The following is a 144,179-nucleotide window of genomic DNA, read 5'->3' on the forward strand; positions in this document are numbered from 1 at the left end:
TTAGGGTTAGACTTAGCTTTAGGGGTTAATACATTTATTAGTATAGAGGTGAGCTCCAGTCGGCAGATTAGGGGTTAATAAGTGTAGGCAGGTGGAGGCGTTGAGGGGGGCAGATTAGGGGTTAATAAATATAATATAGGGGTCGGCGGTGTTAGGGGCAGCAGATTAGGTGTACATAAGGATAACGTAGGTGGCGGTCGGCAGATTAGGGGTTAAAAAAATGTATTCGAGTGTCGGCGATGTGGGGGGACCTCGGTTTAGGGGTACATAGGTAGTTTATGGGTGTTAGTGTACTTTAGAGTACAGTAGTTAAGAGCTTTATAAACCGGCGTTAGCCCAGAAAGCTCTTAACTACTGACTTTTTTCCTGCGGCTGGAGTTTTGTCGTTAGATGTCTAACGCTCACTTCAGAAACAACTCTAAATACCGGAGTTAGAAAGATCCCATTGAAAAGATAGGATACGCAATTGACGTAAGGGGATCTGCGGTATGGAAAAGTCGCGGCTGAAAAGTGAGCGTTAGACCCTATTTTGAGTGACTCCAAATACCGGCGGTAGCCTAAAATCAGCGTTAGGAGCCTCTAACGCTGGTTTTCACGGCTAACGCCAAACTCCAAATCTAGGCCCTAGATAGCGTTAATATAATTGGCTTTCTCCCTTACCTATATTGCGACTTGCACCTCTATCTAATTATACTGCTAGGAGATTAACAATCATTTTGATTGAATTTACAAGCAGTTATTTTGTTTCACTTTATCTCCAACAGCAACATAAGAGGCGGCCTTCAACAATTTAGACATCAGAGCTTACCTAGGTTTAGTTTCCAACAAACAATACTAAGCGAACATATGTTTGATGACAAAAGTAAATTGGAAAGTTGTTTAAATTGCATGCCTTATCTGCATAGTGCAACTATGTGATTAATTTTATATAAACATGATTTTTTTTTTTATATAAACATTATTTTTTTTTATCAAACAAAGCAGTAAATATTTATAAACATCACGTGGGTAATCTTTTAGTAAAGTTTTCTCATTGACTTTGCAGATGTATCCTGTTTTTTTCTTACTTAAAAATAGAATGTATGACATAGACCTATCTGTCCCTATGTTACTGAAACCTTAACTTTGCCCACGAAATGCTTTAGCATGCCACCATTCTGCCCATCAATAACAATGTGGTGCATATTCACGCGGCAGGCGCATCAGAGCCACAGCAATTAGGCTCACCCTTTAGAGTCGGAGCTGCAAGTAGGAAGTGAACCACGAGAGGGCTGTGTCACAAATGCTGAAGGATTGAAGGGTTTGGAGCAAAAGAGTGTGGTCAACAGTATCAAAGGCTGCGGACAGATCAAGGAGGATAAGCAGAGAGAAGTGGCCTTTTGATTTTTCTGTAAGTAGGTTGTTGGTAATCTTAACAATTGCCGTCTCTGTGGAGTGATGGGGACGAAATCCAGATTGCAGTGGGTCACGGAGGGAGTTTAATGTAAGGAAATGGGAAAGGCGTGCATATACTACCTTTCCAAGAAGCTTTGAGGCAAGAGGGAGTAGGGAAATAGGGTGGTAGTTGGATGGGGAGGTTGGATCGAGAGGTTTTTTGAGGATAGGTTAAATAAATATTTTATCTAATTTTAGTTAAATAAAAATTTTATTTTGTCATTCTTTATGGTGGATGAATGCTGCAATGCAAGTCAGTTTTTAAAAAAAAATTTTGAAATAAATATTTTATCATTTTTTATTGTAAGCTGCAATCAATGCAAGTCAGTTTGTTTTCTTTATCATTGCTGCTAGGCTAGTGCTGCAACAATAAAAAATCATTAATGCATTTTGGTGAGGCAAACTATCCAAAATAGCATGAGGCGTAAATGTGCAATGTATTCATTGTGTCAGGTGTGCAATGCCCTATTAACCTGTGCATGTGCAACCACAAAATAGCAACCCTGAGTATGCCTTACCAATTGTGTTTAAGAAATAAGCTAAGCTAATATAAGTCAATTCAATTGTGAATGTTGTTTAAAATTGCATGCTCTATTGCTCTTGATTCAGAACAGAAAAAATTAATTAAAGAAAAACAAATGGAGGTCTTATGGGGTTATTGGGTTTCATGGGGTATGGTCCATTATCAAGTGTATATTTACCTGCATAATTTTTCACCTACTTCAGCTCCCTTATTCACTAATGGGCATATGTAAATGATTATATTGGCCTCTGATAGATTTCACGCATTAGCGCAAATATGATGATGTCTTAGGGACCATATCTCTGCATTACATATAAATTAAGGTAACAATGTATGGAGGGAAGTTAAAACCGTAATTACCCTATGCTATACTATTGGAATACGGCATACTAAGGTTTATCATTGAGCGCATAATAATTCTGCTTAGTTGGAGCCTGTACAATTAATGTATATATGTGCTGTTTACTGTTCACATTAAGAAGGGCCAACTCCTTTTTTTTCCTTCCATATCCTATCTATTATTGTGTTGCTCATAGTCATATGAGCTCCTATAGTACAAACTTGCCAGCTCCCCTTCTTCCCCTCTTTTACACCTCGAGAAAATATTTCTTATGGAAGAGTCCAATGTTACCTTTATAGATTTACATATTAAACTACAGAAATAAGAGCAGGCTCTATATTACATAAAATATGAAACTTAAGATTCATAATTTGAGATCCAAAAGTGGTCTCCTACTGTCCTTGAGTTACCACACGTTTCCCCTACATTATGCTTCCCCCCCCCCCATACTCCCATCGGCTTATTAGTTAAGCATAAAGAAAATGTATCTTATAGACACTTTATATTATTGTCTCTATATCCCCTTTAAATCCTTCCCATGACAAAGGTACTATTTTGAGGGCCAACAGGTGACCCTAGCTTACTATAAAAGGATTAAGATTTATGAGCGACTTTATTATGTGTCACAGGGGAAATTTGTTCATATTTTGTTTATATTGCATAGACAAGCTTTGTATATTGTTTATATTATAAAACCTTTATTTATTGTTATCTATTCTATGGAAAAAAAAAAGGTTCATCATTTGAGACCCATAAGAGGTCTCCTTTTGTCTCAGTTTACCAACTGTAACGACTCATTTTGTATATATAGTTGAGAGGTCCAAGAGTGGCCTCATTTGACTTGTAGTTGGTATACAGATTTTATGGCAAATATTTTTTTTTCTTTTTTTTTTTCTGCAAAGAATGTAGAAAAGAAAAAATCCATGTTATATATATCTATCCTGATATGTTTCAGATGGAAGACATGTAACCATGTATTTCTGTATTGGCTGATATGTCTTGACGTTTAATACTTGTAAGCCTGAACTGTACCTCAATAAAAAGTTAATAAAAAAAAAAAAAATTAAAGAAAAACAAAATTTATGCTTACCTGATAAATTTCTTTCTTTTGCGATGTACCGAGTCCACGGATTCATCCTAACTTGTGGGATATTGTCATTCCTGACAGGAAGTAGCAAAGAGAACACCACAGCAGAGCTGTCTATATAGCTCCCCCCTTAACTCCACCCCCCAGTCATTCGACCGAAGACCAAGGAAGAAAAGGATAAACTATAAGGTGCAGAGGTGACTGAAGTTTACATAAAAAAATACAATCTGTCTTGAATAGACAGGGCGGGCCGTGGACTCGGTACATCGCAAAAGAAAGAAATTTATCAGGTAAGCATAAATTTTGTTTTCTTTTGCATGATGTACCGAGTCCACGGATTCATCCTAACTTGTGGGATATCAATAACAAAGCTTTAGGACACGGATGAAGGGAGGGACAAGACAGGAACCTAAACGGAAGGCACCACTGCTTGCAAAACCTTTCTCACAAAAATAGCCTCAGAAGAAGCAAAAGTATCAAATTTATAAAATTTTGAAAAGGCATGAAGCGACGACCAAGTCGCAGCCTTACAAATCTGTTCAACAGAAGCATCATTTTTAAAAGCCCATGTGGAAGCTACCGCTCTAGTAGAATGAGCTGTAATCCTTTCAGGAGGCTGCTGTCCAGCAGTCTCATAAGCCAAACGGATGATGCTTTTCAGCCAAAAGGAAAGAGAAGTCTCCGTAGCCTTTTGACCCCTACGCTTTCCAGAATAGACAACAAACAAAGAAGATGTTTGAGGAAAATCTTTGGTTGCCTGCAAATAAAATTTCAAAGCATGAACCACGTCCAAGTTGTGCAACAGACGTTTTCTTCTTACAAGAAGGATTAGGACACAGAGAAGGAACAACAATTTCTTGATTGATATTCCTGTTAGTAAAAACCTTAGGTAGGAACCCAGGCTTGGAACGCAAAACCACCTTATCAGAATGGAACACAAGATAAGGAGAGTCACACTGTAATGCAGATAGTTCAGAAACTCTTCGAGCTGAAGAGATAGCAACTAGGAACAAAACTTTCCAAGATAAAAGCTTAATATCTATGGAATGCATGGGTTCTAACAGAACCCCCTGAAGAACTCTAAGAACTAAATTTAGACTCCATGGCGGAGCAATAGGTTTAAACACAGGCTTAATTCTAACTAAAGCCTAACAAAAAGCCCGAATGTCTAGAACATCTGCCAGAAGCTTGTGCAACAAAATAGACAGAGCAGATATCTGTCCCTTTAGGGAACTAGCTGATAATCCTTTCTCCAATCCCTCTTGGAGAAAAGACAAAATCCTAGGAATCCTGATTTTACTCCAGGAGAAGCCTTTGGATTCGCACCAAAAAAGATATTTACGCCATATCTTATGATAAATTTTCCTGGTAACAGGCTTTTCGAGCCTGAATCAAGGTATTTATGACTGACTCAGAGAAACCCCGCTTTGATAGAATGAAGCGTTCAATCTCCAAGCAGTCAGTTGCAGAGAAATTAGATTTGGATGCTTGAATGGACCTTGAATCAGAAGGTCCTGTCTCAATGGCAGAGATCATGATGGAAGGGATGACATGTCCACCAGGTCTGCATACCAAGTCCTGCGTGGCCACGCAGGCGCTATCAAAATCACTGATGCTCTCTACTGTTTGATTCTGGCAATCAGACGTGGAAGGAGAGGGAAAGGTGGAAACACATAAGCCAGGTTGAATGACCAGGGTACTGCTAGAGCATCTATTAGTACAGCCTGAGGATCCCTTGACCTGGAGCCGTAACGAGGAAGTTTAGCGTTCTGATGAGACGCCATCAGATCCAACTCTGGTGTGCCCCATAGCCGAACCAGCTGAGCAAACACCTCCGGATGGAGTTCCCACTCCCCCGGATGAAAAGTCTGACGACTTAGAAAATATGCCTCCCAGTTCTCTACACCTGGGATATAGATCGCTGACAGAAGGCAAGAGTGAGCCTCTGCCCATTGGACTATCATCGCTAAGGAACTCTTTGTTCCGCCCTGATGATTGATATAAGCCACAGTCGTGATGTTGTCCGACTGAAACCTGATGAATCTGGCCGAAGCCATCTGAGGCCATGTCTGGAGAGCATTGAATATCGCTCTTAATTCGAGAATATTTATCGGTAGGAGAGCCCCCTCCCGAGTTCACAAACCCTGAGCTTTCAGGGAATTCCAGACTGCACCCCAGCCCAGAAGACTGGTGTCTGTCTTCACTATAACCCATTCTGGCCTGCGGAAACACATTCCCTGGGACAGATGACACTGTGACAACCACCAAAGAAGAGAGTCTCTGGTCTCTTGATCCAGATTTATCTGAGGAGATACATCCACATAATCCCGATTCCACTGATTGAGCATGCATAGTTGCAGTGGTCTGAGATGCAAGCGAGCAAACGGAACTATGTCCATTGCCGCTACCATTAGTCCGATTACCTCCATACACTGAGCCACTGACGGCCGAGGAATGGAATGAAGAGCTCGGCAGGTGAACAAAATCTTTGATTTCCTGACCTCCGTCAGAAATATTTTCATCTCCACCAAGTCTATCAGAGTCCCTAGAAATGAAACTCTTGTGAGGGGGGAAAGAGAACTCTTTTTTACGTTCACTTTCCACCCGTGAGACCTTAGCCAACACTAAGTCCGTGTGAGACTTGGCTAGTTGGAAGGACGACGCTTGAATTAGAATGTCGTCTAGATAAGGCGCCACTGCTATGCCCCGTGGCCTTACAACCACCAGAAGGGACCCTAGCACCTTCGTGAAGATTTGCGGCGCCGTGGCCAACCCAAAAGGAAGAGCCACAAACTGATAATGCTTGTCCAGAAAGGTGAACCTGAGGAACTGGTGATGATCTTTGTGGATAGGAATGTGCAGATACGCATCCTTTAAGTCCACGGTGGTCATATATTGACCCTCCTGGATCAATGGTAAGATAGTCCGAATGGTCTCCATCTTGAAAGATGGAACTCTTAGGAATTGGTTTAGGATCTTGAGATCCAGAATTGGTCTGAAGGTTCCCTCCTTTTTGGGAACTATAAACAGATTGGAGTAGAACCCCTGCCCCTGTTCTGCTTTTGGAACTGGGCAGATCACTCCCATGGTAAAAAGGTCTTCTACACAGCGTAAGAACGCCTCTCTTTTTGTCGGGTTTACAGACAACTGAGAAAGATGGAACCTCCCCTTGGAGGGGAATCCTTGAAATCTGGAAGGTATCCCTGGGTTACAATTTCTACTGCCCAGGAATCCTGAACGTCTCTTGCCCAGGCCTGAGCAAAGAGAGAGAGTCTGCCCCCTACTAGATCCGGTCCCGGATCGGGGGCTACCCCTTCATGCTGACTTAGTGGCAGCAGCAGGCTTTTTGGCCCGTTTACCCTTGTTCCAAGCCTGATTAGGTCTCCAGGTTGGCTTGGATTGAGCAAAGTTCCCCTCTTGCTTTGCAGCAGGGGAAGAGGTAGAGGGACCACTCTTGAAGTTTCGAAAGGAACGAAATGATTTTGTTTGGTCCTTTTCTTATTTAACTTATCCTGAGGGAGGGTATGACCCTTCCCTCCAGTAATGTCTGAAATGATGTCTTGCAATGCAGGCCCGAATAGGGTCTTACCTTTGAAAGGGATGGACAAAAGCTTAGATTTAGATGACACATCAGCTGACCAGGACTTAAGCCATAACGCTCTACGCGCTAAAATGGCAAAACCTGAATTCTTAGCCGCTAATTTAGCAAGCTGAAAAGCGGCATTTGTAATAAAAGAATTAGCCAACTTAACAGCCTTAATTCTGTCCAAAATATCATCTAGTGGGGTCTCCATCTGAAGAGCCTCTTCTAGAGCCTCAAACCAAAAGGCAGCTGCAGTGGTTACAGGAACAATGCATGCTATAGGTTGAAGAAGAAAACCTTGATGAACAAAAATTTTCTTTAGGAGACCCTCTAATTTTTTATCCATAGGATCAATGAAAGCACAACTGTCTTCAATAGGTATAGTTGTACGCTTAGCCAGGGTAGAAATAGCTCCCTCCACCTTAGGGACCGTCTGCCATGAGTCCTTTATGGTGTCAGAAATGGGAGACATTTTCTTAAAAACAGGAGGGGGAGAGAACGGAATACCTGGTTTATCCCACTCCTTAGTTACAATGTCCGAAATCCTCTTAGGGACCGGAAACACATCAGTGTAAACAGGAACCTCTAAATATTTGTCCATTTTACACAATTTCTCTGGAACTACAATAGGGTCACAATCATCCAGATTAGCTAAAACCTCCCTGAGTTATAAGCGGAGGTGCTCTAGCTTAAATTTAAATGCCGTCATATCTGAATCTGTCTGAGAGAACATCTTTCCTGAATCAGAAATATCTCCCTCAGACAGCAAATCCCTCATCCCTACCTAAGAACATTGTGAGGGAATATCGGATACGGCAACTAAAGCGTCAGAAGGCTCAGCATTTGTTCTTAACCCAGAGCTACTGTGCTTCCCTTGCAACCCAGGAAGCTTAGATAAAACCTCTGTGAGGGTAGTATTCATAACTGAAGCCATATCTTGCAAGGTGAAAGAATTAGACGCACTAGAAGTACTCAGCGTCGCTTTTCCGGGCGTTACTGGTTGTGACACTTGGGGAGAACTAGATGGCAAAACCTGATTTCCTTCTGTCTGAGAATCATCAAATGCCAAACTTTTATAAGTCAAAATATGCTGTTTGCAATTTATAGACATATCAGTACAAGTGGGACACATTCTAAGAGGGGGTTCCACAATGGCTTCTAAACAAATTGAACAATGAGTTTCCTCAGTGTCAGACATGTTTAACAGACTAGTAATAAAGCAAGCAAGCTTGGAAAAAGCTAATGAAAAAAAACACAATTTGCAAAAACGGTACTGTGCCTTTAAGAGAAAAAAAGGCATACACAAGCTGCAAAACAGGTTAAAATTGCTTCAATTTTTCTGAAATTTTAACAGTGTACCCACTAAGCTTTAGAAGGATTGCACCACAAGTTAATAAGCAATAAACCCCCAAATGAAAAAAACGGATTGAGATATGTCTAAAACCGGTTAAAAACCCCTAAAGCACCTTGCCACAGCTCTGCTGTGGCCCTACCTGCCCTTAGGAAGCGATAATATGGGTTTTAAAGAGTCAGAAGACTCTCAGAACCTCAGGAGAAGTTGCTTGCTGCTTGTAAATGTAGGCCCCGCCTGCTGGAGCCTACACAAAACTAACAAACCCTGCCTGAAAGCCATGTGGGTTATAAACAACCCCAAAGAACCCTCAAGCAAATGTCCCATAAAACGTTACTCCCAGACACAAAAACGTTTGTCCCAAATTCACATAACAAACTGAGTGCCCACAAAAAATTAACCCTTTATGCAAGCTAGTAAAAACCTCTGATAACACTAGGATTACTGCTTACCCTTCCCCTTATGGGGACACTGTCAGCCTTTCTGAGTTAACACAGTCTCTGCAGAAAATATGACTGAACATACCTCATTGCTGTATAGCAAGAAACCGTTCCTCACACTGAAGTTTTCATGTACTCCTCAGCTTCTGTGGGAACAGCAGTGGACCTTAGTTACAAATGCTAAGATGCTAAGATCATCATCCTCCAGGCAGAAATCTTCATCTATGTCCTGCCTGAGAGTAAATAGTACAACACCGGTACCATTTAAAAATAACAAACACTTGATTGAAGATAAAATAAAACTAACAGTTTAACACCTCTTCTCTTTACTCTTCCTGCTTAGAGCCAGCAAAGGAGAATGACTGGGGGGTGAAGTTAAGGGGGGAGCTATATAGACAGCTCTGCTGTGGTGCTCTCTTTGCTACTTCCTGTCAGGAAGGACAATATCCCACAAGTTAGGATAAATCAGTGGACTTGGTACATCATGCAAAAGAAAAAAGTGTTTTTTACTTTTTAGGATGTCCCTCCAAGTCCATTACTGTTTCTGTGTGTGTTTGTTGTCTTTACAAAAAGTAGAACTTGTCTCCCCTTACCCCCTTACCATTCTGTTTATTTTTTCCTCCCTCCCACCACATTATTCTATAACTCATGGTCAACCAACAGCAAAGACTACCTGTGTGTCGTCTCCTAGTATCAAGTTCAATAAAGTCAGCCAACAGCTGTGGTTCCAGATTGCAGCCTGTTTCTTCTCCAACAGCAAGGTCACCCACATCCTGCTACCTGTTTCTTCTTCTCCAACAGCAAGGTCATACACATCCTGACCTGCAGCCTGTTTCTTCTTCTCCAACAACAGGGTCATCCACATCCTGCAGCCTGTGTGCACTGCAGGTCATACACATTCTGACCTGCAGCCTGTTTCTTCTCCAACAACAGGGTCATCCACATCCTGCAGCTTGTTTATTCTTCTACAACAGCAAGGTCATCCACATCCTGCAGCCTGTGTCTTCTTCAACAGCAAAGTCATCCTGCAAGTGCACTGCAAGCCTGTTTCTTCTACAACAGCAAGGCCATCCACATCCTGCAGCCTGTTTCTTCTTCTACAACAGCAAGGTCATCTACATCTTGCAGCCTGTTTCTTCTTCTACAACAGGAAGGTCATCCACATGCTGCAGCCCGCTTTTTTTTTTCTACCACAGCAAGGTCATCCACATCCTGCAGCCTGTTTCTTCTTCTACAACAGCAAGGTCATCCACATCCTGCAGCCTGTTTTTTCTTCTACAATAGCAAGGTCATCCACATCATGCAGCCTGTTTCTTCTTCTACAACAGCAAGGTCATCCATATCCTGCAGCCTGTGTCTTCTACAACAGCAAAGTCATCCTGCATGTGTACTGCAAGCCTGTGTCTTCTACAATAGCAAGGTCAGCCATTCAGTCAGTGTCTTCTACAACAGCAAGGTCAGTCATCCAAAGCCAATATGTCTTCTACAACAGCAAGGTCAGTCATACAAAGAAAGTGTCTTCTACAACAGCAAGGTCAGTCCTCCAGAGCCAGTGTATTCTACAACTGCAAGGTCAGTCCTCCAGAATCAGTGTATTCTACAACTGCAAGATCAGTCTCCTCCAGTGAAAGCCAGTATTGCCTCAGTCAGTCAAATAATCATGATGATGAGCAAGCCCATTGTTGTCTTCTTTACATTCAATTAATTTAAAGTGTAAGCCGGTGGTCTCTTGTCACTCAATCAAGGTGACTGCATCATCAAGCCCATTGTTATTTTCTTTAAATTCAAGTGCAAGCATGTGGTCTCTTCAATCCAGGTGACTGTATCATCAAGCAGCCAAATTGTTGTCTTCTTTATATTCAAGTGCAAGCGTGTGGTCTCTTCAATCAAGGTGACTGCATCATCAAGCAGCCAATTGTTGTCTTCTGTATATTCAAGTGCAAGCCCGTGGTCTCTTAAATCCAGGTGACTGCATCATCAAGCCCATTGTTGTCTTCTTTATATTCAAGTGCAAGCGTGTGGTCTCTTCAATCCAGGTGACTGTATCATCAAGCAGCCAAATTGTTGTCTTCTTTATATTCAAGTGCAAGCGTGTGGTCTCTTCAATCAAGGTGACTGCATCATCAAGCAGCCAATTGCTGTCTTCTTTATATTCAAGTGCAAGCGTGTGGTCTCTTCAATCCAGGTGACTGCATCATCAAGCAGTCCATTGTTGTCTTCTGTATATTCAAGTGCAAGCCCGTGGTCTCTTAAATCCAGGTGACTGCATCATCAAGCCCATTGTTGTCTTCTTTATATTCAAGTGCAAGCCTGTGGTCCCTTCAATCCAGGTGACTGCATCATCAAGCCCATTGCTGTCTTCTTTATATTCAAGTGCAAGCCTGTGGTCTCTTGTCTTAATTGCAGCAGAAGCAGATCATCCTCTTTCTTGATCCAAAAAAAACATAATTTATGCTTACCTGATAAATTCCTTTCTTCTGTAGTGTGATCAGTCCACGGGTCATCATTACTTCTGGGATATTACTCCTCCCCAACAGGAAGTGCAAGAGGATTCACCCAGCAGAGCTGCATATAGCTCCTCCCCTCTACGTCACTCCCAGTCATTCGACCAAGGACCAACGAGAAAGGAAAAGCCAAGGGTGAAGTGGTGACTGGAGTATAAATTAAAAAATATTTACCTGCCTTAAAAACAGGGCGGGCCGTGGACTGATCACACTACAGAAGAAAGGAATTTATCAGGTAAGCATAAATTATGTTTTCTTCTGTTAAGTGTGATCAGTCCACGGATCATCATTACTTCTGGGATACCAATACCAAAGCAAAAGTACACGGATGACGGGAGGGATAGGCAGGCTCTTTATACAGAAGGAACCACTGCCTGAAGAACCTTTCTCCCAAAAATAGCCTCCGATGAAGCAAAAGTGTCAAATTTGTAAAATTTGGAAAAAGTATGAAGCGAAGACCAAGTTGCAGCCTTGCAAATCTGTTCAACAGAGGCCTCATTCTTGAAGGCCCAAGTGGAATCCACAGCTCTAGTAGTAGTAGCTGTAATTCTTTCAGGAGGCTGCTGTCCAGCAGTCTCATAAGCTAAACGAATTATGCTACGAAGCCAAAAAGAAAGAGAGGTAGCGGAAGCTTTTTGACCTCTCCTCTGCCCAGAGTAAATGACAAACAGAGAAGACGTTTGTCGAAATTCCTTAGTTGCCTGTAAGTAAAATTTTAGAGCATGGACTACATCCAGGTTGTGCAGTAGACGTTCCTTCTTTGAAGAAGGATTTGGGCATAAAGAAGGAACAACAATCTCTTGATTGATATTCCTGTTAGTAACTACCTTAGGTAAGAACCCAGGTTTAGTACGCAGGACTACCTTATCCGAATGAAAAATCAAATAAGGAGAATCACAATGTAAGGCTGATAATTCAGAGACTCTTCGAGCCGAGGAAATAGCCATTAAAAATAGAACTTTCCAAGATAACAACTTTATATCAATGGAATGAAGGGGTTCAAACGGAACGCCCTGTAAAACATTAAGAACAAGGTTTAAACTCCATGGTGGAGCAACAGTTTTAAACACAGGCTTAATCCTGGCCAAAGCCTGACAAAAAGCCTGGACGTCAGGAACTTCTGACAGACGTTTGTGTAACAGAATGGACAGAGCTGAGATCTGTCCCTTTAATGAACTAGCAGATAAACCCTTTTCTAAACCTTCTTGTAGAAAAGACAATATCCTAGGAATCCTAACCTTACTCCAAGAGTAACCTTTGGATTCACACCAATATAGGTATTTACGCCATATCTTATGGTAAATCTTTCTGGTAACAGGTTTCCTAGCCTGTATTAAGGTATCAATAACTGACTCAGAAAATCCACGTCTTGATAAAATCAAGCATTCAATTTCCAAGCAGTCAGCTTCAGAGAAGTTAGATTTTGATGTTTGAAGGGACCCTGTATCAGAAGGTCCTGTTTCAGAGGTAGAGACCAAGGTGGACAGGATGACATGTCCACCAGGTCTGCATACCAAGTCCTGCGTGGCCACGCAGGTGCTATTAGAATCACTGATGCTCTCTCTTGTTTGATTCTGGCAATCAATCGAGGAAGCAACGGGAAGGGTGGAAACACGTAAGCCATCCTGAAGTCCCAAGGTGCTGTCAGAGCATCTATCAGGACTGCTCCTGGATCCCTGGATCTGGACCCGTAACGAGGAAGCTTGGCGTTCTGTCGAGACGCCATGAGATCTATCTCTGGTTTGCCCCAACGTCGAAGTATTTGGGCAAAGACCTCCGGATGAAGTTCCCACTCCCCCGGATGAAAAGTCTGACGACTTAAGAAATCCGCCTCCCAGTTCTCCACTCCCGGGATGTGGATTGCTGACAGGTGGCAAGAGTGAGACTCTGCCCAGCAAATTATCTTTGATACTTCCATCATAGCTAGGGAGCTTCTTGTCCCTCCCTGATGGTTGATGTAAGCTACAGTTGTGATGTTGTCCGACTGAAACCTGATGAACCCCCGAGTTGTCAACTGGGGCCAAGCCAGGAGGGCATTGAGAACTGCTCTCAATTCCAGAATGTTTATTGGCAGGAGACTCTCCTCCTGACTCCATTGTCCCTGAGCCTTCAGAGAATTCCAGACGGCACCCCAACCTAGAAGGCTGGCGTCTGTTGTTACAATTGTCCAGTCTGGTCTGCTGAATGGCATCCCCCTGGACAGATGTGGCCGAGAAAGCCACCATAGAAGAGAATTTCTGGTCTCTTGATCCAGATTCAGAGAAGGGGATAAGTCTGAGTAATCCCCATTCCACTGACTTAGCATGCACAGTTGCAGTGGTCTGAGGTGTAAGCGTGCAAAGGGTACTATGTCCATTGCCGCTACCATTAAGCCGATTACCTCCATGCATTGAGCCACTGACGGGTGTTGAATGGAATGAAGGGTGCGGCAAGCACTTTGAAGTCTTGTTAGCCTGTCCTCTGTCAGGTAAATCTTCATTTCTACAGAATCTATAAGAGTCCCCAGGAAGGGAACTCTTGTGAGTGGAACGAGTGAACTTTTCTTTTCGTTCACCTTCCATCCATGTGACCTTAGAAATGCCAGCACTAACTCTGTATGAGACTTGGCAGTTTGAAAGCTTGAAGCTTGTATCAGAATGTCGTCTAGGTATGGAGCTACCGAGATTCCCCGCGGTCTTAGTACCGCCAGAAGAGCACCCAGAACCTTTGTGAAGATTCTTGGAGCTGTAGCCAATCCGAATGGAAGAGCCACAAACTGGTAATGCCTGTCTAGGAAGGCAAACCTTAGGTACCGATAATGATCTTTGTGAATCGGTATGTGAAGGTAAGCATCCTTTAAATCTACAGTGGTCATGTATTGACCCTCTTGGATCATAGGTAAAATTGTCCGAATAGTCTCCATCTTGAACGATGGAACTCTTAGGAATTTGTTTAGGATCTTTAAGTCCAGGATTGGTCTGAAAGTTCCCTCTTTTTTGGGAACCACAAACAGATTTGAGTAAAACCCCTGTCCCTGTTCCGATCGTGGAACTGGATGGATTACTCCCATTAACAAGAGCTCTTGTACGCAGCGTAGAAACGCCTCTTTCTTTGTCTGGATTGTTGACAATCTTGACAGATGAAATCTCTCTCTTGGAGGAGAGTATTTGAAGTCCAGAAGGTATCCCTGAGATATTATCTCTAGCGCCCAGGGATCCTGAACATCTCTTGCCCAAGCCTGGGCGAAGAGAGAAAGTCTGCCCCCCACTAGATCCGATCCCGGATCGGGGGCCCTCAATTCATGCTGTTTTAGGGGCAGCAGCAGGTTTCCTAGTCTGCTTGCCCTTGTTCCAGGACTGGTTAGGTTTCCAGCCTTGTCTGTAGCGAGCAACAGCTCCTTCCTGTTTTGGTGCAGAGGAAGTTGATGCTGCTCCTGCTTTGAAATTACGAAAGGAACGAAAATTAGACTGTCTAGTCTTGGCTTTGGCTTTGTCCTGAGGCAGGGCATGGCCTTTACCTCCTGTAATGTCAGCAATAATCTCTTTCAACCCGGGCCCGAATAAGGTCTGCCCTTTGAAAGGTATATTAAGCAATTTAGACTTAGAAGTAACATCAGCTGACCAGGATTTTAGCCACAGTGCCCTGCGTGCCTGAATGGCGAATCCTGAATTCTTCGCCGTAAGTTTAGTAAGATGTACTACGGCCTCCGAAATGAATGAATTAGCTAGTTTAAGGACTCTAAGCCTGTCCGTAATGTCGTCCAGAGTAGCTGAACCAATGTTCTCTTCCAGAGACTCAATCCAGAATGCCGCTGCAGCCGTGATCGGCGCAATGCATGCAAGGGGTTGCAATATAAAACCTTGTTGAACAAACATTTTCTTAAGGTAACCCTCTAACTTTTTATCCATTGGATCTGAAAAAGCACAGCTATCCTCCACCGGGATAGTGGTACGCTTAGCTAAGGTAAAAACTGCTCCCTCCACCTTAGGGACCGTTTGCCATAAGTCCCTTGTGGTGGCGTCTATTGGAAACATTTTTCTAAATATCGGAGGGGGTGAGAACGGCACACCGGGTCTATCCCACTCCTTAGTAACAATTTCAGTAAGTCTCTTAGGTATAGGAAAAACCTCAGTACTCGTCGGTACCGCAAAATATTTATCCAACCTACACATTTTCTCTGGTATTGCAACTGTGTTACAATCATTCAGAGCCGCTAACACCTCCCCTAGTAATACACGGAGGTTTTCCAGTTTAAATTTAAAATTTGAAATATCTGAATCCAGTCTGTTTGGATCAGAACCGTCACCCACAGAATGAAGTTCTCCGTCCTCATGTTCTGCCACCTGTGACGCAGTGTCTGACATGGCCCTAATATTATCAGCGCACTCTGTTCTCACCCCAGAGTGATCACGCTTACCTCTTAGTTCTGGTAATTTAGCCAAAACCTCAGTCATAACAGTAGCCATATCCTGTAATGTGATTTGTAATGGCCGCCCAGATGTACTCGGCGCTACAATATCACGCACCTCCCTCTGAGCGGGAGATGTAGGTACTGACACGTGAGGCGAGTTAGTCGGCATAACTCTCCCCTCGTTGTTTGGTGAAATTTGTTCAATTTGTACAGATTGACTTTTATTTAAAGTAGCATCAATACAGTTAGTACATAAATTTCTATTGGGCTCCACTTTGGCATTGCAACAAATGACACAGGTATCATCCTCTGAATCAGACATGTTTAACACACTAGCAAATAAACTTGCAACTTGGAAATACAATTCAATTAGAATAATATTAAAATGTACTGTGCCTTTAAGAAGCACAGAAGATCTATGACAGTTGAAAATTAATAAATTGAAACAGTTATAGCCTCAATCCTTGTAAACAACACAACTTTAGCAAAGGTTTAATCCCATTAGCAAAGATAACAAATTCTGAAAGCAGGAAACAAATTACAGAATAAACGTTTTTTATCTCAGTCAAACTATAATTCTCACAGCTCTGCTGAGAGAAATTACCTCCCTCAAAATAAGTTTTGAAGACCCCTGAGCTCTGTAGAGATGAACCGGATCATGCAGGGAATACAATGAGTTGCTGACTGAAATATTTGATGCATAGAAAAAGCGCCAAAAAACGGCCCCTCCCCCTCACACACAGCAGTGAGGGAGAACAGAAACTGTCAGAAAAACAGATTAAGCAACTGCCAAGTGGAAAAATAGTGCCCAAACATTTATTCACACAGTACCTCAGCAAATGAAAACGATTTTACATTCCAGCAAAAACGTTAAACATAATCTCTAGTTATTAAACAGCTTTATGTATTTCTTACAGTGTAATTCTAGTGAAGTACCATTCCCCAGAATACTGAAGTGTAAAGTATACATACATGACATTATATCGGTATGGCAGGATTTTCTCATCAATTCCATTGTCAGAAAATAAAAACTGCTACATACCTCTATGCAGATTCATCTGCCCGCTGTCCCCTGATCTGAAGTTTACCTCTCTCCTCAGATGGCCGAGAACAGCAATATGATCTTAACTACTCCGGCTAAAATCATAGCAAAACTCTGGTAGATTCTTCTTCAAACTCTGCCAGAGAGGTAATAACACACTCCGGTGCTATTTTAAAATAACAAACTTTTGATTGAAGATATAAAACTAAGTATAATCACCATAGTCCTCTCACACATCCTATCTAGCCGTTGGGTGCAAGAGAATGACTGGGAGTGACGTAGAGGGGAGGAGCTATATGCAGCTCTGCTGGGTGAATCCTCTTGCACTTCCTGTTGGGGAGGAGTAATATCCCAGAAGTAATGATGACCCGTGGACTGATCACACTTAACAGAAGAAATAGAGAATTGAAAATCTTTAGGAAGCTTTTTCAAGACTGCTTCCGCTACGTCATCTCTGCAACTTGAAGAAGCTATACTAGCGTCATCAGAGCAAAGCTAACAGCTAACTGCATCATTAAGCCCATTCAATTGTCTTTATATGCAAGTGCAATCCTGTGGTCTCTTACCTCTCATTGTGCCCCCCTACTGATCCAGGCAGTGTGTGCTGTAGTATAAATCTTATTTTTTGTGCCAGCTGGTAGTGTGTGCGGTAGATAAAATTCAAGATGAGTTCTGAAGAGCTGTCCATGTCTAACAATAACGATGATGACTTGGTGCCAAAAAAAATAATTCAACATCAGTTGTTTGGGAATATTTGGGATTCAGAAAAGATGTGACACAGAAGCAAGTAATCTGCAAGATTTGTGGAATGAGTGTTGCCGCAAAACACAACAAACCTGTTCCAGCACCTTAAACAGCGGCATAAGGAAATCTTTGAACAATGTATGGCAAAAAAACCCAGACAGAGAAAAGACAACACAAAAAAGCTGTGAAGGTAAAGTTGAGCAGCAACAATCAATCATAAAGGCATTTGCAAGCACATCACCATATGCGAAGACCTCAAAAAGGCATAGAGAAATAACCAACGCTATTGCATATTATATATGCAAAGACATTGTGCCTGCATACACGGTTAGAAAGAAAGCTTCAAAAAAATTATACACACACTCGACAAGAGATACCAACTGCCATCTCGCAATTACTTCTCAGTAATTGCAATCCCAGAAATGTATGCAAAAAGGTAGTTGAATCGGAGATAAAACAACTGAACTACTATATGCAACAACAGATATGTGGTCAAGCCGAACAATGGAGCCATATATTTTGAGTTTAACTGTGCACTAGGGCTGGGCGATATGGGTGGGGGGGGATCTGTGATTTAATCGCGATTTTCTTAAAAATTGCTATAACACCTTAATTTTTCAATAAAAAGTTTATTTAAAACTACAGAATCTTAATGTACATGTTTCTCAATGTCCAATACACTCTGGGAGCATAAAAATACAAACCACATATATATATATATATATATATATATATATACACACAGAGAGAAGTGCACTCACAGGAACGAACAACTGGCTCAATACAATTGTTAGCCTGTTCTATAGCGATTTACCACCTGGGTGCAGCTTTTTAGCCCAGTAATGCTTTTCACAGAGAACTTTCCTGTAGTATATCAGTCTGATCCCGCCTATTACGGTCAGTCCAGCGCCAAAATACCAGGCAATTCCTCTCTGAACAAGGAACACAGCAACCCCAGACGATCGTTTTGGCCTTCATAGGCCTCGTCAGTGAGGTGTAGCCATATTCCTCTAAGCACACTGAGCAAGGAGTCCACAACGGGTTGCTCCTTTTTCCCATAGGGAGACTAAATACATACAGAGAGAAGTGCACTCACAGGAACGAACAACTGGCTCAATACAATTGTTAGCCTGTTCTATGGCGATTTACCACCTGGGTGCAGCTTTTTAGCCCAGTAATGCTTTTCACAGAGAACTTTCCTGTAGTATATCAGTCTGATCCCGCCTATTACGGTCAGTCCAGCGCCGAAATACTAGGCAATTCCTCTCTGAACAAGGAACACAGCAACCCCAGACAATCGTTTCGGCCTTCATTGGGCCTCGTCAGTGAGGTGTAGCCATATTCCTCTAAGCACACTGAGCAAGGAGTCCACATCTGGTTGCCCCTTTTTCCCATAGGGAGACTAAATACATACAGAGAGAAGTGCACTCACAGGAACGAACAACTGGCTCAATACAATTGTTAGACTGTTCTATGGCGATTTACCCCTTGGGTGCAGCTTTTTAGCCCAGTAATGCTTTTCACGGAGAAGAACTTTCCTGTAGTATATCAGTCTGATCCCACCTATTACGGTCAGTCCAGCGCCGAAATACCAGGCAATTCCTCTCTGAACAAGGAACACAGCAACCCCAGACGATCGATATATATATATATATATATATATATATATATACACACACACACACATACAATCACAAACATGGTTACACACACTGGAGTGGAGAGAATGTGGGCCAAGGTTTGAGAGAGGCTTTGGCCTCATGGGGACTCTGTGAGGAGCAACAAGTATCAATCATCACCATAGGCAATGGCCCAAAAATCGTCAAGGCTGTCGCTCTGAATAAATGGACAAGACTACAGTGTTTTGGGCGCATGTTGCATCTTGCAATTGAAAATGCAGTGAAAGATGAGCCTCGCATTTCTAGAGCCACAGGCTTGTGAAAGAAAAAATTTTGACATCTCACACAGTTGGAAAAAGAGGATGGCATTAACTTAAGCCCAGGAAGAACTTCAAATGCCAAAGCATTCACTTAGAGTGCCCAACAATGTGATCTCAAGACAACAGATGATAGAGAGAGTTTTATAGCAACAGAGAGCATTGACTCAGGTTCTCTCTGCAGACAGAAAAACACAGACATCTGGTTTCACAATGGCAGGACACTGATGTTCTTGAATCTGTGAGTAAGGCACTGGGTCAAGTTCATGATTTTACCAATGCCCTTTCTGGAGAGAACTACGTCAGTGTATCATATCTGAAACCAGTTCTGCATCTATTAAACACAAAGATACTGGCTCTGGAGGAAGATGATTCTGACCTGACCAAGACACTGAAATCCAAAATTCTTGAATATATGGATAGAAATTATGAAGAAGATACTCAAGATCTGCTAGATATGGCATCATGCCTTGAGCCATGATTCAAGACAAGCTGCATAAATGTGGATAAAATTCCAAGCATCAAGGCCAGGGTGATGTTTGATATGGCCATTTGTGTCTGAGCAGCAAGTCGTGCAGGAGAAAAGTCAAGCAATCAACAGTCCCCCATGCAAAGCAATTGTAAATATAGCAGACACAGTGCCAGCAACTGCAGAAGATGGTTCTCCCGCAAAGAAATCAAGAAAGTCTTAGGAAGCTTTTCAAGACTGAGTCAGTTGCGCCATCTCTGCAACTTGAAGAAGCTATAGCATCAGAGCTGAACAGCAATCTTGCTTTCTCCCTCCATTGATAGTGAGCTTGCACAAAAATATCTTTGTGTTCCTGCAACAACTTCACCATCAGAGAGGGTGTTTAGCACAGGAGGAAATGTGGCGACTGGTCAACATTATGTTTTACCATTTTGGATTTCAAACATTAAAGGGCCATGATACCCAAATGTTGAAACACTTGAAAGTGATGCAACATAGCTGTAAAAAGCTGACTAGAAAATATCACCTGAACATTTCTATGTAAAAAAGAATCCTACTCACACAGTATAAAGCACAGAAGTGCAATATTTGCAATCCGGAACCACACGTCATCCGGTACACCTCAGTAGGAAGATGTCCCAAAAGGGGTCCTCGTCTCGCCAGGGAGAGTCCAGGGATGCCCAAAAAATTATGTAGTGGGAGCAGATCGGTGTCACATTGATCACACTATAAGTTCAGGAGCTTCAAATAGGGTGTCAAATAGAGTATTTGGCCTAGGCCAAAAAAGCAATGGAGCAGCAGATGGAGAGTTAAAAATAAGGTAAAAATTTATTTAACAATAAAAACATTCAGTTTAAAGGGACACTGAACTCAATTTTTTTCTTTTGTGATTCAGATAGAGCATGCAATTTTAAGCAACTTTCTAATTTACTCCTATTATCAAATTATTTTCATTCTCTTGGTATCTTTATTTGAAATGCAAGAATGTAAGTTCAGATGCCGGCCCATTTTTGGTGAACACACTGTGTTGTTCTTGCTGATTTGTGGGTAAAATCACCTACCAATAAACAAGTGCTTTCCATGGTCCTGAACCAAAAAAAAAGCTTAGCTGCCTTCTTTTTCAAATAAAGAAACAAGAGAATGAAGAAATTTTGATAATAGGAGTAAATTAGAAAGTTGTTTAAAATTGCATGCTCTATCTGAATCACAAAATAAAAAATTTGGGTTCAGTGTCCCTTTAAGGAAGTTTACTATGAAATCTCATGAGAATTAAGTCAAATCTCATGAGAGCACAGTAAAAGAGTTAATGACCTCAGCACTGCTGATGCTGATTGGCTGCAGTTCATTTCTTCATTATTTTTTTTTACCTGCAGCTGGGCAGCAGCTGAATTATAACTTTTTACACAGAACTTACTCTGCTGAGCTGAGGAGATAGTGAGGTAAAATAACAAAATTTATGCTTACCTGATAAATTCCTTTCTCCTGTAGTGTGGTCAGTCCACGGGTCATCATTACTTCTGGGATATTAACTCCTCCCCAACAGGAAGTGCAAGAGGATTCACCCAGCAGAGCTGCTATATAGCTCCTCCCCTCTACGTCACCTCCAGTCATTCGACCAAGGACCAACGAGAAAGGAGAAGCCAAAGGGTGTAGTGGTGACTGGAGTATAATTCAAAAAATGTTTTACCTGCCATAAAAAACAGGGCGGGCCGTGGACTGACCACACTACAGGAGAAAGGAATTTATCAGGTAAGCATAAATTTTGTTTTCTCCTGTTAAGTGTGGTCAGTCCACGGGTCATCATTACTTCTGGGATACCAATACCAAAGCTAAAGTACACAGATGACGGGAGGGACAGGCAGGCTCTTTATACGGAAGGAACCACTGCCTGAAGAACCTTTCTCCCAAAAACAGCCTCCGAAGAAGCAAAAGTGTCAAATTTGTAAAATTTGGAAAAAGTATGAAGAGAAGACCAAGTTGCAGCCTTGCAAATCTGTTCAACAGAAGCCTCATTCTTAAAGGCCCAAGTGGAAGCCACAGCTCTAGTAGAATGTGCTGTAATTCTTTCAGGAGGCTGCTGTCCAGCAGTCTCATAGGCTAACCGAATTATGCTACGAAGCCAAAAAGAGAGAGAGGTAGCCGAAGCTTTTTGACCTCTCCTCTGACCAGAATAAACGACAAACAGGGAAGACGTTTGTCGAAAATCCTTAGTTGCCTGTAGATAAAATTTCAGGGCACGGACTACATCTAGATTGTGTAGCAGACGTTCCTTCTTCGAAGAAGGATTAGGACACAAAGATGGAACCACAATCTCTTGATTGATATTCAAGTTAGTGACCACCTTAGGTAGGAACCCAGGTTTAGTACGCAGAACTACCTTGTCTGAATGAAAAATCAGATAAGGAGAATCACAATGTAAGGCGGATAACTCAGAGACTCTTCGAGCCGAGGAAATCGCCATTAAAAATAGAACTTTCCAAGATAACAGCTTGATATCAATGGAATGAAGGGGTTCAAACGGAACACCCTGTAAAACATTAAGAACTAAGTTCAAACTCCATGGTGGAGCAACAGTTTTAAACACAGGCTTGATCCTAGCTAAAGCCTGACAAAAAGCTTGAACGTCCGGAACTTCTGACAGACGTTTGTGTAAAAGAATGGATAGAGCTGAAATCTGTCCCTTTAAGGAACTAGCGGATAAACCCTTTTCTAAACCTTCTTGTAGAAAAGACAATATCCTCGGAATCCTAACCTTACTCCATGAGTAACTCTTGGATTCGCACAAATATAAGTATTTGCGCCATATCTTATGATAAATCTTTCTGGTAACAGGCTTCCTAGCCTGTATTAAGGTATCAATAACTGACTCAGAAAAACCACGTTTTGATAAAATCAAGCGTTCAATTTCCAAGCAGTCAGCTTCAGAGAAATTAGATTTTGATGTTTGAAGGGACCCTGGATCAGAAGGTCCTGTTTCAGGGGTAGAGACCAAGGTGGACAGGATGACATGTCCACTAGATCTGCATACCAAGTCCTGCGTGGCCATGCAGGCGCTATTAGAATCACTGATGCTCTCTCCTGTTTGATTCTGGCAATCAATCGAGGAAGCATCGGGAAGGGTGGAAACACATAAGCCATCCCGAAGGTCCAAGGTGCTGTCAAAGCATCTATCAGAACCGCTCCCGGATCCCTGGATCTGGACCCGTAACGAGGAAGCTTGGCATTCTGTCGAGACGCCATGAGATCTATCTCTGGCTTGCCCCAACGTCGAAGTATTTGGGCAAAGACCTCCGGATGAAGTTCCCACTCCCCCGGATGAAAAGTCTGACGACTTAAGAAATCCGCCTCCCAGTTCTCCACTCCCGGGATGTGGATTGCTGACAGGTGGCAAGAGTGAGACTCTGCCCAGCGAATTATCTTTGATACTTCCATCATTGCTAGGGAGCTTCTTGTCCCTCCCTGATGGATGATGTAAGCTACAGTCGTGATGTTGTCCGACTGAAACCTGATGAACCCCCGAGTTGTTAACTGGGGCCAAGCCAGAAGGGCATTGAGAACTGCTCTCAATTCCAGAATGTTTATTGGTAGGAGACTCTCCTCCTGATTCCATAGTCCCTGAGCCTTCAGAGAATTCCAGACAGCGCCCCAACCTAGTAGGCTGGCGTCTGTTGTTACAATTGTCCAGTCCGGCCTGCTGAATGGCATCCCCCTGGACAGATGTGGCCGAGAAAGCCACCATAGAAGAGAATTTCTGGTCTCTTGATCCAGATTCAGAGTAGGGGACAAGTCTGAGTAATCCCCATTCCACTGACTTAGCATGCACAATTGCAGCGGTCTGAGATGTAGGCGTGCAAAGGGTACTATGTCCATTGCCGCTACCATTAAGCCGATCACCTCCATGCATTGAGCTACTGACGGGTGTTGAATGGAATGAAGGACACGGCATGCATTTTGAAGCTTTGTTAACCTGTCTTCTGTCAGGTAAATCTTCATTTCTACAGAATCTATCAGAGTCCCCAAGAAGGGAACTCTTGTGAGTGGAAAGAGAGAACTCTTCTTTTCGTTCACCTTCCATCCATGCGACCTTAGAAATGCCAGTACTAACTCTGTATGAGACTTGGCAGTTTGAAAGCTTGAAGCTTGTATCAGAATGTCGTCTAGGTACGGAGCTACAGAAATTCCTCGCGGTCTTAGTACCGCCAGAAGAGCACCCAGAACCTTTGTGAAGATTCTTGGAGCCGTAGCCAATCCGAATGGAAGAGCTACAAACTGGTAATGCCTGTCTAGAAAGGCAAACCTTAGATACCGGTAATGATCTTTGTGAATTGGTATGTGAAGGTAAGCATCCTTTAAATCCACTGTGGTCATGTACTGACCCTTTTGGATCATGGGTAAAATTGTCCGAATAGTTTCCATTTTGAACGATGGAACTCTTAGGAATTTGTTTAGGATCTTTAAATCCAAGATTGGCCTGAAAGTTCCCTCTTTTTTGGGAACCACAAACAGATTTGAGTAAAACCCTTGTCCTTGTTCCGACCGCGGAACCGGATGGATCACTCCCATTAATAAAAGATCTTGTACGCAGCGTAGAAACGCCTCTTTCTTTATTTGGTTTGTTGACAACCTTGACAGATGAAATCTCCCTCTTGGGGGAGAGGATTTGAAGTCCAGAAGGTATCCCTGAGATATGATCTCTAACGCCCAGGGATCCTGGACATCTCTTGCCCAAGCCTGGGCGAAGAGAGAAAGTCTGCCCCCCACTAGATCCGTTCCCGGATCGGGGGCCCTCGATTCATGCTGTCTTAGGGGCAGCAGCAGGTTTCCTGGCCTGCTTGCCCTTGTTCCAGGACTGGTTAGGTCTCCAGCCTTGTCTGTAGCGAGCAACAGCTCCTTCCTGTTTTGGTGCAGAGGAAGCTGATGCTGCTCCTGCTTTGAAATTACGAAAGGAACGAAAATTAGACTGTCTAGCCTTAGGTTTGGCTCTGTCTTGAGGCAGGGCATGGCCTTTACCCCCTGTAATGTCAGCGATAATTTCTTTCAACCTGGGCCCGAATAAGGTCTGCCCTTTGAAAGGAATATTAAGCAATTTAGATTTAGAAGTAACATCAGCTGACCAGGATTTTAGCCACATTGCTCTGCGCCCCTGAATGTCGAATCCGGAATTCTTAGCCGTAAGTTTAGTTAAATGTACTACGGCATCCGAAATAAATGAGTTAGCTAACTTAAGGGCTTTAAGCTTGTGTGTAATCTCATCTAATGGAGCTGATTCAAGTGTCTCTTCCAGAGACTCAAACCAAAATGCTGCTGCAGCCGTGACAGGCGCAATGCATGCAAGAGGTTGCAATATAAAACCTTGTTGAACAAACATTTTCTTAAGGTAACCCTCTAACTTTTTATCCATTGGATCTGAAAAGGCACAGCTATCCTCCACCGGGATAGTGGTACGCTTAGCTAAAGTAGAAACTGCTCCCTCCACCTTAGGGACCGTTTGCCATAAGTCCCGTGTGGTGGCGTCTATTGGAAACATCTTTCTAAATATTGGAGGGGGTGAGAACGGCACACCGGGTCTATCCCACTCCTTAGTAACAATTTCAGTAAGTCTCTTAGGTATAGGAAAAACGTCAGTACTCGACAGTACCGCAAAATATTTATCCAACCTACACAATTTCTCTGGTATTGCAACTGTGTTACAATCATTCAGAGCCGCTAACACCTCCCCTAGTAATACACGGAGGTTTTCCAGCTTAAATTTAAAATTTGAAATATCTGAATCCAGTCTGTTTGGATCAGAACCGTCACCCGCAGAATGAAGCTCTCCGTCCTCATGTTCTGCAAATTGTGACGCAGTATCTGACATGGCCCTAATATTATCAGCGCACTCTGTTCTCACCCCAGAGTGATCACGCTTACCTCTTAGTTCTGGTAATTTAGCCAAAACTTCAGTCATAACAGTAGCCATATCCTGTAATGTGATTTGTAATGGGCCGCCCAGATGTACTCGGCGCTACAATATCACGCACCTCCCGAGCGGGAGATGCAGGTACTGACACGTGAGGCGAGTTAGTCGGCATAACTCTCCCCTCGTTGTTTGGTGAAATATGTTCAATTTGTACAGATTGACTTTTATTTAAAGTAGCATCAATGCAGTTAGTACATAAATTTCTATTGGGCTCCACTTTGGCTTTAGCACATATAGCACAGATATCTTCCTCTGAATCAGACATGTTTAACACACTAGCAAATAAACTAGCAACTTGGAAATACTTTTCAAGTAATTTACTATAATATGCAAAACGTACTGTGCCTATAAGAAGCACAGAAAAAGTTATGACAGTTGAAAATTGATAAACTGAAAAGTTATAGCATCAAATCTTTGTAAAAAACACACTTTTAGCAAAGGATTGCTCCCATTAGCAAAGGATAATTAACCCTGATAGCAGAAAAAAAATACAGAAATAAACGTTTTTTATCACAGTCAACTACAATCTCACAGCTCTGCTGTGAGTGATTACCTCCCTCAAAACAAGTTTTGAAGACCCCTGAGTTCTGTAGAGATGAACCGGATCATGCAGGGAAGACAAAAAACTTCTGACTGAATTTTTTGATGCGTAGCAAAAGCGCCAAAAAAGGCCCCTCCCCCTCATACACAACAGAGAGAGAGATCAGTAAACTGTCATAAATTAAATAAAAACAACTGCCAAGTGGAAAAAATAGTGCCCAAAACATTTTTTCACCCAGTACCTCAGAAAATTAAACGATTTTACATGCCAGCAAAAAAACGTTTAACATAAATAAATTAAGTGTTATTAAAAAGCCTGTTGCTAGTCCCTGCAAATTAGGCTAAAGTCTTATGCATACAGTATAATTCCAGTGAAGTGCCATTCCCCAGAATACTGAAGTGTAAAATATACATACATGACAGCCTGATACCAGTTGTTGCTACTGCATTTAAGGCTGAGTTTACATTATATCGGTATGGCAGAATTTTCTCATCAATTCCATTGTCAGAAAATAATAAGCTGCTACATACCTCTTGCAGATTAATCTGCCCGCTGTCCCCTGATCTGAAGTTTACCTCTCCTCAGATGGCCGAGAAACAGCAATATGATCTTAACTACTCCGGCTAAAATCATAGAAAAAACTCAGGTAGATTCTTCTTCAAATTCTACCAGAGAAGGAATAACACACTCCGGTGCTATTATAAAATAACAAACTTTTGATTGAAGGTATAAAACTAAGTATAATCACCACAGTCCTCTCACACATCCTATCTATTCGTTGGGTGCAAGAGAATGACTGGAGGTGACGTAGAGGGGAGGAGCTATATAGCAGCTCTGCTGGGTGAATCCTCTTGCACTTCCTGTTGGGGAGGAGTTAATATCCCAGAAGTAATGATGACCCGTGGACTGACCACACTTAACAGGAGAAATCTTCCTTTTTTACATAGAGATGCTCAGGTGATATTTTGCTGTCAGCTTTTTACAGTTATACTGCATTAGTTTCAAGTGATTTAGCATATGAGTATTATGTCCCTTTAAAGTGAAGGTCAATTTTCATTTGAAAGTGCCCGGTTTTAAAAAAAAAAAAAAAACTATTAAAAACAAGGACACTTTCATTCATGAAAATTGACATTTCAGACATTTTTTTAAAATATACTTACCTTTTCTTCTTGAAGCTGCTCCAGTGCTTCACCAGCCCGTCACAAGCCTCTTCATAAGTCAGCAATGACGATTCCGGCATCCTCCAATCACGGCTCCTCCTCCCGGGGTAATCATTGCCTGAGGCAATGCCGTGATTGGAAGAAGCCGGTTTCGTCATTGCTGGGTAAGTAAACCAGGAAGAAGCAGGCGGGGCATCGTTTCAGAACGGCCATCAGGCATTTCAGAAGAACTATGTCAATTTTCCTGAATGACAGTGCCCTTGTTTTTAATAGTTTTTTTTAACCCCTTAAGGACCAGCGACGTACCCTGTATGTCACTGGCCTTTTTTTGGGACTTCATTGTTTTATAGCGCGGTCTTGCCACCAGCGTTGAGACTGCTCTATTCCACAAAGCCTGCTGGAGGGAGGGCATAATAGCGTGTTCTTGCTAGACTTGTGCTATTATGTCCTAAAAAAAAACCTTAACGACCAGTGACATACAGTGTACATTGTGGTCTTTAAGGGGTTAAAAACCGGGCACTTTCACATGAAAATTGACCTTCACTTTAACCTTAACCAGTCCACCACCAGCAGTAATGCTTGAAATCCAAAATGGTACTACATAATCAGATTTTTTTTTATCCAAAAACCTAACCAATCAGTAAATAATGCAAATTTTGTAATTATATATCATTTATGTTATTCTCAGAATTGAAATATATAATTAATATTTAGTAAATAACAATCCTATAATATAAAAGGCCAAGTGTGTTTGTCCGAAGCTGTCATGCGCAGTAGAGACAGCGTGAGGACAAACACACCTGGCCTTAGAGTCTACCTGTGTCCTGATCTGCTGTCTGTGGCGTGACAACAGTGGGCGTTTCCGGGAGTGGTGTGGGTGGGGCCAGGGGCATTCGCTCACAAGAGAGACAGATCAAAAGAGAGGGGGGAGAGAGAGAGAAAGAGAAGGGAGAGAGAGGAGCAAAAGAGAAGGGAGAGAGAGGAGCAAAAGAGAAGGGAGAGAGAGGAGCAAAAGAGAAGGGGGAGAGAGAAAAAAAGAGAGGGGGAGAGAGAGAAAAAAAAGAGGGGGCAGAGAGAAAAAAAAAGAGGGGGGAGAGAGCAAAAGAGAGGGGGGAGAGAGAAAGCAAAAGAGAGGGGGGGAGAAAGCAAAAGAGAAAGGAAGAGAGAAAGCAAAAGAGAGGGGGAGAGAGAAAGCAAAAGAGAGGGGGGGAGAGAAAGCAAAAGAGAGGGGGGGAGAGAAAGCAAAAGAGAAGGGGGGAGAGAAAGCAAAAGAGAGGGTCGGGAGAGAGAGCAAGGGGTGGGACCGCTGTACTGCAAAAAATGGCCCTTGTGAACGGGCTTTAGGATTAGTATTATATATTATGTTATTACATATTATATTACTAAATTATTTACTAGTACTACAAATTAGAAATCATCAGAAAGTCTTCCTGGGCCCTCCTGTTACAAGCTCTACATCTGAAAGTTTGTACTTAATTTGTCACTTACTATGACTAACTAACCCATTGTGATATTGTCAGCTCAAAATTGATTCACATTTCCCTCCTGTGTGAAACTGCGCATGCACTTTGTGCACTGACTGCAGTCTGGCTGTAGGGATGGCCAATGCCATAACCAGGGCAGGTTCTACTTTCAAATTCCAATGTTTAGTATTGTATTTTCTGTTTTATTTTTGAAAAATGTACTCTTACTGTACTATGCTGCAGTGCTGCTGCTATTTAGTTGATGCATGGATGTTAAAAACAGGTTGCAGGATTGACCTTCTCAATGCCACATCCCTTACGTTTTCCTGGACAGTCACTCAGCTAAATGACTAACACATGAATCACTGTGCATTGTATTACCTTTACTGTACTTAGAAACACAAATCATGCTGCTGGACAGTCAGCACTTTTAAGGTTTCTCCATGCATACACTGCTTTATATTCTACTCATACCACATCTAGACTGACTTTCCAAGAAAACATGGACAATGTAAGAACTTACTGGACACTGCCAGCTAATTTCATTCCAATTAGCTGTGTGGTTGAATTCACTTGTTTTTTTATGTACTCTAACTATAACTGTTCTTAGTATTCTGTTCTGTACTACAGCTGTAAATTAATGTAATATGACAGGCTGTAGGATAGACCCTGTGCATTGTACTACCTTTACTGCACTTAGAAACACAAATCATGCTGCTGGACAGTCAGTACTGTTTAGGTTTCTCCATGAACGCTGCTTCATATGTCACTCATACCACAGCTAGACTGACTGCCCGCCCAAGAAAACATGGACAATGTTGTAAGAACTGGCCAGATAATTTCATTTTAATTAGCTTTCTATGCGTTGAGTTCACTTGTTTGTATTATGTACTCTAACTATAACTGTTCTTAGTGTTCTGTTATGTACTACAGAATAGCTGTGTGATGTAATATGACAGGCTGCAGGATTGACCTCGTCAATGCCACATCCCTCATGTTTACCTGGACAGTCACTCATCTAAATGAATAACAAATGCAGCAGTGTGTGCATTGTACTACCTTTACTGCACTTATACACAAATCATATTGCTGGACAGTCAGCACTTTTCAGGTTTCTCCATGCTTACACTGCTTCATATGTTAAATCGTACCACAGCTAGACTGACTGCCCAAAAAAAACATGACAATGTTGTATCAGAAGACCTAAGAACTGGCTAGTGTCTACTATGTAACCACAGCAGAGGCAGCTAATTTTGTTTTAACTATTTTGTGGTTTGTATTTTTATGCTCCCAGTGTATTGGACATTGAAAAATATGTACATTAAGATTCTGTAGTGTTAAATGTTTTAACCTTTTACCTTCGTTATATTCCGTTCAAACAGTGCTGGGCTTTTGCGCCATTAGGACGAAATACGTCATAGCCGTTGGATGTCCTGAAGCCAACTGGGCTACCTGGATTTGATCACGGTCTGGAGGGCGTTCCTAGCGTCATAGAGACGCCCCCCAGACCTGATCCCATAATTGAAATCGGAATTTTAATTTGTCTACATCGGAACGTTGTTCCGATGTAGACATTATCACCCTGTCATGAAAGGGATAAAAAATTAAGTAATTTATAAGAAAATCCAAAAAAATCGTGATTTTTATTTTTGCCCATATCGCTCAGCCCTTACATATATATACAGGTAGCCCTCGTTTTACAAAGGTTCCATTTACACTGTTTCAGAATAACAACCTTTTTTTCCAGTCATGTGACTGCTATTGAAAAGCATTGAGAAGCAGTGCATTTATTAAAATAGCCAGTAGGTGGAGCTGTCCGCTTGTGTTGCAGCAAAGCCAAGCAAGCTGAAATTAATCATTTTAACCAGACCTGAGCTATCGAGCAGATTTCAAAGGAACAAGATCTTCCCGTCTATAAATCAGTCCAGATTGGAATGCATAGAAAGAACTGTTTGCAGAAAAGTGCAAGTGAAGTCTGTGTTGTTTGATTATTTTATTAGGTTTATAATGCTGTTTAGCAAATGTTTTTGTTCATTTAACTTAGTTTAATTATATTTTCTGTGTTGTGCGATTATTTTATTAGGTTTATAATGCTGTTTAGCATTTAAAGTCTTAATTTCAAAGCTTTAAAAATAATCTATTAGGTGTTACTTATGACAATTTTGAGAGGGGCCTGGAACCTATCTCCCTCACTTCCCATTGACTTACATTATAAACTGGGTTTCAATTTACAACGGTTTCGATTTACAATCATTCCTTCTGGAACCTAACCACGGCGTAAACTGAGGGCTACCTGTATTGGTGTCAGTGGGGGAAGAAAATATACACTTTCAAGGAGATGTGCAATGGCACTCTGACAGGCCTGTCTGGTATTGCTTATGTGTGGAGCGGCAGGCCTGTCAGAGCATGCAGTGGGGCATGTCAGGTTGGGAACCAGGGTATATAGAGAATCTGCTGCCCACCCCCACCCCACCCCCCACCCCCAAAAAAAAAAAAAAAAAAAAAACACCCAACAACATTCACTCACTGAAATGACATTTAAATGTAGGTAACCAAAAAAAAAAACTCAAAATTGGGGTGAAGAAAAGAGTTATAACCCACTTACACATTTATTTTTGCATGGAAAAAAAGTATGTGTCACTTGCATACACAAGAGAAACATAAGTGTCTTGCTTTTACTAGTTATTTGTCCTTTTGTAGTTTATTTCCTTTAACAACGAAGTAATCCCACTCCCAGCACATACAGCCCTAAGAATCTAGTCACTTCTTTTCCCCCTTTTTTTTTTCTTTCCACAAAAATGGAGCAGTAAAACTGTTTCCTTTGAAAGTTTTAGAGATACGAGAGCAAGTGGGGAAAAAAAATATATATTATATACATACGGTCACCTTTGTAGAGGGAGCAGCTGCAAATAAGTGGCCACGACCTTTAAAGGTACAAATATCAATTTATGTAATTTTCTTTTCAATCATATGTGCAACGTGCAATCACGTTAGTGACGACTGTAGGTGTACTGAAGAATACGTTTACTGTTTTTTTTTTCCCACATATAAATCAGTTTATTCTAATTTAAAGTTATATAACCGTATATTTACGACCTTGCAGAAACGTCTACGACAAGCCAGTCAGACTTGAATAGTAGGGGTGTCTGACCAATGAAATATTACCAATAGTCCCGCCTTGGATATACATTATCCCTTGATTGGTTTATCATTGACCACGCCTCTTCACGCCATTAACCTCATTGTCCGGGTGACATTAGACAAAAGATGGCGGCATTACGGTACCGGCGATTTTTGAAACTATGTGAGGAATGGCCCGTAGAAGAGACCAGGCGTGGCAGGGATTTGGGTGCCTTTTTACGCCAGCGAGTGGCGCAGGCCTTCAGAGAAGGCGAGAGTACCCAGGTCAGCTTTTGATTGGTGCATGGGTTTCGCGGGAAATTACTTTTACACTGTGATTGGGAGTGAGGAGTTGACAGTTGATTTGATTGGGTGGGATACGATAATCATGTTGGTTGGTAGTGAGAAGAAATAATGGGTGGGATTTACTTTTGGGTTAGGTCGTCTTATTAGCTGTGGTATGGGACAGTGGGGAATATATTTACGTTTTCGTTTGTAGTATTAAAAAACACAAACTTCATATCTTGAATTGTGTGTGTGTATATATATGTGTATGTATATGTATATATATATATATATATATATATATATATATATATATATATATATATGTATATATATATATATATATATATATATATATATGTGTGTGTGTGTGTTTATACATGGTATATATGTTTTAATAAAATAGTTGTCGTGTGTCATGATGTTTAATTTAATGATTATCTAATTTATATACTGTATTTATATTCTCATAAATTACAATACTGTGTTATTTTTGTTTAGGATAACATCTGATATTGTGGTCCTGTCACAGACATACAAATACTGCAATTTCTTCACAATAAAACTATAATTTCCACTAAAAACAGAGACAGCAAATAAAGCAACCCAAATTGTCAGTCCTTAGTTTGCTGTTAGTAGGATATATTCACTAAATTCATTCTAATTTCAAAGTATCAGAGTATCTCTCTGTACCAGCCCTACTGGGAGCATGATTTCTTCAGCACATTCTTGTTTACATAGCTTTTCTACAACCAATTTGGGTTCCCAGCTCTACAGAATTTAACCGGACATTCCAGTATTTCAGTAGTCTGTCCATTAAAACCTATACAAAAATGCTAGGCATTTAAATGCCCATTTTTAAAAAGTCCCTAGGGTGCTAGCTACATTTTCAAGACCTCTTACACATCTATGTATTACAAATATGGCCCAGAAAGAAGCAACACGCATGTGTTACTGACAGTCTAGGATGGTAAAAAAAAGAATCACTCTTTAATGTGTTTCTGGCAGCCTTAGTGGGTGTTTAAATTCTGCAGTGCGCTTTGTGTATGTGTGACCACTGGTGCAAAATCACTGTTTTTTTTTTTTTTTACTGTACATGCTGCTGGCAGTCAAAAGTTAAATTACTGTTGGGTGTGTTACTGGCAGCCAGAGATGTATAATCATTCATTTGTCACTGCTCAGTTGTGAAAATTTAAATATATAGACTTGTGAAAAGCGGCTATTCTGTGACCTCTATTTTTGTGGAGGACAGAACCTCATAATCGGTACAAATGCTGCTATTTCAAATGACAAAATAAAGATTAAGTAGCTATTGGTATGCAATTAAAACAATTCCAGCAGTAAAAATTGATCACTGGGAACATGTTAAAGGGAAGAAAAAAAAAATCACAGTATACTGTCCCTTTAAAGGTACAGTCAACACCAGAATTTTTGTTGTTTAAAAAGAAAGATAATCCCTTTATTACCCTTTTCCCAGTTTTGCATAACCAACACTGTTATAGAAATACACATTTTACCTCTGTGATTACCTTGTATCTAAGCCTCTGCAGTCTGCCCCCTTATTTCTGTTCTTTTGACAGACATGCATTTTAGCCAATCAGTGCTGGCTCCAGGGTAACTTCACGTGCATGAGCTCAATGTTATCTATATGAAACACATGAACTAATGCCCTCTAGTGGTCAAAATGCATTCAGATTAGAGGCAGTCTTCAATGTCTAAGAAATTAGCATATGAACCTCCTAGAATTCGCTTTCAACTAAGAATACAAAAAGAACAAAGCAAAATTGGTGATAAAAGTAAATTGGAAAGTTGTTTAAAATTACATTCCCTATTTAAATCATGACAGTTTTTTTTTTTTTTTTGGACTTGACTGTCCCTTTAACTATGTTTAACCCCTTTGCGAGCATTAATACATAGTGTTGTAGCACCGCTAGTGATAAAATTATATACTGTAGCAAATTATACCATATAATTATATCACTATAAAGACTCTTGCTGCTTTGTGTATCACATTCCACTGTTTTTTTTTTTGTTTTTTTTTTAATGTATACGACATGGATATATTAAACTATAAATAATCAATATTATAAGATATGTGTTGGTCATAATACAAATATTTACAATTAAAATTAAACAAACATCAGTCCGTTAGTATCATTCCAGCATCTATCACTTTAGATATCCATAAGTATAAAAAAGAGCGTGTGTTACAGTATAAATGTCACCTTACTAATCTCAGTAATACAGATTACATCATCTTATAATAAACAGTGCTAATATTAATTAACATATAAAACTACTGCCAGAACAGGTTTGTCCGCTTGATAGGTCTATAACATGAATAGAAACAAACAGTTATAATGCCAACAATAAACCTCATTATTTATTGAATTTATTTGCAATAAAAGATCCCCAGTCTGCCCGCATATAACAGTTTACATTTATATTTAATAAAGTAGAATTCTTCTAATTTTATAAAGAAATTGCATTGATAGATCCATTGTGCTATTTCCTTTTTTTCTTTTTTTTTTAATTGAGAAATATCAAAACATTGAAATACAACTCACATATGGTAAATGATACCGTTGTCCACGTAGTGCTAACTCATTAAAACAACATGATCAAATTACATAATACGATAAAAAAAAATGCATCTACATTGTCTTGACTCCTTTAAAGTTTGAGTCTGCACTGTTGCTCTTGAGCTAATATAATAGGAGAACCTCAAATCAGTTTTTTTATTTAAGAATACAGGGTGTGTTGTAATTACCAATCTTGCACACAAAGTTTTCTTTGATCCATTGTGCTATTTGATTAGTTTTGTACCTCATGACCATAAAATATTTTACACTATTTCTTGCTATGTTAAACATTTATTTTTTTGTAGCATAGAAAATTTGTTATGGGTTCTATTAAATAGCCTCAAACAAGAGTCATGAGGTAATGGAGTTTCAAGTAACTTAGAGGTTTCTAGTTCTTTGTCTTTCCAAAGAATGGAAAGCATGGGACAGGATCACCATATATGAGACATGTTAGCCTGAGATCTCCTACAACGCCTACATGTGACGTCTTGAGAGTGGAATAGCTCTAGTCCAGTTGGAAGATAGTACCATCTTTGTAATATCTTCAGGTTCAGTTCCAGTAATTTACTGGAAATTGATAATTTAGCTATGCTAGTGAATGTGTTGGGCCTCTACTGGTGTAATGTCAATCTGTAATTCATTATTCCATCTCTCTATAAAGTAAGGGGTGTATCCTGTTACTTGTAGGATAGAGTGAGTCAAAGGCTATGTCTCAGGGGAGTGACAGAATTACATAAGAGTTCAAATGGAGTTAAAGGGACACTGAAGCCAATTTTTTTCTTTCGTGATTCAGATAGAGCATGCCATTTTAAGCAACTTTCTAATTTACTCCTATTATCAAATTTTCTTCATTCTCTTGGTTTGAAAATGCAAGAATGTAAAGTTTAGATGCCGGCCCTTTTTTGGTGAACAACCTGGGTTGTCCTTGTTTATTGGTGGATAAATTCATCCACCAATAAAAAAGTGCTATCCATAGTTTGAACCAAAAAAAAAGCTTAGATGCCTTCTTTTTTTAAATAAAGATAGCAAGAAAAAAAAAGAAAAAATTGATAATAGGAGTAAATTAGAAAGTTGCTTAAAATTGCATGCTCTATCCGAATCACAAAAGAAAACATTTGGGTTCAGTGTCCCTTTAAGTCATAAACAAGCTTATTTTATGGAAATGTCTGTTTAAATTAGAATGGCATTGATAGAATATGAACCATTGGTCAAACACAACCTTTCCCCACTAGCTCCTGTTATGTATACATTCTGTCTGCAATCCCTGAATGTTTGGCCATTAATACCCTATGGGTTAGTCTAATTTGATACCCTATGTAGCCTCTACCCAGGGTTGTTTTTTTCTACATTATCTACAAGTGGTGGGGGGGGGGAGGAGAGAACCTGCAAGATAAATGAGGGAAGTTTGTTCTTTTACAACTTTTTCTATCCACTGATCATGTAAGGGATCATCTAACAGTGAGATCTTCATATATAGTCAGTAGAGGGCTTACCAGGCCAGTGGATAGTAGAACTAAGCATAGAATAAATGGACCAAAGTCTAGGGTGAATAGTGGCATCTCTAGCTAAAGATATGTTAGTAACATGCATCATAATGTAATCAAGACTAATATAATGAGAATATCGGACATGTGGAAAGGAATAAAAAGTATAGTACCTATCTTCTGGCTATAAAATGTGCTAGACATCATGAACCTTAATGCATTTTAAATTACTTCTTACTCTGTTTATTACAGTATGAGATGTGGAGGATTTCTTATTGAAGTTATCTAATAGTGGGTTTCGAGTTAAATTGAAATCCCCACAAATAATCAAGCATTCTTTCAATTTGTTTGTTAAATCTTTAAAGAAGCTATCTTAATTCACATTAGGAGAATATAACCAGCGCCACAGTGGTGTTTTTCTATTAAAATTAAAAATATTTCAGATATATCCTCGATTTTATTGTACTTTTGAAACAATATGCCCAATCCTCTCTCTCATCTTAACTTTTTTAGAGGTGTAATAGGAATTCCCAAATTTATAGTGAAACGTCTTAGGTTCTCTGCCATGTAGGAAGTGTATGTTTCCTGTAGGAAAACATCACATTTTGTTTCTTAAAATCCCTCAAAGTAACATTCCTTTTATTTGGTCTGTTCAAACCTATAGAATTAACAGATATTAGGAACTGCCATTTGAGTTGTAAATTCTACAAGAGTTCGCTTTAAGAGAGTGAATAGCACATCTAAGATTAGTAATATTTCTGGTAATTTGATTGACCATATAGAACAAACAAAACAAGTGACTGAATTCCTGGAGGAATCATACAAAAATAATATGACTTTAACAAACACGTACTATGGAAACTTCAGTATAAACATAAACATCTAGCAGTAAACAATGCTTTTTTTACCTTTTTAAATGAAAAATAATCTTAAATGGATATTTAAATGTACAATTTGTAGTATCTGTATTAATCTGTCATTTGTATTTGTAGTGTTAATCTGAAATAAAGTCTCCAATATGCATTTTTTTATTTTTTTTTTACAATAAGATCTTTCATGTATTTAGTATATCAAAACAAGTAGTTGGGTTTTTAAAAATGATAAAGTATGTTTTAAATGGGACAAGTCATTTGCTTTGTTTATTGCATTTAAAGAGATAAAAAAAAAAAAATGTATTTATTTATTTTATTTTTTTATTGAGGTTATGAGTGATAACAAAAACAAAATTTATGCTTACCTGATAAATTTATTTCTCTTGTAAGGTGTATCCAGTCCACGTATTCATCCATTACTTGTGGGATATTCTCCTTCCCAACAGGAAGCTGCAAGAGGATCACCCACAGCAGAGCTGTCTATATAGCTCCTCCCCTAGCTGCCACTCCCAGTCATTCGATCGAAGACAAGCAAGAGAAAGGAGAAACTATAGGGTGCAGTGGTGACTGTAGTTTAAAAATAAAAAAACACCTGCCTTAAAATGACAGGGCGGGCCGTGGACTGGATACACCACAAGAGAAATAAATTTTTCAGGTAAGCATAAATGTTGTTTTCTCTTGTAAGGTGTATCCAGTCCACGGATTCATCCATTACTTGTGGGATACCAATACCAAAGCTATAGGACACGGATGAAGGGAGGGACAAGGCAGGCGCTTAAACGGAGGGCACCACTGCCTGTAAGACCTTTCTCCCAAAAACAGCCTCCGAAGAAGCAAATGTATCAAATTTGGAAAAGGTATGAAGCGAAGACCAAGTCGCCGCCTTACAAATCTGTTCAACAGAAGCCTCATTTTTAAAAGCCCATGTGGAAGCTACTGCTCTAGTAGAATGAGCTGTAATTCTCTCAGGAGGCTGCTGGCCAGCAGTCTCGTAAGCAAAGCGGATTATGCTTCTTAACCAAAAAGAAAGAGAAGTTGCCGAAGCCTTTTGGCCTCTCCTCTGTCCAGAGTAAACCACAAACAAAGCAGATGTTTGCCGAAAATCTTTAGTGGCTTGTAAATAGAATTTTAAAGCACGGACCACATCAAGATTGTGTAATAGACGTTCCTTCTTTGAAGAAGGATTAGGACATAGTGAAGGAACAACAATCTCCTGATTGATATTCTTATTAGATACCACCTTAGGAAGAAACCCAGGTTTGGTACGCAACACTACCTTATCAGCATGGAAAATGAGATAAGGAGAATCACATTGTAAAGCCGATAACTCCGAAACTCGCCGAGCCGAGGAGATAGCTACCAAAAACAGAAATTTCCAAGACAACAGCTTGATATCTATGGAATGCAAAGGTTCAAACGGAACCCCTTGAAGAACTTTAAGAACTAAATTTAGACTCCATGGCGGAGCCACAGGTTTAAACACAGGCTTGATTCAAACTAAAGCCTGACAAAACGCCTGAACGTCTGGAGTATTAGCCAGACGCTTGTGCAAAAGAATAGACAGAGCAGAAATCTGTCCCTTTAAGGAACTAGCTGACAATCCCTTCTCCAATCCTTCTTGGAGAAAAGATAATATTCTAGGAATCCTGACCTTACTCCATGAGTAACCCTTGGATTCACACCAATGAAGATATTTACACCATATCTTATGATAGATTTTCCTGGTAACCGGCTTTCGAGCCTGAATTAAGGTATCAATGACCGATTCAGAGAAACCACGCTTTGATAAAATCAAGCGTTCAATCTCCAAGCAGTCTGACACAGAGAAATTAGGTTTGGATGGTTGAAAGGACCCTGAAGTAGAAGGTCCTGCCTCAGCGGCAGGGTCCATGGTGGACAGGATGACATGTCCACCAGGTCTGCATACCAAGTCCTGCTTGGCCACACAGGTGCTATCAAAATCACAGAAGCTCTCTCCTGCCTGATCTTGGCAATCAGATGAGGGAGCAGAGGAAACGGTGGAAACACATAAGCCAGGTTGAAGGATCAAGGCGCTGCTAGAGCATCTATCAGCGTTGCCTTGGGGTCCCTGGACCTGGTCCCGTAACAAGGAAAGCTTGGCGTTCTGGCGAGACGCCATGAGATCCAGTTCTGGTTTGCCCCAAAGTTGAATCAACTGAGCAAATATCTCCGGATGGAGTTCCCACTCCCCCGGATGAAAAGTCTGCCGACTTAGAAAATCCACCTCCCAGTTCTCGACACCTGGGATATCTATAGCTGATAGATGGCAAGAGTGAACCTCTGCCCATAGAATTATCTTTGAAACCACCAACATTGCTAGGGAACTGCTTGTTCCCCCCTGATGGTTGATGTAGGCTACAGTCGTGATATTGTCCGACTGAAATCTGATGAACCTGACCCCAGCTAGCTGAGGCCATGCCTGAAGAGCATTGAAAATCGCTCTTAGTTCCAGAATGTTTATCGGAAGGAGTGCCTCCTCCTGAGTCCACGAGCCCTGAGCCTTCAGGGAGTTCCAGACTGCACCCCAGCCCAGAAGGCTGGCATCTGTCGTTACTATAGTCCAATCTGGCCTGCGGAAGCTCATCCCCTTGGACAGATGGACCTGACATAGCAACCAGAGAAAAGAATCCCTGGTTTCTAGATCCAGATTTAGTAGAGGGGACAAATCATCTGTGTAATCCCCATTCCACTGACTGAGCATGCAAAGTTGCAGCGGTCTGAGATGTAGGCGGGCAAACGGTACTATGTCCATTGCCGCTACCATTAAACCGATTACTTCCATACACTGAGCCACTGAAGGACGAGAAGTGGAATAAAGAACACGGCAAGAGTCTAGAAGTTTTGACAATCTGGCCTCCGTTAGGTAAATCTTCATTTCTACCGAATCTATTAGAGTCCCTAGGAATGAAACTCTTGTTAGAGGTGATAGAGAACTCTTTGCTTCATTCACCTTCCACCCATGGGACCTCAGAAATGCCAGAACAATGTCCGTATGGGACCTTACGGACCTGTATCAGAATGTCGTCTAAGTAAGGGGATACTGCTATACCCCGCGGCCTTAGGACCGCTAGGAGGGACCCTAGAACCTTCGTGAAGATTCTTGGTGCCGTGGCCAACCCGAAGGGAAGAGCCACAAACTGGTAGTGCCTGCTCAGAAAGGCAAATCTGACAAAACAATGATGATCTTTGTGTATCGGGATGTGAAGATAAGCATCCTTTAAGTCTACGTTAGTCATATATTGACCCTCCTGGATCATAGGAAGGATGGTTCGAATAGTCTCCATCTTGAAGGATGGGACTCTGAGAAATTTGTTTAAGATCTTGAGATCTAAGATTGGTCTGAATGTTCCCTCTTTCTTGGGAACCACAAACAGATTTGAATAGAAGCCCTGCCTCTGTTCCTCCTTTGGAACTGGGTGGATCACTCCCATAACTAGGAGGTCTCGAACACAAAGTAAGAATGCCTCTCTCTTTATCTGGTTTATAGATAAATGTGAGAGATGAAATCTCCCTTTTGGGGGAGAGGTTTTGAATTCCAGAAGATAACCCTTGGACACAATTTCCAATGCCCAGGGATCCTGGACATCTCTTGCCCAAGCCTGGGCGAAGAGAGAGAGTCTGCCCCCTACTAGATCCGTTTCCGGATCGGGGGCTGCTCCTTCATGCTGTCTTAGAGGCAGCAGCAGGCTTTTTGACCTGTTTCCCCTTGTTCCAAGTCTGGTTAGGTCTCCAGACTGGCTTACACTGGGCAAAAGTTCCCTCTTGCTTTGTGTTAGAGGAAGTTGAAGCTGCGCCACTCTTGAAGTTTCGAAAAGGGCCGAAAACTAGACAGTTTGGTCCTTAATTTGTTGGACCTGTCTTGAGGAAGGGCGTGACCTTTTCCTCCAGTGATGTCAGAAATGATCTCCTTCAGTCCAGGCCCGAATAGGGTCTGTCCTTTGAAGGGAATATTGAGAAGTTTAGACTTTGAAGTCACGTCAGCTGACCAGGATTTAAGCCATAGCGCCCTACGCGCTTGAATAGCAAAACCTGAATTTTTAGCTGTTAACTTGGTTAAATGAAAAACGGCGTCAGAAACAAATGAATTGGCTAGCTTAAGGGCCCTAAGCTTGACAATAATATCTTCCAACGGGGTTTCAACCTGTAGAGCCTCCTCTAGAGACTCAAACCAGAAAGCCGCAGCAGCAGTGACTGGGGCAATGCATACAAGAGGCTGGAGAATAAAACCTTGTTGAATAAAAATTTTCTTAAGGTAACCCTCTAATTTTTTTGTCCATTGGATCTAGAAAAGCACAACTGTCCACGACAGGGATAGTGGTACGCTTAGCTAGAGTAGAAACTGCTCCCTCCACCTTAGGGACCGTCTGCCACAAGTCCTGTGTAGCGGCATCTATAGGAAACATCTTTTTAAAAAGAGGAGGGGGAGAGAACGGTACACCTCGTCTATCCCATTCCTTAGTAATAATTTCAGAAAACCTCTTAGGGATTGGAAAAACATCAGTGTAAGTAGGTACTGCATAGTATTTATCCAATCTACATAATTTCTCTGGAACTACAATAGCGTCACAGTCGTCCGCATATTGCTCAGGGAGGTCTTAGCAACTCTGGAGGTGCTCAAGCTTAAATTTAAATGTAGACATATCAGAATCAGGTTGAAGTATCTTCCCTGAATCAGAAAAATCACCCACAGATTGAAGCTCCCCTGCTTCAGCTTCAGTACATTGTGAGGGTGTATCAGACATAGCCACTAAAGCGTCAGAGAGCTCTGAATTTATTCTAGTCCCAGAGCTGTCTCGCTTTCCATGCAATCCTGGCAGTTTGGATAATATCTCTGTAAGGGTATGATTCATAACTGCCGCCATGTCTTGTAAGGTATACGCAATGGGCGCGCTAGATGTAATTGGCGTCCCCTGAGCGGGAGTTATAGGTTCTGACACGTGGGGAGAGTTAGACGGCATAACTTCCTCCTTGTCAATTTCTTCTGGTGATACATTTTTTAAAGCCAGAATATGGTCTTTGTAATCTATAGTAAAATTAGTGCATTTGGTACACATTCTAAGAGGGGGTTCCACAATGGCTTCTAAACATAATGAACAATGAGTTTCCTCTATGTCAGACATGTTTAAACAGACTAGTAATGAGACCAGCAAGCTTGGAAAACACTTTAATAACTGTGAAACAAGCAAAAAATAAAAACGGTACTGTGCCTTTAAGAGAAATAAACAATCACAGAAACTGAAAAACAGTGAAAAAAGCAGTAAAATTTACAAAATTTTTACAGTGTGTATAATAGACTGAAATAGCATTGCACCCACTTGCAAATGGATGATTAACCCCTTAGTTTCAAAACCGGATAAAAAAAACGATCTAACCGTTTTTAAACAGTCACAACAAACTGCCACAGCTCTACTGTGGCTCCTACCTGCCCATACAACGACTTTGGAAGGCACAAAAACCCTTTAGAGAGGTCCTATATGTTCAGGGGACTCCTTCAGGGAAGCTGGATGTCTCAAGCTGCAAAAACTACTGCGCAATTAAGGCGCGAAAATAGGCCCCTCCCAACATGTACTCACAGTGAGAGGGCCTTAAAAAACTATCCCTAGGCAAAATCTAGTCAGCCATGTGGAAAAACTGGGCCCCAGAATAAAGTTTTATCACCATTTGTAAAAAAACATTTATACACATCAAGCAAACGTTATATCTAGTAAGTAATGAGAGTAAATAACAAAAATATTACCCTTACAGCAAGCATGATACCAGTCGTTATTAAATCACTGTAATCAGGCTTACCTTAAATAAATCAGGCACTGTCAGCATTTTCTAGCTTATCATCTCTCTAGAAAATTTAAACTTCACATACCTCAGAGCAGGTAATCCTGCACACTATTCCCCCAGCTGAAGTTACCCATCTCTTCATTTATGCGTGAGAACAGCAGTGGATCTTAGTTACAAACCGCTAAGGTCATCAAAAACCTCAGGCAGACTCTTCTTCAACTTTCTGCCTGAGGCTAAAATAGTACAACTCCGGTACCATTTGAAAATAATAAACTTTTGATTGAAGATAAACTACATTAATGCACCACATCTCTCTAGCTACTTCCCTTGTCGAGAGCTGCAAGAGAATGACTGGGAGTGGCAGTTAGGAGAGGAGCTATATAGACAGCTCTGCTGTGGGTGATCCTCTTGCAGCTTCCTGTTGGGAAGGAGAATATCCCACAAGTAATGGATGAATCCGTGGACTGGATACACCTTACAAGAGAAACGGAGAGTATGTCCAGGCACGGATCAGACCTGATAAGAAAAATCATACAATTCTCATACAGAATATAAACTTGAGTATAAACATAAAGACAAAAGTATTGCAAATATAAGCGCCATGTCTAAACCTTAGTGGTGCTATACATATGAATGAGAGCTTGCATTGTATAAAAGAGCGATTTTTGTGGTATGGGAGTAGCTACTAACATGCGTTATAATACTATGGCTAGAGTTTTGATCGTAAAGTGTATGATATATAAGAGTAACAATAAAAGAAACTAGCCTATGGCAAACATAGGTGACTGGAGCATATTGCAATGAAACCTCAGATTTTTAATCTTTGATTTATGGTCCCCATATTATACAGAGGGTCACTTTTGGACCTACCTGGGTTGAGATTATAAAAGTGAGGGGAATTAGTAAATTGCCCTGGCCACTCTTGGACCTTAGGGTGTTAAAGATTGTTTTAATGAGATAAAAGCGTTACTTAATGGCCGAAGGGCGAATGGCAATATAGTTGAACTTATAGGGTTAGAAAGTATACATCAAACTTAAGTTTTAGGTTATAAATTAGATCTACATCACAAATAGTTACGCATACCTCATGTCATAACATTATCCTGTTGTCCAGAAGGGTGACTCCAAGATGCATACCTAAGGCGTGTTCCCCGTAGTTTGTTACTGGAGCAGTAGTGTTGGAAATTTAATTAATTTATTTTTTGATCTTGAAATTACACCAATGGTTTACGTTTTTGCATTTAAGATTTCATTCATTTTTCACTTAGCAATGTCAATAAGAGTTTAGGAATATACTGGTCACTGTGATTAGTAATTAATGTGTGAGGTCAAAAAAATTATAATGTTGTTATATTATAAGCTAAATGAAACTCTCAGTGTTATAAGGTGTGTTATGTAACAGATCAAGTTGCCACAAATTGAGCTTAATGTGAACAATGTATTATTCAAGGAACATGAATTGTCAAACTGCTATTGCAGTAATATATCTTTAAGAGTACTCACCAATTAAGGTGTCAATCATTGTTAGCCCCCTAGCAAATGAGATGTTTTTACCTCCTTTAAATGGCCCATTAGCAGTAGGGAAAACAGAAAGCTATGAGTACGGCACACCAGCCGAAATGCGTAAGCTTTGCTTAAAGCTAAGGGGCATAACTGTTTGTTATTACTTGTTCACGTTTTTAAGAGGAACCATAATAAAATACTGTGCTTTTAAGTTGTTTCTTCTCCGGACTTCTCTGTTTACAAGCACAAACATATATAACAATAGAATGGAATGAAATAGCAGATGTAAATGTTGCCCTCAGACATTAAAAACGACTATAGCTTATAATATATTGTGATGGGCTTGGGTATCTCTAATAGTGCGGATCTGCTGATACTATATGACCATGCACATTAAATAGTTAGGGAGATAATCATTTAGTACATCCAAGCTGGGAATTTAAAATAGCCTTGAACTGGTTATATATGCCTCGTATTATTAAGTGCAAGACTTGCACAGGGTTAATTTCATGAAAGAGGTCTCAAATTACAGCATGGCTATGCGGTCAGAGAGAGAGGGTTCAACCTTATAAAGCTATAAAGTTGCGGAAACAAATTTCAGGTTGCTTTGAATAAGGGTTTTAGCGAGCTCATGTGGTTAAAGGAACATGTTCATAAATAATTCTAAGATAAGTGGAAATAGGCTAATACATTAGATGTGGAGTATGATCTTTTAGAATTGTATAGCAGTTAGTAGTTAAAGTAGACTATTAATTAGAGAAAGGCACTCGCAGCCAAGAGCGTGCCGCACCAGCCGCATGCAGCCCGGCCTCAGCCGTCAATGTGGTGATGGAGAGTCCTTCTGATGTGTAATGCACCATCTTAATTATGTGAGGGATGATCTGACTAGTACTAATTTAACAATATATTCCCCACAATATAGCAGAGATGTACCACAAGTAAACCCTCATGCAACTAAACAATATTTAAGATAATAGAATACACCCAATTTTTTTCTTTTGTGATTCAGATAGAGCATGCGATTTAAAGCAACTTGCTAATTTACTCCTATTATCACTTTTTCTTTGTTCTCTTGCTATCTTTATTTGTAAAAGAAAGTGCAGAACCTTGGACAGCACTTGTTTATTGGTGGATGAATTTATCCACCAATCAGCAAGAACAACCCAGGTTGTTCAGCAAAATGGGCCGGCATTTAAACTTACATTCTTGATTTTCAAATAAAGATACCAAAAGAATGAAGAACATTTGCTAATAGGAGTAAATTAGAAAGTTGCTTAAAATTGCATGCTCTATCTGAATCACAAAAGAAAAAAATTATGTTCAGTATCCCTTTAAAAATATAACATTTCAAGTATGAACTTCTAGTCCATGAGTCACGTCTCCATCACACTATATCACAATAATAATTGCTGCTATATTAGCTGATACCCCTCTTAATGTTGCTTAAAGGAAAGTTCAGTGAGTCCTGGGTAATCTGTATTAGCCACAGTAGCGTCTGCTGACTTGTGAGAGTAGGTGGCTGAAAGCTGTTAGATCGGGTCTGCAAATTACCCTCCCTTTTGATAGGTGTCATTTTGCGGAGAAGTTTCATAGGGGGTCTGCAGCACTGTCCCGCAGGGAAATGACCTGTCTTCGGAGCCACAGCAGTGCAATCGGCCCGCTGGAGCCCGGGAGGTTTCTCCGCGTCACTGTCATCCCTCGTAGGATGGGATGAGGGAAGCATAAGTTGAATATCGGTCTGTGCTATCTCCTTACATTCGTCCCCAGGAGCACTGCCAGACTTCCTGTTGCTTGAGTCGTGTAGCTTCCAGATGAGGTCATCGAATTGGTCTCCCATTCGTTTCTCAAGTCCCATCAGCATGGCCTTAATAGTAGCGGCAGCCAGCTGTACATCCATGGTGGGGAGATAGGGAATATTAGTATGTTATCGATAACAGTGATGTATTGAAAAGCAATGTATTCAGAATGTGACCATCTGCCCTCGGTTATCAGGTTGAGGGGTGCCCAGAGCTTATGTTAGGCTTCCGCCGGTTATCTTAGTAGTCCGGTACCAAGCCCCGCAGTCATAAATACACCTCCATCCTGGTATTGGATTGTTCAGCAGAGTATGTAGGGATCTGTTCTGTAAGTTTTATCCCTGATGGGTAGTAAATCACTTCCAATCGACAGATTAGCTGTTCTATGGCAGGAGCTCCATGTTTTAGCGTCTGATCGTGCAGGCTGTCGGGACACGCCCCCTCAAATATGCATTTTATAGTATTTATACCAGGATTTGACAAATCCAAACAAGATGCAAGGTGCTGCAGCTTCCAATTTTAAACATTTTAAATGATCCTATATGTCAATAACCATTTAAAGAAGTGTTTAAACTCTATCAAGCATATGAAAGAGCTCAATGTAAAACTGTGTGTGTGTGTGTATGTATATATATATATATATATATATATATATATATATATATATATATATATATATATATAATGATGATTTATATTTTGTTTTCAATGGGGAAAAATAAAACCTTCTAATTTTGTTACAGTATTTTATTGTAACAAACTTGTTATGTATTTAACCACCCTTACAACTCCGTATATTATCATGTCCCTCCTACTTGTCTTTCTCCTGGTCAAGTGCTGCAATATGTTGTGATTGGAGTGGTATTTTAGCAATGCGTTTAACCCCCTTGCAATTAACCTGTTTTGCTCCAAAACCATAGGCATTGTTTTATGTTTTTCTTAGAGATTTGAACATTATCAATATAGTTATGATTTGGCTCATTTTTATTAGTTGCTGTTTTAACTTTAATTGGGCAGGTAGCTTTCTTTTTTATCTGGTGACGTTGCTTACGATAGATAATCCCTTTATTACCCATTCCCGAGTTCTGCATAACCAACACTTTTTATATTAATATACTTTTTACCTCTGAGATTACCTTGTATCTAAGCAGACTGCCCCCTTATTTCAGTTCTTTTGACATACTTGCATGTATGCCAATCCACGCTGACTCATAAATAACTCCATGGGAATGCGCACAATGTTATGACACACATGAACTAAGACTGTCTGTGAAAAACTGTCAAAATGCACTTTATAAGCCTTCAAGGGCTTATACATTAGCACATGAGCCTACCTAAGATTGCATTTCAACAAAGAATACCAAGAGAAAAAAAGCAAATTTGATGACAAAAGTAAATTGAAAAGTTGTTTATAATCGCATGCCCTTTCTGAATCATGAAAGATTTTAATTTTGACTTTACTGTCCCTTTTAAGTAGAGAGGATTTGGATTTCGATCAGAGCAAATAGAACTGATGCCTTTTTAAAGGACCAGTAAAGTTAAAATGACACTTTCATGATTCAGATAGAGTACACAATTGTAAACAACTTTTCAATTCACATCTGTTATCTAAATATGCACATTAATTTATTTGCACAGCTCCTACTGAGCATGTTCAAGATTCACAGAATATACATACATGCGTTTTGTGATTGGCTGACTGCTATCACATGATGCAATGGGAAGGAAATAAAACTGACTTTTAAATTTGTCAGCAAAAGATCTACTACACGTGAGAAGTTCAAACTAAGTTCTTTTGCATTATCTTTTTATTGTGCATTTATTGATTATGCTATTGTATTGTGTTTAGTTGCCATTCCCTTTTTAACATCATGAAAAAAAGTGGCGCTGATAAGCAATAGAAATTGTGATTGTGAACATTGAAGTTGAACAGGATTAATCTGCAGCCATTAAAGATTCATTGTAACACCCTGCTCTAAACCCTTTTCAACTTCAATGCAATCAAAATTTCCAATGTTTTTCGGCAGCGCTTTTTTCATGAACGTTTCAGTAAATAATGGCCCCATGCGCCGCCGGTATCATTTTGTTCTGATCACAATGCAAACTCTTGATACTTACACATTTACATGGCAATTTTTCAATTACCATATTACACAGCTGACCCCATAGTTTGCTAGCTACAATCTTATTAAATAAGAATAACAAATTAGAGCATTTTATTTTAAGAATGGCCCTTTAAGATTTTAATAAGAAATCACAATTTTGGTACTGTTGGTTTGCCTTGCAATTTATAATTAATTTGTTTATGATCATCGGTGTCAGAGAGTGGACGTAGTCATCCTTGAGAGCCCTGTTGGGGCATTGTGGTTAAGAAATTTGTCATCAATTGGCAGCTAACAAGGATCTTTTTTTACACATTAGTTACACATCAATGGGCAACTAACAAATTGCATTTTACAGTGTTTATTTTAAGACTTATGGCTAAGGGAACAATTTTTGAAGGTTAACCCTAGTACTTGTAATAATGAGATACCAGATTAAGGATTTTATCTATTGTGTAAAATAATGGATATACCCTATTACACTATATATATATATATATATATATATATATATATATATATATATATATATATATATATATATATATATATATATATATATACACACACATATAAATATATATGCAGACAGAATTACACATACATATCCATATATATACAGACATATACATATATACAGTATCCCACAAAAGTGAGTACACCCCTCACATTTTTGTAAATATTTTATTATATCTTTTCTTATGACAACACTGAAGAAATGAAACTTTGCTACAATGTAAAATAGTGAGTGTACAGCCTGTATAACAGTGTAAATTTGCTGTCCCCTCAAAATAAATCAACACACAGCCATTAATGTCTAAACTGTTGGCAACAAAAGTGAGTACACACCAGTGTTAATTTTGACGGCAAATTTCAATTTAGTCTTAGTTTTAGTCTTTTGACTAAAATGCCATTTAAGTTTTAGTCGTACTTTAGTCATCTGAATTGTTTTAGTTTTAGTCTAGTTTTAGTCGACTGAATCTCCAGTAGATTTTAGTCGACTAAATCTCCAGTAGATTTTAGTTGACTAAAATCTAAGGGGTTTAGTTAAAGTGTAATGCATTATTTAAGCATTTCTCTATAATTTGCAAACTGATTATATACTCCAGGAGTAAACATAACACCTGTTATTATTTATGGTATTAAGGTTTAAACATGCAATACAGAAACAGATTTAGCCGTTGTGATATGTAACATCTTTATTAAACTTTAAAATATAAAAAAACAAAACTGTAAACTGTATTGGCTGTATTGCACATATTACCCAATATAAAAACTTTAACAGTGCTCTGTTAATAATTAAAACAAGTATCAAGTAACTCAACACAACAAACAGTTTCTGCAGCTAGCACAGGCACAGCATAACAAACCGATACTCGTGGGTTATTCTTATTTCTATAGGAAGAATCAATTAATTGTTCACAGATTCGAAAAAATTTCGGCAACGATATTAGCACTGCTCTAGAACTTCCAAACTCATTATATACTCCTGGAGTAAAGGTTTATTAACCTGATTTTATTTATGGTATTAAGGTTTGAACAGGCGATACAGATTTATCTTTATTGTCTTTGTCTTTATTTAGCTTAAAATTTAATAAAATTAAGTTTCGTAAATTTTACAAAAGAGCAGTAATTGGATAGGGATTGATTGACACCATGCATAAAATGTTTTTGTCAGCAAATTTTGATTTAGTTTTAGTCATAGTCTTTTGACTAAAATGTAATTTTGATTTAGTTTTAGTCATAGTCTTTTGACTAAAATGTCATTTTAGTTTTAGTCGTATTTTAGTCATCAAAATTTCTGTTTTATAGTCATTTTAGTCGACGAAATTAACACTGGTACACACCAAAGTGGAAATGTCCAAATTGGGCCCAATTAGCCATTTTCCCTCCCCGGTGTCATGTGACTTGTTAGTGTTACAAGGTCTCAGGTGTGAATGGGGAGCAGGTGTGTTAAATTTGGTGTTTTTGCTCTCACACTCTCTCATACTGGTTATTGGAAGTTCAACAAGGCACCTCATGGCAAAGAACTCTCTGAGGATCTGAAAAAAATAATTGTTGCTCTACATAAAGATGGATTAGGCTATAAGAAGATTGTCAAAACCTTGAAACTGAGCTGCAGCACGGTGGGCAAGACCATACAGCGGTTTTACAGGACAGGTTCCACTCAGAACAGGCCTCGCCATGGTCGACCAAAGAAGTTGAGTGCACGTGCTCAGTGTCATATCCAGAGGTTGTCTTTAGGAAATATACACATGAGTGCTGCCCATTGCTGCAGAGGTTGAAGGGGTGGGGGGTCAACCTGTCAGTGCTGAGACCATACTCCGCACACTGCATCAAATTGGTCTGCGTGGCTGTCGTCCCAGAAGGAAGCCTCTTCTAAAGATGATGCACAAGAAAGCCAGCAAACAGTTTGCTGAAGACAAGCAGACTAAGGACATGGATTACTGGAACGGTGTCCTAAGGTCCAATGAGACAAAGATAAACTTATTTGTTTCAGATGGTGTCAAGCGTGTGTGACGGCAACCAGGTGAGGAGTACAAAGACAAGTGTGTCTTGCCTATAGTCAAGCATGGTGGTGGGAGTGTCATGGTCTGGGTGTGCATGAGTGCTGCTGGCACTGGGGAGCTACAGTTCATTGAGGGAACCATGAATGCTAACATGTACTGTGACATACTGAAGCATAGCATGATCCCCTCCTTTCGGAGACTGGACAGCAGGGCCGTATTCCAACATAACGACCCCAAACACACTTCCAAGACGACCACTGCCTTGTTAAAGAAGCTGAGGGTAAAGGTGATGGACTGGCCAAGCATGTCTCCAGACCTAAACCCTATTGAGCATCTGTGGGACATCCTCAATTGGAAGGTGGGGGAGCTCAAGGTCTCTAACATCCACCAGCTCCGTTACAAAAATGTGAGGGGTGAGATATTGTATATACATAAATAAATAAATAAATATATATATATACTCTCCAAAAAGCAGGCAGCTCACTGGTCTTTGCAGTAAAACTAGAATTTATTACATCAGTTTAAAAAACAAACGTTTCGGCACTGCATTGTGCCTTTGTCAATGTTATACAACAAAAAGTACAAGGACAGAGTGCACCCAAGCACCCCGGATCAGTTAACATACATTTAAAACAAACCCCCTTAAATAGAGAATAGAGAATATCCCCACTTAGCCTTTACCGCCATTCCTATTGCATGCTCGTTCAATCACCTAATCCCTGCGTCACGCTGACACGCTAGCCGTGCCTAGCGTGATGACGCATAGCACGGCGTTGTCATGACAACGTCCAAGGCATTACGTCGACGAATGAGCCAGATACCAGGAGAACACCAGGGAACAATCTGCGCATATTCAGAACAACAAAGTTTCTTGAAGCGCAGCGGTTGCTATGGGCAACCAAAGTAAACCAGCCACCTAATCAGGCAAGAGCCGCTCTGGGTGTCCCATAGTATGTGGCTACGGCGGAGGCAGTAAGGATGTGTAATCTTATCAGATTTTCATACCACACAACAAACATAATATAAATACAAAGTCACTTCACTTAAGTCTGTTATGTAATAGGAATATAAATCTGAAAGATATATCACAGCCGCAGATGCGATGTTAAAATGGACAGAAAACTGTGACAAAAGTATATACAGAGGAAATTCATGGTCATGTGATTATTAAATAGAAACTGCCTCAAATAATTAGTGAACATAATAGAATATGCACCAATAAATCAATGCTGCTACTCAATCTATCTATCCATCAAACCCATAGGAGTATGGTAGTAACCAGACAGTGAAACTTCCACAGACCCAAGTTCTTATGTGGTCATTAACGTAAGCATTAATAAAAAGGGCTAAAATCCAAAGTAGTATTGAGTCCCTTTGGGGTCATAGTTCCCAATTTATGTATCCACCTGCTCTCACATTGGAGTAATTTTTTTCCCCCTATCACCACCTCTTGGATTTGGTGGGATATGATCAATCAGCATTGATCTGATGCTTGACACCGGGTGTTTAAAGTTTGCACAGTGGCGTGCCACCGGTTGATCCGAGTCACCATCTTTCAGGGCTTCACGAATAGCGTGGCGATGATTTGCCATCCTGTCGCGGAAGGAGGTTATTTTTTTTCCTATATATATAAGTGAACATGGGCAAGACAACATATAGATCACAAAGGTGCTGGTACAACTAAGACGATGGTTTATTTTAAACCGTTGGTTTTTGTGGGGGTGTTGAAAAGTGTCCCCTTTGCACATGCTGTTACATGTTGTACAACTCCCACAGGGGAAGCAACCTTTCTTGGATGACTTGAGCCATGTTTCCTTTTTGTAGTGGTTCACAGGATCTGCTTTAACCAAGATGTCCTTCAGGTTCCTTGCTCTGCGGTAGACCACCCTTGGAGCGGTCATCTTCTGAAAGGGTAACATGGGATCTGTGCCCACCACTGGCCAGTGGCGACGTGCTGCATTGGATAGACGTTCACAACCAGGTGTGTACGTGGTAATTAAATTCAGTTGTTCAGACTTATCCTTTTTAGGAACCCTGGTGTCTCGTAAAGTGTCCGTGCATAACAATTTCTCCTGTATTTCGCAGATGTCTGTCATGGGATAACCCCTTTTGTTCAATTTAATGACCATTTCTTTTACTTGGGTAACTTGTGAATGTGTCTCACTGTTATTTCTCAGCGCCCTAGTGAGTTGGGAGGTGAGAATACCCTTTTTCTGGTGTCCAGGGTGAAAACTACTGGCGTGCAACAAAGAGTTGCGATCCGTGGGCTTAGAGTACAATTTAGTACCAAAACGCCAACCACCAGAGTCATTCACCTTGAACAAATTGAGGTCCAGAAAATTAACGTTGTCTGTACTGAATTCAAGCTTAAAACGAATAGGGCTGGCCATGAGGTTCAAATGTGACACCCACTCACGCAAAGACACTTCATCACCTCTCCATATCTGGAGAACATCATCGATGTAGCGGGTGTAAAAAGTCACCTGTGGATGTTCAAAAGGCTTCATGAGCTCCTGCTCATACCATGACATGTAAATATTTGCGTAAGTGGGTGCCACATTAGACCCCATGGCTGTGCCAGCTACCTGAAGGTAGTAGCAGTCCTCAAATTTAAAATAGTTCTTCTCCAGACAAATAGTCAATAATTCACACAGGAACTTAATAGGAGGACCACTATAGTAGATGTTATTTGTCACCATGGACCTGACCGCCTCCACCCCCCCAACATGGGGGATCACCGTGTAGAGGCTATCCACGTCCATGGTGACCAGGATATCATCCTGTCTAAGATCCACAAAGTCTGTGAGTCTCCTCAACAGGCAAGGTGAATCTTGTAAGTAAGCCCTGGTGTTCTTGACAATATCCTGTAGGAAAGAGTCAACAAAGATGGCAATATTGGTTAACACCGAACCCCGGGCAGACACAATTGGTCTGCCTGGGGGATTCACTAAAGTTTTATGAACTTTAGGCAGTAAGCATAGTACAGGGACTAATGGGTGTTCAGTGGTTAGGAACAATAGTTCTTTTTCAGTTATGAAACCAGCCTCCAGGCTACATTGTAGGAAGGTATCAATTGCCTTTTTGTACATGTGTGTTGGATTCCCTCTCAATTTTACATAAGTCTCAGAGTCGGCCAATTGTCTCAAGGCTTCACTGCAATAGTCAGTGTAATCCAGAACAACGATAGATCCACCCTTATCCGCAGGACGGACAATGACATTTCTATCGTTGCTCAGCTCAGTAAGTGCTTTTCTTTCAGCAGTACTAAGATTAGGGTAAGAGGCGGTGTGGGACTCATCATTGATATTATGAGTGAGTAACCTGGTGTAATTCCTAATGGAAGGGTTAGTGTTTGGTGGTTCAAAAGAAGACTTTTTTTTTTTTGTGTAATTCTGGTGTATATGCCTGCTCTCTGAAATGATCCCTAAGCTTCAGTTGTCGCTGAAACCTATGGATGTCAACCAATCTCTCAAAGGGATCAGTGTGGGGAGTTGGAACAAAAGATAGGCCATGATTAAGTAGAGATATCTCAGCCTCACTAAGTGGTCTGCTGCTGAGATTAAATACAATATCTATTTCTTTTTCACTTGCTTTTGCTTTACATTTGTGACCTCCCCTGCGGGTCTTAAATTTCCTTGGCCTTTTTTCGCCATATGTTGTATTGGAGGTTTCAAAGTGGACCTTGTGGCTACCCCTAAAAAAGGTTGTGATAGTTGGCTATTCTCAGTGGGCCCTTCATTGTCTTTAGTTGTTTCACTTTCAGAGGAATCCCCTCCGCTACTATCCACAATACTTAAGGTATTCTTGGATCTTGGATTTCTGCGGCGTCTAAACGGCACCTCATCTTTGCCATATAGCCACTTGTACACCCGCCTTTCCCTGTAGTCATTTTCCACACTATTAACCTTTTTATTTTTGAAAGCGATTAAATCATTGCGGTATTTATTAACCAAGCCATCTAATTTGTTGACCCAGTCCTGACTGGTGTCATTATTCAAAATGTGGAGACTCTGCGTTTTTGATGGTGTCCAATTCAGATTTAATCCTGACTTCTAGTCTAGTAACCTCCACAATGACTAAGAGGATAAGGTCATATGAACATTTGTTCAAAATTGAACACCATCTTATGCAGAACTCCACATTTTGTCGCCCCAGGGTTGGTATGTTTTTAACCCGGAACCCCCTGGGTATAAATTTTTTCCTAAAATAACCAGATAAGAACACTGCATGTAGGTGATAATCAACCTCCTTCCTGCGCAAATTAAGTAATTTGTGGTATATATTAATGGGTGTCTCACCTCCCAACTCACAAGTTTCATCTGAGACCAGAATCCTGTCTGCATCGTCATCGGTAAATGCAAGGGGATCTGTGTTGAAGTCCTCCTCATTGTATACTGTGTCCATATTTGCTGCAGCCTCAGCCATCAGGTAGAAAAGACAAAAGTGGGGTTCAGTATAAAAGCTTAAAAACAATGTAGAAAAAATGTAGAAAAAATTGATCCCAAGTAGATGCACAACTGTACAATACCAAGTCCACAGTTCCTGTGTAGTATCACAGAGGAGTGCTAATCCCAAATGCCAAAAGGCCAATTCACAAAGTCATAGATAGGATTGCACAATCATACTTAAATAATGCCACGGTGCTCTGCTAATACCATAACAATACTCTCCAAAAAGCAGGCAGCTCACTGGTCTTTGCAGTAAAACTAGAATTTATTACATCAGTTTAAAAAACAAACGTTTCGGCACTGCATTGTGCCTTTGTCAATGTTATACAACAAAAAGTACAAGGACAGAGTGCACCCAAGCACCCCGGATCAGTTAACATACATTTAAAACAAACCCCCTTAAATAGAGAATAGAGAATATCCCCACTTAGCATACTACTTTGGATTTTAGCCCTTTTTATTAATGCTTACGTTAATGACCACATAAGAGCTTGGGTCTGTGGAAGTTTCACTGTCTGGTTACTACCATACTCCTATGGGTTTGATGGATAGATAGATTGAGTAGCAGCATTGATTTATTGGTGCATATTCTATTATGTTCACTAATTATTTGAGGCAGTTTCTATTTAATTATCATATGACCATGAATTTCCTCTGTATATACTTTTGTCACAGTTTTATGGTCCATTTTAACATCGCATCTGCGGCTGTGATATATCTTTCAGATTTATATTCCTATTACATAACATACTTAAGTGAAGTGACTTTGTATTTATATTATGTTTGTTGTGTGGTATGAAAATCTGATAAGATTACACATCCTTACTGCCTCCGCCGTAGCCACATACTATGGGACACCCAGAGCGGCTCTTGCCTGATTAGGTGGCTGGTTTACGTTGGTTGCCCATAGCAACCGCTGCGCTTCAAGAAACTTTGTTCTGAATATGCGCAGATTGTTCCCTGGTGTTCTCCTGGTATCTGGCTCATTCGTCGACGTAATGCCTTGGACGTTGTCATGACAACGCCGTGCTATGCGTCATCACGCTAGGCACGGCTAGCGTGTCAGCGTGACGCAGGGATTAGGTGATTGAACGAGCATGCAATAGGAATGGCGGTAAAGGCTAAGTGGGGATATTCTCTATTCTCTATTTAAGGGGGTTTGTTTTAAATGTATGTTAACTGATCCGGGGTGCTTGGGTGCACTCTGTCCTTGTACTTTTTGTTGTATAACATTGACAAAGGCACAATGCAGTGCTGAAACGTTTGTTTTTTAAACTGATGTAATAAATTCTAGTTTTACTGCAAAGACCAGTGAGCTGCCTGCTTTTTGGAGAGTATTGTTATGGTATTAGCAGAGCACCGTGGCATTATTTAAGTATGATTGTGCAATCCTATCTATGACTTCACAATAAAAGTAAAAGGCGCTCAGCTATATAGACAGTCTTTTCTGTATGCAGCAAAAATAAAGTCTTTCAAAAAAAGTCTTTCATAGGTGTGACAGATCTTAATAGCTGTATGCTGTTACTTTTTTAGTCAAGAACTTCTTATAGTTGTATGATGTAAAGAATGCTTGCTTACCAACTCAGACCTCAATCATATGAGGTAAGGTGTCTGGAGATGATCTTGGCCTCAGTATGGTATCTTTGGATTTTCTTGATCCACCCTTTTGATCCCTTTGTAGGAAGGTGTCTTTATATTCAATGGAACTCTTGGACTCTCTATTGTTCTTTCATATGTTGGTGAGAATCTTTATCCCCTCAGGTGTATGGAGAGTAATTGACCAAGGCTCCCTCCCCTCAATGAGAAAATGTTTGTAGCTGACCCAATATTTTCCTTCTGGCTTTTGGACACAATATAGGTGTAGCAAGATGGCCGAGTGTCTGTGACATATATATACACAGACAGACATATACAGTATGTAAGCGAAGCTGGAAGTATTCCTCTTTTTTTCGGAATGTTTATGTAAAATAATAAAAGCAAAGCCAGGAGAGTTATTAGTATAGTGCAGACATTTAATGAACATACAAGAACATTATTCCAGCACTCTTATAGATGTTCGCTCACAAGTATAACCTCATTCAATATGAGGTAAGCCCCTGCATGTAGAAAATATATAAGTAGCAAAGTTAACAATCACCTAGATTACAAGTTTTGCATTATGGTGCGGTACGGCTATACCGCTGAAAAATTGGCCATTGTGAGTGGAATGGCAGGTCTCCCGTATTACAAGTCACGGCCGTTTAGCTATACCGCAAGCATTGTAGCCTGTAACGCACAATCCATTCCGCACTCAAAAAATGGGATGCTTGGTTTTTTGTTTTTTTTTAGACTTAGTTTTTTTTATTTTGGGAGGTTGGGTGGGGGAGGGGTACTTAGTCATTTTTTAGGTAAAAGAGCTGTTTAACATAGGGCAATACCCTACAAAAGTTTTAAAAATAATCTTAGTATCCTCATAAGCATTCAGATATGGAACATAGGACATAAACACACTATGTGATAAGCTTAACATTGCTGTGACTGACGGCTGGCGAACTTATGCACAGCTCCCCTTTTTTGCGTAATGTCATTTTTAAAAAAACCACGGAAGCTAAGAAGTTAACACTTCTTCTCTCTCTTTAGCGCTCTGTTCCGGTCTCACATTCAGAAAATTACTCTTGTTTATAATTCACACTGTATCGATTTTTCTCTTCTTACAAATTTGTTATGGACAAGTCCTTAGGATTCTTTCTTCAGAACAAATTATTTTATTTGAAACTTTTAACTAGAAACTTACACATTCAGATATTTCTATATATGTATTTTCAAATGCGCTAACAATGTTTTCAGGACCTACCAGACCAACTATTTTACTGTATAGGTTCGTAGGACTTTTATTACACGTACACAAATATAACATTTAGCATCGTCACTTATTTGCTTTGTCAAATATATATCATATGTTGAAACATTGTTATTTTAAAATTGTACTACTCTGGGATTGGTCAGACCAGGACCAATCAAACATATTGGCAGGCTTTTTAAACATGTCTAGTTACCACATGTGTAATACATTTTATCTGATGAAACGGCCAGGAGCTTGCGGCCGAGAAACGCGTCCTAAGCTCGTAAAATAAAGTGTTTTTAACTTTATGTATCTCAGCATTACTGCTTTTTATATTTGCCTGCCAAATACAATATTGCTTGCGGTTTATCTATACAGCATAACACCTGAGTATCTTGCCCCTGTCTAACAGAGGAGAGTCCACAGCGGCCCATCCAGGAAAGCTGAATCGTTTTTTGGCTCCAGCGTACTGACTGCTGATTTAAATGTCAGTCGGCTTGTTTGCACCTCTTTCAACAAAGGTGCCAATATCCTTGTGAGTATACTACCATCTGTTGTTATTATTTCAGTGTGATTCACCACTGTTGGAACCTACTTGCACCATGAGGCGCTGTCTTTTCTTTTACCAACCCTACAAAAGGCCCTTTTTAAGGGCTATTGGTAGTTTAGTATTAGATTAGGGGGTGTTTTTATTTTGGGGTTGCTTTTTTGTTTTTATAGGGCTATTAGATTAGGTGTAATTTTTATTATTTTGGATAATTTTGTTTTATTTTTCGTAATTTTAGCTTTTTTTCTTTCTAATGTTAGATTTTTTTAAAATTTTTCGTAGTGTTGGGTTTATTTAAATTTGTGGGGGGCAGCGGTTTAGGGGTTATTAGGTTTATTTAGTGTCAGCGATGTCGGCGGGCGGCGGACTAGGGGTTAATCATTTTATTAAGTGTCAGCGATGTCGGGGAGCAGCGGATTAGGGGTTAATAACTTTATTTAGTGTTGGCGATGTCGGGGGGCTGCGGACTAGGGGTTTATGTTAGGTTTAAACTTAACGTTCTTTTCCCCATAGACATCAATGGGGTTGCGTTACGGCGATTTGCCATTCTGCGATCATAGGTGTTATATTTTTTTCTTCTAATACTTTCTCCCCATTGAAGTCTATGTGGAAAGCGTGCACAAGCAATTCAGGCGCATAGGGCACTCACAGCATATGTGTGTATGCCGCTGAAAAATATTTTTTTTTTACTAGAAGCATTTTTGTATGTTTCAGTTATGACCTTTCTATCCCTTTATGTAGTTTTCATAGAGGAGATGAATTGGGTCATTGTGGCTCTTCTTGCAAGATTTTGTCACAGGTGCAATTTCTAAATGATTTCCGAGTGAAGACTTCATCAGATGAACTGCCAACCTGTCCCACATCCAGGATGATATTGGCTTTTTCAGAGATCTGGATTGCAACGCAACTCAAGCTGTCCAAAACCTTTCAGTATTTAAGGAACCATTCCCACCTTGGGACTTGCATCTGGTGCCTCATTATTTAAACTTTTGCACAAACTGTTTTATCTTTTAAAAGTTCTTATTTTAAACCCTCATTTTTTTTAGTGCTTTTGTCTACAGAAGTATAGTAGCTTGGTGCCCCTGAACAGTTATGCACAGCTGCCAGTTGGTCTTCTAGCATACTTTCCCAAAGTTCTAACAAAATGACTTGCAGACTACTTGATCAAACCTAGGCAGAGGTATTTTTTTCCCATCCTTATCTTCATATGGTTATCTTTGGTACTGATCCTCCAGAGTTATGTATGGTTCTACAAGAGTGTGAATGAAAACCAGATTCATATTAACTTCATTTCTTCACTCTAGTAGTAGAACCACATCAAGGGCCATCCTTACCGGGTCTGTCCTTTCAAGGTCAAAGCTTTTGCTCTCCTTCCAAGTAGTTAATGCGTAACAAGAATCTCAAGCAGGAAGAGGATGAGGTATCTAGTGGGACTCTGTCCTTTTGAGATTTCTCTAAGTATCGTCTACATACTCCAGGGTTCTGAAACAATATACCTAACAATACTTAAAGGGACACTAAACGCTATTTTTTTCTTTAATGATTCAGATAAAGCATGCAATTTTAAGCAACTTTCTAATTTACTCCTATTATCAATTTTTCTTCGTTTTCTTGCTATCTTTATTTAAAAAGCAGGAATGTGATGCATAGGAGCCGGCCCATTTTTGTTTGAGAACCTGGGTTATGCTTGTTTATTGGTGGGTAAATGTCAGCCTCCAATAAGCAAGAGCTATCCATGGTGCTGAACCTAAAATGGGCTGGGTGCTAAGATTTATAATTCATGATTTTCAAATAAAGATAGCAAGAGAACGGATACAATTTGATAAAAGGAGTAAATTAGATAGTTGCTTAAAATTGCATGCTCTATCTATCTGAATGAAACAAAAAAATTGGGTTCAATGTCCCTTTTAAAGGAATATAAAGTAAAAAAATAAAATACTCATGTGTTATGGTATTTTATCATTACACTATCGCCTGCATATAACTGTGTGTTAACCCCTAGTTGAACACCTGTGGAGACAATAATATGAGGAATATGTGAAGCACCACCACACACCAGATAGCTTCCATTAGTGCATTTTGTCTCTAGATCTGACTTGTTTAACCCCTTCACAATGGTTAAACATAGTTATATGCAAGCAATAGTGCAATAATAAAATGCGCTAAAACATTATAGCACTTTTATGTCCATTAAATATTTCCCCTATGTGAATGTGAAGTAACTGGCTTATCAGTACAAATAAATCTTAATAGGTTTTATGTTGGGCCTAGGTTGGTAAGGTTGGCTGGCATCTCCATTGCTGAATTGTAATTTAATGTAGCTTTACATAAAAACAACATGGGGGGGGGGGGGGGGGGGCAGATTGTTTTGCCTGTAATATGTGTCTAAACTCAGAAAATAAAAACATTTTGACCTATTTTTATGTATCAAGACTGAGTGTGTGCCCCAAGTATTTTCTATTTAATCAGTGAAATATTTTGCAGCTTTTTGTCTATGTCTAGGTCTATTCTGATAACTTTTATATTTCATTTGTGTGATGTATTTTTTTTTTTACATCCTTTTTTATTTATCTACAGGTCGCTGATCCAGAAGCATGTGACCAAATGTATGAAAGCCTAAACAGGATTAACAACAACTGCTACAAAGAGAAGGTAACAGAGAAATATTATTTTTACCTCTGTAATTACATTGTATCTAAGCTTCTGCTGACTGCCTCCTTATCTCAGGTCTTTTGACAGACTTGCATTTCAGGCAATTAGTGCTGACTCTTAAATAACTTCATGTGCATGAGCACAATGTTATCTATATGAAACACATGAACGAACGTCCTCTAGCTGTGAAAAACTGTCAAATGCAGAGGCGGCCTTCAAGGGCTTAGAAATTAGAAATATGAGCCTACCTAGGTTTAGCTTTCAACTAAGAATAACAAGAGAACAAAGCAAATGTGATGATAAAAGTAAATTGGAAAGCTGTTTAAGATTACATGCCCTATCTGAATGAAAGTTTAATTTGGTCTTTACTATCCCTTTAAAGAGTGATGTCCATGCACAAAGAGAGAGAAAGCTACACTCTTTTTAGCACTCATCTGATACACTTTACAACAAAGCAATATCTAACGTATGGAAAGCTCGTTAATAAAATTTTACTTTTAATATACAGATTAATATAGAATAAGATTTTACTGCAGTGGGACCCAGGAAAAATGCCAATAAACTTACAAATTAAACTAAATTAGTGGTATATACAGAAACATAAAAATTGGACTAGAAAGCCCATTGTGGTGCATAGTTTGAGTTAAAAATATAGAACTAACAGACTATGATTGCATGAGACCCCAAAAAGTTGGGATATACTGGGGCTTAGCCTGATCTCTTGATCTATGCACTCCCACAAATATTCTATCAAAAAGGTTTGGGGCATAGTCCTGTTCCGTAAAAGATTACTAATTAACCAAACGCCATATATCATATAAGTCATAAGATAAACTCCTAGGACACCCCATAGGGAAATACCTGACGCATGTTTCATCTATTGTTGTTGTTTTTTTGTTTTTTTTAAATGCCTGGGGCGCGATCCAATAAAGATCGTAGTTTGTGGCGCAAGCGAGGGAACCCCCGCCGCCCGTAGTTTCAGCTCGCAACTCGAGCTATCCCATATACGGCGCCGTCAGATGCTAAAGTGCCGTAAGTCGGATAAACCAGCGATGTCCAGAAATCTGCGTAAGTACAAATTTCTGGAGTCGCCAGTGACTTACGGCACTTTAGAAACTGCCGGCGCCTACAAAACCTGACTAAATTATTAAATCACCCGTACTGTCTAACACGCCTCCCAAACATAGCCCGACACGTCTAACCCTCTATCCGCTATCCCCCCCTCACTATCCTAACAATAAAAAATGTATTAACCCCTAAACCGCCGCTCCCGGACCCCGCCGCCACCTACATTATCTATATTACCCCCTAATGTGAGCTCCTACCCCGCCGCCATCTACATTAACTACCCCCTAATGTGAGCCCCTTACACCGCCGCCAGCTATATTAAAATTATTAACCCCTAATTTAATCACCCTACCCCGCCCCCAGCTATATTAAAATTATTAACCCCTAATCTAATCCCCCTACCCCGCCGCCAGCTATATTAAAATTATTAACCCCTAATTTAATCCCCCTATACCGCCGCCAGCTATATTAAATACATTAACCCCTAATCTATTCCCCCTATACCGCCGCCAGCTATATTAACTATATTAACCCTAATTATATTAGGGTTAATATAGTTAATATTGTTATTATATTATATATATATTAAGTATAATAACCCTATCTAACTCTAACATCCCTAACTAAATCTTATTAAAATAAATCTAATTACAGTAATATTAATATTATTAATTAAAATATTCCTATTTAAATCTAAATACTTACCTATAAAATAAACCCTAAGATAGCTACTATGTATTTTAGGGTTTATATTTATTTTACAGGTAACTTGGTATTTATTTTAACTAGGTACAATAGTTATTAAATAGTTAATAACTATTTAATAGCTACCTAGTTAAAATAATTACCAATTTACCTGTAAAATAAATCCTAACCTAATTTACAAATACACCTACACTATCAATAAATTAAATAACTACAAATATCTAAACTAAAATACAATTAAATAAACTAAACTAAATTACAAAAAATAAAAAAAGATTACAAGATTTTTAAGCTAATTACACCTATTCTTAGCCCCCTAATAAAATAATAAAGCCCCCCAAAATAAAAAAATGTCCCTACCCTATTCTAAAATACAAAAGTTAACAGCTCTATTACCTTACCAGCCCTTAAAAGGGACTTTTGCGGGGCATGCCCCAAAGAAATCAGCTCTTTTGCCTGTAAAAAAAAACACAATACCACCCCCAACATTACAACCCACCACCCACATACCCCTACTCTAACCCAAACCCCCCTTAAATAAACCTAACACTACCCCCCTGAAGATCTCCCTACCTTGTATTCACCCAGCCGGGCAGAACTTTTCATCCAATCCGGGCGATGTCTTCAATCAAGCGGCAGAGAAGAGGTCCTCCATCGGGGCAAAGTTTTCTTCCAAGCGGCATCTTCAATCTTCTTCTTTCTTCGCTCCTCCGACGCGGAACATCCATCCGGCACGACGACTTCCCGAGGAATGAGGTTCCTTTAAATGACATCATCCAAGATGGCGTCCGTCGAATTCCGATTGGCTGATAGGATTCTATCAGCCAATCGGAATTAAGGTAGAAAAATCTGATTGGCTGATTGATTCAGCCAATCAGATTCAAGTTCAATCTGATTGGCTGATTTGTTAGGGTTTATTTTATAGGTAAGTATTTAGATTTAAATAGGAATATTTTAATTAATAATATTAATATTAATTAAATTTATTTTAATAAGAATTTAGTTAGGGATGTTAGAGTTAGATTGGGTTATTATATATATATGATATAATAACAATATTAACCCTAATATAATTAGGGTTAATATAGTTAATATATATAATATATAACTATATTAACCCTAATATAATTAGGGTTAATATAGCTGGCGGCGGTGTAGGGGGATTAAATTAGGGGTTAATAATTTTAATATAGCTGACGGCGGGGTAGGAGCTCACATTAGGGGGTAGGTAATATAGCTGGCGGCGGTGTAGGAGCTCACATTAGGGGGTAGTTAATGTAGGTGTAGGGGGCTCACATTAGGGGGTAGGTAATATAGCTGGCGACGGTGTAGGGGGATCACATTAGGAGGTAGGTAATGTAGCTGGCGACGGTGTAGGGGGATCACATTAGTGGGTTATACTTTTAATGTAGGTGGCTGCGGGGTCCGAGAGCGGCAGTTTAAGGGTTAAATACTTTATTAGGGATTGTGGCGGGGGATCGCGGTTGACAGGTAGATAGACATTGCGCATGCGTTAGGTGTTAGGTTTTATTTAGCAGATTGCGGTTGACAGGTAGATAGACATTGCGCATGCGTTAGGTGTTAGGTTTTATTTAGCAGGTAGTTTAGGGAGTTACGGGGCTCCGATAGACAGCGTAAGGCTTACTACGGCTGCATTTTGTGGCGAGGTGAAAATGGAGTAAGATTTCTCCATTTTCCCACGTAAGTCCTTACGCTGTATATTGGATACCAAACTGCGCGAGTTTGGTATACCTGCCTATGGCCCAAAAAACTACGGGCGAAGGCAGAAATATACGAGCGTAACTTCTAGGTTACGCCGTATATAGGATACCAAACCCGCGCAAAATGCATATCGGATCGGATCGGGCCCCTGATATTTATGTTACAACTTTCTAATTTATTTCTATTATCTAATTTGCTTTATTCTCTTGATATTCTTTCCTGAAAAGCATTTACAGATAGGCTCAGTAGTTTCTGATTGGTGGCTGCACATAGATGCCTCATGTGATTGGCTCACCCATGTGCATTGCTATTTCTTTAACAAAGGATATCTAAAGAATGAAGCAAATTAGATAATAGAAGTAAATTGGAATGTTGTTTAAAATTGTATTCTATGAGGCCTATCTATGAAGCTCCGAATGGAGCTTGAAGGGCCGTGTTTCTGGCAAAAACAGCAATTATGAAGCAGCGGTCGTTGCACCAGCAGCTCTTGTGAGCTGCTGGTGCAATGCTGAATACGGAGAGCTTATTCCTCTCCGCATTCAGCAAGGTCTTGCGGACCTAATCCGCACTGTCGGATCAGGTCCACAAGACCTTTGTTAAATTGGCCTCTATATCTGAATCATGAAAGAAAAAATTTGGATTTAAAGTCCCTTTAACGTGAAAGTCAATCTCAGCAATTGTGAAATGCTAGGCTTGAGCACTGGAACAAATAAAGCTCCTTTATTTCAAGCTGCTCAGGCAGCCCACGGCACAACGCTGTTTTGGAGGTGACGTTTTTACCTCTTAGCCAATAGCCATGCGGGAAATCCTGCTTGGCGCCGGCTGGCCTGCACGGCTATTTGCGAAGAGGTGGAAACGTTACCTCTTAGCAAAACAGAGTTCTGCTGTGGGCTGCCTGAGCAGCTCATTGCGGCGAACGCTTGAAACAAATAAAGAAGCTTTCAGCATGATATATTTTATACTTCACAACTGAAAGTCCCCTTTATTTGTTCCAATGGTCAATTCTAGTGTTTCACAAATGCTAGGATTGACTTTCACTTTAAGTGAGGTGGAGTCACTTCAGCCTCCTTGAGGGAGTGGAACAATCACACTTTTCAGATGTATTTTACAGGAAAAGCAAACAAGATACATACTGGATGTATATTACAACGCTAGGTTATTGTCCTTAATTAAAGGGCCATAAATACTGTAGAATTGTATAATTAACAAATGCATAATAAAAAGGCATTGCAATAATATTTACTCTGTATTATTCTGACAGATTTAAAGGGACATGAAACCCCAAATTTCTCTTTCGTGTGTCATGTATGCAATTTTAAACCACTTTCCACTCTACTTCAATTAGCAAATATATTTCATTTCTTTGGTATTCTTTGTTGGAGGAGCAGCATTGCACTACAGGAAGCTACCTAAATACACTGGGCGAACCAATGACAAAAGGTATATATGTGCAACCACCAATCGGCAGCTTGCTCCCAGTAGTGCATTGCTGCCCCCGAACTTTCCTGGGCATTCTTTTGAACAAAAGATACCAAGAGAACAAAGCAAATTAGATAATAGAAGTAAATTGGAAAGTTGTTTAAAATTGTCTGCTCTATCCGTATATTGACTGAAAATTTTTGGGTTTCATGTCCCCTTTAAGAATGTTCTCTTATTTCTCTGCACCGTTTATCATGTGACAGCCATCTGCCAATCACAGACTCATGTATACATTGTGAACTCTTGCACATGCTCAGTAGGAGCTGGTGTCTCGGAAATTGTGCATAATTTGATAATTGAAGTAAATTAGAAAACTTTGGGCGGTTTTTATTTGTTTGTTTTTTTAAATTGTATACTATGGGGCATATTTATCAAAGTGCGAGTGGACATGATACGATGCATGCGCTGTCGGCATTTATCATTGCACAAGCAGTTTACCGGAACTGCTTGTGCAATACCGCCCCCTGCAGATTCGCTAGCAGGGGGTGTCAGTCAACTCGATCGGGTTGATTTCTGTCCGCCGCCTCAGAGCAGGCGGACAAGTTATGGAGCAGCGATCTTTAGAAATAAGGAGCATCAAGCTCTGTTCGGAGCTTGATAATTTGGCCCCTATATCTGAATTGTGAAAGCAACATTTTGCCTTTAGTGTCCCTTTAAGCGGTTTATAGGGAGATTAAAAGGACATTAAACTGCTGGGCATAGCTAGAGAAGCATAGTTACTACTCACTACGTTATTGCTATTACTCCTATTCAAGCAGCTCTCTTCAAAGCTGTTCTCCTATTTTAAAATGACCAGATGTTGAACTTCCACCTTTTCACACTGGATTCTGCCATCTTGGAGCAGAGATATTCTCACACCCTGTAGCAAAAGTAGTGCGCATTTACAGATCAATGAGGTTTGACAGTTTTTTTAATAACTGTATAATGTGCTTCAAGTTAGGGCGCCCAACAGTGGGTAGGAACTTTACACTTTTGCAGTGGCTGCATTACTATATAACACTGGTTTTCAAACCTATCCTCAGACCTCCCTAACAGGTCACATTTGAGGATATCTGAACTGGAGCACAGGTGAAATAATCCGCTGCTTACTAAACATGGTTATTTTACCTGCTCTCATTCAAGGTAATCCTGAAAATCTGGCCTGCTGGAGAGGCCTGAGGACACTATATATATATTGTGCATGTATATTTTGTTTAAGTACGAAAATGTAGAGCTCACTAATCCCAAGCAAATGCTAAAAGCTGGCGACATCACTCTGTGAGCGTGCGCTGCTTCTGTCACGCGGTGTGCGAATACCTGAGCTTCAAAATGGCGGCGGTATGAAGAGGCGGAGCTTCAGCATATGGCACCTTTTTTAATGTATTAAAATAAGAGAACTGTTTAAAAAAAGACTTGCAGGTACAGGAGGAAAAACAATAATATGGTGAACAATAATCATGCTATTGTAGTTGTGCTAATCAGTGTAACCCTTTCACTGCCAAGCCTTTTTTTCACCCCAGTGCTGAGACAATTTTGAGCTTTTTTGCTACTTACCATATTGTAAATCAAATTTCAGTGAATGACCCACAGAAATTATATATTGGTTTTTTTTGTTTTTGTTTTTTCAGCAGACCCATCCAATTTATAATTCATGGCATATCAAATAGCTGTGGCAAAAACTGTAAAAAAAAAAAAGTATAAATGTTTTAGATTTTAGTAAATCAATACTGAGACTGGCCAAGTGACCATTGCTGTTACTTTGATCACCTTACTAAATTGTCATCATGGGTAGCAACATGTGAAATAGGGGTTATAATATAGATTAGATGTGATTCTCTTTCAAATGAAGGGTCTTGGAGGTTTGTAGCTGCTATGGGATCTGAGATTGAGGAGATTGAAGAACCTCCCACATTCAGCTACACTGAGCTTCCTAGGTTTTGCCCCTTTGTGATATCACCATGTGCACCACTCGTCATGCGCCTACCGGTAGCGATGTGCATGATGAGATTGCCTCATTATGCGCACCAAAGGGATTACTCTCCCTTTAAGTGAGTTTAATGGGGTATATTTACATAGTGCGAGCGGACATGATACAATGTAGCGTATCATGTCCATTGTACATCATTATCATTGCACCAGCAGTTCTTGTGAACAGCTGGTGCAATGCCGCCCCCTGCAGATTCGCGGCCAGTCGGCCGCTAGCAGCGGATGTCATTCAACCCGATCGTATTCGAATACGATCGGGTTGATTTCTGTCCGCGGCCTCAGAACAGGCAGACAAGTTATGGAGCAGCGGTCTTTAGACCACTGCTTCTTAACTTCTGTTTCCGGCGAGCCGAAACAAGGGGCATCAAGCATCATACGGAACTTGATAAATCGGCCCCAATATCTCATAAATGGTTTTATATAAGTATGCATTTTACTTGTAATCATTATTCGTTGTAATTAGTATAATCGTTTTATGTTTTTATATCACTTCTGTTTTACGAATAAACACAAATTCAATGTTTTTAATGCTGGGAGCAGTGAATGCGCCATGCACAATTTACAGGTCTGGTCCTGAAAACATAAATACCTTATTGACACATTCATCTGCTTTGTGCATGTTGTACAGATACTGAATATTAAAGAAAATTCCCCCGTTAGGGGTTATAAGTGTGGGGAGGGGGAATTAATTCATACACTAAAAGATGCAGAGGAATACGGCTTTTGTTTTCCAGGTGTCAGATATTCTGGGGCCGAAATAGACAGTGCAATCTGACTTGTCTCAAGAGTCTGCGCCTTCATTGACACTGCGAGCACAGTATGTTTCTTCTGCTGTAGGGTGACAGATTAGTGAGTGATTTCAGAAAGACATGATAGCTAATAAATAGGCAATGTCTTTACAAGTTATTTATATTAGGAAAACACGATTTATTTATGCTTCGCCAAACCTCTTCACCCGGGAAAAAAATACTGACAGAATTATTAAATTTTTAGGGAGAAATGTTCTAATACACTGGTGGGCTATAGAGAAACAAAATAAACAGATAAAATATGCTACTTTGTATAAGGAAATTGGAACACAGAATATTGAGCTTGCAGTATTGTCATCTGTAGACAACTTTAATAACCCACCTTAAAGGGACATTAAACACTTTGAGATGGTAATTTAAAATGATAAATCGTATATATAAAAAAAACCTCTATACGTTCATTATTTATTTTGTTCTCTTTTCCTGTAATTCCATTCTGGAAATTGTGAGCATTTCAGTTCTTGTTAGAAATGGAAGAGCAGTAACCTGTTATATTCCACACAGCCATTGGCTGCACACTCTAGTGACCTATTTATAACTGTTCCTAATTGGCCACAGTAGAGAAAGTAACCTAAGTTACAACATGGCAGCTCATATTGTTTTATAAGACGCTAAAACTTTACACTTATTTTGTCACTTTTTATACAACTAATACAACTTTTAAAAATATATCTACGTGTTTTTCTCAGGCTAATCTTTTCTTTGAATACATCATTCTATCTAACATTTATTTAGTGTTTAATGTCCCTTTAATGGCCCTTAACATGTGCTACATTTTTCTGACATACGGCACAGCTATCATTACTTCTATATGATGCACTTCCACCTGGAGAATCAGTGTCTCTCCCATGTAATGCTGAATGTGAAGAAATCGATTTGCTCTCTCGTGCTTCCTCTGTGTGTCTTGTAAATTCTCTTACTCTCTCGTCTGCTATTGGTCTCTCTTGTGCTTCCAACCTCTCCCATTGCTCTCATACACCCTCTCTGTTTCTCTTGGGTTATAAAATAGTAAAAAAAGGTGTAAACAGTATATTTTCATACTAAATCTCCTCATGTGCTGCCGATTCATTAGTACATTTTTCATTCTCTAGTACTTGCTGCCTTTTTTTACTCCCTCTCTATGGGGCGATGATCAAAAACTCACCGGCATGGAGATAAATCTTGCAAAATCTTTGGGGGCATTTTTGAGCATTATATTGAAATTAAGGTGTCTCTCCTTCACACCCAGAACCCTAGACGGCCAGATAAACGGCCCTCAAGCTCAAATGCACTTTTCTACAGAAAAATTGAGGTGCCTCACAGCGCTGGCGAGACTTGTTAGATAATTTCACCAAAGCGGAGAACTTTATATCATTGGGCCCACAGTCTATTTCCTTGTCTCAGCCTCTGTCTCTTGTGGTGTCTCTCTTACTATCTTTGTCTTTCTTGTGTGTTCTCTGTCTCTCGTGCTCCCTCCCTCACGTTCTTAAACACATTTTCTTTTGTACTCTCATGCTTTTTTTTCCCTTGGGTATAGTAAAAAATTAAAAGAAAAGTGTAAAAAGTATATTTTTATTCTAAAGCTCTCCGTTCTGGAGAGATTATCTTAGAGGTCAAGCAATTTTATAAAGGTAAATTTTAACTTGAGTTGCATATTTTGCTGTGCAGTGCTTTAGATCTGAAGGAGGGACCTACATTATGATTTAATGCTCAATCATTCCCACCACACACACACAAAGATTTTGTGGAATGTCTCTCTGTGTTTTGCAAGTTTTGATTATAGGCCCTCTCACTCCATACCTCTGTCTCGCTTGTCGTTTGCCACTCTACTTCCTGCTGTCTCTGGGGTCCATTTATTAATGTGTGGACGGACATGATCCGATATAGCGGATCATGTCCGCCGCACATCGATCAATGCCGACAGCATACGCTGTCAGCATTTATCAATGCACCAGCAGTTCTTGTGACCTGCTGGTGCAAGACCACCCCCTGCAGATTCGCAGCTAATCGGCCGCTTGCAGGGGGTGTCAATCAGCCCGTTCGTATTTGATCGGGCGGATTGCTGTCCGCCACCTCAGAGGTGGCGGACGAGTTAAGGAGCATTGGTCTTAGGACCGCTGCTTCTTAACTTCCGCCCCAGTCGGAATTGAAGCGGAGTGGGTCGGAGGCAGCATCCGCTGCTTCTTAAATGGACCCCTCTGTCTCTTTTGAGTACAGGTGGCCCTCAATTTACAACGGTTCAATTTACACCGTTTCAGAATAACAACCTTTTTTCCAGTTATGTGACTGCTATTGGAAAGCATTGAGAAGCAGTACATTTATTAAAATAGCCAGTAGGTGGAGCTGTCCACTTGTGTTGCAGCAAAGCCAAGCAAGCTGAAATTAATCAGTTTAACCAGACCTGAGCTATCGAGCAGATTTCAAAGGAACAAGATCTTCCTGTCTATAAATCAGTCCAGATTGGAATACATAGAAAGAACTGTTTGCAGAAAAATGCAAATGAAGTCTGTGTTGTGTGATTATTTTATTAGGTTTATAATGCTGTTTAGCAAATGTTTTTGTTCATTTAACTTAGTCTAATTATATATTCTGTGTTGTGGGATTATTTTATTAGGTTTATAATGCTTAGCATTTAAAGTCTTCATTTCAAAGCTTTAAAAATAATGTATTAGGTGTTACTTATGACAATTTTGAGAGGGGCCTGGAACCTAACTCCCTCGCTTCCCATTGACTTACATTATAAACTGGGTTTCAATTTACAACGGTTTCAATTTACAACCATTCCTTCTGGAACCTAACCCCAGCGTAAACTGAGGGCTACCTGTACTTTCTCTTTTTCTACCCCTCCCGTTCTTGCTCTCTGTTGTGCGCCCTCTCTCTTTTCTGTCTCATGCCTTTTTTCCTTGAGACATAAAACCTTTTTATATCTCTGTGTGATTTTTTTTTTTTTTTCTATACTGAACAGTTATTGTCGATCATGTAATTTATATAGAGAAGAATGGAAAGAGTGTCCAAATAAAGACAAACGTGAAATTCCGGTACCCAGCTGCAAGATATTTTATAAGCAGTTTTTTTGTTGTTGTTTTTTTTTGTTTGTTTGTTTGTTCAATGGGCTGAAATCTTATTAATTTATTTTACCCAGATTGTTGCCTTTTTGTTTATACTGTAAATTCTAATTGCGCTTCCTTTCATTGACTGGCAAACTGATACGTTTTTGTTTTGTTTTTTAGTTCCTTTTTCATTATATTAACCCTTTAAGGACACAGCTTTCAGTTTGCTCAATTGTTTTATGACGGAACAATTCCGTCATATGTCCCTAAGAGGTTAATATATTTAATGTAGTGACGGTTTTAGTACCCATGTGCCAGCTGCCTTGAATTTGTAGGCAAGTGCCTTTTTAAAAACAAATATTTTTGGGGCACTTCACAAAGTAGGGAGAGAGGAAACGGTTGGAGATTGGGATTTTTAAATGCAGAGATCTCAGCTATGTCTTATTTTGCTTGATTATAATGGGTTTGGGAGCACTGCCTTATAAAAGTCCCATTTTGCCAAGGCCTGCCTGTTTAGCACAATCTTACCAAGCCACACCCACTCCCATTCCCAACCCCCCTCCCCGCTAGACTTCAGGAGTTGTACACGAAGACGCTAATTAATAATAAATAAATATATATATATATATATATATATAATAGATAGATACATTAAAAAAACTAGAAACCCCCCCCCCCAAGAAATAGGGCCCTGTTCCAAAAAGGTTACAAGAAATAGGACCCTGTTCCAAAGAGCTTACAATCTACAGAATATCTGTTAACTCTTTCTAAATGGACGCTTCATTTAAAATGCTTAAATATATCTGCTGCTTTAGTTAAACTTTAGTCTTGTTTAGTTTCACCTCTTTAAAAAAAAAACAAATTCTAAAATCTGATAGTATATTATGAATTCTATTAAAAAATGCTGTAATCGTGGCTTAGCTTTACCAAGCAATTAAAGCACAGATTGCATCTCTGTTGGAATTCTAGTTTGATAAACCCGAGCTATTCTTATGATTTATCGCTGCCTGATAAGGAGGTGTTAAAACAGAGGCAAGGTCATCACCGAACACTGAATATGAAACCAAAACGTTACATAATGGTCTGTCTAAATATTGTAAACATTGCTTATTCTTTCGCTCAGTATAATTAATATAAAGCCTTATGTAGATTCCATTTACATCACTCGATCCATGCTTTAATTTGTGTAAATACTTCCTTTGATCAACCCTGTTCATATATTAGTCAGCATCTCAGATCCTCTAATTCTCAATGTAAAAAAATGCCTGGGGGGACACTTAGTTGGTTGAGCCTAGCAGATAGCAATCCATATACATTTTTTATTTACATTTGCAGAGTTTATTGTAGGTTGGGGAAACATACCTACCTCCACAGTTGTTTTAATACAGATCATGTGTGCTAATGTTATTTTTGTTGTGTGCACATAGTTACCTATTAAAAGGATGATAAACGCCTTGAGATTGTTCTATAAAATGTTTAATTATGTATAGTCGAACTTTGCTGTATACTTTGAAGGGACATAAAACCCAAACTTTTTGTATTATGGTTCAGAAAGAAAAAACTATTTTAAAGTACTTTCCAATATATTTATATTATCAAATGTTCTTCTTTTTCTCGTTATCCTTTGTTGAAAAGCAGTAAGGTAAGTTAAGGGATGTGCAGGTGTCTGCAGCATTAAATGGCAGCACTTTTGCAACATTGATATACGTTAGCAAGAGCACTAGATGGCAGCACTATTTCCTGTCATATAGTGTTCGAGACGAGCTCGCTACCTATCCTAGATATCTCTTCACCAAAGAATAACCTGAGAACGAAGCAAATTTGTTCATAGATGTAAATTGGAAACTTTTTAAAATTGCTTTCTCTATCTGAATCATTAACGAAAAATTTTGGGTTTCATGTCTAAAGGGACAGTAAAGTCCAAATTAAACTTTTATGATTCAGACAGGGCATGTAGTTTTAAACAACTTTTATCATCAAATTTGCTGTGTTCTGTTGTTATTCTTAGTTGAAAGCTAAACCTAGGTAGGATCATATGCTAATTTCTATGTCCTTGAAGGCCGACTATTATCTGAATGCATTTGACCGTTTTTTTCACAGCTAGAGGGTGTTGGTTCATGTGTGCCATATTAGATAACATGGTGCTCACGTCTGTGAAGTTATTTAAGAGTCAGCACTAATTGCCTGAAATGCAAGTCTGTCAAATGATCTGACCTTTATAACATTTTTGGTGTTTACTGTCCCTTTAAACACTAAGGGCTAGATCTCTGTATATGTATACATATTTATTTAAATGTATATACAGTACTGTGCAAAAGTCTTAGGCCACCATTAGATTTGTTGTTTTAGCAATGAATAATGACCATATATAATACAGGATATTTGTATGCAGTATTAAAAAACAGAAACAAATTAGAAAAAAACAGCTTCTGTAGGCCAAAGTGGCAAGTACTTGAGCAATAGCAGGAACCTAGCTCTCGTAAACCTAAATGGAATAAAACCCTAATTAATGTAATTACTACTATTTCATGTGAAAATGACTGCTGTGAAAAAGGTCAATTACACCAGGTTTGTGCAAGACATGCTTGAGCATTACATACACATATAGTATGAGTTTAATTCATTTAAATCGCTTGCTAATAAGACCAACATTTAATCACATCATTCCATTCAAAATGCCACATAATTTGACAGATATAAAAGCATACTTTTGCATCAGCAAGTCCACTCTCAGATGAAAATCATCAAACAGAATGGGTACTCAAGATGTGGTATTTAAGCTTTTCCGAAGAAATTTGAAGAATCAGGAGAGGTTAAGGACAAAAAAGGACTGGAAGGCTAAGAAAAAATTCAAAATCTGATGTGAAGTTTTTTTTTTTTTTTTTTTTTTTTTTTTATTTATTGAAAATATTCAAAGTTTACAATTCTAAAATTATAAACCACAAATCGAAAACATCATTTGTCTTATGTTTCACTTGCATTTGTCACACAACAATATAAAGAAAAAATAGATAATTGTCTAGTTATCCCTCATAATAAAGATAATTAAATCTTGACCTAAAACCTTATAAAGTGGGGAATGATCTAACGAGTTCACAAAAGGTTTCCATTTTTCTTTAAACAATTTATTATTTCCTGCTCTTTTATAGTATAGATCATATCTCTCTAGAATCAATTGATGGCTCAGGTCATATTTAAGCTGTTTTATAGTGGGAACTTTATTTCCAATCCACAATTTAAAAATGATTTTTCTAGCCAATAGTAATGTTGTAATGATTAAGTTGTTCAAATTCCTTCAATTTTCTATTTTATCTAGAAAAACTATATTCAAACAATTTAGCACAATCTTTACATTGTAAAGTGTGGATAAGAAATACGATACCTTAGACCAAAACTGGTAAATCTTGGGGCAAGCCCAAATGTAATGGAGATAGTCTGGATTTACTAGTGAACATTTTGGGCAACAATTTTTTACATCTTGTCTCCATTTGGGGACCTTCCTAGGTAATAGTCTTGATTTATAATTCTAAATTGAGATTCTCTTTGATCAGCAGATATAGTATTCTTCTCCACTAACTTCAAACTGGTGCAATTTTTTTTTTTTAAAGTTATTTCTATCTTACAACTTTTGCTCAATTTATCAGTAAATTTACCCATTTCCCTATCAACTGATGAGATGTTTCTAAGAGTTTCTGCTTTGAGAGACCGGCAGAAGTCCAGCAAGGACTTGGCTCAACATCTGGATGCCAAGTTGACCCTTCTACAGTCCGATGAAGCTTGATTAGGAATGGTCTTTATGGAAGGGTAGCAGCCAAAAAACAACTTTTTTTCAGAAGGGGAACAGGGTGAAAAGGCTAGGATATGCTAAAGCTCACAAAGATTGGAATGAAGATAAGTCAAAAAGAGTATTATGGAGTGACAAATCCAAGTTTGACATTTTTGGGTCCAATCGTCGACAACATATGAGAAGAAGAGTTGGAGAGAGATGGAAGAATGCAGCCTTCAGTGAAACATGGTGGAGGGTCTGTCTTGGTTTGGGACTGCATTTCTGCCAGTGGTGTTGGTGTTTATATATATATATAATAATACACATATACACATCTTTAGCAATGTATATGTATGTATCTCCTATCTTAAATCCCTTTGCCGGCTTTTTATTTTAACCCCTTAAGGACCGGGCATTTCAGACAAAAACTTCCCCAAAAGATTTAAACAGAGCTGGAGGCTTTTTTTTATATTTACTTATCAAAAACGAAATTTATGCTTACCTGATAAATGTATTTCTTTTGTGGTGTATCCAGTCCACGGATCATCCATTACTTGTGGGATATTCTCCTTCCCAACAGGAAGCTGCAAGAGGATCACCCACAGCAGAGCTGTCTATATAGCTCCTCCCCTAACTGCCACCTCCCAGTCATTCGACCGAAGACAAGCAAGAGAAAGGAGAAACTATAGGGTGCAGTGGTGACTGTAGTTTAAAAATTTAAAAAACACCTGCCTTAAAAAGACAGGGCGGGCCGTGGACTGGATACACCACAAGAGAAATAAATTTATCAGGTAAGCATAAATTTAGTTTTCTCTTGTAAGTTGTATCCAGTCCACGGATCATCCATTACTTGTGGGATACCAATACCAAAGCTAAAGTACACGGATGATGGGAGGGACAAGGCAGGGATTAAGCGGAAGGGACCACTGCTTGAAGAACCTTTCTCCCAAAAACAGCCTGCTAAGAAGCAAAAGTATCAAATGTGTAGAATTTAGAAAAAGTATGGAGCGAAGACCAAGTCGCCGCCTTGCAAATCTGTTCAACAGAAGCCTCATTTTTAAAAGCCCATGTGGAAGCCACTGCTCTAGTGGAATGAGCTGTAATTCTTACAGAAGGCTGCTGGCCAGCAGTCTCATAAGATAAGCGGATTATACTTCTTAACCAAAAGGAAAGAGAAGTTGCTGAAGCCTTTTGGCCTCTTCTCTGTCCAGAGTAAACAACAAACAATGCCGATGTTTGACGAAAATCCATAGTAGCTTGTAAATAAAACTTTAAAGCACGAACCACGTCAAGATTATGTAATAGACGTTCCTTCTTTGAAGAAGGATTAGGACACAGTGACGGAACAACAATCTCCTGATTGATATTCTTATTAGATACCACCTTAGGAAGAAACCCAGGTTTGGTACGCAAAACTACCTTATCTGCATGGAAGATCAGATAAGGGGAATCACACTGTAAGGCAGATAACTCTGAAACTCTTCGAGCCGAAGAAATAGCTACCAAAAACAGAACTTTCCAAGATAAAAGCTTGATATCTATGGAATGCAGAGATTCAAACGAAACCCCTCGAAGAACCTTAAGAACTAAATTTAAACTCCATGGCGGAGCAACAGGTTTAAACACAGGCTTGATTCTAACTGAAGCCTGACAAAACGCCTGAACGTCTGGAACATCCGCCAGATGCTTGTGCAAAAGAATAGACAGAGCAGAAATCTGTCCCTGTAAGGAACTAGCTGACAATCCCTTCTCCAATCCCTCTTGGAGAAAAGATAATATCCTGGGAATCCTGACTTTACTCCATGAGTAACCCTTGGATTCACACCAATGAAGATATTTACACCATATCTTATGATAGATTTTCCTGGTGACAGGCTTTCGAGCCTGAATTAAGGTATCAATGACTGACTCTTAGAAACCGCGTTTTGATAAAATCAAGCGTTCAATCTCCAAGCAGTCAGACGCAGAGAAATTAGATTTGGATGGTTGAAAGGACCCTGAAGTAGAAGGTCCTGTCTCAGCGGTAAAGTCCATGGTGGAAGGGATGACATGTCCACCAGATCTGCATACCAAGTCCTGCGTGGCCACGCAGGTGCTATCAAAATCACGAAGCTCTCTCCTGCTTGATCTTGGCAATCAGACGAGGGAGCAGAGGAAACGGTGGAAGCTTGGCGTTCTGACGAGACGCCATGAGATCCAATTCTGGTTTGCCCCAACGTTGAATCAACTGTGCAAACACTTCTGGATGGAGTTCCCACTCCCCCGGATGAAAAGTCTGCCGACTTAGAAAATCCGCCTCCCATTTCTCTACTCCTGGGATATGGATAGCTGATAGATGGCAAGAGTGAATATCTGCCCATAGAATTATTTTTGAAACCTCCAACATTGCAAGGGAACTCCTTGTTACCCCTTGATGGTTGATGTAGGCTACAGTTGTGATATTGTCCGACTGAAATCTGATGAACCTGACCGCAGCAAGCTTAGGCCAAGCCTGAAGAGCATTAAATATCGCTCTTAGTTCCAGAATGTTTATCGGAAGGAGTGTCTCCTCCTGAGTCCACGAGCCCTGAGCCTTCAGGGAGTTCCAGACTGCACCCCAGCCCAGAAGGCTGGCATCTGTCATTACTATAATCCAGTCTGGGCTGCGGAAGCTCAAAACTGCAAAACAGTGAAAAAAGCAGTAAATCTTACGAAATTTTTACAGTGTGTATAATAGGCTAAAAGAGCATTGCACCCACTTGCAAATGGAGGATTAACCCCTTAGTTTCAAAACCGGATAAAAAAAAACGATATAAAAGTTTTTAAACAGTCACACAAAACTGCCACAGCTCTACTGTGGCCCTACCTGCCCATACAACAACTTTGGAAGGCATAAAAACCCTTTAGAGAGGTCCTAAATGTTCAGGGGACTCCTTCAGGGAAGCTGGATGTCTCAAACTGCAAAAACGAATGCACAATTTAGGCCGAAAATAGGCCCCTCCCAGCCTGTACTCACAGTGAGAGGGCCTAAAAAAAACTATCCCTAGGCAAAATCTAGTCAGCCATGTGGAAAAAACTGGGCCCCAGAATAAAGTTTTATCACCAATATGTAATAAACGTTCATACACCTTCAGCAAACGTTATATCTATTCAGTAATGTGATTAAATAAAAAAAATATTACCCTTTACAGCAAGCATGATACCAGTCGTTATTAAATCACTGTAATTAGGCGTACCTTAAATAAATCCAGTATTGTCAGCATTTTCTAGCATATAATTTCTCTAGAAAAATTTAAACTGCACATACCTCATAGCAGGAGACCCTGCACGCTATTCCCCCAGCTGAAGTTATCTCATCTCTTCAGTTATGTGTGAGAACAGCAATGGATCTTAGTTACAACCTGCTAAGATCAACAAAGACCACAGGCAGACTCTTCTTCAACTTTCTGCCTGAGGCTAAAATAGTACAACTCCAGTACCATTTGAAAATAACAAACTTTTGATTGAAGATAAACTACATTAATGCACCACATCTCTCTAGCTACTTCCTATCTTGTCGAGAGCTGCAAGAGAATGACTGGGAGGTGGCAGTTAGGGGAGGAGCTATATAGACAGCTCTGCTGTGGGTGATCCTCTTGCAGCTTCCTGTTGGGAAGGAGAATATCCCACAAGTAATGGATGATCCGTGGACTGGATACACCTTACAAGAGAAACTATATATTTTTTTTTTTTTTAGTAGACAACCCAAAGAATTGAATTTCAAATTAACAAATTAATTAAAAAAAACAATTAAAAAAAACGTAAACTTTTTCACAATTTTAGGTTTCTCACTGAAATTATTTACAAACAGCTTGTGCAATAATGGCACAAATGGTTGTAAATGCTTCTCTGGGATCCCCTGTGTTCAGAAATAGCAGACATATATAACTTTGGCATTGCTTTTTGGTAATTAGAAGGCCGCTAAATGCTGCTGCGCACCACATTTGTATTATGCCCAGCAGTGAAGGGGTTAATTAGGTAGCTTGTAGGGTTAATTTTAACTTTAGTGTAGAGATCAGCCTCCCACCCGACACATCCTATCCCCCTCAAACAGCTCTCTTACCTCCCCCACCTCACAATTGTCACCGCAATCTTAAGTACTGGCAGAAAGTCTGCCAGTATGAAAATAAAAGCTATTTTTTAAAATAATTGTTTAATATATATATATATATATATATATATATATATATATATATATATATATATATATATATATATAATTGCTGCAGTGTAGGTTCCCCCCCCCAAAAAAACAAAACTCTCTAACCCTCCCCCCTCTACCTATATTTGATGCCATCTTAGTTACTGGCAGCTGTCTGCCAATACCAAGTTTGCTGCAAATTTGGCTATTTAAAAAAATAATATATATGACCAATTTATTTCTGTAGTGTAGCTGCCTTCCCCCCTCAATACCCTACCACCCTCCCCCTCCCAAATCGCTTTCCGTTAATGGAGCCCACATGGGACCCCCTTCATTGCCCTCCTTCCCCCTCAATGTGGCTTTTTTTTTAATTCAATGTAGTGTGGCCGAGCAGTCCCACCCACTCCCGCCCGCCTCCAGCGATGAGCAAGCCACCCACCCACCAACGATCGGCACCACCATTGTCCAAAGCAGAGAGGGCCACAGAGTAACTCTGCAAATCTATTTCTGCAGTGCTCCACTCGTGGGGCACTGCAGAAATAGCGCAATCTATTTTGAGTGAGATCGCGGCAGAGAAAAGCCCAGGACTGCAGCGACGTACTGGTCCTTAAAGGGACAGTTTACTCAAAAATTTTCTCCCCTTTAATTTGTTCCCAATGATCCACTTTACCTGCTGGAGTGTATTAAATTGTTTACAAGTAGATCCTTTAACCTTATATTGGCATTTGAAATAGTTGATTTAGTATGTGGTATCCCCACCTGTCCTGAAAGTTTGTGGCCGCAGGTCCCAACTGTAGATAAGCTTTGTAAACACAGCCAGCAGAAGAAATTATACTCCCAGTGGGATATAGCAGAGATAAGGTAATACAATGTTGATTTTTCATTGTTCTCTCCAAGTACTGGTGATTGTTTTATGGACAGATATAAGATAAAGAAGCAGGTATATGTACACAATGGGATACAGTAATGAGATCTGATTATATCTACAAGCTCAACCCATTTTATTAGGTTGTGGCTTCAAAACACAAAATCAGAGCTTTAATATTCACAAATAAACCTTAAAAAGCTAATTTTCATAAATTTTTTACTCCGCAGTTGGTAAAAAAAGCAATTGTAAACACATTACGGGAAAACTATTTTACAGTATACTGTCCCTTTAAGGGCATAATGACCAACGTCGTACAGGGTACTGGTCGTTAAGGGGTTAATACTTTTTATTAGATAATGTTATGAGTGTTTAAAAGTTCAAAGTAAGAGTGACATTCAGGTGACGGTAGAATAAAACTTTCATTTATTCAAAAGCAAAGGATAAAAATACAATGGAAAATCCACACGCTACTACATCTAAAAAGGCAGCAGGTGAATAAGCTTACGCGTTTCGGCTAGGTTGCCCTATTCATAGAGAGATTCATTATATTGATACAGTATTATATATTTAAAGTTTGAACCTAAGGATTAATCTCATTGATACAGACTGGCAAAACAGTTTACATCTACTTATCCCACTCCTATACATACCTGTGTGACTCAACCAAGAACTATTATTATGAATTTGTGAAGGGGGGTAACTGTGATGGTGACATTAGATTGTCAATATTTAAACCGTGTCTGTAGGAATATCTAAGCCCCTGATTTATCCATTTAACTAATTTGTCATCAGCGACCAAAAGATTAAAATGTTTTCTCTTGTTAAGTGTAGTCAGTCCACGGGTCATCCATTACTTATGGGATTATATCTCTTCCCCAACAGGAAGTTGCAAGAGGATCACCCAAGCAGAGCTGCTATATAGCTCCTCCCCTCACATGTCATATCCAGTCATTCTCTTGCAACCTAACTAAATATAGGTCGTTGTGAGAGGTCTGTGGTGTTTTTAAACTTAGTTTATTTCTTCAATCAAAAGTTTGTTATTTTAAATGGCACAGGAGTGTGCTGTTTGTTTCTCAGGCAGCATTAGAAGAAGAATCTGCCTGCGTTTTCTATGATCTTAGCAGACGTAACTAAGATCCACTGGCTGTAATCGCACATTCTGAGGAGTGAGGTAACTTCAGAAAAGGGGAATAGCATGCAGGGCCCCCCTGCAAACGAGGTATGTGCAGTAAATTATTTTTCTAAGCAATGGAATTGACTGAGAAATTACTGCTGATACCAATGTAATGTAAGTTCAGCCTTAAATGCAGTGGTAGCGACTGGTATTAGGCTGATGAGTGTGTGTACACTGAAGTATTTTTCTAGGGAATGGAATTTGACTCAGAAAATACTGTTAATACTGAAGTAATGTATGAGCCTTAACTGCAGTAAAAGCGACTGGTAGCAGGCTTATTAATAACACTTCATAACTTTTAAAATGTATGTTCAAAACGTTTACTGGCATGTTAATCGTTTTTTGTGAGGTACTTGGTGATAAAACTTATTGGGGCATGATTTTTACCACATGGCTAACTTTTGTTTCTGCATAGAAACAGTTAACTGAGCTTCCCCACTGTTGTAATATGAGTGGGAGGGGCCTATTTTAGCGCTTTTTTGCGCAGTAAAAATTCAGTCACAATCTTCCTACTTCATCCTCCATGATCCAGGACGTCTCTAGAGAGCTCAGGGGTCTTCAAAATTCATTTTGAGGGAGGTAATCAGTCACAGCAGACCTGTGACAGTGTGTTTGACTGTGATAAAAACGTTAATTATTAAATTGTTATCCGTTTTTGGGTATTAAGGGGTTAATCATCCATTTGCTGGTGGGTGCAATCCTTTGCTAACTTAATACATTTACTGTGAAAATTTGGTTGCTATAACTAATTTGGTTCATTGTTATTTCAACTGTGGCAGCTTTTTGTGCTTCTTAAAGGCACAGTAGCGTTTTTTATATTGCTTGTAAATTTATTTGAAAAGTATTTTCCAAGCTTGCTAGTCTCATTGCTAGTCTGTTTAAACATGTGTGACACAGACGAATCTGTTTGTTCACTATTTATGAAGGCCAATGTGGAGCCCCATAGAAAGTTGTGTACTAAATGCATTGATGTAACTTTAAATAAAAGTCAGTCTTTACATGTAAAGAAATTATCACCAGACAACTAGGGGGAAGTTATGCCGACTAACTCTCCTCACGTGTCAGTACCTTCGCCTCCCGCTCAGGAGGTGCGTGATTTTGTGGCGCCAAGTACATCAGGGAGGCCCTTACAAATCACTTTGCAAGACATGGCTACTGTTATGACAGAAGTATTATCTAAATTGCCAGAATTAAGAGGCAAGCGTGATAGCTCTGGGTTAAGGACAGAGCGCGCTGATGATGTGAGAGCCATGTCCGATACTGCGTCACAATTTGCAGAACATGAAGACGGAGAGCTTCATTCTGTGGGTGAGGGATCTGATCCAGGGAGACTGGATTCAGAGATTTCTAATTTTAAATTTAAGCTTGAGAACCTCCGCATATTGCTAGGGGAGGTATTAGCGGCTCTGAATGATTGTAACACGGTTGCAATTCCAGAAAAATTATGTAGGTTGGATAGATACTATGCGGTACCGGTGTGTACTGACGTGTTTCCTATACCTAAAAGGCTTACAGAGATTATTAGCAAGGAGTGGGATAGACCCGGTGTGCCTTTTTCCCCTCCTCCCATATTTAGGAAAATGTTTCCTATAGACGCCACCACACGAGACTTATGGCAGACGGTCCCTAAGGTGGAGGGAGCAGTTTCTACTTTAGCTAAGCGTACCACTGGATAAAAAATTAGAAGGTTACCTTAAGAAAATGTTTGTTCAACAAGGTTTTATCTTACAGCCCCTTGCATGCATTGCGCCTGTCACTGCTGCGGCAGCATTCTGGTTTGAGTCTCTGGAAGAGGCCATTCGCACAGCTCCATTGGATGAAATTATGAACAAGCTTAAAGCACTTAAGCTAGCTAATGCATTTGTTTCTGATGCCGTCGTACATTTAACCAAACTTACGGCTAAGAACTCCGGATTCGCCATCCAAGCGCGCAGAGCGCTATGGCTTAAATCCTGGTCAGCTGACGTGACTTCTAAATCTAAATCGCTTAATATTCCTTTCAAAGGGCAGACCTTATTCGGGCCCGGCTTGAAAGAAATTATCGCTGACATTCCGGGAGGTAAGGGCCATGCTCTGCCTCAGGACAGGGCCAAATCAAAGGCCAAACAGTCTAATTTTCGTGCCTTTCGTAACCTCAAGGCAGGAGCAGCATCAACTTCCTCCGCTCCAAAACAGGAAGGAGCTGTTGCTCGTTACAGACAGGGCTGGAAGACTAACCAGTCCTGGAACAAGGGCAAGCAGGCCAGAAAACCTGCTGCTGCCCCTAAGACAGCATGAAGAGAGGGCCCCCTATCCGGAAACGGATCTAGTGGGGGGCAGACTTTCTCTCTTCGCCCAGGCTTGGGCAAGAGATGTCCAGGATCCCTGGGCGTTGGAGATCATATCTCAGGGATATCTTCTGGACTTCAAAGCTTCTCCTCCAAAAGGGAGATTTCATCTTTCAAGGTTATCAGCAAACCAAATAAAGAAAGAGGCGTTTCTACGCTGTGTACAAGACCTCTTACTAATGGGGGTGATCCACCCAGTTCCGTGGACGGAACACGGGCAAGGATTCTATTCAAATCTGTTTGTGGTTCCCAAGAAAGAGGGAACCTTCAGACCAATCTTGGACTTAAAAATCCTAAACAAATTCCTAAGAGTTCCATCATTCAAAATGGAAACTATTCGAACCATCCTACCCATGATCCAAGAGGGTCAGTACATGACCACTGTGGACTTAAAGGATGCCTACCTTCACATACCGATTCACAAGGATCATTATCGGTACCTAAGATTTGCCTTCCTAGACAGGCATTACCAGTTTGTAGCTCTTCCCTTCGGGTTAGCTACGGCTCCAAGAATCTTTACAAAGGTTCTGGGCTCACTTCTGGCGGTACTAAGACCGCGAGGCATAGCGGTGGCTCTGTACCTAGACGACATTCTGATACAAGCGTCAAGTTTTCAAACTGCCAAGTCTCATACAGAGATAGTTCTGGCATTTCTGAGGTTGCATGGGTGGAAGGTGAACGTGGAAAAGAGTTCTCTATTACCACTCACAAGGGTTCCCTTCCTAGGGACTCTTATAGATTCTGTAGAGATGAAAATTTACCTGACGGAGGCCAGGTTATCAAAACTTCTAAATGCTTGCCGTGCCCTTCATTCCATTCCACACCAGTCAGTAGCTCAGTGCATGGAAGTAATCGGCTTAATGGTAGCGGCAATCGACATAGTACCATTTGCGCGCCTGCATCTCAGACCGCTGCAATTGTGCATGCTAAGTCAGTGGAATGGGGATTACTCAGATTTGTCCCCTCTACTAAATCTGGATCAAGAGACCAAAGATTCTCTTCTATGGTGGCTTTCTCGGCCCCACCTGTCCAAGGGGATGACCTTTCGCAGGCCAGATTGGACGATTGTAACAACAGACGCCAGCCTTCTAGGTTGGGGCGCAGTCTGGAATTCCCTGAAGGCTCAGGGATCATGGACTCAGGAGGAGAAACTCCTCCCAATAAATATTCTGGAGTTAAGAGCAATATTCAATGCTCTTCTAGCTTGGCCTCAGTCGGACAACATCACGACTGTGGCTTACATCAATCATCAAGGGGGAACCAGGAGTTCCCTAGCGATGTTGGAAGTCTCAAAGATAATTCGCTGGGCAGAATCTCACTCTTGCCACCTGTCAGCGATCTACATCCCAGGCGTGGAGAACTGGGAGGCGGATTTTCTAAGTCACCAGACTTTTCATCCGGGGGAGTGGGAACTTCATCCGGAGGTCTTCGCTCAACTGATTCATCGTTGTGGCAAACCAGATCTGGATCTCATGGCGTCTCGCCAGAACGCCAAGCTTCCTTGTTACGGATCCAGGTCCAGGGACCCGGGAGCGGTGCTGATAGATGCTCTGACAGCCCCTTGGGTCTTCAACATGGCTTATGTGTTTCCACCATTTCCGATGCTTCCTCGACTGATTGCCAAGATCAAACAGGAGAGAGCATTGGTGATTTTGATAGCGCCTGCGTGGCCACGCAGGACCTGGTATGCAGACCTAGTGGACATGTCGTCCTGTCCACCATGGTCTCTGCCTCTGAGGCAGGACCTTCTAATTCAGGGTCCTTTCAACCATCCAAGCCTAATTTCTCTGAGGCTGACTGCATGGAGATTGAACGCTTGATTCTATCAAAGCGTGGCTTCTCGGAGTCGGTTATTGATACCTTAATACAGGCTAGGAAACCTGTTACCAGAAGAATTTACCATAAGATATGGCGTAAATATTTATATTGCTGCGAATCCAAGAGTTACTCATGGAGTAAGGTTAGGATTCCTAGGATATTGTCTTTTCTACAAGAGGGTTTAGAAAAGGGCTTATCCGCTAGTTCGTTAAAGGGACAGATTTCTGCTCTGTCTATTCTTCTACACAAGCGTCTGGCAGAAATTCCAGACGTTCAGGCTTTTTTTCAGGCTTTGGCTAGCATTAAGCCTGTGTTTAAGACTGTTGCTCCGCCGTGGAGCTTAAACTTAGTTCTTAACATTCTGCAAGGCGTTCCATTTGAACCCCTTCATTCCATTGATATCAAGCTGTTATCTTGGAAAGTTCTGTTTTTGATGGCTATTTCCTCGGCTCGAAGAGTCTCTGAGTTATCTGCCTTACATTGTGATTCTCCTTATCTGATTTTTCATTCAGACAAGGTAGTTCTGCGTACTAAACCTGGGTTTTTACCTAAGGTAGTTTCTAACAGGAATATCAATCAAGAGATTGTTGTTCCATCATTGTGTCCTAACCCTTCTTCAAAGAAGGAACGACTTTTGCATAATCTGGACGTAGTCCGTGCCCTGAAGTTCTATTTGCAGGCAACTAAAGATTTTCGTCAAACTTCTTCCCTGTTTGTCATTTACTCTGGACAGAGGAGAGGTCAAAAGGCTTCGGCTACCTCTCTCTCCTTTTGGCTTCGTAGCATAATACGTTTAGCCTATGAGACTGCTGGACAGCAGCCTCCTGAAAGAATTACAGCTCATTCTACTAGAGCTGTGGCTTCCACCTGGGCCTTTAAAAATGAGAATTCTGTTGAACAGATTTGCAAGGCTGCGACTTGGTCTTCACTTCACACTTTTTCAAAATTTTACAAATTTGACACTTTTGCTTCTTCGGAGGCTATTTTTGGGAGAAAGGTACTTCAGGCAGTGGTTCCCTCCGTTTAAAGTTCCTGCCTTGTCCCTCCCTTCATCCGTGTACTTTGGCTTTGGTATTGGTATCCCATAAGTAATGGATGACCCGTGGACTGACTACACTTAACAAGAGAAAACATAATTTATGCTTACCTGATAAATTTATTTCTCTTGTAGTGTAGTCAGTCCACGGCCCGCCCTGTCTTTTAAGGCAGATCTAAATTTTAATTAAACTCCAGTCACCACTGCACCCTATGGTTTCTCCTTTCTCGTCTTGTTTCGGTCGAATGATTGGATATGACATGTGAGGGGAGGAGCTATATAGCAGCTCTGCTTGGGTGATCCTCTTGCAACTTCCTGTTGGGGAAGAGATATAATCCCATAAGTAATGGATGACCCGTGGACTGACTACACTACAAGAGAAATAAATTTATCAGGTAAGCATAAATTATGTTTTTTTACAATCTTACAAATCTCTCTATATTATGCACTGTAGTTGGTAACAAAAGTAACACTCTGAAATGTTTCATTCTTATTAGTCTGAGATTTATCTTGAAGTTTAAGGGACAGTCTTCACCAGAATTTTTATTGTTTTAAAAGATAGATAATCCCTTTATTACCCATTTCCCAGTTTTGCATAACCAACAGTTATAATAATATACTTTTAACCTCTGTGATTATCTTGTATCTAAGCCTCTGCAAACTGCCCCTTTTTTCAGTTCTTTTGATAGACTTGCAGTCTAGCCAATCAGATCCTGCTCCCAGATAACTTCTTGTGCACGAGCACAGTGTTATCTATATGAAATACGTGAACTAACACCCTCTAGTGGTGAAAAACTGTTAAAATGCAATCTGAAAGAGGTGGGCTTCAATGTCTAAGAAATTAGCATATGAACCTCCTATGTTAAGCTTTCAACTAAGAATACCAAGAGAACAAAGCAAAATTGGTGATAAAAGTAAATTGGAAAATTGTTTAAAATTACATGCTCTATCTGAATCATGAAAGTTTATTTTGGCCTAGACTGTCCCTTTAATGTTCTCTTTGTAAGATATTGACATCTGATCGTGTTTACCCTCTCTTAGAGACCTCTCTGTTTCAAGCGACTAGTTTGTAGTGATGTTAACACTTATCTAAGAGCAGATCAACTGTTTCTTTTTAAATGAATATATTGCCCCTTTGCCACTGCATAGGATGCATATTCAGGACGTGAAAGTGGAGATGAAGGTGCACTAGGGGAGTGTAGGCCCTCTATACCTTTTTTTTCACTACATATTCATGATGGCAAGATTTATCATGGAGTAATGCATTACCTGCTATAGGTTTTCTATAGACATCTGTGGTCACTGTACCATCAAAGTTACCCGTGACTGTTACATCTAATAAATTGATTGATTTACACTGTTTCATAAGTAAATTTAAGATTCAAATGATTCAAGTTGAGCCTATCAACAAATTTGGTGACTTCAGATGTATCTCCCTTCCATACAAAGATAAGATCGTCTATGCATCTTTTTATAAAAGCAAATATGTTCCTTAAAGGGGTTTTTATCGCCAAAGATGTGGAGCAGTTCCCACCAACCCAAAAATAGGTTAGCATAGGACAGGGCAAATTTCGCCCCCATAGCTGTTCCATCTCTGGAGATAAAGAAAACCCCTTCAAATTTGAAAAATATTATGAGTCAGGAGAAATTCTGTTACCCTTATCACAAAGAGTTGAAAATCTTATGTGAAGTTAGAATATTTTGATAGAAACGTATTGCTTTAAGACTCTGAGAATGGTGTATAGACGAGTATAGAGATGCTACATCAATGGTAAGCCAGGTATGTATAGAGTGATCCCATTTAAAGTTGTCCATTATTTTAAAATGTGTTTAGTATCTCTCAAATAGCTACAAATAGAGCTAACAAATGGATTGAGTGTAGCATCTAGCCACAGTGAAAGGTGCTCAAGGAGAGAACCAATGTCACTCACTATTGGACTCCCTTTGACATGAATCTTGGGAAGATGATGGGAAATAGGGAAAACAGGTTTGTCCACATATAAAAACTCTGCAGTCTTATTATCAACGAAAACCCCTTTCCCTCTGAAATTGTTTAGTGGGATCAGATGGTAAAACAGTATAACGGTTTGGGACACCAAGTTGTCCTTGAGCCTCATTGACATATATTGTTCTATCTAAAATTACAATTGAACCTCCTTTGTCTGATGCTCTGATCACAATGTCACCATTGCCTCGCAATTTGAGTGCATAACATTCAGCTCTCAATAAATTAAGTTTTGTTATTGGTATTGCGAGACTGTAGGGACACCAGATATTGTTCAACTCTTATAACAAAAAATGTAATTTATCGAGATCTGAACGTTTTGCACTTGATAAATTGTGAGGCAATAGTGACATCGTGAACAGAGCATCAGCATATATCCCATATGTTGTGGAGCACTATGGACCATCATTATTTTCCCGAAAGAAAATAATTTAGCTAAGCATAAATAATATGTTTTCAGTTTTTATTTTTTATCTTTGCTAAGGCCAAACAATGGAGATTTTGTTAATAAAATGACAGTGGCTAGCTATGGTTACTACATTATCAAGTATGGACTGGCTCCCCCAAATAAGGAAAGTTGTGGTTGAAGTTTGGCCATTGAAAAACAATTGCAGCAAACAAGATGTTAATGTTTGCAAAACAATTTCACACTCGCCTAGTATGTTAATTTATTGCAAGACGGCAGGATAAAAAAATATAATATTGGCATTACAAGGTGTTTACTGTCCCTTTTTTTAAAGTACATAAAATATAACAATAAAATGCTCTTATTTTGGTTAGAGCGTTTAATTTTTAAATAAATACCCCTTACACTGTGTGTGTTTAACTCTAATTATGTAACTACATTCGCCTATCCCCCCCCCCCCCCCCCATGTGATACTTGTCATTGATCACAAACTGGGGCAATTCTTTTCATTTCCAAATGACAACTAGAACTAAAATAAGACTGTATTGTGTTAGAACATCATCTGCTAGGATGTAAAGGTTCTATAGACCCTCGGGCCTTTTTTATTTATGTTTTCTTCATTGAGTTGGCGACTAAAATCAATTCATCCTTTTTGGAAATACGTCCTGTACAGATGTCAAAGTGTAGCTTTCTCATTTGAAGTTTTGTATGAGTTTTCTGAGAACAATGTGCTAATTTGTGGCATTGTTTGGTAGTGCTGCATGAACAGACTTACAATACATAGACTGCTCTTTTGTTACCAATACAATTGCTAATACGCTTCAGACAAGCATATCTGTATCTATTTTTAACCATCTTATCAGTCTAACTATATTTTTCATCTGTCAGACAATCGATCTGTATGTATTTAAAAGGCACAGTAAATATTTGAAGCCATTTATACTTAGCGTTTAACTTAAAGACTGTATAAAATTCTAAATTAAATTTATAGATGTCATAGTAAAAGAAAAAATGTACTTTAAAACAGCAAAGTTTTCCTCAGCCTTCCCTGAACTTGCACTTTATTTTTCTTTTTCTTAAAATAAAGGGACACTCAAGTCAAAATTAAACTTTCATTATTCAGATACAGCATGTAATTTTAAACAACATTCCAATTGACTTTCATTAACAAAATATGCACAGTCTTTTTATATTTACACTTTTTGAGTCACAAGCTCCTACTGACCATGTGCAAGAATTCATATAATATACATATATGCATTTGTGACTGGCTGATGGCTGTCACATGATACAGGAGGAGTGGAAATAGACATAACTTTTAATTTTGTCAGAAAAAAAATGTACTACTCATTTGAAGTTCAGATTAAGGGGCTGATTTATCAAGGACCGAATGGCCCCTGATGCCCCTGTTTCCGCGTGAGCCTTCTTAAGACTGCTGCTCCTTAACTGCTGTTGAGGCTGCGGACATCAATCCACCCGATCAGTACAATATGTAAGGCATACACTAAGACCTCTAGTTATCAACGTGTCTACCTGAAATACGCTGGAATTCCGCAGCGTATTTGTGGCGAGGCTGATTCGCCTTAGTTATCAAGCCCTAGATACCGGCAAAAGTAGAATATAGTGACGTAAACTTCGATCCGCCGGACTCAGTCCGACACAGATAGATTCTTACGTCACTACAGATGTTCCGCACACAAGTGCGGCACAATCTGACTACTTTTGCTAGTTATCAAAAAACTTTTCCGGCCCAGCGTACCTGGTTTTCAAACCGCCGCCCTGGACATCCCATAGGAATCAGTGGGAGTCTGACCATAGCGAAAGTTCATGTTTGCTTCTGCCAGACATCCCATTGATTCCTATGGGAGCTGTCTACACCTAACACCCTAACACAGGGGTGTATTAAGGCATAGGCCAACAAGGCCGGTGCCTAGGGCAGCAGATTTTTAAGGGGCAGCAGAATTTTGAGTCCCTAGGGCCACTCTACTGAACTCAGGGCTGGGTTGCAAAATCAACCAATTACTAATGACTTAAATGGCTGGCCCGGCTATTGCTATCCTATGGGATTGTATGTGGGCCTATCATAACTACTGTTGTATTTTTTAAGTACTTTTAAAGGCCAGTTTGTATATTCATTGCATATTTATCCAAGCAGATATTTTGCTTAAATAACTGTCAATCACCAAAGAAGATGTTTAAGGTTAAACAACTACCTGCTGACAAACTATCATACAGTGAAGGATATTTTTTCTGATATAAACACTTTAATCATCTGACTTGCAAAATAATGTCTTAATATATATATATAGATATATATAGATATATATATATAGATATATATAGATATATATAGATATATATATATATATATAGATAGATAGATAGATAGAGATATATATATATATATAGATAGAGATATATATATATATATATAGATAGAGATATATATATATATATATATATAGATAGAGATATATATATATATATATATAGATAGAGATATATATATATATATATATATATATATATAGATAGAGATATATATATATATATATATAGATATAGATATAGATATATAGATATATATAGATATAGATATATAGATATATATAGATATAGATATATAGATATATATAGATATAGATATATATATATAGATGTGTGTATGTGTGTGACCAGAGTGAATGCAAGCCCTGGTGAACTACTTAAAGACATTTTTTTTTTTTTTTTTTTACACCCTGCCCCAAAAATATTATGTCTAAAAAAAAAAAGGCCTTAAACCTGGGGTGGGGTGGGGGGTTGGGGGGGCAGTAGAATTTTGAGTTCCTAGGGCAGCACAAAACCTAAATACGCCCCTGCCCTAACATGTACCCCGAGTCTAAAAACCCCTAATCTGCCCCCCCTACACAGCCCCAACTAAATAAAGTGTTTACCCCCTAAACCGTCGCTCCCGGACCCCACCGCAAGCTATACTAAATATGTTAACCCCTAAACCGCCGCTCCCGGTGCCCACCGCAACTATAATATATGTATTAACCCCTAAACCGCCGGACCCCGCCGCCACCTACATTATACCTAGTAACCCCTATCCTGCCCCCCCCCCATACCGCCGCCCTCTATAATAAATTTATTAACCCCTATCCAGCGGATCCCGGACCTCGCTGCAACTAAATAAATAGTTTAACCCCTAAACCGCCGCTCCCGGACCCCGCCGCAAACCTATATTAAACTTATTAACCCCTAATCTGCCCCCCCTACACCGTCGCCACCTATAATAAATTTATTAACCCCTATCCTGCCCCCCCCTACACCGCCACCACTGTAATAAAATTATTAACCCCTAAACCTAAGTCTAACACTAACCCTAACACCCCCCTAACTTAAATATTAATTAAATAAATCTAAATAATATTTCTCTTATTAACTAAATTAATCCTATTTAAAACTAAATACTTACCTTTAAAATAAACCCTAATATAGCTACAATATAAATAATAATTATATTGTAGCTATCTTAGGATTTATTTTTATTTTACAGGCAACTTTCAATTTATTTTAACTAGGTACAATAGCTATTAAATAGTTATTAACTATTTAATAGCTACCTAGCTAAAATAAAGAGAAATTTACCTGTAAAATAAAAACTAACCTAAGTTACAATTAAACCTAACACTACACTATCATTAAATAAATGAATCCTATTTAAAACTAAATACTTACCTGTAAAATAAACCCTAAGATAGCTACAATATCCTATATTATAAAAGACAAGAGTTTGTCTGAAGCCGTCATGCGCAGTTCAGACAAACTCTTGCAGCTGATCGCACGCGCACCCACCCGACAGCAGCGCGAGGACCAGGCAGCACAGCTGATTGCGCGCGCAGGGGAGAACCGGGCAGCACAGCTGATTGCGCGCGCAGGGGAGAACCGGGCAGCACAGCTGATTGCGCGCGCAGGAGAGAGAGAGAGAGATATAACTCAACACGGCCCGTGTGAACGGGCTTTAGGACTAGTAATTAATAATTACATTGTAGCTATTTTAGGATTTATATTTATTTTACAGGTAACTTTGTATTTATTTTAGCTAGGTGCAATAGTTAGTAAATAGTTATTAACTATTTAAAACTACCTAGCTAAAAGAAATACAAAATTACCTGTAAAATAAATCCTAACCTAAGTTACAATTAAACCTAACACTACACTATCATTAAATTAAATAAATTTACTACAAATAACTACAATTAAATACAATTACATAAACTAACTAAAGTACAAAAAATAAAAAAAGCTAAGTTACAAAAAATAAAAAAAATAAGTTACAAACATTTAAAAAATATTACAACAATTTTAAGCTACTTACACCTAATCTAAGCCCCCTAATAAAATAACAAAGCCCCCCAAAATAAAAAAAATGCCCTACCCTATTCTAAATTTAAAAAGTTCAAAGCTCTTTTACCTTACCAGCCCTTAAAAGGGCCTTTTGCGGGGCATGCCCCAAAGAATTCTGCTCTTTTGCCTGTAAAAGAAAAATACAACCTCCCCCCAACATTAAAACCCACCACCCACATACCCCTAATCTAACCCAAACCCACCTTAAATAAACCTAACACTACCCCCCTGAAGATCATCCTACCTTGAGTCGTCTTCAGCCAGCCGACCCACCGATGGAACCGAAGAGGAGATCCGGAGCGGCAGAAGTCACAATCCGCTGCTCATCGCCCCGTACTTGGTGCGCGGCTTTTTGACAGCTTTATTGATAACTTAGGCGAAATTTTGCAGGTCCGCGGCGGCGATGGTAGGCGAGCTTAGGCGGGCGTATTGAACCGGCGAAGGCAGGTAAAGTAGACGCGTTGATAACTACCCCCCTAAGTATTTAAATTAAAATATGTTTATAGGGAAAGCAAATGTTAAATAAGTGGCTAGACAGTAAAAGTCAAATGCTGTCGCATTGTGTGTTTTAATCCCTTTGCTATCGGAATTTCAGAGAAAAACTGAAGCATTTTTAACCCCTTCCTGCCCTTAGGACGTTCTTTGCCGTCCTAAATGTACTGGGCTTTAGCGCCCTTAGGACGGCATAGAACGCCCTAGCCGTTTGGCTGTACTGAAGCCAAAGGCGCTTCCTGAATGGGATCGCGGGCTAGAGGGGGTAAATAGCATCATAGGCTCTCCCCCCTGACATGATCCATCATTGAAATCACATCAAATCAGATAAATGATCGAGAGATTTTAATTTTTACTTACACATAAGTCCGGACAGGAAGGGGTTAACATTTTTGCTATCACTCAGTTTAAACAGAAATAGTCTTTGTTTGTTTTTTTATTTACCTATGAAAACTTTATATATTTTTAAAGTAGACAACTGAAGGTATTGATCTATGCCCATTTTAGTATATTTCATGTCACTCTCTGTATAAATCGGCGATCTTGCTTCATATGGTAAGGGAGCATGATCAGTGTTCCTTTACCATATGAAGGCAGATACCTTCTGTCCCCAGCTGCGGTCTCCGCTGTCTAAGCTGTCAGCAGGGACTGTAGCATGTGGAACAGTGTTGGACATAGGTACTAAGTCAACGAAGTACGCTGTGTGACGTAGTCCCAACGTTCATATGGTGCAATGAGTTAAACTCATAGAAAAAGACACTATAATGATTTACAGATAAATTCTGGTCCTTAGCAGGGAGTAGCCAATGAACCAATCGGCATATCGCACAATCCAGAGTAGGGGCAAAAATGACATGTTCTAACAAACTAGAGCATATAATATGTGCACTCCAATGTCTATATATACAGAAGGCTACTTGCTCTTGTTAATAAATTCTGGTGATCCAGATATTAGTGTGTTGCACTTTATCACCAATATATCCAGCACCGAAAAATAGCCGCCCATAGCCATATTCTGCATTAGTTTGCAAAATGGTTGCTAAAATTCCGATTCTATGCGCATTCCTAGTTGTCAATACAAACCATGAATAGGTCCCACCCGAGACATTCTGCTCCTTTAGATTGTAAATGAAATATTTCTTTATCATGATAGTTTCATTTTGTTAATCTTGAGAGCAATAAAATAATTTCCAACACTCTCCTTGTTATTCACTAACATTTTGGGGAACCTGAGGTCTGTTTTTGTATTGATGACCACCAGAGGGCACTTATACATAATACAATTCTATCCTACACATTTAAAGAATTGGGTGGCAAAAAAATAAAAAATAATCACTGCATTACATTGCTTTAAAAACAAGTTGCTGCTATAAATGTAACACTCATTCCTCTTTTTCTTTAAGTATCCTCGGCTGCGGGATACAAGCTTCACAGAGGTGACTGTGGAAGAGTATCGAATGGTATTGGCAACAGGTGAGACTGTGTATACACTGCCTCTGTATATAACATAAACCTTCTCTCCCCACCACGCAATTTGTGGATATAATAAATAGCTGAACATTTATCAGTTTAGTGTCTCTGAATGGTAAAAAATGGTGCGTCAATTTTAAATGTGTAAATTTGTTGCCTAGATTCATTGTTTATTAAAAAAATAGCCCTGCAAAAACAAAAACAAAATAAAACTTAAAGGGACGCACAATGTAGTACAAAATTGACCAAATCTGCTGCTGAATGGCTTACTGGCCGTGTCTGCTTGGGACCAGCGGTTCACTAGGGCCCAAAAGTGGTACTTTAACTATGTGTTTAACCCTTTTGCAGGGATTAAACACATATACTTGCAGGGTCAGTAGTGCTAAAACAAATTTGAGCATGTAATTTTTGCACTACAATGTCCCTTTAAATGTGAGGGTGCTATCAAATATTATTCCTTCAGTTCATTAGAATAACCGCGAAACTAGACTGCGTTTTTCTCAATGGTGAGTTACTGAAATGTGTCCATTATATTTGTGAAACCTAAGGTAAGATGCTTTATTACTAAAATATCTAACAAAAAAAAACCAACATATCTGATATCTAAGTTCGTACTGTCCTGAAATAAGCTTAGGGTATTTATTTCTGCTTGTCACACAGAATTGGAAAGATGCAGGGAAAATGGGGGTAAAAAAATAAAATAATTTCCCAAATATTTGATATATTTTCACTGTATATTTATTTTAGTTTTCAATTTATAATGAATAAAACATATTTTTGTTAATACAGTTTTTTTTTATTAACTACATAAGGTAACCTTGAGGTGTCCTTTTGAAAAATAGGGGAATCACAATGCAAAATAGATTTGCGAGAAGCACTTAATTACACTGTATATTAAATATGCATTAATATTCCTGATGCACGTAGCACCAAACATCTGCTAGAATACAAGTCAAAGGAGTGTTTCCGTATAAATATTTTTGAATACATGAACATTTTTTTTTTTTTACTTTTTTTTATGTTAGATGATATTTTTTTTAAGTAAATTATGTGTGTTTTTATTTTCGTTGACAGACAGCTTGAAACAGATGGAAGGGATGAAAAAGGGAATGTGGACTCGGCTTAGAGAGAAGTTTAATGCAAAATCCCCGCAGGATGGAGCAAAGGAATGATACTATTGTTAATAGAACAATCCACACCCTTCCTGTTCGTACACCATCTGCTAAATATACAGAACCTGCAAATAAACAGGCCCTTCCCTTTTCCTTGTGTGGGTGTTTACTTTAACCCATGGACGTGTTGCTGCTAGAGATCAGACAGTGAAAGATTAATAAAGAAGCACTTCTGCTATAAATTCTCTTTTGCTACTATTGGTAGCGGTCTGTTCTTTTGAAATAAGTAGAGATGTTGGGGCAATACTTAAAGGGACTCTCAAGTCAAAATTAAACTTTCATTATTCAGATACAACACACAATTTTAAACAACTTTCAAATTCACATCAATTATCTGATGGTCCAGAAATATACTTGTTAAATAGCCTCTTGAATACATTTATTTCTTTCTGCTGTAGCCAGTTAGGGACAGATTATTGCGCAGCTCCTGCACCAATCAAGCAATAACTGTGTAGCATGTTATAGAAATAGGTCTCTATGTCCTGCAGTAATCACTGAAGCTTCTCTGTGGCAGTGGAACAAAACACAATTTTCAGAGTAACATCGTAGGAAAAAAATGGTCAAAATAAATAGTGTTAAACATTTGAATGGGATATATATTTTTATATGAAAGTTTTTTTTATTGACTTTTGAATGTTATTACATACAGCATCTTAAATAACAGTTAGAAACATAAAAACAAAAAATACAAATACAATAACATTACAGCCTTCAAGTGATTGAATATGTGAGTTTTCCACACAAGACAAGAGTAATTTTGGTTTATCGACCTTTCAGTAACATTCCAAAATATAATGGTGTGTTAATTCCGCTTTCCATCTAGCCTGACTCAATCTCAATCATGATCAAATCCCTATTTCCTCCCCCCCTCATCTCTACCCATTCATCTTGCTCCTGAAGACTCAATTATCTCACTCATTGAGGCACTCTAACCGGATTGTTTCCTACTGATCTTGTTGGTTTGCTAGGATTCTAGCTCTATTTTCTTTTTCAGTATACATAATATATGGTTCCCACTGTTGTATAAACTTATCCCTGGTATTAAGAAGCTCTGCCGAGGCGCTACTCATTGTAAAGTGATAATCTATTCTACTTTTAATATATTCAAATGAGGGTGGATCCACCTTCCAAAATCTAGCTATGCTTACTCTCACAACCGTGCAGATCAAGGCTATTAGCTTGTGATGTCTTTTCACTTTATTATCTGGAGGAAAATGAAGCAAAGCCTGTTCAGGGGTAAGTGTGATATTAGTTTCTAGAATTAGGCTTAGATACCTTGAAGTCTGATTCCAAATCTCTGTAACCTTTCCACAATGCCACCACATGTGTAAGTATGTCCCTTCCTCCCCACAACCCCTGTAGCACAAGTGGGGCCTGCTGTCCTGTGTATTGGCAAATCTTGTGGGATATATGTACCATTTATAGAGTACTTTAATATAGTTTTCCTTCAACATGGCATTTGGAGAAAACGATAGACCTCTATTAATGTTTGATACCCAATTATCTATTGTCCATGTCCTGCCCAAATCCTGTTCCCATTTAGTCATTATTACACTCTTGTCCCTATTTGAGCCACCATTAATAGCCGGATAGAGCAATTCTATCAGTCCCCTCCTAACCTCCTTCGATAAACATAGTGATTCTAATATAGTATTGTTTGGAGGCTTATCTAATCCCATTATCTCTCGAACTCTGGATTTAAGTTGTAAGTAGTGGAACCACTCATTTTGCCCGGGTGTGCCTAGCTCTGCATATTGAGAGAAGGATAGTAGGTCACTATTAACATAAACATCTGCTATTCGGTAGAGGCCTTTATTCTCCCATTTCCTTTGAGTATGTATGTCAACTAAAGATTCAAGAGGGGAGAGCGGGGTCAGTCTTGACCTCTCGTTGAGTAAATGATACTTCCTAGTCGCTGTGTCCCAAATAAAAGCAGTGTGTGTGATCGCAATGAACTGTTTGATGTGACCGGGTCTGTTTTGTTGTGTTGCCCAAAGAATATTATACAATCTTCTTACATTAAGCATGTCTTTTTCTAGTTGGACCCATTGTGGTGTAAGTCCTAATTTAAACCATTGTGTGGTCTGGGCCAATCTAGCTGCATAATAATATGATATTAGGTTAGGTAATCCGATGCCTCCCTCTCCCCTATGTCTCATCATATTGTGTTTGTTTATTCTAGCCCTTTTCCCTCCCCAAATGAATTTTAAAATTGCCTTCTGCATTACATATAATTCTGACAACGGTATTGAAATTGGGAGTGTTCTGAATAGGTATAGGAGTTTGGGCAATATTGTCATTTTGACAGATATTACTCTTCCATACAGGGAGATGTTAAATTTAGTCCATTTCACTAATAGCTCTCTAATGTGTGTGAACATGGGGACATAATTTTCCCTATAAAGTAAGTGCACATCTTTTGTGAGGTTGATTCCTAGATATTTGAGAGATGATTTGGCCCATTTAAATGTAAAGTTAATTTCTAATAATTTCTTTGTTGGCTTTGGGAGATATGTGCTAAGGGCCTCACACTTGCCTTCATTAATTTTATATCCAGACAACTGTCCAAATTTATTTATTATGGAATATACCATCGGGAGCGAAAGTAAAGGTTTTGTGACTGCAAGGATGACGTCATCAGCAAATAATGAAATTTTATATTCCTTATCCCCCACCCGTATACCTGCAATATTTGGATTATCCCTTATCCTAACCGCCAATGGCTCAATACATAGAGCAAAAAGTAGGGGTGACAGGGGGCAACCTTGTCTTGTGCCATTACGGATTTTTATTCTGTCTGATTGATACCCTGAGAGTCTTATGTATGCATCTGGGCTTGAATATATCTTTTTTAAGGCAGTAGTGAAGGGGCCTTTAAATCCCATTTTGCTAAGCACTGCAAACATGTATTCCCAGTTAACTCTATCAAATGCCTTCTCTGCGTCCAATGCTAGAAACAGAGAAGGCATCTTCCCAACTGTCGCATAATTAATCAGGTCAATCACTTTCCTAGTGTTATCTGGTGCCTCTCTTTGCGAGATGAAACCCACTTGGTCATTGTCTATCAAATTTCTAACGGGTAGGGTCAATCGGTTAGCCAAAATTTTTGTGAATAATTTTAGGTCCTGGTTGATTAAGGAAATTGGCCGGTAATTTTGGCAGTATTGTTTGCTCTTGCCAGGTTTTGGAATGACCGTCACCCTTGCAGTCAACAAATCTGGGGGAATATCTACTCCTTGCAAGATGTTATTAAACAGTATCCTCAATTGGGGAGCCAGTGATAACTGCAGGTCTTTATAAAATGAGCCTGGAAACCCATCAGGGCCTGGTGCTTTGTTTCTTTTAAGTTCTTTGATAGCCAGCATAATCTCTTGTATTGTTATGGGGGAGTTCAAATTCTCTAGTTCTTCTTCTGTGATAGTTTTTAATTTGCTATCTTCTAGGAATCTACTCAATTCTTCTCTCTTGTTATTATTTGTATTACTACTAGGTAAATTATAAAGATTGTTATAAAAGTTGGCAAACTCATTGGCTATTTGTTGGGGATCATTTGTGACTTGTCCCAAGGTAGTTTGTATTTGTGGGATTGTAGTCGCCCTTGTCAGGTCTTTTAGTTTATTTGCCAGCATCCTATCTGGTTTGTTTGCGTAAATATAATATCTGGTGTCTACCGCTTTTATCGACTGGATCACTTCTCTATCTAATAGTTTGTTTATTTCTTCGTTTTTAATTTTAAGTAATTTTAAGACCTTTTTTTGGGGGCTTTTTTTTATTTGTTCTCTGAGTGCAGCAATTTCTACCCTCAAGCTATCTAGTTTGGCATTATAATTCTTCTTTATTTTGTTAGATTCGGCAATTAGCAGGCCTCTCACCGAGGCCTTAAGTGCACTCCATACAAAATTTGGATTGGACGTTGATCCTGCATTAATATCTACAAAATCTTTAATGTGCTGCTGTACTTTCTGAAGAACAATGGTATTCTGAAGTAGGCTAGGGTGGAGTGACCAGGATCTAATTCTATTGGGGTTGATCATTCCCTCTAGATCAATTATCATCATATCGTGATCAGACCATGAACAGTTATGAATAAACGCTAGCTTTACCAGTGGCAATAGGACCTGACTGATTAGGATCAAGTCTATTCTTGAATGGGTACCATGCACTGTGGAGTAATAAGTGAAATCTTTAGTTCCCTTGTTAAGTGCCCTCCAACTGTCTATTAGATTGAAGTCTAGTAATAAGTCAGCTAGAAGCTGTTGGGCTGGTGTTGTTCTCCTTTTTTTATGGGGTGTTTGTGAAGTTCTATCTAGATCGTCATTTAACGTTAAATTAAAATCTCCTCCTATTATGATTTTACTTCTCTTCCATGACAGGAGTAGTCTGCCTATTTTAGTAATGAAGGGGCCCTGATTCTCATTGGGTGCATATACATTCATTAATACCACTGGGACGTTATGGATTGTCCCCTTGACTATTAGAAATCTCCCTCCTTTATCTTTAACTATCTCTTCCTCCTTAAAGTTCAGAGAGGTATGTATGAGGATGGAAACTCCGCATTTTTTCTTGTCAGTGAATGCATGATATTGCAATGGAAAGCTCTTATCCCAATATTTAGGTGTTACATCTGAGGTGAAGTGCGTTTCTTGGAGCATTATTATTTGGGCTTTCTGGGCCTTGTAATCTATAATAGCTTTTTTCCTTTTTGTGTTGGAGTTAAGCCCCCTAACATTGTGTGAAATTAATCTAATGAATATGACTTCTTACCGCGAGCACTGCTTATATAGGTCCTCTTTATAAGTCGCCTATCTATACCTCTTACCTTTATACCTGAACATCTTAGGAAAGCAACATTCTTAATACCTCGAATATTACCCTTTATATTAATTGTCTTGTGAACTTCTATTTTCATGACACTTGAGACTGCATATAAACATATATAAAAACATAACATTAACATAAAACTTAGTGTGTTTGAACAACTGAATAACATTTGAACGTTTTTCTTGTTTTAAATAAAAATAAACAATATAATCAACTCTGGAACTAACATATATTGATCTATGATCTCATCTTATCACATAAGGCAGATTTTAGAGAACCAATCATATCCTTGGTATTAGCATCAGTGAATATCAAGTATTAGTATTAGGGGAAGGTTAGAAGGGAATGAGTGGGAAAAAGCTGGGGGTAAAGAAGAATGAATAATTAGGGTAGAGGAGAGCAAGCAAACAATGAGATTACCCCCTTTCAACATTGTTCATCGTTCTGGTAACAGTACCTTCATCTTAAATATTATTATTATCATTGTATGATCCATAGATCACACTTCGGTTTTCTTTTTCTCTTTATCAAACCTCGAAGCTGTCTCTGTTGAGAGAATCACGGCACTGGGTATGCCTCTGTGCTATTGTTGCTTCCACCATCTTCTCTTGTGACATTAGATTTGGGTTTTTTAGGTCTCCCATTCCTATTTACCTCAGTCCATTCTTTCTGTGGTAGTCTCCTAGTGGTTTGTGGGGGGTCCGGCGAAACATCTTCCTCTATTGGAATCTCAAGCTTGGCAAGCAGCAACCGTCCCTCTTCAACCGTGGTGCATGAATAGGTGGAGTTCTTACATGTGAAGATTAATTTGAACGGAAAGTTCCATCTATATCTCAATTTTTCTCTTATGAGGGCTGTCACTACTGGTTTCAATTCTCTTCGCCTTCTTAGTGTCACTGGTGATAGATCTGTAAATATCTGGATATTATGCCCTTCATATGTAATTGTGCGTGCTTGTCTTGCAGCTTGAAGTATTAGTTCTTTAACATGGAAATAATGTAGTTTGACTACTACATCTCTTGTCTTGGATTGAGAGGGTTTGGTTAAGGCTCTATGCACCCTGTCCATCAAAAGCATGGAGGGTTCTGTATCTGGGACAAGTTGATGAAAAATCTCAGTTACATCTGCTTGCAAATTTTTGTACTCTTCTGGAAGATTCCTTATTCTGAGATTGGAGCGCCTCAATCTATTTTCCAAATCTTCTACTTGATCCTCCAGCTTCTTGATGTATATAGAATGATCCATTAGAGTAGTTTTAATCTGAGGGATGTCTTCTGAGATATCTTCCAGCCTATTTTCAATCTCCGTTGTTCTTCCTCCAATCTCTTTGATGTCTTGCTTAAGGTCATATAAAGCTGTTTTTAGTTCCTCATGGAAGAAAGTTTTGATTTGAGACAGAAGCTCATTATTTGGTATATCTCCAGGTTGTCCCACCTCATCATCTGATGTTTCTGCTTGAGTATGTTGTTTTGGAGGACTATTAGCTTTGTCTGCTGCTTTCAATTTTAGCTGTGACTTAGTGAGGCACTCTTTCACAGATTGGTTTCTGCTCTTCATCTTGAAAAAATTATTTACGTCTTCCCTTAATCAGTTCAGAGTGTATCTTCCCCTCTATGTCGCTAGGCTTCTTAGCGTGCAATTTAATTATTATGAATAAAGGGCAAAAGTATGGATTTATTCTCTCATATTACATTTATTTAAAGATCATGACTGACTTTATTTGTTCCAGGTTGATATTTAATGCTTTAACATTGCTTTTGAACTTTATATATAATGGTGCAGAGCATTATTATTGGTTTTTACATAGGAAATTGCAGTATCTCCATCTCCTGACTTTTAGGGCCCTGAAAAGTTCTCTAATCGTATCCTGAAAACACCACTGAAGCTGCACCTTCAGGTTAGAGAGTCTTGTAGTTGTTATCTGTGAAAACCCTTATAGAAGAGATACTGAACCAAACTTCCTATTTATTTCCCTTTACATTTGCATGTGCAGTCTTCAGGTAAATGAAGAGTTTATTAGTTGCTTATGTTCTTGTTGTCATTGTTTTAGTTCATTATATTAGCTTTATAGCCCTTACAATGTCCAATACTCCCATAGAATGGAGTCTCAATATTAGGCCTTGTAGCCTCTAATGAAAATACAATAAAAGTAATTCCTTGATAGTCTGATTTTTGCTAGTGTAAGTGTCTGAAATATCTAGATGACAGTGATGTATATTACACACAGTAGTTTGCTGCTTGTTTGTTACTCACACTGTGAAGGTTCCTTCTTTTCTCCTCCTTTCAGTCTTTAATGTGTAATCTGCCTATATTTAATACCTGCTTAGATCCTGATGTGCAGTTATTTATCAGGGATGGTAGTTCTGCCTGCTTTAATCTTATTCTTTCATGAAGATTTCAGGCATTTTAATGAGCCAGAGATTTCCGAGGTAGGCCGAAGCCTGGGATTTTCCTGAAAATCCTCTGGAACTCCTTTCTGGGTAGATCGAAATTTGCCTCAAACTCAGCCAAATTTCAGCCAGTGGTCCCTTGTAGTGAGTAAATACTGCTCCAAAGTTTTATTCTGGGAATCAGCTCCTAAATAGTGCTTTTTAGGGCTAATAAATGACAGGTTTTAACTAGAGCTCTGTTAAATTGTGACTGTCTAGGCTGCTGGCTAGCTCCCCCTCCGAATGGGATATATATTTTTACTTTAATGCCTATTTAATTTGAAAGAATATGTTGCATTAATTTAAAAAGATTCTGCAGTGAACTACACAAGCGTTTTCTATAACATTTTGTTAAGGGATTCTTATATTACAGACTGATTAACCCTATATAGTCCTTGCTCACATGTAGTTTAGATGGTTAGGTCTTGATGACCTTTACAGGAGAAAAAAGGTCTACATTTTTTAATATAGCCAGACAGAGATCTCATGGACTCCTGGCAAAAACTAGGGTCCCGCTGACTTATTTTTAATAGTTTAGAGCAGTTTTTCTAAATGTCTATAACCACATTTGTAGTGATTCACTTTTGTAGTAATTCAAAGTACCTACTGTCATTCATACAAACTCTCCCATGTCGGTACAAATTGTACCTGCTTACCTGGTGCCGAACCTCAGCTCCTGGTTCGAAAGGCTATGGTGCAGATGGGCTCCGTTATCCTTACGGTATGAAGTGACCAGTTTTGCTTCGCTCCCTCTCAGCGTCTTGGCGTGTGGCTGTCTGGACTAACTCACGGGCTCTTTGAGTGACCGCATCACAATGGGAGGAATTGAATGACAGAGAAAGAAACGGTCCACTGTACGAAGGTGCTGGATACAAGTCAGTGCAAAAAAAGGAATGATCCACTCCTTCCCAAATCTTTATAAAACAAAACTTTTATTGGAACAGTTTAAAATAACAAGGGAAAGCTTCCCAATACAAGAAACAAAGCGGGGCGCAGCACTGCGGCTTACGCGTTACGTCTGGATAGCCGTAATCATAGCCTATAGTGCTGTTCCTTACACTCCTATTTAAAACAAAAAGACTGAACCCATTGGCTCTGGTTAAAACAATGATTAAATGGAGAAAAAAAAACGCCCATGTTGTTAACCCTTTAAACGTCTGCCATAAAACGAGATAGAGATTCAGTTGTCATAACTTAATGCTTTATGTTTATATGCAAATGCCCTGCAATTCAAATTGGACACATGTAACATACACTTGTGCTGTTAGACTTTTAAGCTGGTGAAACGGAACAGACATATGCTGGTACTAAACTGCTCATGATCATGTTTGTGAGTTGTGTGTGTGTGTATATGTATGTATGTGTGTGTGTGTGTGTATATATACACAGGACCTGTTACAGAAATCAAAAGAAAATGTTGACACCATTCCTAGGCAACATCTTCTCCAATATAAGACTAAAAAACAAAGAGAGAAGAATGAAAAACTAAAATTCATTACCACATATAGTACAGAATACAACAAAGTATGCTCCATAATAAGAGACTGTCTCCCCATATTGTATTCTGATTCAATTACCAAGGAAATATTGTCCTCTGGATGTGAGTTTATCCCTAGAAGGGCTAAAACTCTGGCAAATCATCTATCTCCCTCTGATCTAAAACCTGTTAAAAAATAAGTGCTGGCTTACGAGAAAGGAAGGATTTCACAAATGTAGACGACCTATATGTAAGACCTGTAATCATGTCATTGAGGGGAATATATTTAGATCTAGCACCACAAATAAAGAGTATAACATCAAATATTGTATGAATTGTGCGACAACTCATGTTGTCTATTTGCTTACCTGTGATATTTGCAAAAAGCAATACACAGGGAAAACAAAAAGATCGTTGAAAGATAGATTTCTTCAGCATCTAAGGTCTATTGAGGACGAGGAAAGTGATACTCGGGTATCTAGGCATTTTAAGCTACTTCATAATTCAGAGACGGCCTCCCTAAAAATACAAGGCATTGACCACATTACCAAATGGAAGAGAGGTGGTAATAGGGAAATGGTACTAAACAAAAAAGAGATATTTTGGATGTTCTCTTTGAAAACCAGTGAACCTGACGGCCTTAACATCAGAAGGGATTTAGATGTATTTACATAGGGCCAATAGAACTTTAATTATGTCAGTATTTGGTATCGGTCTTCTACTTCCACTCTCTTTAGACTTAATATCTTATGTTTTAAAAATTATTTTTTGTCAATGTTAGACATTTCTAGCTCTCTGGTCTCTTGTGCAAGTGTTGAAATTAAGGTGCATATACGTTTCTTCTAATATGTTTAGTATTTTGGAACTTCCCTATAGAATAGATGGGTGCAAGTAGAAATGTTAGAAAAGTTTACTTCCCCTTTAATTAACCTTTAGGCTAAATATAGCTTAAATTAAGGTATCCAATGGGGCTATTTAACTAACAAATTGGTTTACTTCAGAGAAATCTTTTTTCTGTAAGCACCGTTAATCTGCATAGGGACTCTCTCCGTGTAAAACTTAATGTCTACTAGTGTCCTTTAGAAGTGCTTTTCATCACTATTTGTGCACCTATATGATAAGAAAGGAATAATGTATGTAATAGATATCACACTCATGTGGGCCTGAAGAGGCCTTTTCCCTCTTGTTTCCATGTTTAGTCAGGTGTTTTTAATTAATTTTTGTATCAGATGGGTATAAAAAGGTGCTGGACCGGTCTCTAGGTATGCAGTGAACAAGTGCGCATGGGCACGAAACGCGTCTGCGTGGAGACCGGCCTTTACACCTGACCGCTGTTACTGCTGGCTCTGCTTGCTGTTTGCCTAAGTTAGTGGCACACGCTTTTAACTTCAATAAAACTTACGCTCTTTTTTATCTTACCCTGCCTGGTATTTGCCTGAAATTTTTGCTGATCTATGCTACAGAGGAATTCGAGTGCTTTTTGTGATAGTGCGCTTACCTTCACTTCTGGAGATCTATATATATATATATATATATATATATATATATATATATATATATATATATATATATATATATATAAGCCTCAATCAGAATGTATTCAAATGTATGGTGTTGTAATCAATGTTCCCTCTAATTTTTTTTCTTTGTGTGCAATTATTTTTTTCTGTGTGCGGACTTGATACTGTGTACTCGGTACTGTGTGCACCACTGAGCGAGTAGAGAAGAATAGCTAATATTTAACCTTAGAGTAAATTTTAACCAGTTATCATGTTATTAGTATATTATCAGCCACCACAACCATACCAAAATAAAACACAGAATGTCTTCTTGAATTATTTTTTGTGAAATTATTTTAATGTAGTATGTTCTATTTTTTCTGATGCATAACCTCTGAATGATAACTGGCTCTATCAATACTATAGCAAATACCTAATATACTTAATAGCAACATATTTTTTACTCATACATATGAAAAAACATTAGTTTAACATTTTAAAGATTTTTTTTACTGGATTTGTACTATTAGTCTAATAGAAACGTGCTTGAGTGCGGTGTAGACTCATAAGGAACAGGGCTCGAGTGTGGTACAATTTTTCTGGAGTCACAGGGAACAAAGCCTAAGTGCCCCATAGGTTCTCCAGACTTTGTGTTGATCTCATCCTCATCTTCTTCACCCCAACTCCTCTTCTGTGCTGTATTCTTCTCTCTTCTGTTTGCAACTTCTCCAGTGCATGTACACTTTATCAAGATTAACAGAGTCACACTGAAGAAGATAAGACTTTGTAAACATCAGCATATCAAGATGTTTCTCTTCTAGTCTGTTCCTCGATTTGGTTTTAATATTATTCATAAGGCTGAATCCCCTTTCGCAATCTGCACTGGATGCCTGAAATGTTGCACAGATATCCACAAGCTGAGATACCATACAGTGATCAGCATGATTTTGAAGAGTGAAATTGACCAGGTCTTGAAATGTTTTAAATGTTCCAGATTTTATTTTCTCTATGACTTAATATTTATAATCATTGTATTGGTTAACAACAGAATCAATAATATCAGCCGCTTCTTCTCTATCTTCAAATTTTAACACATGCTTGTATTTTTCAACAAGCCTTTCAACTTTTTCTACTTCAAAGTTGAAACTCAGTGGTTTGGCATCAGGGGACATCACACCAAATTCAAAACATTCCCATTCCTTTAATTCATTTTCAGGGAATCTTTTTCTCATGTGCTCACAAACAAGGGAAATAAACTGTAAAACAGGTTGCTGGTTGAATGGTGTTTCTTTTTTATATAGGGAAATTAGATTCCTCACTGTGCTACTCCAATACACAGCTTCACTAAGGTACTGATTGTTTATCTTCTGAATCTTGGCCATTGCAAGCTGTATTGCTTCTATGGTAGTCAGACTACTTTTCTGTAAGGACTTGCACAAGTCTGCAAGATCACCAAGAACATCATTTAAAACAGCCAGAGAAATGTGGTAGTTGTGGTCAGACATCTTCTTGAAGCAGTATTTTGCAATTGGATCATTCTCCTCTTTTTCATGTTCAAAATACTTAAGAAGTGGATCATAATTGCGCATTAGTGCAGCAAGAGCAAAATGCTTTGACAGCCATCGTACTTCATTGATTGGCTTAAATGATACCACATCACACTGGGCAACTGAGGCAATTTCATGTAATTTTTCTTTTCTTGTTGAAGATCGACAGAACCAGCCATAGACAGTTCTCAATAAAGTTTCAATTTCTTTTATTAAAGGCACTTGTTTCCAGGCATCGCCTATGCCTAAATCTTCACGATGGGCAACACAATGTTGTTCAATCAAGTGTGGAACATATTTCTTAAGCCGTGTTGCAACACCATTATTCTTGCCCAACATTACAGAAGCACCATCAGAGGTAAACATAACTTTTTTCTTTAAATCTAACTCATAGGTGCTGTAGAAATTGATAATTGCAGAGGTAACCGTTTCTGCATTGCCAGCTATCAGTTTTACTATTCCACCAAACACTGTTTTGTAGGTTGTAGTTGATGCCACTCTGTATTTAAAGTAAATAATTAGCATCTTGCTCACTGAGATATCAGTGCTTTCATCAACAATCAGTGTATGAAATTTTGCATTACGAACTTCCGCCATTATTTCTTCTCTTATGATAGAGCTGATTGAGTTGAGGAATTCAAAAGCATAATTCTTGCTTCTCCAGCTATCTGGAATCTTGACATAACGAGCCATATGGTCATGAATTTCTTGTACTGATAGCATCGAACTGTTCAGTTTCACAGCCAGAAGTACATCTCTTATAAGAATTTTTATTTCATCAGCATTTGCACGTTGGCGTTCAGCCAAGGCCAATCTATCCGCTTTCTCTTTGGCAGTTTCAGTTAACATGCCACGCAATCCAAACAGAGATTTGCTAGCAGAATTCTTTTCCCTAAGAGCTTGCACAGCAGACAAATGTATCTTGGTTGCTAGATGACGCTTCATGTAATTAAGTTTCCATCCGTCATCCCAGGTCTTACCGGTAGAGAAAGCAGTAGCAACTTTCCCTTCAGCGCATACTGTACAGATCACGCCAACATCAGGTTTATTTGTAAATATCTCCCCAAGTCGAATGCGAATCTTCTTTACTGATGTGTGTGAATCAGTTTCAACCATTTCGGCTAACCAAGCTTCCTTGAAACTTGAACGGCTTTTTTTTTCAAAAGCTGGCACTGGAAGTGGTGGCGCTGGTGCTCTACTTCCTTCCTTAGGGGTAGAAGATCTCTTTTTGAATATATCAAACATTTTTTTCTAGTTATAAAAAATTAACTTAGAATTAATGACCATGAATATCTATCTATCCATCTATATATATTTAAACAATAACATAGCCCTACATAGTGGAATATTTAGGTTACCTACATTTCTCTCAGTTTTTTAATTGAGGATCATTATATTTTTCACTAAACATACCTAGATTTGGAGGTACCTTTTTGCATAATAACCTTAGTTTCATCTTAATGCTTTGATTAATTCAGGTGGAACACTGCTAGCTGGTGATTGCTCGCTGCACATACAGGGAGTGCAGAATTATTAGGCAAATTAGTATTTTGACCACATCATCCTCTTTATGCATGTTGTCTTACTCCAAGCTGTATAGGCTCGAAAGCCTACTACCAATTAAGCATATTAGGTGATGTGCATCTCTGTAATGAGAAGGGGTGTGGTCTAATGACATCAACACCCTATATCAGGTGTACATAATTATTAGGTAACTTCCTTTCCTTTGGCAAAATGGGTCAAAAGAAGGACTTGACAGGCTCAGAAAAGTAAAAAATAGTGAGATATCTTGCAGAGGGATGCAGCACTCTTAAAATTGCAAAGCTTCTGAAGCGTGATCATTGAACAATCAAGCGTTTCATTCAAAATAGTCAACAGGGTCGCAAGAAGCATGTGGAAAAACCAAGGCGCAAAATAACTGCCCATGAACTGAGAAAAGTCAAGCGTGCAGCTGCCAAGATGCCACTTGCCACCAGTTTGGCCATATTTCAGAGCTGCAACATCACTGGAGTGCCCAAAAGCACAAGGTGTGTAATACTCAGAGACATGGCCAAGGTAAGAAAGGCTGAAAGACGACCACCACTGAACAAGACACACAAGCTGAAACGTCAAGACTGGGCCAAGAAATATCTCAAGACTGATTTTTCTAAGGTTTTATGGACTGATGAAATGAGAGTGAGTCTTGATGGGCCAGATGGATGGGCCCGTGGCTGGATTGGTAAAGGGCAGAGAGCTCCATTCCGACTCAGATGCCAGCAAGGTGGAGGTGGAGTACTGGTTTGGGCTGGTATCATCAAAGATGAGCTTGTGGGGCCTTTTCGGGTTGAGGATGGAGTCAAGCTCAACTCCCAGTCCTACTGCCAGTTTCTGGAAGACACCTTCTTCAAGCAGTGGTACAGGAAGAAGTCTGCATCCTTCAAGAAAAACATGATTTTCATGCAGGACAATGCTCCATCACACGCGTCCAAGTACTCCACAGCGTGGCTGGCAAGAAAGGGTATAAAAGAAGAAAATCTAATGACATGGCCTCCTTGTTCACCTGATCTGAACCCCATTGCGAACCTGTGGTCCATCATCAAATGTGAGATTTACAAGGAGGGAAAACATTACACCTCTCTGAACAGTGTCTGGGAGGCTGTGGTTGCTGCTGCACGCAATGTTGATGGTGAACAGATCAAAACGCTGACAGAATCCATGGATGGCAGGCTTTTGAGTGTCCTTGCAAAGAAAGGTGGCTATATTGGTCACTGATTTGTTTTTGTTTTGTTTTTGAATGTCAGAAATGTATATTTGTGAATGTTGAGATGTTATATTGGTTTCACTGGTAAAAATAAATAATTGAAATGGGTATATATTTGTTTTTTGTTAAGTTGCCTAATAATTATGCACAGTAATAGTCCCCTGCACACACAGATATCCCCCTAAAATAGCTAAAACTAAAAACAAACTAAAAACTACTTCCAAAAATATTCAGCTTTGATATTAATGAGTTTTTTGGGTTCATTGAGAACATGGTTGTTGTTCAATAATAAAATTAATCCTCAAAAATACAACTTGCCTAATAATTCTGCACTCCCTGTATATGACTTTTGTCATTAGCTCATCTGATATGATCAGCTATCTCCCAGTAGTGCATTACTGCTCCTTCAACAAAGGTTACCAGGAGAATAAAGCAAATTTGCTAATAGAAGTAAATTGGAAGGACATACATGCTGTATATGATTCATGAGAGAAATATAATTCTGTTGTATGTCCTTTAAAATGTAATTTATTTATTGGCTAATGATTCTATTTGCTAAATATGTTTTTTTTATTTAAAGGTAATTTTTTTTTTTAATTTTTAATTTTTATTTATAGTCTTTTATTTTTTTTATTTGCCTTTTTAGTTTAAAATATGGTAAATTTGAGAAATGTAGACGCCCTATTTATAAATGAATATGCAACCCCTCTGCCCTCTCTTTTTCCTAAACACTTAAAGTGACAGTCTACTCCAGAATTGTTATTGTTTAAAAATAAAGATACAGGTATACCCCGCTCATACAGCGGGTTAGGGACCGGAGCCCCGCTGTAAAGTGAAAACCGCCTTAAAGTGAAACAAGGCAGTTTTAGCTTTCTTTTCACTTGACAGAGTGTTTAAAAACTTGAAAACGTGTTTGAACTAATATATATTAGGGGTGCAATAGTGCTACATTTAGCACAGCACACTATTCAATAAATACTGTACCTGTAAAATAGTGACAATTACTGTAGTACAATTTGCCAGACTATAGCACTGAGACACAGATTGCACTGTAATGCTGTAAACAGAGTGATCTAAGCATAACAAAATCGTGCCAGTCACTTTTCTCGCAATCTCAGGATGATTACAGCACTGTTTCAAAATCCTTGGAGGTTGACCTTCAGCTCCACAAAGCGCTGTATTAGCGAAGCGCTGTAAAGTGAAGCGCTGTAAAGTGAGGTATACCTGTAATCCCCTTATTACCCATTACCCAGTTTTGCAAAACCAACAGGGTTATAATAATATACTTTTTAGCTCTTTGATTACCTATATCTAAGCTTCTGCAGACTGCCCCCTTATCTCAGTTCTATTTAAAGACTTGCATTTTAGTCAGTCAGTGCCCTCTCATAAGTAACTCCACGGGCATGAACACAATCTTATCTATATGGCACACATGAACTAATGCACCCTAGCTGTGAAAAACCATCAGATGCATTCAGATAAAAGGCAGCCTTTAAGGGTTTAGAAATCAGTTTATCAGAATACTTGGGTTTAGCTTTCAACAAAGAATATCAAGAGCACAAAGCCAATTTGATGATAAAAGTAAATTGGAAAGTTGTTAAAAAACTACATGCCCTATCTGAACCATGAACGTTTAATTTGGACTAGGCTGTCCCTTTAAACCTTGTCCACCTGAGCCAACCTAGGTTTACTCTTTAGGAAAGGATTCCGAAAGAACAAAGCACAATTTGATAATAGGAGGTAATTGTAACAAATTGCATTCTCTATCTGAATCACAAAAGTTCAATTCTCTTCCACACACACACTGGCCTAACAAATGGATTTAAAATCTGTTTCTAAAGATCCGATACAAAGACACACATACATACTGTACATATATATATATATATATATATATATATATATATATATATATATATATATATATATATATATATATATATATATATATAAAACACTTTCAGGTTTCATTATTGATGGACTGCTTTACTATTGCAGCACTTTACATACTGAGTATTTGCTGCAGGACTATACAGTGGTCACAATCTGACCATTGCATACCTTTATAGAAACCACATAATGACCACTATAATATATATATAAATATATATAATATATATAGTATGTGTATATATATATATATATATATATATATATATATAATTATATATATATGTAAGTAAAAAAGTAAGTCCTCCTGACAGAAGAGCTTAAAGTAAAATAAGACCATTTATTCCACCAATTATAAAATAGGTCATTAAAATACAACAAAGGCAACTGAAATGGCTATGATGGGAGGCCGGTGGGGAGGCTGTGGGGGCATATATATATATGGTTATCTTCCATCATTGGAGTGAAATAACTTTTATGTAGGTGAGGAATTTGTGAGGAATCTTGATACACATATATAGGAACATCTAACAAACTGCACAGCATAACATTTTTGAATTAGGAACCTGTCACTAAAAAAAATATTATTTTGTTCAATAATGTGTTTCATCTCATAATATGATGTGAAACACATTCTTGAACAAAATAATATTTTTTTTAGTAGTGCTAAAAACAAACTCGTTATGAAGAGGCACCATAACTCACCTCACAATTTGACAGCTGGTGTCAGAAAGCACTAAGCTGTGGTAGGTGCACTAACATGAGCCTGTCAGTCACCATGGGGATGACAGCTTCTCTCAACTCTGCCTGCCAGTGAGCCGTGAGTAGCCTCGCATAGGCTATTTTCATTTTGATGTCACCGGCTGGGAGGGGTCTTGCTGAAGCTGCTAGTCAATCACAGCAGACGGTCACAGACTAGTCACTGTTCCCTTTAAGGTGCAGCGCTGACTAAGTGTAATCTACTGTGTCTTATATTACTTCTTAGGTTATTGTCTAAGCAGTTTGTTTGCTCCCCACCTGAGCGCTAAGTAGCAACAGCTGTAGGGTACCGTACCAGTATTACAATGCTGTAGCAGAACCTATAAATGGTAGGAGGTCAGGTCACTATCTGTTGCTACCTATCACTCGCTAGTAGCTACTTGTTTTTCTTTACCGCAGAGCTCCAGGTGTGATGCCTGTTAATATGCTCCTTGTAACACCCACTGATGACCGTGTGCAGTACTCTCTTCAAGGAGCACTGAGCATGGATTTTAGGCATAGTTATAACATTTGTGCATTACAGAATGCTCTAACAAACTGAAGCATTTTTTATTATATTAGAATGTGTTTTTAGGGTGGTCCATTGTTATATAGACAGTACATTTTTACGATGCCTTAGCTATTAACTGACATACTTGGTTTGTGAGGAAGCAATATAGTATGAGCCTGTTAACTATGGGGAACTGTATTAATTAAATGGTTGGTGTTAAGAATAGTAAGATGGGTCCACCAGGAATGTTATGGGGAGGTGCAGAAAAGCGTTAATGTACGGATATCATATGTGATATTGCCCTGTTTTCAGACGTACTCGTACATAGTACATATGACATGGAAGATGGAGGCAGTAGTGACTGTATGGTCAGAGAAAAGGACCATAAATGGACATTAGAATAAACTGTGTGTGTTCCAGACTAGAGATAAAACTCATGAATGTTCGTGCTTGTCATTTGCTGATAGAGGGTTAGGTTGAGCACACAGCGTCACTGGTTAGGAGAGGAAAGTAGCTCTTTGGTAAATCGGCTTTTCCCTGTAACGAACCCACATCCGGAAAACAGTATCTTCTTTGCATCCGAAAAGTGATATTGTAGTTAACGGGAGCAATTTATATGTGTGTTGGTGCAAACCTAAATAATACTATTGCCTTATGCTGCATCAGCAGTGGTGGTCTAGCTATGCGGTGCACTGGCTCAATCCGTCTGTGAGGAGTATAAGCGATACATTTAGTCATTTAGATCCAAATTATATGGACAATAGCTACTCTGCCAACATTTTCCAGACAGAAGGCATCCAAGTTAGTAATCTGCATGTACGGAACCACTTCCATGAACGTTTAATATTCTCACTGAACCTATCTAAGCTTGGATTAATTGTGTATGGTAACTTGAAATGTAATTGAAGATCAGGAATACAAATGTGTTCCCTAGTCGAGAGTAGATAGATAAATAGTCATGTGCAAGTTCATAAAGTTGAAGCATTGAACTGTAAAGCAAGCAATGTGTGTTAATCCAAGCTTAGATAGGTTCAGTGAGAAATATTAAACGTTCATGGAAGTGGTTCCGTACATGCAGATTACTAACTTGGATGCCTTCTGTCTGGAAAATGTTGGCAGAGTAGCTATTGTCCATATAATTTGGATCTAAATGACTAAATGTATCGCTTATACTCCTCACAGACGGATTGAGCCAGTGCACCGCATAGCTAGACCACCACTGCTGATGCAGCATAAGGCAATAGTATTATTTAGGTTTGCACCAACACACATATAAATTGCTCCCGTTAACTACAATATCACTTTTCGGATGCAAAGAAGATACTGTTTTCCGGATGTGGGTTCGTTACAGGGAAAAGCCGATTTACCAAAGAGCTACTTTCCTCTCCTAACCAGTGACGCTGTGTGCTCAACCTAACCCTCTATCAGCAAATGACAAGCACGAACATTCATGAGTTTTATCTCTAGTCTGGAACACACACAGTTTATTCTAATGTCCATTTATGGTCCTTTTCTCTGACCATACAGTCACTACTGCCTCCATCTTCCATGTCATATGTACTATGTACGAGTACGTCTGAAAACAGGGCAATATCACATATGATATCCGTACATTAACGCTTTTCTGCACCTCCCCATAACATTCCTGGTGGACCCATCTTACTATTCTTAACACCAACCATTTAATTAATACAGTTCCCCATAGTTAACAGGCTCATACTATATTGCTTCCTCACAAACCAAGTATGTCAGTTAATAGCTAAGGCATCGTAAAAATGTACTGTCTATATAACAATGGACCACCCTAAAAACACATTCTAATATAATAAAAAATGCTTCAGTTTGTTAGAGCATTCTGTAATGCACAAATGTTATAACTATGCCTAAAATCCATGCTCAGTGCTCCTTGAAGAGAGTACTGCACACGGTCATCAGTGGGTGTTACAAGGAGCATATTAACAGGCATCACACCTGGAGCTCTGCGGTAAAGAAAAACAAGTAGCTACTAGCGAGTGATAGGTAGCAACAGATAGTGACCTGACCTCCTACCATTTATAGGTTCTGCTACAGCATTGTAATACTGGTACGGTACCCTACAGCTGTTGCTACTTAGCGCTCAGGTGGGGACTCGGGAGCAAACAAGCTGCTTAGACAGTAACGGATATTATTTTCAACTACCAATAACAGGTGCTGCTAAGATAACTGTACTAAGAGCGGGTATAGGTAATCTCCGAAGTAATACAGCAGAATAAATCAACTGTTGAGAGAGTAACGGATATCATCCGAAATAGACTGAGCTAATAACAGATACTGCACAGTTAACTTTAACAAAAGCGGCTATAGGAATCTTTCTTGACCAACACACAATTGATAGAATACTTTTAATTAGCACACTGCATCTTTAACTTTGAAGTTGAGAGCTCACGCGCTGTCGATCATAAGTAGAGGAGAGTGGAGACAGTCACAGCAGGAGTCAGTGTCTTAGCCTCCGGTGTTGCGCGGCCTGATGTGCTGACTGCGCTACACCGAGAGGGACGGTGCGCGGCAGCCCTACCGCGCACCTTAAAGGGAACAGTGGTTGTAATTTGTTCTAATTGATAAAAATAGTAATAGTGAAATGGCAATAGCAGTCACAGAGGAGAGACCCATAATTCAGACATGGACTCTGTACATGATGCACCAGGTGACTAAGTATTTCAAGACTCTTATTCCCAGTAGTTAAAGGGACACTGAACCCAAATTTTTTCTTTCGTGATTCAGATAGAGCATGCAATTTTAAGCAACTTTCTAATTTACTCCTATTATCAATTTTTCTTCATTCTCTTGCTATCTTTATTTGAGAAAGAAGGCATCTAAGCTTTATTTTTGGTTCAGGCTCTGGACAGCACTTTTTTTTTATCAGACCGAACTCGGCCAGTAGTCTTGTTATCCCGGCGTCGAGCCGGAATTATAGGGAATATCCCAGAGCAGAGAAAGTTAGTAAGATGAGGAAGGCGGCACTCACCACAGGCAGGACAATCCCCAGCAGCAACGGCAAAGCAGTCCAAGGGCACACCACTAGAATGGTCAGGCAGGCAGGATTTGACAATAGTAGAGCATTCCAAGGGCACACCACTAGAATGGTCAGACAGGGTTCGGCAACAAAGAGGCAATCCAGAACAGGGGTTAATAAGCAGAGTAGTCAGACAGGGTTCAGCAGCAGTATATCAGTCCAGCAATTTAGGGGTTAAACAGGCAGAGTAGTCAGACAGGCAGAGTTCAGCAGCAGTATATCAATCCAGCAATTCAGGGGTATAACAGGCACAGTAGTCAGACAGGCAGGGTTCAAACACATAAAGGCAATACTGTAGTAACGATCTATCACACCCAGGAGCACACAAAGTAACACCTATACTTGGGCAGTGATAGATCATTATTGAGGGACTTACACAGGCGCAGGATTTGCAACACAGGAATCTAGACCGGCATCTGAGAGAGAGGAGCGTGCGGCAATGACATCAGCGCCGCACACATCCGGACCCGACACAGCCCCTGGCAACGAGCAGGGAAGGAGACGCCGCGCCCTTAGCAACGGCTAGAGCAGCGCGCCGTGAACCAGAGCCGGCCTCAAAGGATGAGCAGCACGGAATCTGGAGACCAAAGATGGAGCATGCACATCACGTGCAGGAACGATCTGCCACAGAGTAACCCTTCCAGTGTATCAGATACTGCAGTTGTCTGCACCTGTATCTGGAGTCCAGGATCTTAGCTACCTCATATTCAGGGTCACCATGGACTAGGAGTGGTGGAGGAGGAGCTTGGAGCCGGGTATATCTATTCTTGATGTAAGGCTTGAGTAGTGAGATGTGGAAGACTGGGTGTATGCGCAGGGTTTTGGGTAAGGCCACTTTGTAGGCAACAGGAGACAATCTTTTCAGGACCTTGTAAGGGCAGATAAACCTAGGCCGCAATTTGTGACAGGGTTGACGTAGACGAATATGTCGAGTAGAGACCCAAATACGTTCACCCACTGGGATGGCACGTACAGAAGCTCGATTGACGATCAGCAAACTTTTTATATCTAGAGACAGCTGAACGTAGCTGAGAGCGAATACGTTGCCAATGAGTGGTGAGTCCAGTGACGTGTTGGTCTGCAGCAGGAACCCCAGTGGACTGAGCAGAGAGAGGGAAGGCACAAGGTTGATACCCTGCTGCGGCTTGAAATGGAGAACATTTAAGAGAAGAGTGCCAATGAGTGTTTCTTGCCAGCTCAGGATGCTTAAAAGTCCTAGTCAAACCAGGATGTCCTGAGAGTTTACTATCATGAGCCCAGGATAGCACAGGGGTGTGTAGGTTCAGAGGTACAAAGAGGATATTGGAGGCCACTGGGGCTCCAGGAGGTTTACTAGACATTGCAATCTTTGCAGAAGGGTGGTATTTAGTTGAGCAACCACACATGAGGGAGGTATGGTGTGTTCAATAGGAGCTTCAGAGGAGTCACTTGAGTTGGGGAACTGACGGGAAAGGGCGTCCGCCTTTTTGTTCTTGGTCTCAGGAAGATAAGAGACCACAAAGTTAAAACGGGAAAAGAACAAGGCCCACCTGGCCTGTCGAGGATTGAGTCGATGAGCAGTCTCTAGGTAAGTCAGATTCTTGTGGTTGGTGAGAATCTGAATGGGATTGGTGGTGCCCTCTAATCAATGATGCCATTCAATCAAAGCCATCTTAATGGCAAAGAGTTCATGATTACCTACATCGTAGTTCCTCTCAGCAGAAGTAAAGCATTTAGAGAAAAAGGCTACAGGGTGTGACTTGGAAGTCAAAGAATCCCTTTGGGTAAGAACTGCTATCTTGGAGGCATCAACCTCTAAAGTGAACTGTAGGTCAGGATCAGAATGGCAGAGCACAGGAGCTGAACGGAAAGCCTTTTTCAGACAAGAGAAGGCATTTATGGCTTCGGGAGGCCAATGTTTACAGTCTTTTTCCCATTTTGTCAATTCAGTGAGAGGAGCGACTGTTTGAGAAAGGTTCTTTATAAACTTGCGGTAATAATTGGATAACCCCAAGAGCCTCTGTAATTCCTTCAAAGAGGTAGGTTGAGGCCATTCTAGAACTGCGGTGAGTTTAGCAGGATCCATGGCAAAACCCTCCTTTGAGATGACATAACCAAGGAATTGGATCTGAACTTGATCAAACTCACAATTTTCTAGCTTGGCTACTAAAGAATTGTCTCTGAGACGTAGAAGCACCTGTCTCACGTGTCTATGATGCCCCTCTAAAGTGGAAGAGAAAACAAGGATATCATCCAGATAGACGATGACAGTGTGGTTGAGGAGGTTACGGAAGACATAGTTGACAAATGCCTGGAAGACTGCAGGGGCATTACACAGCCCAAAGGGCATTACAAGGTATTCGTAATGCCCAGATCTTGTGTTGAAGGCGGTCTTCCACTTGTGGCCTGGAAAGATGCAAATCAGATTGTATGCCCCACGTAAGTCCAATTTGGTGAAAAAGCGAGCATCCTGGAGTTAGTCATACAGTTTGGTGATCAATGATATGGGGTAGCGATTCTTGCCTTGGAGAGAAGATAAGTCCTCCCTTTAGGAAGTTGGGCTACCGGGAAAGAGGTCGATCTTGCAGTCATAAGGACGGTGGGGTGGCAGCACGTTGGCTGTTTTTTTCTCAAATACATCTGCAAAGGCCGCGTATACTGAAGGAAGGTTTGAAGGAGTCTGTATACTATATTGTATTCAACATACCTCAATCCTGACTGGTTAATATTGGAATGTTCAGATATCCAATAAAAGGTAATGACATCATGATTGAATGGAAAAATTTTTAAAAAATGTCTCCATCTAATCAATATAAAGATTAGATATCATTACATCATTAACTTATTCTGACTGGATGTAGACATTTGAAGAAAAGATAAAAAGCTACCATTTATCAGAAGTTGGGAAAATTACTTTAAATAGCTGAGCAATTATCATGATATTTAACCAAAGTCACAACCTATAATGCACTTTTGCGGTTAGGGATTTGGTTCCTCAGCATTGTATTTTTTATTTATTAACATAGCTGCTGTCATTCAGCACTTATAACCTCTAGACTAAACTAACTGCACCTTATGGGAGTCTTCAAAACCCCCATCTTTTTAACATATCCCAGTGAAGTTTTTTCTAATCTATTGAAACTGCCACTCCATCAACATTCTCTTCCTTCACTGCATTGTCATACTCTCATGTGCTTTCATTTTTGACCAGTACTTGCTCAATTGCATGCAGTTTTTACGATACTCACTCTCTAAGGCGTTCAAAGAAACTTCACAGTAATCCTCAGCAACTCTTTTTTAGTCTCTGCAGCCTCTGCTCTCAAACAGACCCACTTTCTCTTCCCATAACCGTACTGTAGGTCCTTATCAGCAGACATAAGCATCCACAGTGTGTGTATATATATGGATAAAAAGAAGCATAAATAAAGGCGCTTTGTGGATTATAAAGCCCTGGCTTGCGCCTATGACCACCCTTTCGCCTAGATTTAGAGTTCTGCGTTAGCCGTCAAAAGCAGCGTTAAGGGGTCCTAACGCTGCTTTTGGCCGCCCGCTGGTATTTAGAGTCAGGCAGGAAAGGGTCTAATGCTCACTTTCAAGCCGCGACTTTTCCATACCGCAGATCCCCTTAGGCCAATTGCGTATCCTATCTTTTCAATGGGATCTTCCTAACGCTGGTATTTAGAGTCTTGGCTGAAGTGAGCGGTAGAGCCTCTACCGACAAGACTCCTACCACCAAAAAAAGTCACTAGTTAAGAGCTTTATGGGCTAACGCCGGTTTATAAAGCTCTTAACTACAGTGCTCTAAAGTACACTAACACCCATAAACAACCTATGTACCCCTAAACCGAGGTCCCCCCACATCGCCGCCACTATAATAAATATTTTTAACCCCTAATCTGCCGACTACACATCGCCGCCACCTACATTATCCCTATGAACCCCTAATCTACTGCCCCTAACATCGCCGACACCTACATAATATTTATTAACCCCTAATCTGCACCCCACCCAATGTCGCCGCTACCTTACCTACACTTATTAACCCCTAATCTGCCGACCGAACCTCGCCGCTACTCTAATAAATGTATTAACCCCTAAACCGCCGCACTCCTGCCTCGCAAACCCTATAATAAATAGTATTAACCCCTAATCTGCCCTCCCTAACATCGCCGCCACCTAACTTCAAGTATTAACCCCTAATCTGCCGACCGGACATCGCCGCTACTCTAATAAATGTATTAACCCCTAAAGCTAAGTCTAACCCTAACACCCCCCTAAATTAACTCTTATTAACTAAAGTCTTCCTATTTAAAACTAAATACTTACCTGTAAAATAAACCCTAATATAGCTACAATATAACGAATAATTATATTGTAGCTATTTTAGGATTTATATTTATTTTACAGGCAACTTTGTATTTATTTTAACTAGGTACAATAGCTATTAAATAGTTATTAACTATTTAATAGCTACCTAGTTAAAATAATTACAAAATTACCTGTAAAATAAATCCTAACCTAAGTTACAATTAACACTACACTATCAATTAATTAATTAAATAAATTACCTACAATTATATACAATTAAATAAACTAAACTAAATTACAAAACAAACAAACACTCAATTACAAAAAATAAAAAAAGATTACAAGAATATTAGGCTAATTACACCTACTCTAAGCCCCCTAATAAAATAAAAAAGTCCCCCAAAATAATAAAGGTCCCTACCCTATTCTAAATTAAAAAGTAACCAGCTCTTTTACCAGCCCTTAAAAGGGCTTTTTGCGGGGCATGCCCCAAAGCTCTTTTGCCTGTAAAAAAAAAAATTACAACCCCCCCAACATTAAAACCCACTACCCACATACCCCTACTCTAACCCAAACCCCCCTTAAATAAACCTAACACTACCCCTCTGAAGATCTCCCTACCTTGAGTCGTCTTCACCCAGCCGGGCCGAAGTCTTCATCCGATGGGGCAGAAGAGGACATCCAAACCGACAGAAGTCTTCATCCTATCCGGGCAGAAGAGGACATCCAGACCGGCAGACATCTTCATCCAAGCGGCATCTTCTATCTTCATTCATACGGAGCGGAGCCATCTTCTTCCAGCCGACGCGGATCCATCCTCTCCAACCGACGCCTACTCGCTGAATGAAAGTTCCTTTAAATGATGTCATCCAAGATGGCGTCCCTCGAATTCCAATTGGCTGATAGGATTCTATCAGCCAATCGGAATTAAGGTAGGAGAAATCTGATTGGCTGATTAAATCAGCCAATCAGATTCAAGTTCAATCCAATTGGCTGATCCAATCAGCCAATCAGATTGAGCTTGCATTCTATTGGCTGTTACCTTGCCAAAAGGAATGCAAGGTACCCCAATAAATATGGGGTACCTTGCATTCAATCGTCAGTGTGCAATGGACGATCACATGAAGAGGAGCCTCCATTCCACTGAAGACCGCCGCTGCTGAGGACCACCGTTGAGGAACCGTGCACCGGGGAATCCAGCTCTGCACCTCCGCTCCGCGCCGCCTTCGCTCGGATGAAGATAGAAGAAGATGGAGCCGCCTGGAAGAAGACCTCCGCCGGAGAATCAGCTCTTTTACAGTCCATTAAATCCTTAATCTTAAAAATAGAAAAAAATCTAAGACTAAGCCCCAAATGGGTATTTTTTTTTTTTATTAATTTTTTTTTTTTTTATGATTATGGATTTAATGGGCTGTAAAAGAGCTGATTGCCCTTTTAAGGGCAGTAAAAGAGCTGAATGACCTTTTAAGGGCAATGCCCATTCAAATGCCCCTATTTTATATTTCTTCAAGCATTAATCTTCTGAGCTTTTATGTTTCAAATATGCATGATACATCAACAAGTGCTCTAGAACTACAAACAGGCCTACTGTTTCATATTTTATTATCATAAACTGGTCCTTCAACTGTAAATAAATCAACTTAAAGGGATATTGTTTTCAAAAAAGTTTCTATCGGACAGCATTTAAGCTTGAGCATTAGCAGTGCCTATTAGCCAATTATCAAAAGTAAGGTACTTACTAGGCCTGTCCATTCAGCAGCTTCGTTAGCTGGGAAATGCGGTGGCAGCTCACGGCCTTCAACTATTTTCTGAGCCGAATTCCTTTTTTGTGAAGGTGCAACACACTAAGATCTTAGTGTGTTACACATTCACAAGAAGAAAAAAAGCCATAGGATGCAAGTGGCCGCCGCGTTCGCCAGCTAACGAAACTGCGGAATGCACAGGCTTAGTAAGTACCTGCCTGCCAATGATCATTATTAAACAGATTAAACTTAACATTTTTACTCAACATAATCATTTATATGAATAATAGAAAATGTAATACATTACATGTCTATTCTCTACATTTAACTACAATTTCTGGCACTGTGAGATATGGCATCACATTTGTGATTTGTGTAGGTTGAACTTGATGGACTTTAGTCTTTTTTTCCAACCTCATCTACTATGTTACATTGTGCCCAAAGAACTCCACCCCCTCATTTGACAATCTACATTCTTCACTTATTTCCTTCTTTACTGTCGCTCTAACCCTGGCCCAAAGCCTTCTCAGTCACTGCCAGTTGTCTATTAGAATGGGTATTCTGCAATAGTCAATCATTTTTGTGCACACCAACTAAATACTGGAAAACAGTCAGATGGCCTGTTTACCAGTAAGACTGTACAAAGAACAAGAGGTTTTTCATTGAGGCTTAAAGGAGTATTAAACTTGACATTTCAACAACGCATAAAAGGTTTCATTATTGCAAGTGAAACATTGCAGTATACATTCATTATTTATTTTTGCAGCCTTTTTGTTGTAAAATACATCTAAAAAATGTGTTTTTCACTTTCTCCCAGGGAGGCTTGAGTTAATACTTTTAGCCAATTTATGCAAGCTTTTGTTTACTTTTTGCTCCCGCCCAAAGTTTCTATGACGTCACATGCTTTTAAAAGGTGGATTATCCGTTTTGCATCAATAATGTTGAATCAGTGCTAAACCACTTGTACCCCACTCTGCACATGTGCAAACAGTATTTCTACTATATCTGAATATTAGTCTGTGATTGGTTAGATGGGGTTCTTTTGTGCTGAGAGAAAGGGGGATCAGTGAAAAGAATAAATGTAAAACAAAATACTCATTTGACAAAATAAAGAAAGTTTTCATTGCAAAAATATTCTTATATATGAAGGTTCATAATCATGTAGTTTACATTTTGTGTTTAGTGTCCCTTTAAGGAACAGAGATTTCACCTAGAGCAGCATAAAAACAATATGGATATATAATTATCTGCCTAATGAGGTTGTTTTAGCAAATTCTGTGGATGCTTTAATAAAAAAAAAAAAGCTAAAATGTTTTATGTTTTTGGGAGGGGGGGGGAGGAAGGCAGCACAACATATACAGGGCTATAACCGTTAGTATTGACCGTATAGTAGCTTGTTGATCCATGGTAAATCTTAGTGATACTTTGGAAATCAAGAAGGAATTTTTTACAGTTGAGGCGATGGGGGGTAGTTATCAAGCCGTCAACCTCAAATACGCTGCGTATTCCGCAGCGTATTTGTGGCGAGGCTGATACGCCTTAGTTATCAAAGGCTCGAGACCGGCAAAAGTAGAATTTTGTGACGTAAGCTTCGATCCGCCGGACTCAGTCCGACACAGATCGATTCTTACGTCACTCCAGATGTTCCGCACACAAGTGCGGCACATTCTCACTACTTTTGCTAGCTATCAAAAAACTAGCAGGTACGCTCGGCACTTTTACGGCCCAGCGTACCTGGTTTTCAAAGCGCCAGCCTGGAGGCGGCGGATCCCATAGGAATCAATGGGAGTCTGACCATAGCGAAAGTACAAGTTCGCTGCTGACAGACATCCCATTGATTCCTATGGGAGCTGTCTACACCTAACACCCTAACATGTACCCCGAGTCTAAACACCCCTAATCTGACCCCCCCTACACCGCCGCAACTACATAAAGTTATTACCCCCTAAACCGCCGCTCCCGGAGCCCACCGCAACTATAATAAATGTATTAACCCCTAAACCGCCGCTCCCTGAACCCGCCGCAACCTATATTAAATGTATTAACCCCTATCCTGCCCCCCCTACACCGTCGCCACCTATAATAAATTTATTAACCCCTATCCTGCCCCCCACTACGCCGCCGCCACTGTAATAAAATTATTAACCCCTAACCCTAACGCCCCCTAACTTAAATATTAATTAAATACATCTAAATAAATTAACTCTTATTAACTAAATGAATCCTATTTAAAACTAAATACTTACCTTTAAAATAAACCCTAATATAGCTACAATATAAATAATAATTATATTCTAGCTATCTTAGGATTTATTTTTATTTTACAGGTACCTTTCAATTTATTTTAACCATGTACAATAAATATTAAATAGTTATTAACTATTTAATAGCTTACCTAGCTAAAATAAAGAGAAATGTACCTGTGAAATAAATCCTAACCTAAGTTACAATTACACCTAACACTACACTATACTTTAATAAATTATTCCTATTTAAAAATAAATACTTACCTGTAAAATAAACCCTAAGATAGCTACAATGTAATTCATAATTATATTATAGCTATCTTAGGATTTATATTTATTTTACAGGTAACTTTGTATTTATTTTAGCTAGTTAGAATAGTTATTAAATAGTTATTAACTATTTAATAACTACCTAGCTAAAAGAAATACAAAATTACCTGTAAAATAAATCCTAACTTAAGTTACAATTAAACCTAATACTACACTATCATTAAATTAACTAAATAAACTACCTACAAAGAACTACAATGAAATACAATTACATAAACTAACTAAAGTACAAAAAATAAAAAAAGCTAAGTTACAAAAAATAAAAAATTAAGTTACAAACATGTTAAAAATATTACAACAATTTTAAGCTACTTACACCTAATCTAAGCCCCCTAATAAAATAACAAACCCCCCCAAAATAAAAAAAATCCCTACCCTATTCTAAATTACATAAATTTCAAAGCTCTTTTACCTTACCAGCCCTTAAAAGGGCCATTTGTGGGGGCATGCCCCAAAAAGTTCAGCTCTTTTGCCTGTAAAAGAAAAATACAACCCCCCCCAACATTAAAACCCACCACCCACATACCCCTAATCTAACCCAAACCCCCCTTACAAAAACCTAACACTAATCCCCTGAAGATCATCCTACCTTGAGTCGTCTTCACTCAACCGAGCCACCGATGGAACTGAAGAGGACATCCGGAGCGGAAGAAGTTAATCCTCCAAGCGGCGCTGAAGAAATCTTCCATCCGATGAAGTCATCATCCAGGCGGCGCTGAAGAAGTCTTCGATCCGGCCGATGTCATCTTCAAAGAGGCGCTGAAGAGGTCTTCTATCCGGGCGAAGTCATCTTCCAAGCCGGGTCTTGAATCTTCCTTCCGCCGACGCGGAACCACCTTCTTCACCGACGGACTACGACGAATGACGGCTCCTTTAAGGGACGTCATCCAAGATGGCGTCCCCTCAATTCCGATTGGCTGATAGGATTCTATCAGCCAATCGGAATTAAGGTAGGAAAATCTGATTGGCTGATGGAATCAGCCAATCAGATTCAAGTTCAATCCGATTGGCTGATCCAATCAGCCAATCAGATTGAGCTCGCATTCTATTGGCTGATCGGAACAGCCAATAGAATGCGAGCTCAATCCGATTGGCTGATGGAATTAAGGAATTAAGCCAATCGGAATTAAGGTAGGAAAATCTGATTGGCTGATGGAATCAGCCAATCAGATTGAGCTCGCATTCTATTGGCTGTTCCGATCAGCCAATAGAATGCGAGCTCAATCTGATTGGCTGATTGGATCAGCCAATCGGATTGAACTTGAATCTGATTGGCTGATTCCATCAGCCAATCAGATTTTCCTACCTTAATTCCGATTGGCTGATAGAATCCTATCAGCCAATCGGAATTGAGGGGACGCCATCTTGGATGACGTCCCTTAAAGGAGCCGTCATTCGTCGTAGTCCGTCGGTGAAGAAGGTGGTTCCGCGTCGGCGGAAGGAAGATTCAAGACCCGGCTTGGAAGATGACTTCGCCCGGATAGAAGACCTCTTCAGCGCCTCTTTGAAGATGACATCGGCCGGATCGAAGACTTCTTCAGCGCCGCCTGGATGATGACTTCATCGGATGGAAGATTTCTTCAGCGCCGCTTGGAGGATTAACTTCTTCCGCTCCGGATGTCCTCTTCAGTTCCATCGGTGGCTCGGTTGAGTGAAGACGACTCAAGGTAGGATGATCTTCAGGGGATTAGTGTTAGGTTTTTGTAAGGGGGGTTTGGGTTAGATTAGGGGTATGTGGGTGGTGGGTTTTAATGTTGGGTGGGGGGTTGTATTTTTCTTTTACAGGCAAAAGAGCTGAACTTTTTGGGGCATGCCCCCACAAATGGCCCTTTTAAGGGCTGGTAAGGTAAAAGAGCTTTGAAATTTATGTAATTTAGAATAGGGTAGGGATTTTTTTTATTTTGGGGGGGTTTGTTATTTTATTAGGGGGCTTAGATTAGGTGTAAGTAGCTTAAAATTGTTGTAATATTTTTAACATGTTTGTAACTTAATTTTTTATTTTTTGTAACTTAGCTTTTTTTATTTTTTTGTACTTTAGTTAGTTTATGTAATTGTATTTCATTGTAGTTCTTTGTAGGTAGTTTATTTAGTTAATTTAATGATAGTGTAGTATTAGGTTTAATTGTAACTTAAGTTAGGATTTATTTTACAGGTAATTTTGTATTTCTTTTAGCTAGGTAGTTATTAAATAGTTAATAACTATTTAATAACTATTCTAACTAGCTAAAATAAATACAAAGTTACCTGTAAAATAAATATAAATCCTAAAATAGCTACAATGTAATTATTAATTACATTGTAGCTATCTTAGGGTTTATTTTACAGGTAAGTATTTAGTTTTAAATAGGAATAATTTATTAAAGTATAGTGTAGTGTTAGGTGTAATTGTAACTTAGGTTAGTTTTTATTTTACAGGTAAATTTCTCTTTATTTTAGCTAGGTAAGCTATTAAATAGTTAATAACTATTTAATAGTTATTGTACATGGTTAAAATAAATTGAAAGGTACCTGTAAAATAAATATAAATCCTAAGATAGCTAGAATATAATTATTATTTATATTGTAGCTATATTAGGGTTTATTTTATAAGTAAGTATTTAGTTTTAAATAGGATTCATTTAGTTAATAAGAGTTAATTTATTTAGATGTATTTAATTAATATTTAAGTTAGGGGGGCGTTATGGTTAGGGTTAGACTTAGGTTTAGGGGTTAATCATTTTATTACAGTGGCGGCGGCGTAGTGGGGGGCAGGATAGGGGTTAATAAATTTATTATAGGTTGCGGCGGGTTCATGGAGCGGCGGTTTAGGGGTTAAACTATTTATTTAGTTGCGGAGAGGTGCGGGATCAGCAGGATAGGGGTTAATAACTTTATTATAGAGGGCGGCGGTATAGGGGGGGCAGGATAGGGGTTACTGGGTATAATGTAGGTGGCGGCTGTGTCCGGGAGCGGCGGTTTAGGGGTTACTACATTTTTAATAGTTGCGGCGGGGTCTAGGAGCGGCGGTTTAGGGGTTAATAACTTTATTTAGTTGCGGGGGGCTCCGGGGGCGCCGGTATAGGGGGTAGAACAGTGCAGTTTAGTGTGAGTGCTTAGTGACAGGCTAGCAATAAAGCTAGGAAAAAGCCGAAGGGCAGCGAGATCGGATGAGTGATAACTGTCACAGTCCGCTGCTCATCGCCCCGCGGCTTTTTGACAGCTTTATTTGATAACTTAGGCGAACGTATTCAAGGTCCGCGGCGGCGAAGGTAGGCGAGCTTAGGCGGACGTATTGGGCCGGCGAAGCCAGAAAAGTAGACGGCTTGATAACTAGCCCCCAAAATTGGAATTATTTTGTTAATTTGCGTGATTGACTGTGTGCGGGCAGGGTTGCACGCAAGCATAAAATAGCGCTTGTGTGCAATGTTAAATTTGGGCAGTGGATTGCTGCCCGTCAGAAGAGAGCATGGGCGGACAGGGGTGTTTTGATTGATAAAGTGAGCCCTAAGGGGCTAATGATATAAAGTTCTCCACTCAGGTGAGATAATCTAAGAAATGTTGTCAGTATGACAAGGTCCCTCAAAAAATGACGAGACCGGGGAGAGAGGTGCAGAAGAGGGTAGGGAAGCAGCAATCTGATGACTGCTGCTTGTTAAATCCTGACTGCAGGTTGTCTTGTGAGAACCTGCAGTCTAAGGGAGGAGAAGGGCTTGATAACTCGAGCCCTTAGAGGCAAATGTGTTTGGCAGTCACTATTCTCTCTCGGTAAATAAAACTCTTCGTCAGTAGAGAGGTGGCCAGATACATAGGAAAGATACAATTTGTTTAAAATATGTAGTTTGTATCAATATCTTCTTCAGACACAACATACCAACACCATAAATCTTCCTCATGTAAATCATCTCAAGAGCTATGCTTTGGCCTTATACTCAATGTTACTTTGTTCTACCTTCACATCACAGCCATAGATCATAGCTATTTTTGCTTGTCTCATACATGATGAATGTTTAGAGATGTTCCACAAGTCACAACAAGCATTCTACCCCAGTAACAGCTTAATTAAATCACCATCTTTATAATCTCACAGCCATTCATCATTTCAAATAAAATATCCCAATGTTGGGCTAACACTGAAACTTACAACTATCAGGATAAGCTCAAGAAAACCAAATATATTGCAGCTGTTAAAGGGTGAACATATACACAAGGGTATGGTAATATGGTATTCAAAGAAAAAGACTTCTCGGTAATATTGCTGTACAAACAACTTTGCATGATGTATGAAAATTCATAGGTGAAACCGACTCTATCAATGAGTCCCACTAATGCGGATGTCACCTCTTATATGCGATACAAATAACATGCAGGTAAGGACTCACCCAGACAATGCCCTCTCGGTGTGGAACGATCTCTTTATCTCCAGTTGCAAATGGCAATGCAATCTTGAATCCACCGAGCATCTGTATGCATGGAGAGCTAAAATCCAGGGCCTTCCAAAATGCCAGTATAATTCAGGTAAATCGGCGTATACTACCACTGCTGCTGGGGCTCTCCAAACCCCTATTAGCAAAGTCACAGAAAAGGAACAAAATTTGCAGCAGTGGTGTAAAAGAGGACTGGGAGAGATTAGCAGGTAAAATTGTATTTTATTACATAACAAAACGTACAGATAATTACAGGCACAGCAAACAGACCCCGCTGACGCGTTTCCCGCTTCACAAGCGGTTCATCAGAGCTGGGAGAAAAGGTGTTACAAACAGCTGTTAAATCTCAGGTAACAAAGTTGAATAGCCAATCAGCATACAAAGATCTCACCTTCGACTTAACCTTTTACACTCCATAAGCATACAAGTTTCAACTAACTTTAAAAGTAACAAAAGATGACACAAAATCTCTCTAAACATCACATATTAACAATATATGTTAAAACAAAATAAAGCACTTTTTCTAAAATGAGTAAGTTAATCAAAGTTTAGAATAACGGAACCCTATGACTAAGGTGTTATGCAATTGTTGCTGCATTAAAGTAACACATCTCCACATAAATGTAGCCAAATTAGTATAGAAGTCGAATGCAAACAATATTCTATTACGGCAAACATGGGGATATGATACAATTTAACAACTTAGCAACTTAGCATAGAAACGATACACAAGAAACAGATGTGGAATTTAATGTAGATCAGCAAATAGAAAAATAACTGATAATGATATAAGGACAGTTAACGGAAGGCATTTAAAATTCAAGTATCAATGAACAATTTAATATCACTTTATTTTATATTATTTACACTCTTAAAACAGGTTCCCCACTAGGGATCAATAAAATAAGTGATATTAAATTGTTCATTGATACTTGAATTTTAAATGCCTTCCGTTAACTGTCCTTATATCATTATCAGTTATTTCTCCAACATAGGTGTGTCCGGTCCACGGCGTCATCCTTACTTGTGGGATATTCTCTTCCCCAACAGGAAATGGCAAAGAGCCCAGCAAAGCTGGTCACATGATCCCTCCTAGGCTCCGCCTTCCCCAGTCATTCTCTTTGCCGTTGTACAGGCAACATCTCCACGGAGATGGCTTAGAGTTTTTTGGTGTTTAACTGTAGTTTTTATTATTCAATCAAGAGTTTGTTATTTTAAAATAGTGCTGGTATGTACTATTTACTCTGAAACAGAAAAGAGATGAAGATTTCTGTTTGTAAGAGGAAAATGATTTTAGCAACCGTTACTAAAATCGATGGCTGTTTCCACACAGGACTGTTGAGAGGAATTAACTTCAGTTGGGGGAAACAGTGAGCAGACTTTTGCTGCTTGAGGTATGACACATTTCTAACAAGACGATGTAATGCTGGAAGCTGTCATTTTCCCTATGGGATCCGGTAAGCCATTTTTATTACATAAAGAAAAAAAGGGCTTCACAAGGGCTTTTAAGACTGTAGACATTTTCTGGGCTAAAACGATTTATATATAAGCATATTTTATACTCCATAGCCTTGAGGAATTATTTTAATCTTGGGAACTATGTAAAATAACCGGCAGGCACTGTATTGGACACCTTATTCTCTAGGGGCTTTCCCTAATCATAGGCAGAGTCTCATTTTCGCGCCTCTATTGCGCACTTGTTTTTGGGAAGCATGACATGCAGATGCATGTGTGAGGAGCTCTGATACATAGAAAAGACTTTCTGAAGGCGTCATTTGGTATCGTATTCCCCTTTGGGCTTGGTTGGGTCTCAGCAAAGCAGATACCAGGGACTGTAAAGGGGTTAAATATAAAAACGGCTCCGGTTCCGTTATTTTAAGGGTTAAAGCTTCCAAATTTGGTGTGCAATACTTTTAAGGCTTTAAGACACTGTGGTGAAATTTTGGTGAATTTTGAACAATTCCTTCATACTTTTTCACATATGCAGTAATAAAGTGTGTTCAGTTTAAAATTTAAAGTGACAGTAACGGTTTTATTTTAAAACGTTTTTTGTACTTTGTTATCAAGTTTATGCCTGTTTAACATGTCTGAACTACCAGATAGACTGTGTTCTGTATGTGGGGAAGCCAAGGTTCCTTCTCATTTAAATAGATGTGATTTATGTGACACAAAATTTAGAGAAAATGATGCCCAAGATGATTCCTCAAGTGAGGGGAGTAAGCATGGTACTGCATCATCCCCTCCTTCGTCTACACCAGTCTTGCCCACACAGGAGGCCCCTAGTACATCTAGTGCGCCAATACTCCTTACTATGCAACAATTAACGGCTGTAATGGATAATTCTATCAAAAACATTTTAGCCAAAATGCCCACTTATCAGCGAAAGCGCGACTGCTCTGTTTTAGAAAATACTGAAGAGCATGAGGACGCTGATGATATTGGTTCTGAAGTGCCCCTACACCAGTCTGAGGGGGCCAGGGAGGTTTTGTCTGAGGGAGAAATTTCAGATTCAGGGAAAATTTCTCAACAAGCTGAACCTGATGTGATTAAATTTAAATTTAAATTGGAACATCTCCACGCTCTGCTTAAGGAGGTATTATCTACTCTGGATGATTGTGAGAATTTGGTCATTCCAGAGAAATTATGTAAAATGGACAAGTTCCTAGAGGTCCCGGGGCCCCCCGAAGCTTTTCCTATACCCAAGCGGGTGGCGGACATTGTAAATAAAGAATGGGAAAGGCCCGGTATACCTTTCGTCCCTCCCCCCATATTTAAGAAATTGTTTCCTATGGTCGACCCCAGAAAGGACTTATGGCAGACAGTCCCCAAGGTCGAGGGGGCGGTTTCTACTCTAAACAAACGCACCACTATACCCATAGAAGATAGTTGTGCTTTCAAAGATCCTATGGATAAAAAATTAGAGGGTTTGCTTAAAAAGATGTTTGTTCAGCAAGGTTACCTTCTACAACCAATTTCATGCATTGTTCCTGTCACTACAGCAGCGTGTTTCTGGTTCGATGAACTAGAAAAGGCGCTCAATAAAAATTCTTCTTATGAGGAGATTATGGACAGAATTCATGCTCTCAAATTGGCTAATTCTTTCACCCTAGACGCCACTTTGCAATTGGCTAGGTTAGCGGCGAAAAATTCTGGTTTTGCTATTGTGGCGCGCAGAGCGCTTTGGCTAAAATCTTGGTCAGCAGATGCGTCTTCCAAGAACAAATTGCTTAACATTCCTTTCAAGGGGAAAACGCTGTTTGGCCCTGACTTGAAAGAGATTATTTCTGATATCACTGGGGGCAAGGGCCACGCCCTTCCTCAGGATAGGTCTTTCAAGGCCAAAAATAAACCTAATTTTCGTCCCTTTCGCAGAAACGGACCAGCCCCAAGTGCTACGTCCTCTAAGCAAGAGGGTAATACTTCTCAAGCCAAGCCAGCCTGGAGGCCAATGCAAGGCTGGAACAAAGGAAAGCAGGCCAAGAAACCTGCCACTGCTACCAAGACAGCATGAGATGTTGGCCCCCGATCCGGGACCGGATCTGGTGGGGGGCAGACTCTCTCTCTTCGCTCAGGCTTGGGCAAGAGATGTTCTGGATCCTTGGGCGCTAGAAATAGTCTCCCAAGGTTATCTTCTGGAATTCAAGGGGCTTCCCCCAAGGGGGAGGTTCCACAGGTCTCAATTGTCTTCAGACCACATAAAAAAACAGGCATTCTTACATTGTGTAGAAGACCTGTTAAAAATGGGAGTGATTCATCCTGTTCCATTAGGAGAACAAGGGATGGGGTTCTACTCCAATCTGTTCGTAGTTCCCAAAAAAGAGGGAACATTCAGACCAATCTTAGATCTCAAGATCCTAAACAAGTTTCTCAAGGTTCCATCGTTCAAAATGGAAACCATTCGAACAATTCTTCCTTCCATCCAGGAAGGTCAATTCATGACCACGGTGGATTTAAAGGATGCGTATCTACATATTCCTATCCACAAGGAACATCATCGGTTCCTAAGGTTCGCATTCCTGGACAAGCATTACCAGTTTGTGGCACTTCCGTTCGGATTAGCCACTGCTCCAAGAATTTTCACAAAGGTACTAGGGTCCCTTCTAGCGGTGCTAAGACCAAGGGGCATTGCAGTAGTACCTTACTTGGACGACATTCTGATTCAAGCGTCGTCCCTTCCACAAGCAAAGGCTCACACGGACATTGTCCTGGCCTTTCTCAGATCTCACGGGTGGAAAGTGAACGTAGAAAAAAGTTCTCTATCTCCGTCAACAAGGGTTCCCTTCTTGGGAACAATAATAGACTCCTTAGAAATGAGGATTTTTCTGACAGAGGCCAGAAAATCAAAACTTCTAAACTCTTGTCAAATACTTCATTCTGTTCCTCTTCCTTCCATAGCGCAGTGCATGGAAGTAATAGGTTTGATGGTAGCGGCAATGGACATAGTTCCTTTTGCGCAAATTCATCTAAGACCATTACAACTGTGCATGCTCAGTCAGTGGAATGGGGACTATACAGACTTGTCTCCGACGATACAAGTAGATCAGAGGACCAGAGATTCACTCAGTTGGTGGCTGTCCCTGGACAACCTGTCACAGGGGATGAGCTTCCGCAGACCAGAGTGGGTCATTGTCACGACCGACGCCAGTCTGGTGGGCTGGGGCGCGGTCTGGGGACCCCTGAAAGCGCAGGGTCTTTGGTCTCGGGAAGAATCTATTCTCCCGATAAATATTCTGGAACTGAGAGCGATATTCAATGCTCTCAAGGCTTGGCCTCAGCTAGCAAAGACCAAGTTCATACGGTTTCAATCAGACAACATGACGACTGTTGCGTACATCAACCATCAGGGGGGAACAAGGAGTTCCCTGGCGATGGAAGAAGTGTCCAAAATCATTCAATGGGCGGAGACTCACTCCTGCCACTTGTCTGCAATCCACATTCCAGGAGTGGAAAACTGGGAAGCGGATTTTCTGAGTCGTCAGACATTTCATCCGGGGGAGTGGGAACTCCATCCGGAAATCTTTGCCCAAATCACTCAATTGTGGGGCATTCCAGACATGGATCTGATGGCCTCTCGTCAGAACTTCAAGGTTCCTTGCTACGGGTCCAGATCCAGGGATCCCAAGGCGACTCTAGTAGATGCACTAGTAGCACCTTGGACCTTCAAACTAGCTTATGTATTCCCGCCGTTTCCTCTCATCCCCAGGCTGGTAGCCAGGATCAATCAGGAGAGGGCATCGGTGATCTTGATAGCTCCTGCGTGGCCACGCAGGACTTGGTATGCAGACCTGGTGAATATGTCATCGGCTCCACCATGGAAGCTACCTTTGAGACGAGACCTTCTTGTTCAAGGTCCGTTCGAACATCCGAATCTGGTCTCACTCCAACTGACTGCTTGGAGATTGAACGCTTGATCTTATCAAAGTGAGGGTTCTCAGATTCTGTCATTGATACTCTTGTTCAGGCCAGAAAGCCTGTAACTAGAAAAATCTACCACAAAATATGGAAAAAATATATCTATTGGTGTGAATCTAAAGGATTCCCTTGGGACAAGATAAAAATTCCTAAGATTCTATCCTTTCTTCAAGAAGGTTTGGAGAAAGGATTATCTGCAAGTTCTTTGAAAGGACAGATTTCTGCCTTGTCTGTGTTACTTCACAAAAGGCTGGCAGCTGTGCCAGATGTTCAAGCCTTTGTTCAGGCTCTGGTTAGAATCAAGCCTGTTTACAAACCTTTGACTCCTCCTTGGAGTCTCAATTTAGTTCTTTCAGTTCTTCAGGGGGTTCCGTTTGAACCCTTACATTCCGTTGATATTAAGTTATTATCTTGGAAAGTTTTGTTTTTGGTTGCAATTTCTTCTGCTAGAAGAGTTTCAGAATTATCTGCTCTGCAGTGTTCTCCTCCTTATCTGGTGTTCCATGCAGATAAGGTGGTTCTGCGTACTAAACCTGGTTTTCTTCCGAAAGTTGTTTCTAACAAAAACATTAACCAGGAGATAGTCGTGCCTTCTTTGTGTCCGAATCCAGTTTCAAAGAAGGAACGTTTGTTGCACAATTTGGATGTAGTTCGTGCTCTAAAATTCTATTTAGATGCTACAAAGGATTTTAGACAAACATCTTCCTTGTTTGTTGTTTATTCTGGTAAAAGGAGAGGTCAAAAAGCAACTTCTACCTCTCTCTCTTTTTGGATTAAAAGCATCATCAGATTGGCTTACGAGACTGCCGGACGGCAGCCTCCTGAAAGAATCACAGCTCATTCCACTAGGGCTGTGGCTTCCACATGGGCCTTCAAGAACGAGGCTTCTGTTGATCAGATATGTAAGGCAGCGACTTGGTCTTCACTGCACACTTTTACTAAATTTTACAAATTTGATACTTTTGCTTCTTCTGAGGCTATTTTTGGGAGAAAGGTTTTGCAAGCCGTGGTGCCTTCCATCTAGGTGACCTGATTTGCTCCCTCCCTTCATCCGTGTCCTAAAGCTTTGGTATTGGTTCCCACAAGTAAGGATGACGCCGTGGACCGGACACACCTATGTTGGAGAAAACAGAATTTATGTTTACCTGATAAATTACTTTCTCCAACGGTGTGTCCGGTCCACGGCCCGCCCTGGTTTTTTAATCAGGTCTGATAATTTATTTTCTTTAACTACAGTCACCACGGTATCATATGATTTCTCCTATGCAAATATTCCTCCTTTACGTCGGTCGAATGACTGGGGAAGGCGGAGCCTAGGAGGGATCATGTGACCAGCTTTGCTGGGCTCTTTGCCATTTCCTGTTGGGGAAGAGAATATCCCACAAGTAAGGATGACGCCGTGGACCGGACACACCGTTGGAGAAAGTAATTTATCAGGTAAACATAAATTCTGTTTTTTCTATTTGCTGATCTACATTAAATTCCACATCTGTTTCTTGTGTATCGTTTCTATGCTAAGTTGTTAAATTGTATCATATCCCCATGTTTGCCGTAATAGAATATTGTTTGCATTCGACTTCTATACTAATTTGGCTACATTTATGTGGAGATGTGTTACTTTAATGCAGCAACAATTGCATAACACCTTAGTCATAGGGTTCCGTTATTCTAAACTTTGATTAACTTACTCATTTTAGAAAAAGTGCTTTATTTTGTTTTAACATATATTGTTAATATGTGATGTTTAGAGAGATTTTGTGTCATCTTTTGTTACTTTTAAAGTTAGTTGAAACTTGTATGCTTATGGAGTGTAAAAGGTTAAGTCGAAGGTGAGATCTTTGTATGCTGATTGGCTATTCAACTTTGTTACCTGAGATTTAACAGCTGTTTGTAACACCTTTTCTCCCAGCTCTGATGAACCGCTTGTGAAGCGGGAAACGCGTCAGCGGGGTCTGTTTGCTGTGCCTGTAATTATCTGTACGTTTTGTTATGTAATAAAATACAATTTTACCTGCTAATCTCTCCCAGTCCTCTTTTACACCACTGCTGTGAATTTTGTTCCTTTTCTATGGTAATATGGTAGTCAGATATACTGTACCAAGCTGATATAAAAAGCCATGGTGTCTATTATTAAAACATTTGTTGCTTGATGGTTCTGAAATACATTATTTTAACTCTTACAGGCAAAGTAGCATAACCTATGTGTTCTACTGCTAAATTCTCATTTTGTGTTCTGTACCCTCTTGTTCACTGGTGCTTTATTCAAATACGTTTTAAACAATATGCCATTATGATTAAGTGTGTCCATTGACATCATCAGTGACCAATGAGGTGGCGCCATTTCATTGCATTTTATTAACATGATTTGAAGAAAGCACAAGTTTCCCAGCACCAGCTATTCAGCATATGTTTGACCTACACTATATGCTGCTTATACAATGAGCTTGTTTTTCTTTATACTGCTTCTTCTTGAATCTTTAGTAAAACGGCTTTGATTTCTTTTACAAGATATGATAAGTCCACGGATTTCATCCTTACTTGTGGGATATCGCCTCCTGGTCATCAGGAGGAGGCAAAGAGCACAACAGCAGAGCTGTATATATAGCTCCTCCCTTCCCTCCCACCCCAGTCATTCTCTTTCACTGTGTTAGTGATAGGAAGAGGCAGAATGAGGTGTTAGTTATAGATTCTACAATCAAGAGTTTATTATTTTTAAAGTAGTGCCACAGTGTGCTACTTTGTTCTGGGGTGTAGCCTAGCCTAGACCAGATCAGTCTCTTCAGTAAAAAGAGAAGCATTTGATGGATTTAAAGCAATGGGAACTTTTGGGACTTTATTCTCGCTGCGCCTCCCATAGATTGTATGCTGCCCTGTTTGTAAAAGTCTGAGGGAGAAAATGCTCAGTACTTTTTGTTTCCACAGGTCAATGTGAAAAGGAGAAGAGAACTTCACAAGCCGGGTGAGATGCCTTGCTGCCGGGCAGTCTTCTAAAGGTAAGGGCTAAGCTTTATTTTCTGGAAAAAACCCTCTGGTGGCTCAGAGAAAAAGCAACAAGCTGGGAACCATGAATCATTGAGTTAAATCCTGGCATGTACACAGAAAGGAGTTGGCACTTTATATTTGAAAATATATCCCTGAAATGGGGGTTAGTTTTTTTCAAGGGCAGCTCTATATTCAGAATCAACATGTCGTCTCTTCACTCTGTATAAACCCCAGTGGCTTCTACCTAGTCTAACAGCCGGCAGGGAGGGTTATCCTATCTCACTCTTTGGTGTTATGTAGGACTGTTGTGAGGGTATCCCTGCGTCTTACGGTTTCTATCCTGAAAAAGGAAGCTGGCAGGCAGGGTGTTTCTATGTATGGTAGAATTTTATTTGTTACATGCTCCCAATAATTATTTTGTAATGCCATATTAAGATTTGGGAGTAGAAGTTATCATGTTTTCGCAAAACCGACAGGGATAAGGGGTTAAAAATTAAACTGTGACATGTCCCTTTTCCTAAGAGGTGCTCCTGCTCGCTACGGCTTATATTTAAAGTAAAACCGACAGGGAATTTTATGTTGCTTTGTGTTTTTCACAGGATGTTACGTTTTATTTCAGTTTTCTACTGTGTGAACTAACTTTCCCGGCGGCTTCGTTTTTTTTTAATACATTGTTAGCCGCATGGGTGCTTGAGATCTATACCCCCATGATGGGCAGAACTTCGATACGCGCCATTGTGTGCGCGCGCCATTTGCTTGTTTATTGCTTCTTTGCGGTTCCTGTTTGTCTACGCCCACGATGGGCGAAGCCTCGTTACCTGCCATTGAGCGCGCGCCATTTGTTATCTCCAACGGAACGCCGGATGCCTCCTCAGCTGTGTTTTAAACAACATACAGCTGAGAGGTTTTTGTGCCGTCCAGAGAGTCTTTTGGTGCATGGGACGCTTTCTCTATCATGTTAGACGGAGAGACGTCGCCAGCCCGTAGTGTTTACAATATTTTTTTAAAAAATTAAAGATGTAACCGTTGCTGGTTTAGCTGATTCTGATCAGTCCTAGATAGCAGTGCCTTTATTGTTAGGAACTCCCTGAGGGGACAACTGTTCCATACATTTGGTTGCTTATATACTATGGAAAAGCAACAATAACGTTATTATCTGTTCCCCATGTCTCAGAGCAATCCATTTCAGATTGGGATTCTGTAAGCTATAATACCTTAAAAATGAACTGTTGAGTAGTTTAATAAAAATAAAAAGGCACTAAAGGGGGTTTTCAGTCTCTGTTCGTTTTAATTAATACCTGTTCCTGAAATATACTAGGTTTCTTTCTGTTCAGAGACGTACCTAATTACTGTTTAAAATAAGGACAGTAACACCTTTCTTTCAGTACCCGCGATGGGTTTTTTTTCGCTGATGGGTTACATTTCGCCCTGCCTAAATCCTGATTGTCAGGCGACCAACTGTGCATGTTAATTTCTGTAGGGTATCTATGTTACGCAATCTTTGCAGGCAATTATAATTTACCTTTGCACAGAAATGTTAATAATATCTGTCCGTCAGTTTGTGAAGCAGTAAAGTCCTTTTTGTTTATTACGACATTTCTGCTGTTTAATTTTGTGATTTCATCCTTTGTGAAAGCTTAGGATGGAACAAAAGCAACCATAGCGTTGTCTTTATGTTTGAAGGTGAATTAAAGCTCTTAAATTAGCTCATTCATTTCTTACAGATGCTTTTTTTGCAGATTACCATGTTGGCGGCTCCAATGCTGAGCCTTATGGTTGAAATCCTGTCCTAGGGAAGGATATTATTTATGTTGTTTCCTCCCTCAGGATGAGAAGTCCTACCTTTGAAATTTCTAGAAAATAATTTCCACTCTGTTTTCTTCTAAAACAGGATGGAGCCGGACAGATAGCTCAGCATGCTATGGCACTGTGGCTGAGCTCTGTAGCAACCCAAGGGTTGTAGGTTTGATCCCCAGCGAGGTCCACTCAGCCTTTCATCCTTCCGAGGTCGATGAAATGAGCAGCGCTTGAGACCCTTACGGGTGATTAGCCGCGCTTTACAAGTACCCAATTCATACATATACACCAAGGTATGCCTTGTGTAATATTGCCAGACAAGAACAAGGAGCTAATGTAACCTAGTGGTTAGCTTTGTGGCTTTGCAGCTCAAAGGTTGTTGGTTTAAATCCATCTGGTGACCGCACCCGTCTGGGAACAAGATTCAATAATTCAAGACGCCTGCTGCTGCTCCCAAATCAGCATGAAGGGTGGAACCCCGATCCAGGATCGGATCTGGTAGGGGGCGATCTTTCTCTCTTTATCCAGGTTTGGATAAGAGATGTGCGGAATCCTTGGACACTAGCAATCGTGTTCCAATACAGGACCGGGGACAATTCTCTTTCTGGTTCCAGAAAAAGAGGGAAGGTTTGAACCTATTTTAGACATCAAGAGTCTAAAAATGTTTCTCAGAGTTCCATCATTCAAGATGGAAACTATCAGTACCATTCTTTCATTGATCTAGAAAGGTCCATTTTAGACTACCGTGCATTTCAAGGGTGCATATCTTCATGTTCCTATCCACAGAAGATCATTACAAGTTCCTGAGGTTTGTCTTCCTGGACAAACATTTGCAGTTCATGACTCTTCCTTTCAGTCTGGCCACGGCACCCAGAATTTTCACAAAGGTTCTGGGGTCTCTGTTGGTGGTTCTAAGGCCGCGGGGCATTGCAGTGGTGCCTTATCTTGGGGTAAATCTGGAAAAGAGTTCGCTAGTTCCACAGACAAGGGTTCCTTTCTTGGGAACTCTAATCGACTCTCTATCCATGTAATTCTTTTGACAGAGGTAAAAAAATTTAAGGATTCTGAACACATGCCGAGCTCTTCAAACCAATCCTCAGCTGCCAGTGGCTCAGGGCATGGAGGTAATTGGATTGATGGTAGCGGCAATGGACACCATTCCGTTTGCTCGGTTTCATCTCAGGCCTCTGCAACTGAACATGCTCAGACAGTGGCATTGAGATTATACAAATTTGTCTCCTCAAATAAATCTATATATATATTTAATCTATGGTGGTTGTCACTGGATCATCTATCGCAGGGGACATGCTTCCACAGACGCTCTTGGGTGATAGTGACAATGGATACTAGCCTGATAGGCTGGGGAGCAGTCTGGAACTCCCTGAGGGCCCAGGGTGTATGGAGTCGAACAGTCTCTCTCCTTCCCTTCAATATTCTAGAGTTGAGAGCAATATTCACTGTGCTTCAGGTTTGACCTCAGTTGGCCTCGGCCAAATTCATCGGATCCAGTCGGGCGACTTTAGGACTGTAGCTTACATCAATCATCAGGGAGGAACAAAGAGTTCCATGGCGATGACAGCAGTAACCAAGATACTTCAATGGGCGGATTCTCACTCTTGTTCTCCGTCGGCAATCCACATCCCAGGTGTGGAAAACTGGGAAGCAGACTTTCTGAAGCAGTCAGACTTTTCGTCCGGAGGTATTTGCCAACCTGATTCTCAGATGGGGCAGGCCAGAGTTAGATCTTATGGCGTCTCGTCAGAATGCTAAGCTTCCGAGATACGGGTGCAGGTTCAGGGATCCCCAGGCCAAGCTGATAATTGCCTTGGCAGTGCATTGGTCTTTCAGCCTAGCTTATGTGTTCCCTCCATTTGCTCTCCTTCTCCGGGTAATTGCTTGAGTCCAACAGGAGAGGGCATAGGTGATTCTCATCGCTCCTGCGTGGCCTCACAGGACTTGGTTTGCCGACCTGGTGGACATGTCATCTCAGCCTCCATGGAAGCTTCCATTGAGGAAAGACATTCTCATTCAGGGACTTTTCCATCATCTAAATCTAGTTTCTTTACAGCTAGCTGCTTAGAGATTGAACTCTTGATTTTATCTAAGCGAAGGTTTTTCTGATTCGGTCACCGATACCTTGATTCAGGCACGTAAACCTGTTACTAGAAAGATTTACCATAAGATATGGCGTAAATATCTTTATTGGTGCAAATACAAGGGCTACTCATGGAGTAGGGTTAGGTTTCCCAGGATTTTGTCTTTTCTCCAAGGAGGATTGGAGAAAGGGTTGTCAGCAAGTTCCTTAAAGGGACAGATTTCTGCTTTGTCTATTTTGCTACACAAGCGTCTGGCAGATGTTCCAGATGTTCAATCTTTTTGTCTGGCTCTGACTAGAATCAGGCCTGTATTTAGACCAATTGATCCTCCTTGGAGTTTTAATTTAGTTCTTAATGTTCTTCAAGGGGTTCCGTTTGAACCTATGCATTCCATAGATATTACGTTATTATCTTGGAAAGTTTTATTTTTGGTTGCTATTTATTCTGCTCACAGAGTTTCTGAGCTTTTGGCATTACAATGTGCTTCTCCTTATCATATTTTTCATTACGATAAGGTGGTGTTACGTACCAAACCTGGTTTTCTTCCTAAGGTTGTTTCTAATAAAAATATTAATCAGGAAATTGTTGTTCCTTCCTTGTGTCCTAATCCTTCTTCTAAGAAGGAGCGGCTGTTACATAATTTGGACGTGGTCCGTGCTTTGAAGTTTTACTTACAGGCAACTAAGGATTTTCGTCAATCGTCTTCCCTGTTTATTGTGTTTTCTGGGAAGCATAGGGGTCAGAAAGCTACGGCTACCTCTCTCTCATTTTGGCTGAAGAGTATCATCCATTTTGCATATGAGACTGCTGGACAGCAGTCTCCTGAAGGAATTACGG

General features: G+C 39.7%; 1 protein-coding gene across 1 annotated transcript; it reads left to right on the plus strand.

Annotated features, from left to right (window-relative positions):
• Positions 1-32,169: 32,169 nt before the first annotated feature.
• Positions 32,170-97,525, plus strand: LOC128653512 (ubiquinol-cytochrome-c reductase complex assembly factor 2). The gene is made up of 4 exons (XM_053706860.1): positions 32,170-32,371; positions 61,410-61,484; positions 96,105-96,174; positions 97,246-97,525. Exons 1-4 carry the CDS (start codon positions 32,234-32,236, stop codon positions 97,341-97,343), a joined length of 381 nt encoding a protein of 126 aa, XP_053562835.1. The 5' UTR covers positions 32,170-32,233; the 3' UTR covers positions 97,344-97,525.
• The last annotated feature ends 46,654 nt before the right edge of the window (positions 97,526-144,179 follow it).

This window comes from Bombina bombina, chromosome 3 (assembly GCF_027579735.1).
Source record: "Bombina bombina isolate aBomBom1 chromosome 3, aBomBom1.pri, whole genome shotgun sequence".
NCBI classification, from domain to species: domain Eukaryota; kingdom Metazoa; phylum Chordata; class Amphibia; order Anura; family Bombinatoridae; genus Bombina; species Bombina bombina.

Excerpts from the sequence above, each read along its gene's own strand:
- LOC128653512 (XM_053706860.1), top strand. The coding sequence starts at position 32,234 with ATGGCGGCATTACGGTACCGGCGATTTTTGAAACTATGTGAGGAATGG. Across the intron at positions 32,372-61,409 it reads GAGAAGGCGAGAGTACCCAG|GTCGCTGATCCAGAAGCATG; the intron begins GTCAGCTTTTGA and ends ATTTATCTACAG. Across the intron at positions 61,485-96,104 it reads ACAACTGCTACAAAGAGAAG|TATCCTCGGCTGCGGGATAC; the intron begins GTAACAGAGAAA and ends TTTTTCTTTAAG.